Source organism: Gymnoscopelus braueri (assembly GCF_963280865.1).
Source record: "Gymnoscopelus braueri genome assembly, chromosome: 11".
Lineage (NCBI taxonomy): Eukaryota > Metazoa > Chordata > Actinopteri > Myctophiformes > Myctophidae > Gymnoscopelus > Gymnoscopelus braueri.
In genome coordinates, this window is record NC_137613.1 from 16,545,204 (window position 1) to 16,667,703 (window position 122,500).

Consider the following 122,500-nt stretch of genomic DNA (forward strand, 5'->3'; position numbering starts at 1 on the left):
AGAGTTTTTTTTTATTTTTGGGACTCCAGATGTGCAGACACACATCATTATTCCCTTATGTCTTCTATTGTTTTGAGCAAGACCAAAACCCAGTGCCAAAACTGACTGTGTCGTGAAGAGAAGCAACAAGCAAAAGGACATACAAGAAAAAACATCAAACCTTTGACAATAGAACTTACCCTACACTACATCACCTGAATTAAGGCATTCCTGTCCTCCTTGTTTTGGTCATTTAGCTTTGACTTCTGATTTGATAGTTGCATATTTGATACTGTATCTGTCAATATCATTTTTTCCCTCCTATCTCCCCATTTCATCCCGAACAATTCCACAAATTTCCACCTCACATAGTGAACAGTGTTGAAATATATCACAGACAGCAAACGCCAGCAGTTAACAACAGTAACCTCCCCCCCCCAAAAAAACAACCCTAAGTTTTCTTTGTTTTGAAGTGTTTTAAGTGCTCACAGTTGGCTGCTGCCATCGCTAGGAAAAACAAAAGACTTGGATGATGACCAGTGCATTATCGGTTCAGAAGTGCTTTATTGACAAACCTCCTGTTAACGGAACGTCGGTAGACGGCACATGTTGAGCAGCGATAAGTCTCACCATCCTGTTCCCGTGCTGTCTGTCTGTCTGTCTGTCTGTCTGTCTATCTGTCTGTCTGAGCATTTAACCCATCAGGAGGCACGTCTAAACGGACGAACATTCACTCACCCCAACCCTTACCAACCCCTTCTCTAAGGCTACTACTGCTGCTATCTCTAAACACTTACTGATATACTTCATGTACAGTATATCCACGTCTTAAACTCTACTCTAAAACACTTTTGACACTTTATCTACCGTATCGTATTTCTTCCAGTTGCCATCAGACAAGCCTCTGTTCTGTTCTGTTGTTGTCGTTGTTTTTGTTGCTGTCCCTCTCTCGTGATCTTCCGTGTGCGACTGAGCAACGTATCTCCCGAAACAACTTCAAACCCCTTACCCTACCTCCATTTTTTTTTGCCATTCTAACCTTTTCTCTAAAGCCTGTACGACTGCAACCCTATTTTGAGGGAGGTTAACCCTTGTTTGTTTTTTGGGAAGGAGATAAAAGTTTTGGGAAGGAAAAAAAAGCTCATTACCTAAAGCCATATCAGACACCAGCCATATGAGTATTAGCGTTAACACATTTAAAAACAGGACGGTGACTTTTAGACACACTAACAGCGCACTTTCAGGGAGTTAACTGAGGAAAACCGCTCGCGGCGACAACGACGACGTACCACATGCATTGTTTCGTACATTTTGACGAAAGAACAGCATTTCCTTTTTAAAGCTCAACATTTTCTACTGTGGGTTTTTTTACTCTTCGGCTTCGGCTGCTCTTTAACGTTCAGCTGGGTTGGCGAAACGGTCACCCTGAGTTCCCCCTGTCCTCCTCCCCCCACCAACCACCTCGAGTCGTTTTTTCCTCCCGATTTCGACGTTATTGACGGATGAATCCGGACATTTTCATGTCTGTTCTTTGGGCAGAACCTCGCTGCCCTGCTAGAGCCGGGCCCAAGCCGTCACTCGTTCTGTTCTGTTGGGCCAAGCTAAACTCAGAGCAAAGACACACGCGCAAAGGGTTCGAGCGCACATAGATCCTCCTCCTTTTCTTTAGATTGCTGCGTTTTTTTTCTGTCCCTCTCCCCTTTTCTCCTCCTCTTTATTTCTTTAACATCCTCTCTCCATCACAGCAACATCCTTCACCCATTAACGTCCCCCCCCCCTTAGTTTATGGTGGCTGCCTTGATTGATCGCTCCCTGTTTTTAGTTGGTTAGTAGCTGCTGGTTCTGTTAAATCTGTGTCAAAGTTGCTGCTTGGTACCGCCCGTTTAGTAGTACCCTACTACCCAGGACCTAGTTGACTGAGCTCAGTCCTCTGTGTGTTGTTCCGCTGTCATTTACAACCTAAACTCTTCAACAACGTATTCAGCAACTCTCCTCAAATTTTCATTCCCATCCCACATGTTTTAAAGTGGGTATTTTGTGTGCGAGGAAAACTGAGATTGTGATTTTGCAGGAAACAAACGTATTTTAGCCGATTGTAGTCTGTGCCAAAATTAGATCCAAGAAGGGATCCAAATCTCTCTGAAGCTGACAACGCTGTTTACACGCCACGCAAAGAGCTAAGGATTTAATTTGAGTCCAAAGAAAAAAGAATTCCATTATCAATTTCTTTTTCACATTTGTTTTTTACGCAGGACAACAGAAGTGCCAGCCTAAAAAGAAAATCCATCCAGCATAGAAGTAAAAACTACTGAAACGTAAAAAAAAGAAAGTTTACATATGTACAGCGCTAAATGTTTACACTGCACTACATTTTTCAATGAGATTTCCTACATGAATCGTAACTGTGTGCCATGAAGTGGATACGAGTTTAAAAGTCTCCCAGAGATTTTCACTTCACCGATTTAAGAGTTTACACTTTTCACACTTTGATTTTGTTTACAGAAATATTACTGCCTATCTTGAAAATATCCCAAGAATAGTTTATGATTATTATCCAGTTTATCAGTTAATTGAATGCTTTGTTGGTTATTTTTTTTAAATAGGAAGTACTGAATATCCGATACCTAGCTGCTATAAAGCAAACCCATATCATTCCATAGTTTATTAAGTTCAAGTTTTGCTGGTCTGGAGAAACCTAGCCACTATACAGGGCAGGCAGTGAACTTAAAGGCCTAAAAACTTTGAAATATATACATCTCAATGTTTACAAAAGCTGCTTAGAGGTGTGGATATCTGTAGAGATACTGTAGGTATATGCTTATATATTCACTGTAAGCTATATGTTTACATTAGGATCTAGAGAGTGAATTGCCAAACACGCATAACATTGCTTGAACAAAAACTCAAATCGACTTGACTCAAAGTGAAAATCTTCATCCCACAGCAGTGTGTGCTGACGCGGGATCAGTTTGCCATTAAAAGACCTTTTGAGGAGAAGAGGTTTTTATTTTTTTATAATATCTTCAACCTTCACACATACATAGGCTGAGTTTAACTCCAAAAACTGAGATATAAACCCTGCAGAGCCTCTGTGAAGAGCCCGTGGATATCTAATCTCACTTCAACTACCAGCCACTTTATCCTCTTGTTTTTTTTTTGTACGACCAGCTTGAGAACTTTGAGATTTAAAAAACATGAGAGCTGCCATGGCGAGGCGGGAGATGTTTCGCATCTCTTTCCTCCCGTTCTTCCTCCTCCTCCTCCTCCTCGCCGGCCTCGCTGCTTCCACGACGGCGACCGCAACCACGGAGCGCCGCGCTGCCGACGACGACGGCAAACCCGGAGGAAGCACCTCCTTGTTTCTCCTCACGGGCTACAAGCCGCCGGTGGCCTCTATCCCCCGGCCCCCCACACGGCCCAGGGGGCCGGCGAAAGAAGCCGAGGTGCACGCCGAGAACGGAGACGACGAGCTGCCGGCGGCCAACGGTGGTCCCGCCGCCGCCGCCGCCGAGACGCCTCCGAAGCCCCTCGCCCAGAGGGGGAGCAATGTGTCGGCGGCCGACGCCCTGAAACCTCCGCTGGGGGCCGCCAAGGTGGCGCCGGCACCGAGGCAGCTGGTGGACACGGACTCGTGCAGGTAGGACGTGTGTCACACTGGTACTGTTTGATTGATTGATTGATAGATTGAATACTTTATTAACCCTTTAAGACCTGAGGCCATTCTTTAAAAAATTCAAAATCTCAACAGTTTTTTGAAAAAAATCTGGAAAATATTTTTTCACGATTTTTCAAAAATAGTAGATCTACAAGCTCGTAGCGCGGCACTCGGTGCCGCGCTATGAGCTTGTAGATCTGCTATTTTTGAATAGCCCAAAGAAATCTTAAAATGAGACGCAGATGCGTCTGCAAATAGTACTGTGGTACAATTATACGATGGTGCTAAAAGGATAACACAAAAAGCCCTGAGGGCTGTGTATTCAATTCATAGAGTGGTGGACAGTTACAAAATACTTTTACCTGAGTGCTACTTAAAGGACGACTTCCCCCATTTTCAACCTATCTTCGTATAATGCTTGTGATAAAAACTGTTTTTATAATCAGTCTGTCTCTCATAGGAGGGCTGTGCATACTTCAGAAACCTGCCTACCAAAAAAAAATCTTTTTCGTTAGCCAATAATTTGATGACCGGCAGCGGTTCCTGAAGGAGACACAAAGGGTCCCCTTTGTGTCTCCTACCGGAACCGCTGCCTACCGATACGCTGGTCATCAAATAATTGGCTTAGGAATGCGAAAAAAACTAAAAAATATCCATGAATAGGGTGACTAATCGATAGAAAAAAAGTAATGTTTTGGGTGAACTATCCCTTTAAGTGGTTAATTCATGTAACAAACACGTTTGTAACACCAAATTAATGCTGTACATAATGTTTCATATCTCTCATATGCTCTGTCTCCACCAGGGGTTACTTTGACGTGATGGGGCAGTTCGACAGCCCCTTTAACTGTTCCAAAGACACCTACATCTACTGCTGTGGGACCTGCCACTACCGCTTCTGCTGTGAGCACCCGAGGAGCCGCCTGGACCAGGCCTCCTGCACCAACTACATCAGCCCGGTGTGGGCCAACACCCAGATGACCGCCACCGCGGCCACGGGCAACAAGAATGACCCCGACTTTGAAACACTCCTACAGCAGAGCAGCAGGTGGGTCCATGTTTTTTTATATATATATATTATTTTATTAGGAAATTAAATGCAATGGCAAAAAAGGTACAGGTGCTTATATACATTATATCCCTCTTTTTTATTTTGTATCGTACATTGTCTCTATATAAGAAGAAAAAGAAAAAAGAAGAAGTATGTGTCTCCTGAATAGGTGTTTCCTATTAACACATTAACCGCCAAGAACGTAGTCCTACGGTCCGTTAAATCCAACTGTTAAGCGCCGAGACCGTAGCCCTACGGTCCACGGTCTTTTCGCGCTAAAAACTTCCGGGTTCACTTTCGGAATTTTTTTGATCCACTTCCGTTTCCGGTTTGATGACCGGAAATAGAATTATTTGGGATCCGGTTTTGACGATCACGTCCGCTCTCGTTCTACAGACGAAACTGAAACTCAATTCTCTTCCTGTAGTTTTTTCTCCTCGCATTTCACTGTTTAACGTAATCCGCTCTAACTACAACATGGATACCCCGTTTGACACGTGGTCTTCACTGGGAGATACAGTGGGATGTCGCGGATGTAAACAGACCGTGTATGGCTCAATCTTAAGGATTTTAACAAGATCTATGGCGACATGAAAAAAACAAAAAAACAACAAAAACACCTTGGCACTGGTGAGTACATTATGAGATTAACCTCTGGCGGTCGATGTGTTAAGGAGATAGTAGTTTAGCTTACTGTTTTGTGTGAAGCACATTGAGTTGCCTTGTTGTGGAACGGTGCTATACAAATAAACTTGTCTGGCCTTGAATATGTGCAGCACGACCTATGTGATCGGAGGGGTGATTTCCTTCACGCTGGTGTTGGCCGTGGGCGTCAGGATCGCCTTCAGCAAGGTCTCCCGTCGACCCAGGAACAGGGACATCAATATGCCCAGGTCAGTTTAACTCAATGTTTGTTTATTGTTTAAAAAGAGAAAAAAAGAAGCGCTGCAGGGATCAGTCAGTGGCTCTGATAGATAGGTGCTAGGTGATACAGGTAGGAACATATGAACAAAAAGGGGTTTTCAAAGAAGTACTGCTTAACTCCCGAATGGTTCGGACTGCAGACTTGCAAAGGCACTCCGTCTTTGATGAAAAAAATATATAGGATTTATTTTGAGGAAGGCAACACATTATGACCAACGCGTATCGACCTAGAACTAGAAGGTCTTCATCAGAGTCTGTCTCAATCCTATATATTTTTTCATCAAAGACGGAGTGCCTTGGAATTCTTTTCTGTGCAAGTCTGCAGTCCACACCATTTGGGAGTTAAGCAGTACTTCTTTGAAAAGCCTTTTTTGTTTTATTTATTGTTTTTTTTTTTTTAAAAGAACCTGTACCAGAACCTGAACCAGATCCGATGTAGTTTTTTAGTCACAAGCTCGCAATAATACTTAAGCACACACTTAACCACTTAAACTTTCACTTGCAAAATGAAAACCTCTCCTCTCCTCTCCTCTCCTCTCCTCTCCTCTCCTCAGGGCGTTGGTAGACATACTGCGTCACCAGTCCAGTCCGGTGCAGCCGGGTGGCGTGAGGAACAACTCCACCATCCTCACCACCAGCAGCACCACGGCGCCAGACGGACGCACCTCCAAGAACCACTACGCCCCCGCCCTGCAGAGCAAAGACAACCGCAGCAGTGAGTTACATTAATTCAGCACTCAGTTCAGTTCAAGTTCAAGTCCCTCTTTTGTCCCAAATTGGGAAATTAGACATAACATAGACATAACATAACATAGACATAACGGTTTCAGGTTCTCAGAACCTAATTTGGGCCTTGCTCTGGTGGCGGTAATAACTTTCTTTTTTGTTGCTAAAATAGAGCTTGTAGATCAGCTATTTTAACTTTTTTTTAAAGAGGTTTTTTTTCATGATTATTTTTATGACGTACCTCTCCTACCTCTCACCTCCCATCAGGGGTGCTTCTGGTACAAAAAACAAAACAACAACTTTCAGGTTATAGAAGGTATCTGGGTTACCCTTCATAGTTGAAAAATGCCATTATACTGTACTTTAACCTAGCTCCTGTCCCAGCTGCTCTCTAGGAAGGAGGTAGGGAGGTTAGTTAGTTTGATGTCTGCAACAACAGTTGAGACGGGAACCAATAATTATGCGAATAAAAGGTTACATTTTATTTTGTCTTACGTGACTGTGTTTTTTTGGTTGATTGAATACAAGTTTGTTAACAGTACAGGTAGTACAGTCAAAGGTTAAATGCTAAAAGGATAATAACACAAAAAGCCACCAGGGGGCTTAATTGTTTCCATTGTAGTCCATTTGTCACTTGGCTTGCGTTGAGAAATCTTAAATTGTTTTTTTCCAGAGATGTCTTCTGCTGGTTGTATTGTGTGTTGGTCACTGTTGGACTGTGTATTTCTCTCTTTCTATCTCTCTGTCTCTATAAACACACATTACACACATACACTCAGCCCAGAGCACACGCACACACCTTTCTGTCCTTCTCGCTCTCTCTCTCTCTCGCTCTTTCTGTCCCCTTCTGTCTTTCTTTTACTCTCCCTCTGTCACTCTGTCCCTTTCTGTCTCTACCCTTCTCCTCCTGTCTTTCTCTACACTAGTGCGAGCAGTGGTTCTCAAAGTGGGACCCCCAGGGGTCCTTGAGGGGGGTCCAGGGGATCCCCAGCAAAACAACTAAAATATCATCAAAAAACAGTTTTAACCACTTAAACCCTGCTATTTTTCAGAAATCTTGAAAGAAATGTGAAAAGTGTAGAATATTTTTGAAACATTTTAACAACACAAATCTTGTGTGAGGGCTCCTGGCACAAAATCTTTTCAGATGGGGGTCTGCGGCCAAATATATATTAATTTGGGGGTCCTTGACATTGAATAGTCTTCCAATTGGACTCTTAGAGGTCCTTAGAGAGTATATAAATGGAACCAAACGCGCCCTTGTGGGTCCATTTGGTTCCATTCGTATACTCTCAGAGTTATGGGGATCCTTGGAATGAGAACCACTACTTCACACACACCACCGCGCCACATGCAGACAGAATCGCTCATAGAGTGTCTCCACTGTGAGAAAAAGCATCAGTATGTTGCATCAGTGTGTGTTGGCTCTGATCTCTTGCAGTTGGGAACTTGCAACACCCTTTTAAGCAGCAGGGTGCTGGGTCTGGGTCCAGCCCCAAACATTCTGCCACCATCGGTAAGAACTAAAGAAGCTCCCGGAGGCTCACAGCAGCACGCCACTGGGCAGCGCCACGGCACGGCACGCTCAGCTGATGATGATGCAGTCTCACTAACCCGGCTGATTGGCCAACTGGCATTGGTGGAAAGTACATTTTGTCGCTGTCGGTGGCGGGAAACCTCTTATCTCCAAATTCTAACTTTTTGTGTTTTTTTTTACCCTACTTGATCATACTATACAGCATCACACAAAAGCATCTGCTACTTTTGCTATTTTTGAATTTAAATCCTGAAAAGTAACAGTTTTGGACATATGAGGTTTCCACCCGACAGAGACGATTTACTCAAGTATACTGTAGGCTACTTAAGTATACTTTTTGAGGTACTTTTACTTTACTTGAGTATTTCAAGTTCGCTGATGCTTTATGCTTCGGCTCCACTACATCTAAGAGGCAAATGTACTTTTTTTTAACTTTTTTTTAAAACTCCACTACATTTATATGACAGCTTTAGGTACTAGTTGCTTTGCAGATTTAGATCATTAACAATTTGTCTAATTATTAATCAAACATCTTCAAAAATATGATTGCAAATAGCCAATCTACAAGCTCACAAACACTGGGCGTATACTGGCTATCAAATAGCCTGCTTATGAAATAGTGCTTAAGTGGTTAACAATCAATAATTATAGTTTAATCATTCTGAAATGGCCTTCCTGCATAATGTGTACCTTTACTTTTGCTACTTTAAGTATGTTTTGACACCAATACTTCTGTGTTTTGACTTAAGTACGATTTTGAATGCAGGTCTTTTACTTGTTGTAAAAAAAAATATGAGTACTTCTTCCACCACTGCCAAACTGGCTAGCAAGCTAGCTGGCTGGCTGACTGACTGATTGGCTGGCTGGCTGGCTGGCTGCTTGCTTGACGGCCAGCCAGTCCCCTCCTGAACACAGTGTGTGTCTGTCTGTCTTATTGGTGGTGTCTGCTGTATATGAACCAGTTCCAGTCCTGCACTCTTGTTGTAATCAGTGTGTCATTTGCAACACGTTCCGTGTGTGTGGGTTTGCTTGTGTTTTGGTTTTCATGTTGCTTTCCAAAACAACATGCGTTGGCAGCAGTCAGCAACACTCTGAATGAGATAAATGTGAGATATTGATGTGGGCTGTGCTGCAAAGTCATTCATTATGGGTGATATTAAACAGACAGATGCTGAAGAAGCGCTTTCACGCACCGAGTCTTAGCATGGGGCCAAATGGACCCTTACGGGTCTGTAATGCAGTGTACACATTTGGTTCCATTTGTACACTCTCTGTTCCCTATTTTGCGCATCTTATTTCCAGGTCAAACACTTAAGCTTTAAGACTCGGCAGAATTAACGCCTGGGGGAGTGTTTAAATGTTAATTAAGGCTGCTATGCGGTATGTGCTATTTTGCCCCTTGACTTAACAAGACTAACCACATGTTAAGACGTGGTCAGGACCACGTCTTAAGTGCAAAAATAAATGTTTGGTTGTAGGGACACCGGCAGTTTAACTCTGCCATACTAGGACAATTCTCAAGTGATTGTTATAATTCAGTTCTCTATAATCTGTGAAGTGTCTATGTTCATTCAGTGTATCAGTCATGGTTTTATTACTCCTCTATGAAATGCTATGAAGCGAAAAGCAAGTGTCGGGAAGCGGCACGGGCGCACAGAGCGCGTGATGCATGCATATGATAGGCAGCCAGAGCCCTACACTGCAGTTTAACTCAGTGTATATCAACCCTGGCAAACGTCCCAATTTTGGGCCGGGGCTACTGCTGAGGTGTGCCGCGCCGTTTGAAGAAGGTTTGAAAAAATATAATTAAAAAAAAAAAAAAAAAAAAAACTTTTTTTTTTATTTTTTTTTAAACGATAATAATAATCAGGCATGCAAACAGCCCCGAGGTGAAAAGGGTGACAAAATGCTGTTTTTTCCGGGTCAGGTGTCACACTATTGCCCTATTTGGATTAAAAACGGCTAGTGGAAGCTGAAAGTTTGCATGTCTGAATAATGCAAAAACAGAAATATTTGTTTGCATTTGCTTTTTTTCTATATATATATATACCGTATATCTAGGTGTGCCCTGGGATTTTTTGGCTATGCCAGGTGTGCCTTGGCACAAAAAAGGTTGATAGACACTGGTTTAACTGACCTGTACTCGGGCAATTGATTGTTATAATTCAAAGTTCTCTTTAGTCTGTGAAGTGTCTATGTTAATTTGGTGTATCAATCATGATTGTATTATCCCTCTACCCTCTATCAAACACTAAAGGGTAAAAAGAAAGTGTTGGGCGGCGAGCTCGCATTACGCATGCATACCTTATAGACAGCCAAAGCCCTACTCACCATGTATCAATCCATCCAATCTGAAAGACCGGATGTTCCGGTCACAATTTAGCTGGCATTTCAAAGACTTATTCCTTCATTAATCCGATGAAATAAAATACAATGAAGGTTTTTACAGCTGTTTTGCCTGTAGCCTAGAAGTGAAACAAATAGAGTGGGTTCTCGTCCTCTCTCTCTCCAAGTGCAGCGTTGACCGTTTTTTTGTTTGGAGATGACTGAGATATATTTTGGGCAGCAGTTGCACTGAGCAAATTAGTGAAACATACCGACGTGTCCACTTGTTGCGCTGAGATAGATAGAAAGGGGGAGATGCTTTAATAATAGGCATCTGAGAATGTGAATATTTGGTGGTTTGTCAAGAGATATCACAGATGTGTTTTGGACATGAGACAGTCACATAATTAGACAGAGCCTACAGTGATTATGACGGCCATGCATGCACTTGGACATCTCTCCTTTCAATGAGATGTTTCTTTCTCTTTTGGTCTCACCACTTAACGCACGGAAAATAGCGATAGCACTGATCTTAAAGGGAATGGCAGCCAATACTCTGATTGGTTTGATTAAAGCAACGCCCAAACCACACCCATGACTAATTCAGGTCCGTTTTAGCGTCTACCGTCTTGGCACAATGCACATCCTCAAAATTCCTCAAAATTGCAAACCATCACTGACCACGCCTCCAGGTCTTAAGTTAAGACATAAGACCTGCCGGTAATTTAGACACGTAAAATAGGGTCAATTTATTTAGCCATAGTTTTAGTCATCACAGCTCAGTATTTTTTATTTAGTTCTTATTTAGTTTCCGTCAGTGAAAAAAGGTAGTTGACGAACATTCTTTGTCATAGTTTTAGACGACAAAATGAACACTGGATAAGTAGAAGTCTTCTATCTGCAGTCTTCTATGGCCTGTGTCCCAATCACCGCTCCGTACAGCCTGTCCTGTCTGCTTTCCACTGCTGCCACTGGCCCATGCTTTACAACTATCCAAGTGTGCTTCCTCTTCTTATCTGTGTAACAGTGATTTGCAACATGTGCGCTTAACAGCGGGAGCTGCACATTGCCAGGGCCTTGGCTTGAAGGCTGCGCGTGCGTGCTTTTCTGCTGCTCCGAAGGAGGGAGAAAAAAAATGCTACTGACAAGGTTTTATAACCGAATACATGAGTTTACAAGCTTGCATCTACAGTGAGAACAAACAGTAGTGTGGATAGATGTAGAGGGTTATACTCTTATCTGGGGTTAGAGTATACAGTAACTAGGGTTGGGCTCCTTTGGAATTTTTACGATTCCGATTCCTTAACGGTTCCCTTTAACGACTCCTATATTTAGAAAAATCTATATAATTTTGGCCTTCATTATACGTTTTGTTCAACACAAATTCAACCTTATACATACAGTATTGCATACATATTATTGAAGTGGTTCTCAAAGTGAGGTCTAAGGGGACCCGCTGGGTCCATTTGGTTATGGTGGTCCTTGAAAATTTTTTACATTGAGAACCACCATTATTGTAATCGTATAGCAGATGTGTAGTCCACCTTCCAGCTCTGACAGTTGTGATGAAACCAATTCCGGAAACAAAACAAACAAAATGTGATTATTGTGCCAGTCTATCAACCTGGCGTCCCTATTTTCACACAAAAAAAAAAATAAATAAAAAAAAAAAAAAAAAAAACAAAGAAAATAGCGCAAATATCAAATCTACAGGCTCACGCCATGAATTGTGAGCTTGTACATCGCCTATTTTCGCTATTTCCTTTTGTTTTTATGATTTCACAATAGGGGGGGCCCCCATGCTATAGAATGTGGTCATTTGGCTTCAGTGTAGAAGTCATAATGGCAGCCCTAGAATATTCTATGAGGTGGCTGTGGGGGAATAGGATTCAGCACACTGACCAGTTGCCATGGCAGAGGCCATTATTAGGCTGTTTTCCTGAGCATTCCTACTCTCCTGAGAGTCATATGTACTGTCCACACCTGCGCTTGTGCTCTGTTCCCTGACCGTGTTATGGAAATGCTACGCCGCAGCCATCTTAGCTGTACAAAACAAAAGACTGGGACATTGTGTCACACGGTGTTAATTCTGACAGCGAAGTTCGATTTAATTTGTCTATATAACAACATAGCGGATCTACAAGCCCACAACGTTTCACATTGCGACGTGTTGCAGGCTTTTAGATCGGCTATTTTCTGCTATTCCTCATACGATAAAGTATATATAGGGTTTAAGTAGTTAAGTACCGTTCAGTGTCCATACTGGTTACACAGTAACAGCTAAGTTCATTGATTGTACATTAACAGAGATATGTTTGTAGCTTATACCCAGCTAGATATAATATATCTAGCTGGGTACAAAATATTATTCATAGTTATCTCCCCCCCCCACACACTTTATCTTATTTATCCCGCCATCTCTCTCCACCGACCCCCTCCCTCCCTCCATCCCTCCCTCTCTTGTCGATGCAAATTGTGAATTTAAAGCTATAGCACTGCTATAATTTCCTTGCAGTGTGTGTGACATGGTGGCCGTGGTGGCTCCCTGCTCGGCTGTTAAAGAAGACATTATTGGCCTTCATCGCCCATTACTGTCTATGGTCTATGAGCAGTACATGTGCATCCATAATCTGAACTAGATCACAGCTCATAATTAACCCACTGCAAAAAAGACCTGACAACAGTCTCTTGTCACATGCAGCATGAATAACAAACGGTGTCAAATGGTGAATTTAATGGAGGTGCATATAACATTTCTCAGTTATTCTTTACAATGATTTCTGCTTTTGTATTAATGGAGGATTTATTGTCATCAGAAGGGAAAGCTCTCTAAACACTAGACAAAATGATGTAGGCAGGCAGCATAAATGTACCGGGAATGTATTTATTTATGTATTTTACAGTTCATTAATATCGTTTCTGACTACCGGTATGTGTTTCCAAAATATCCTCGAATTAGGACATCCTGCAGCATTCCTTTTTAAGCATTCCTTCCGTATTGACAAACGCTGTAATGACATCGGAGCTGCAAAGGTTGCCGCTAAAACATACCACTGTTACACAGTATGATTTACATTTTTCTGCTAATCAGCAGCCTACTTCTGTATAAATCTCGCAATTTAAATCGCACCATGGAAACTAAAGCCTCGTTCATCTTCCGTGGTATGATGGCGTCGCTTGCCTAAATAAAACACCCTGATCTGCATGTTAGCTTGTAGATCAGTTATTTGTAAGTGACACCCACGTGATGGATGATAAATTCAACTTTAAGAAACCAACAGTGGGCATGCGTTTGTGTGTCATTCTAAAGGGTGATTTATGCTTTGTTGCTTGTGAAAATGTTTAGCCGATTTACAAGCGCACAGTGCGCTCTGAGCTTATAAATGGGCAATTTTCGGTGCACACGATGCGCAACCAAGTATAAATCAGACATAAGGTGTCCTTTTGAATGTCACGTGTCTTTTCTGTTTTTTTGTCAAATGAACCTACATGTTAGGACATTTACAAATGCCACTACATGTTAGGTCATTGTAAATATGACCCTGTTTTTAGAATGACTAACTATATGGTATAATGTATGTAAATGTTGATATATAAATGTATATATTTGTAAGAACAAGTCATGTTCGTACGTATGTATGTATGTGTATGGCTTCATGGACTGGCTCTGCTTTTCAGCATCAATGTGAATGAACATATATATCTGTGATGTTATAAATGCATTTATGTATGCACTATGTATATAAATATATACTGTATATATATATTATAACATATATATATTTAAATATATGTTTGTTTCTTCAGAAATATAAATGTATATAGATGTGCATTGTCTGCTGTAGTTGGTTGCTATGGAGATATGTTGTGGAGGGTTATGCTTCCTCAATTTTAACCAACCTGTGGATTCTCTCTCTCTCTCTCTCTCTCTCTCTCTCTCTCTCTCTCTCTCTCTCTCTCTCTCTCTCTCTGTTCTATCTTCCTTCTTTCTCTCTCTTTCTTTTCTTTGTCCATTATCTCTCTTTCTGTTTTTTCTCTCTGTATCACATGTCCATCTCTTACCCCTCCCTCCCTCCTGCTCTGTCTATCTTGCTCTTATCTTCATCCCACTCTTTGCCACCTGTCTCTCTCTCTCCACTCACTGGGTCCTCTCTCTCCCACACTATACCTCCACCTCGCTCTCTATCACCTCCCCTCTCTCGCTATCTCTTTACCTCCGTATCCTTACTCCTTGCCCTCCATTGCTCCCTTTCACTCCTCCTTCCAATTCCTGTATCTCCGTCCACCCTGCTCCCTCCTCTACCCCCCTCCCTTCACTCTCTCTCCCCTCTTTCTCTCCCTCCCTCCCTCTCCCTCTCTCTCTCCCTCTCTCTCCCCCCCTCTCTCTCTCTCTCTCATGGTAGAGCGAGCCCCTACTCGCATCATGAACAACAGTCAGCTCCCGGCGGCGGTGTCGGCGGCTCTGGGAGGAGGGGGCGGGACCCTGCCCAACGCCAAACACAACAACGCCATCTTCACCTCCACCTCCTTCTCCTCCTCGCTGTCCCGCCCCGTGCCCCACGGCTCCCACCACAGCCACCTCTATCACCAGGTCAGTGTACTGTAGATCTCAGTGGTGGGAAAAAAAAGTACTCAAATGTGTTACTTAAGTAAAAGTATCAATACTGCAATGTAGAAGTACTCTGTTACAAGTAAAAGTCCGGAATAAAATGTCAAATGTACTTGAGTAAAAGTACAAAAGTATTGGTATCGAAATGTACTTAAAGTACCAAAAGTAAAAGTACTAAAATGTTTGAAAATAGCAGATCTACAAGCTCACAACGCGTCGCGATGCGAGCTTGTAGATCGGCTATTTTTAAATAGGGTTTAAAATAGGGGCTAAAGGTGGTTAATGTATGTTTTATAACATAATTATTTATATCTGCAAAATAACTAGTAACTAAAGTTTTCAAATAATTGTAGTGGAGTAAAAGTACAATATTTGCCTCTGAGATGTAGTGGAAGTAAAAGTATAGACAATTGGAAAAACTCCTGTAAAGTAAAAGTACCTCAAAATTGTACTTAAGTACAGTACTTGAGTAAATGTACTTTACTTTACAGTTACTTTACACCACTGGTTGTTCTCCCAAAAACGATTTTTTTATTTTGTTTTGACTTTATGTTTTCAATTTCAGTTTGGAATGGATTGGTTTTTCAAGCATGTTTGCTAGTTTATTTTTAAATCTTTTGAAAAAGACAGTATTAGTTATGTAATATGGATTTGTTTTAAAAAAAATGCAGATCTACGAGCTCACAACAAGTCGCATCGCAATGCTCTGTGAGCTTGCAGATCTGCTATTGTTGCTATTATTTTGTTTTTCACAAAGACTAAAATTAAGGACATTTTAGTTCATATCGTTTCTGTTACTTATCTTCTGTAAAGCCTAGTTTCTATTTTTATGTCAGTAAACTGAATCATATATTTTTTTGAATTGTAGTTTTGGTTATTTGGTCAGTTAGAGTTAACTGTAATAACCCTGCTCCACCACCAGGGGCAGCAGCAGCAGCGTCAGCCCTCGTCGCACTCCTTCTCTCACTCCTTCCACAACCTGGCCCAGCTGCCTCCTTCCTACGAGTCTGCTGTCAAGCCTGACATCAGCCGCTACTGCTCCCTGAAGAGACTGGGTGAGTTTTAATCCATAATCAATTAACATAAATGTCATCCATTAATAATCCATGCCTTCATCTTCGAGGCATGTCCTTATAGGCCAAAGGAAACAACAACAGAAAAACAGGTTATGTCGTTGAGAAAATGATCATACATAATAGATAGAATAACAAAACCAGAAGGAATAGCTATTAAAACATACACGCATACATATACATAACTATTTATTTTTTGCCTTTAATGATGTGCACAAAAGAGAAACAGAAACATAGACGGCAAAAGAGGAGGTGACAGAGAAAGAGGTAAAGATGGTATAAGGGGAAATTAGGGTGATCATGTTTTCAACCCCCCCCCCCCCAAACCGGGACCCATGAATGAATGTGCACGTTTGTTCGTGCATGCGTACAGTACGCTCATACATGCACGTTCACACGCACGCACATGTATACGCGCCATATCGTTGCATACAGGTAACGCGTGATTGACACTCATCAGTGTTGAATTGAGACACGCAGTGCATTGTTCATGTTTTCTGGTTCGTTAGGTGTGAGCGTGTACAGAACATGTACGTGCGGGCAACCGCTGTAAACAACTATTATTATTTTAATTGTGGTGAAAATGGCGGACGATTGGGTAGTGAATGTAAATGAAAACCGAGACATTTGAGTCGTGTTTGTAGAGATATTTGTCGGGACACTCAGCTTGAAACCGGGACAATCTTGGTCTAGTCACCCTATAGGAAAAATACATGAGGGGAAAATAGATTGAGTATAGGGGGTCGAGAAGAGAAAAACGGAGAGAAAGTATACAGTAAAAGGGAGCGGCAGGAAAGGAGAGACAGAGAGGCCTTGACAGAGAATGTGAGTGTAAACGGAGAGAGAGAGAGAGATAAATGAAGGGGGGAGGGGCTCTGAGGAGTTAGTCTGTGGGGGCCTGTGACAGAAGAGAGGAAGAACGACCTCTCTCTCTCTCTCTCTCTCTCTCTCTCCCCCAGATGTTGTCTCTCTTAGGGAAAATATATCAAAACTCATGTAGGTTAATCGAATAATCGAAAGCTGTTTTTTCCCCTTATATTTGAATGAATAAACATGAAAAACTTCTAGTCGATTTCTTTATCGACTTTTATCGATTAGTCAGATTAACCCCTCAATTATACTTCATTGTGCAATGGTGGCGTACAAAATAGTGAGAATAACTGATCGACAAGCTCACAACGTGTCGCATTGCATTGTCGTAGTCGAGGCAAAAGTAAAAAAAAACTGTTATTTGGATTTGAAGTCAACCATAGTCTATCTCAGTTTCTATTACCAGTGTATTCCCCCTTCTCTCTCTTCTTTTTCCCACCTTTTTTGTTTCTCCCTCTTCTCGTGTCCCCCCTCGTTTTTTCTCCCCTCTCACCTTCCACTTTTTTCCTTCCCTTCCCTGTCTGTCTGTCTGTCTGTCTGTCTGTCTGTCTGTCTGTCTGTCTGTCTGTCTGTCTGTCTGTCTGTCTGTCTGTCTGTCTGTCTGTCTCTCTCTCTCTCTCTCTCTCTGTCTCTCTCTCTCGTTCTCTCTCTCTCTCTGTCTCTCTCTCTCTCTCTCTCTCTCTCTCTCTCTCTCTCTCTCTCTGTCTCTCTGTTTCTCTATGTCTCTCTCTATTTATCTCTGTCACGCTATCTCTGTCTCTCTATTTCTCTCTATTTCTCTCTATTTCTCTCTGTCTCTCTCTCTCTCTCTCTCTCTCTCTCTCTCTCTCTCTATTTCTCTCTCGTTCTCTCTCTCTCTCTCTCTCTCGCTCTCTCTCTCTCTCTCGCTCTCTCTCTCTCTCTCTCTCTCTCTGAGGGCAGTGTAATAGGTGGGGGAGGGGAGTGGGCTCAGATGGAGCATGCAGAGGGCTGGGTGATGGATAGTCTCTACGTGGGAGATCATATGCACGTGCAAGCTTGTGTGTGTGTGTGTGTGTGTGTGTGTGTGTGTGTGCGCGCGCGCTTGTATTTCTATACTTGTGCGGGCCAAATGTCAAGTGTAGAAGAATTTGACAAATAGACATTGTGAGGACAGATTTTCCTGATCCTCACAAGATACAGTAAATGGTTGTTTTGTGGTTTACAGTTAGGTTTACAATTAGAAAAAGATTCAGGTTGTGGTTAGAGTCAGGATTAGACATTTAGAGATTAGGTTTCAGGTTTGGGGTTGGAATTATGCCTTATTTATACTTAGTTACGTGTCAGTGTCGTGCAGAGAAAATAGCAGATTTAGGCTATTTTCTAGGTTCAAAATGATAAAAACATGTACAAACGGCATTCATACGATGTGTTGATGTCCTCATAAGTATAGTAATACGTGTGTGTGTGTGTGTGTGTGTGTGTGTGTGTGTGTGTGTGTGTGTGTGTGTGTGAGAGTGCGTGAGTGCGTGAGTGTGTGAGTGCGTGCGTGCGTGCGCGCGCGCGCGCATATGGAAGTGGATGCAGTAATGAGGTGAGGGCAAGGGGTAGAGATACGAGGGCATTTTATTATCTCGATTCAATCAAAGAGGAGCAACACTTCTATGCTTTGATGTCAAGGCCCTGTGTGGAGGACCATCTGACATAGGGCTGGCCAATTAAACCACATTTACAACCAATAACCCACCTAATCTCGCTCATGTATGTTAATTGAATAATCAAGGAGCACGTTGGTTTTATTATAACATTTACATTTCTTATAAATCGATTAACTCTGTATCTTCCTTGTGTGCAATGATGCCGTGCGAAAATAGCCGATCTACAAGCTTGTAGATCGGCTATTTTCATTATTTATTCTAATAATCGCTCATTAATCGCAATGAAGGCAAAAGTTTGAAATAATCGTCATATTTGATTTGAAGTCATATTTTACATCACAGAAACAGTAGCCCCTCTTAACCACATGGACCCTAACGTCCTTATTCTCGGGCAAACATTTGGCAGAAATACAGTAGCATTCCGTTGTGAGCTTGGCACTTTAACCCATTTCGACCTGAGGTCAATTCTAAAAACGCCTTCTAAATCCTGACCTAGGTTTTCTGAAAAACTTCAAATATTTATTCAAAAATTGCGAAGAATGTATGTTGCTATATACTGTACATACTGTAGCAACAGGAACCCCAAAAGAGGTTCCCGTCTTGAAAGGTATAGTTACAAAAAGGGGTTCCCGCCCAAAATGGGTTTGATGTCAATACTTTTATACTTTTACTCAAGTAACATTTTTAACACAGGTCTTTTACTTGTAACCGAGTACTTCTCCCACTACTGCTAATGTTTTCCAGCTGTTGAATGTTTTCCAGTGCCAGCCTGCAGGGCTATACATTGAGTCCAGAGGCACCGTGGGCCATTTTCAACAAAATGAGTACATTTTGAATCAAAGTTCAACATCTTAACCCTTTAAAACCCTATACACTTAATTTACCGGGGTCCCCCAGGGCCCTATACCTGGCCCGCTCCTTTTCCCCCCTCCTCTATATACCAAATCTCTTTGCTGAAAATAGCCAATCTAGAGATGTGAGCTTATCGGCTGTTTTTACGGAATGTTCGCCCCTTGAATAGGGACGCGTCAAATGGTTAAGCTCCTATTTAAACGGTATTTGGATGAAAATTATGCATGATTATCCTTATCCCATTGTTTGGAGGGACAGTCATGCTGTGATTGGTCTAGAATAGATTGTTGTCAGATTTACACTGTACCGTTATGGATTTGAATCTGTGTTGCCAAGTCTGCTTGTATTGTTATAAGCATCCTTTGGGCTTGTTTTTCTATACAGTCGCTCGTAGATATTGGTAGTTGCGGTTTGTGGGTTTTTTGGGCATGTTGCTGAAGTGTAGTGGAATCCCAAATTAATATGTAATTAATATTTGGCGTGCGTGCTCAGGTGGCCAAGTTGCTTATTTTGGGCTTGTTTTCATAGACCTGGTTGCTTGTTTCTCTCGCTAAAGCTTGCTTTCAGTGGTGGAAGAAGTGCTCCGATTTTTTACCAAAGTAAAGGTAGCAATACCACAATGTAAAAATACTCTGTTACAAGTGAAAGGCCTGTGGTTGAAAATGTAACTTGTTGTAATTGTGGAAAGTACAAAAGTATTTGCCTCAAAATATACTTAAATATATACTAAAATATACGTACCAAGTTAAAAGGACCTAGTCCATCCATTGGGATGTACGATTTCAATCCACAACCATATGTGGTTTGGAAATTATAAGGGTAAAATAGGAAGTAAAATTTGCAGGAGGGGGATTTAACTGTCACAACAGTTTCTGTGTCAGCATTTTCTTTTTTCATTATTCAAAATGTTTAAAGATTTATAATTAAACTATGTATTCATTTGGGCTGTAGCTGTAGTCAGTTTACATAACACAATTGGGTTACCCAAAGCAAAGTTACAAAGTGCTGTACAGACTGCAGAGCAAACAACAGACGACAGAGCAAAATCTGACCATTAAACAAAGGCATGGATGGTGCTAGCCTTAGCTGCTGGCAGTGCGTTCCACAGGACGGATAGACAGACAGACAGATAGATAGACTTACATTTAGATCAGAAGCAACAAATAACTGGCACAATGGCTGCTACACCATGTTTGCAGTCTGAGAGAATCAGAAAATGCATTGCAATACCTTTTGCCACCAGAGGAGGGAGACAAATCAGTTAAATCCGGGAAATCCTGGATTTCAGCTTTAATAACAGCATGGGAACATGGCTGTCTCAAGCGCTGCAATTCTATGATATCCCCAGAATGTTCCTCGACAGTAAAAGCAAATGAAAAATGGTAGAGGAAAAAAACATTCTAATTATCTCCATTGGCAAAAACCCAAGGAATTATACGCCTAGGCTCGGAGAGTTAATTTCTTGCGGTCCTATCATTTAGCATACTTTTTTTATGCTTCAATCACTTAATAGCTTTTAAAATGGGGGACCTAATGTGTTGTAATTCTGTGGTACTAATCATTGTGTACCATATGCCTCTGCTCTTCAGAGAGCAGAATGTTTCATGTGAGACCTGTCTCTTTTGATGTGGTCTCTCTGCACACACACAGTGCCACGGCCGGGCACGGATAAAGGCCTCTTTGTCTGCAATCTTTGGCCAGGGAGAGTGCTGAAGATAATGTAAGCTGCACGGGAGAGAGAGAGTAAACACTAGAGAGAGAGAGAGAGAGAGAGAGAGAGAGAGAGAGAGAGAGAGAGAGAGAGAGCGAGAGAGAGAGCGAGAGCGAGAGCGAGAGCGAGAGAGAGATGGGGGGAGACTGAGGGAAGACTGAGAAAGGGAGAGTGAGAGAGTTGGATATCACTGTGACAGTATTGTTTCTGTCTAATATTGTCTTGCAAATTAAGGGAGAGAAAGGAAGGAGAGAGAAAGGAAGGAGAGCTTGTTGTGTAACGTGGTTAACAGATGGAGAGACACCAGGAGAGACAGAGAGAGAGAGGGACAGGGTGAGGAGAGATAGAGAGAGAATTTGCCTTTGTCAACTTACTACAGGATACAACAATTCAGAAACAAAAAACTAACAAAACAAATTGTTAAAATTCAAAACACTGGTCAACCTACTACAGTACTAGTCCTTAAAAAGAGAGAATTAGGTCTCCATCCTCCTCCCCCACCATACATTACACAACACATAGAGAGAGACACAGACATCAGGAGAGAAGAATGGAGGACACATTGCTTTGATGGGTCTGGCAACATGGTTCATGGAACTTCGATAAAGCTATAACTGAACTGAGAACAAATACATATCACGTAGAGGGAGAAGAATAAAGAAAACCTGAGAGGGAGAGAGAGAGAGAGACACACACACACACACACACACACACCACACCACACCACACCACACCACACCACACCACACCACACACACACACACACACACACACACACACACACACACACACACACACACACACACACACACACACACACACACACACACACACACACAGAGAGAGAGGGGGGAGAGAGAGTACCACAACAAGAACAAAGTCAAATGCAGAGTGTTGGTTTTTACTGAGGCCAACCTTCCGGGTCCATTTTCACAGTGTCAGAGTTAAATGATCAGTGTGTATTTTAGTGTGCAAAGAGAGGGGGGAGAGAGAGAGAGAGGGGGGGGGAGAGAGAGAGAGAGAGAGAGAGAGGGGGGGGGGGGGGGGGGCTGTGGCTAAAGGTCAGTGTTAAATTGGCTCTCGGGGAGCTGGTTTCAGGGGAAATGCCTTTGAAGACCGAAGCATCCACACGGTAACGATTATGAGTGTTAATTTAACTCAGAGAGTGGACCCAAATGGACCAGTAATTGGGTCCATTTGTGTACTCTCTGAGCTAAACAAACACTCAGGATTTTACCGTGCACTGTCCAGAGAACACAGGGCGAGAGAAACATTTCTGTTTTTTCACCGATAATGAATCCCACCAACTGCTCTCTCTCTCTCTCTCTCTCTGGCGCTCTCTCTCCCCATCACCGGCTCTCTCTCTCTCTCCGTCACTTCATTTTTCTCTGTCACCCTATCTGTCTCTTTTTTCACCTCCTCTCTTATCTTATCGTTCTGTGGCACCCTGTCACTCTGACCCCCCTCTCTCTGTCTCTGGCCCTATAACTCACTTATTTCCCATCTCTCTCTCTCTCACGCACGCACACGCACTCTGTCTCCGTCTCTCTGTCCCTGGACCCTTTTCTTTTCTGAAAACTGTGATGAATGATGGAACAAAAATAAAATGTTCTCGCTCTCTCCCTCTCCCTCTCCCAGAGAAAGAGTTGGACGACTACACCGGCTACTACACCTCCTCCAAGCGGCGGGGGGGCAACAACGCCCCTCCGTCCTTCCACTCCTCCCAGCACCACCTGCAGTACGGAGGAGGAGGAGGAGGAGGAGGAGGAGGAGGAGGAGGAGGCGACTACACGCTGGGCGCCAGGGGCACGCTGCCCCTGCACGGTTCGCGGCCCCGCATCCACATCCCCTCCACCCCTAACCCTTACCCGCTGCCCCCCCAGCAGCAGCAGCAGCAGCCCCAGGCGGCGCCGTACGCGTCCGCCGCCTTCGACAGGCCGCCGCGCCGGGTCCGGTCGCAGGACGAGCTGCTGGCCTTCGGGGAGGGGAACACGCTGTCCCGCCTGCAGGCCAAGAACCAGCAGCACCAGTACTACAAAGCCACCATGAGCACCAGCAAGACCGCACAGACGCTACGCAGGTGAGGAAGGAGAGGTTCTACACTGTAGGTTCAAGTGTTCCCAAACTTTTTCAGGCCGCGACCCCCCCCCCCCCAAATGTATCATTATTTTAACCCCCTCCCCACCCTGACAACATTACGTTTAGTTTGACTCGGTTCCAAAGATAAATATTGTGAAAATGGCCGATCTACAAGCTCACAACGCCTCGTGCTGCGAGGCGTTGTGAGCTTGTAGATCTGCCATTTTGATCTGCCATCATCAGTGGAACGACATTTCTTTCAATTGTGTATTTTATGTATTGTTGAATGACAATAAGGCTATCTTATCTATCTATCTATCTATCTATCTGCTTCGCGTTGACTTATATGATTCACTGTAGGACAAATTGTAGGCGACTGCCAGAAAAAAGGAAAGTGGGGTGGGTGTGGGAGACGGGCATCCACTGTAGTTTCTTCACATTTTGCTCATGAGACACATTTGAAAATTGTGTGAGCCAACAGTCTGTCTCCAGAGACTATAGGGAGAGAGAAAGGAAAGATAAGTGTGTGAGGCATGGAGAACAGCTGATAGGAGGAAAAGGAGAAAAGCAGGAGCAGAACAGAACAAGAACAGAATGGAGGAGAGAGGAAATCGTCTCGTCTGTCGGTTGGAAACCTCATATGTCCAAAACTGTCAGGATTTTTCAGGATTCAAATTCAAAAATAGCAAAAGCAGCAGATGGACAAGCTCGTGCCGCATTTCGAGACTGCTACTTTTGATGCTTTTGTGTGACGCTGTAGTATGATCAAGTAGAGCGTTGATTTACGGAAAAACACGAAAAGTTAAAATATGGAGATGAGAGGTTTCTGCCCGACAGCGACAAAATGAGACGAGGAAAGGAACAGGAGAGGAGATGAAAGGAAAGGAGAGGAGAGGAGAGGAGAGGAGAGGAGAGGAGAGGAGAGGAGAGCTGAGCCATCAGATCACTTTCACCGTTCAATTATTCATCTGAAGTGACTTACCTTCAGCTTCCTCACTAACGCTGACATTTGGTCGCGAGTAACTGAGTACATTTACTCAAGTACTTTAACTTTACTTCTGTTTTTGGATACATTTATTATACTTCTGCTCCACTATATCTCAGAGGCAAATATTGTACTTTTTTTTTTACTCAATACAATTATTTGAAAACTTAAGTTACTAGTTAGTTTCTAGATTCAGATGATGAATACATAACATACTGCAATTTTAAAATGTGTGAGCTTGTAGTATATTTTGATATATATATACATATTTAACGATTTGCAAACATTTTTAAGATAAAAACAAAATAGCTGCGCTACGAGCTTGTATATCTGCTATTTTTTAATAGCCAAAGTATAAAATAATGGTTGAAGTGGGTAAAATCTAAAATGACACATGGATGCTTCCCAGTTTGAATGGGTTAATAGGTTTTTCACAGTGCATGTACTCCTGCATCCTTGTGACGATAAATCTCTTGAATCCTGGTCCCATGCAGGTCCCAAGAGAGGCTGCTGGTGTCCCCTGACCGCCTGGAGGACCGGCTGATGGCCATGGGCCTCCTGGTGGGAGCAGGAGGGGACAGGAGAGTAAACGGAGGAGGAGGAGGAGGAGGAGGAGGAGGAGGAGGAGGCGGTGTTCCCACCATGGGCCGCCTGAGCCACAACCATAAGGTGTGTGTGTGTTGCTTATGCATGGTACAGGATACCAATGTTAATTTTTACAGAATTGTTGTATTTTATTTTCAGTCATACATAGCCTTTTGACTGTCATTCCATTTAGTTTTTAGTCATATTTTAGTCATCTGAAATGTTTTTGTTTTAGTCTACTATTTAGTCCAGTGGTTCTCAAACTTTTTCATGTCAAGGACCCCCAAATTGACACTTATTAGCCCGCGAACCCCCATTTCAAAAGATATGCCAGGGACCCCATAAGAGAAGATTTTTTACGGCTCTAGCAGTGATTCTCAACCATTTTAATTTCAAGGACCCCCAGTTTGCATTAGGGCTACAGACCCCCATTTAATGGCATTTCTATCACTTGGACCGCAATTTATATTGTAAAATCTATGTCAATTTAACTCTGAGAGTGTACAAATGGAACCAAATGGACCCGTTAGGGTCCATTTGGTTCCATTTGTACACTCTCAGAGTTACAGACCCATAAGGGTCCATTTGGTGACTAATCTATCATTTAGCTGGGGACCCCCTGGAACTCCCTCAAGGACCCCTGGGGGTCCCCGGACCCCACTTTGAGAACCAATGATTTAGTCAACCAAAATGTAATTTGGCGGGCTGTAATGGCGTCGTAATACCTGATCTACTGCCAAAAAAAGCCGATCTGCAAGCCCACTTTTCACTGTACTATCCAATAAAGGCAGAAAACCGGAACACGGGAATCACAACGCGTCTACGACCCGTTGTGGGCTTGTAGATCGGCTGTTTTATATTCATTTTTATACAGTGTGATGACAGAGTGATTGTGTGTGTGTTTTGTTTCTGCGTGGTGCAGGTTACTGCATAGGAGGGTGTACAGGCGCAACCTCTTTTTCCAACTGTTTTTGTGGATGATGTTCTCTGTACTTTAACTGCTGTTGTGCTGCTTCTGGCGACTATCTAAGAAGAAGCGGAGGAGCGAAGAAGAAGCGTCTTAGCCCGTAGCACTTAACCTAGCCTATGCAGTCTTATGCAACTGTTAAAATGTAATTTGGATGCATGCATGTTATTTAGACAGTTGCTCGGTTCATTTGTTCACCTAGCATCCTATAGTTTCAATGTATCATAATAATAATATTATATCATTTTGTAGATTAGACTGATGCTAGGTTCTTGGTTTACCTATGATCCTAGTTTATTGCAGAGACACTATACTGTCTCTGCATTTCATCTCTGTCGGATGGAAACCTCATACTGTATGTCCAAAACTGTTACTTTTCAGGATTAAAAAAAAAAAATAGCTAAAGTAGCAGATCTACAAGCTCAAAACGTGTCGCTTCGCACAGCGTTTCGAGCTTGCAGATCTGCTACTTTTGATGCTTTTGTGTGACGCTGTAGTATGAGCTACTTCACAGCTATTTCACAGCTAATAGCTATTTCACAAAAAATTATATGGAGATTTCAACCCGACAGCAACGATTTGATGTATGAGTTTACCTTGCTTACTGCAAGTCGCTCTGGATAAAGAGCGTCTGCTAAATGCACTAAATTCTATGTATCTTATCTACCTATAAGGCCCAGTCGCAGCAGAACATCTGCGCCACCACTCCCTCGCTGGACCGCCACCACATGATCAAGATGAACTCTCACCCCACCTCGGGCCACGAGCACGAGCAGAGCACCCCGCCCAGAGGATGGGACCCCCACGGCGGCAGGGGGCACATGGGAGGAGGAGGAGGAGGAGGAGGAGGGGGGCATCCCAGCGCCCGGCGGATGGCCTTCGCCACCAAGCGGCAGAACACCATCGAGCAGCTGCACTTCATCCCCGGGGGAGGTGGAGGAGAAAGAGGAGGAGGAGGAGGAGGGGGAGGAGGAGGAGGGCAGGGACTGCGGACTGGGAGCAAGAATGAGGTGACGGTGTGAGCGAGAAAGAGACAGAAGAAGAAGAAGAAAAAGAAGTAGAAGAAGAAGAAGCGGCTTTTGAAAGGATGATTAAACTGAAGCGCAAATAATGACGGAAGCAGGGAAGAGCAAAGACTGGCGTGAGGAGGTGGGAGGAGATCCCGACCGGTGTCGACCGACCCCGATTTTGGAAGAGTCCTCCTACATCAGCGACTGACCCAATTTTGTCAAAAAAAAGTGCTAAATCCATTCAAATCATTCTAAATCGAAAATTCAAAAACAAAATAGCAGATCTACAAGAGCTTGTAGACCGGCTAATATTGTTGAACATTTTCGCCTATAATGACAAGGCCAAGACAGGGTCAAAAGTGGTTTAAAAAAAAATCGTGACACATCGCCCGCGTAATTGCCGACACCGACCTTGTCAAAACAAAGTAAAATAACGGCTGATCTAATTGGCCAGACCGACATATGGGTCTGTCTCTAGTCAGAAGGTGACATTAAGTGAAAAGGAAATGAACAGAAGGACGGTGAAGACAACAGAGTGATAAGGGGATAGAAAGAGAGGAAGAGGAAGAAGAGATTTAACGCCGACTCACTCACCCTGAGGACTCTGTCAGACTGATGGTCTGAGAAACGCGAGATGCACGAGACAAGCACCACCCCCACACGCCCGCACGCGCGCACACACACACACACACACACACACACACACACACACACACACACACACACACACACACACACACACACACACACACACACACACACACACACACACACACACACACACACACACACACGTACACGTACACGTACACATACACACAGTAAAGAAACCCAACAGAGGGCAAAAGCTAATTGACCTTATCTCCTAATAAGCTTAGACAATTGAATTCATCCTTGTCACTTTGTGTATCAGAAAAGAGAATACTCAGCCATATCAGTATAAAGGGGGAGTACCCCTAATAACGAGCAAAAAAAAAGTTTAACAGGATTCTGGGGTAGTATGTTGGACTTGATTTTTATTGACGAATCCTGACAGATTGAATTTGTTGGATATTACGTATAGTCTCTCTTGAGGTGATTTCCGCCATCTTGTGGTTGTGGGTGCTCTGATGCTCTGACAGACGTAGCGCTGTCTTTGAGTCCAGTGTGGTTTGGACATAGAGAACAGAGGCAACGAGACAGATGGCTTGGTTTGTCTTTTTTTTATATACCGAAATGAACCCTAAATTAATATCTACCACCAAACGTTGTTGAAAATGGTTGCTTTTGTATGAAAATTAACCTATTATATTCTCGTTAGTAATGTTATTAATGCCCTGTGAGGACTGTATACTCCTGAGAGAAATAGTGTTGCTTAATTAAGGCCCTCCGTTTGACGAGCCTGTGTGCAGGCTGCTAAACAAACAAACACCCAGCGCAGCGGTTCCTAAACTTTTCTGGATTGATCGGGGGGTGCCGAAAGTGTTGTCGGCCCACCCATCTGACCACTTAACATGGCAGCCATCCAAGGTTTTTAAAGAAAATACCATGACATCTTTTTTTAATATATTAATGATATATTATCAATAAAAACATAGTGAAAATTGCCAATAATTTGGGGGCCCACTAGCAATATCCTCAGGGGCCCATGCGATTGGGAACCGCTGACCTATAGGGGATATTTGAGGTGCCTGTCATCTGCTCCTCAAATGAACATTGGACTCAAACCCCCATATGGTTGACTGGAGTCCCTCAGGGCTCTACACTAGGGTCTTTTCTCTTTTCTGTAATTGTGGAGATGAGCTTTAGCTGAAAATGGCCGATTGACAAGCTCACAACGCGGTGCAACGCAACGTGTTGTGAGATTGTCAATCTGCTATTTTCCTGCGAAAGCTGTCTCCGCAATATGGATGCTGGGGTTTAAGTGGTTTTAAGGAGCTCCAGTGTCACCAGTATCTCACCTTACAGTCCCAATGGAGTCTGGAGAAATTCACTTAAAAATCAATCTTTCTCCATTTGATTTTTTTCTTCTTCTAATGGTCTGTGTGATGGGCCATTCATTGTTATACAAACGCACACGCACACGCACACGCACACACACACACACACACACACACACACACACACACACACACACAGAACATAAGAGTTTTATTTCACGATGCAAAAGGTTCGTCATCCCATAGCTAGTAAATATAGAAGAGCCAGTCTGTCACAACAATGGCTGAAATTAATCAGCCAGTGTGCACCCTTCATTTGCTTTAATTTCACGTCATTTTTGTAAGTTTCAATTTGTTCATTTTTATCCACCGTTTGGTCCGTTTTTAACTTCATTTATTTCCCTGAACAATTGAAGCTGCCTGGTTGCTAGCCAGCAGCTTTAGCAGTATAATCTGAACAACAAAAGCTGCCATATATCTTGGAGTCTTCACCGATTGCCACATACAGTATTACCTGCAAGTCTGTCTCTTCACAGTTAAGGGGATGGGAGTATTGGGGCATGGGGGAGGGTTACTTTATTATGTGACACTTCACAACAAGGGCTATAATAAAAAAATATGTGTGTGTATATGTCGCCTGTACAGTGTCTGCTTTTTAAAATGTATTTTTTCCCCCTCTCTTCTCCTCCCACTTATGTGTTAATATGGGGAGACACGGGTGTGCATAAACTATGTTGCTAAATGCACCTGACTTTTTATATAAACATTTAAATATGGGTAAAAAAAAAGAAAACACGTAAGAAAATTCTGCAAACTTTGTGCTCTTTGTGAGATCTGGAGAACTATGTCAATGTAAAAAGAAGTGACACCGCCATGAGCTCCGTTTTGTTTTGCCATCGTTGGTGTCCGTCATAATACGGTATACACACTGATCATTGCTCTTTAAGTTATCTTCTTTAATTGGTATGAGTGTAAGGCTATAAGGTAGATTCAAATCTTCCTTTGTGGATGGAAAGTCACACTGTGTAACATTCATTTTAATAAGTCTTTTTGGCGAATGGCCAGACCTCTGGCAACATTCCGGTCATTACCTCTAGCGCCCCGGCGATATTTTGGAACGTGACAAGACGTCAGAAACGGTATTTATTAACAGTAAAATACATAAATACATGCATTTCCGGTGCCTACGTTCGTTGTGTCGGGGGAGTGTTGGGGGCTGACGCTAGTAAATACAAACGTTATTTATTGATGTTTGGAGACGTAAAAAAAACACATTTATGTGGAATGGTTATTGTGAAAAATATACCAGTGAAAGATTATATCACAAATGTCTTTTGTTTCGTTGAAATCCTTACACAGTATGACTTTAAGACAATTGGCCTTTGGCTTTACAATAGGCTTCTAGGAGGTCCTCTGAACTGTACTTGGGGGGGATTATATGATGGAATGGCATTTCTAGAGGGAAATATTCTGTTTTTACTGTGTTCATGTGTTAATGGTTCACAACTATTAAAGTGTGGCGTCCTTTAATATTTTGTTATCAATATTATAATTATTTCTCATATCTTTTGTTTGGTGTTTTTAGTTTTTCTTAAAAATTTGCAATGTGAATCTTAATGTATACTACTCCTGGATTTTGATTATTCAACTTTCTAGTGGAATTAAAAAAAGAAAGAAAAAAGTGACAAAATAAATCCTTTGTATTCCTAAATGAGAGAAAAAAAAGCTGATGCAATCAAAGAGAAAAGAAGAAAAAACGCATGAAGATGTCAAAAAGCAAGTGTTGACGGTGATGTCATAGTGACATCATCGTGCGTGTAACATGTTAACTGTAACATGCGTCTGTTTTTTCTATTTTATTTGCGTGCCCGTTACGTGTATACCTTTTTATCAATGTCTTCATAGGAATGCTGAAACCTCATTTTGATTCAACTTGGGAATATAGGAGCCAGTAAGGGGACGTTTGATGTGTCCTCTAGGAGCCAGTAAGGGGACGTTTTGATGTGTCTTCAGCGAGGGCACGCTATCAGACAATTTAAGACCCAAGTTGCGATCATTAAAATGTTCATCTCAAACTTTTGAGCCTGTAGTATTATTATTATTACACACAAAAAAAGCGACATCGCTCACATCTTTTCTTGTTGAGCGGCGTTCACCAAAGCAAGAACTTTTCACACTTTGTGTGTACATTTTAAAGGTTACGGTTACTTTGTTCAGGTTTTTGGTGGGTTTAGGACGAAGTGTAACAGGAAAAGTGCAAAAAGTATACTTTTCGACAAATACATGAATCTGCAAAAAGTAGTGTTTCCAAGAGTGGAGAAATTGTTTTCTTATTGATGCTCATGTATTTTTTACATGATATAAATTAGGTTTTTGTGTGTTTCATGGACCCATGGTACATGACATCAGAGTTGGATTTGCTTGGGTGGGGAGCTGCTTTTGATATCCCCCCCCCTTTGGTCATTTGTTTTTATCGCTGGTGGGGCATGTTTTATTATTTTGGGAAATGTAGACTGGTCTGATATGTTTGATATATATTGATAATATCACAATTTAACAATTTAATTGAACATGTATGTTAACCACATTAACCCTGGCCTTTCTATTTTGGGGCAAATTTTTTAAATTTGTCAAGGTTTTTCATATATTTTTTTATTAAGAAATAGCTAAAATAGCTGATCTACATTGCTCACAAGGCTTCACAGTGCGACACATTGTGAGCTTGTAGATCGGCTATTTAGGCTATTTGTCGTACAAAGAAGTATATCGTCTCTGTCGGGTGGAAACCTCACATGTCCACAACTGTTGGACATAATCCTGTTTCAGGATTCAAATTCAAAAATAGCAAAGGTAGCAGATCGACAAGCTCAAAACGTGTCGCTTCATGCCACCTTTCGAGCTTGTAGATCTGCCACTTTTTATGCTTTCGTGCGACGCCGTAGTATGTTGAAGTAGGGCGTCAATTCACGAAAAACCACAAAAAGTTAAAATATAATAAATATGAGGTTTCTGCCCGACAGCAGCGATATAAGGACGATATAAGCAACGATATAAGAAAATGCCCAATTTTTTTCTTCTTACAACTCGAACCCCGCCTACACGACTTGAGTAAATTCAACTTGAAACTGAAAAACACCAAAAATTGCAAATGTGTGTTTTTTTGTTTGTTCCACAACAGTGGTTCTGTTCTGTCGTTATTGCTAAGAAGGATTGTGGTGGAGAATGTATTGTGACGTCATGGCTCTGGCTGACGGGACAGGATAGGCCCGGTGATTATTTATTGTTTGCAGTGGAAACATTAAGTGCAGTGGTTCCCAAACCTTTTCTGGGTCAGGGCCCAGCACATGAAAATACTCGAAAGCATTCGCAATCGCAGCCCACCCATCTGACCACTTGGTGAGCTGGGTGGGCCGTGTGCATTTTCAGAGCATGTTCATATATTTTTTTCAATGATCAATCAATCTATTGTGTTCTGGCTTGGATCAATGGAACTAACATAGTACTGTCTACTTTTAAGTTTCTATCACAATTAAAACTCATTTTTCATATTATCATTCAACTTTTGAGTGTTTTACCAATTATCTGGGGGCCCACTTGCAATATCCTCACGGCCCAAGCAGCGGGTACCGGCCCACAGGTTGAGAATCGCTGCATTAGTGATGATCAGGAACTGTACAGAAGAGCAGAACATGCAAAAAACATAAGATATATATAAAAAGAGGGTGGGGGGGATAGTGGTGCCACAAGAAGATTCAGTTGTATAATTAATAGTGTCTTTGTTTTGTTTTCACTTGTATCTTTGGAGATGCACGGACGATGTGATTCATGCTCAGTTGACCGCACCCCTGATAAATCTGTGTGCCTGTAATATACTGTGTGTGTGTGTGTGTGTGTGTGTGTGTGTGTGTGTGTGTGTGTGTGTGTGTGTGTGTGTGTGTGTCAACATTTATGAGGACCTTGAGGGCAGGACGCATAAAATGGTTATAGGGGTGAGCTTGCTGTGCGTGTGAGTTGATGAAATGTGGCGTTTGCGTGGTTTCACGGTACGTATGTATGTATATGCACGCCACGCCGCGCGCTTATCACGGGTTTGGGAGGGGAGGCATGGGCTTTTACTTGTATTCTCAAAGTTACTCTGCATACCTCAGAATAAAGTGTATGATACATTTATTTAATATCATTACCCCCTTAATTATAATATGTCTGTTTCCTGCAGAATCCCCTGACAAAAGGTCTCACAAAATGTGTGCAACCCTTTGATTATTGGTGATCAAATCTCGCGTTTGTAGAATCATAATGTTTGATTGATAATAATAATAATAATAATAATAAAAAAAAATACAAATACAAAAACCTGTTTGTGGCTTGTGTAATTTCACGATCAGAGAGATATGAAATTGATTGATGCATTTTATGTGGATCAAAGTGTGGAAGATGTTCACAATGTTGTGAATAAGGTTCAATATAACATAGTTCAATTTCAAAGCGCATTTAACCACTGAGTCCATTAATCACTTAAACCCTACATACTTTGTTGACCGGTGTCCCCCAGGGGTCTATACTTGGTCCCCTCCTTTATTCCCTCTACCAAATCTCTTCGTTGAAAGTAGCCATAGATCTGTATACCACTCCCACCTACATTCAAAATTCTAATTAAATATTTTATTTCAGTACACCCTATTTTCTACAGAAAGTAATAGCCTATGTACAAACCCACAACACATTGTGATGTGATACATTGAAAACTTGCAGATCTGATATTTTCGTAATTTTTGAAACATTCTGGTTATAACAGGGACGTTAGGTTGAAAGTGTGTGAGTGGTTCAAAGATTTTACTGTGTAATGTTTGTAGTTGTGGTGCCAATTTCCCTACTGGCGAGTGCTGTGCCCTTGCAAACAGAGAGGGCACATGACTCTTCAGTTATTTGCGAACGGCACAGGAAATGGGTTGGCAGGTGATACAAGGCCATGAACTACATTTGAACCCTCAAGTGTACTGAGGAGGCACATGCCAACTCAAATCTCCCAGCTGTCAATTAAACATGCTTTTCACTAGGGCTGGGCAAAATATAGATATTATATTGATACTGTGATAGGCTATATGAGATTTTAGATGTCATCATAATGTTTTACATATCATGATACTGTAATGATACATAAGTGTGAGAGAAACAAATTGAAAATAGCCAATATAGTATCACCATAATAAGATGTGATCGGCACAATTTCGATATTGAGGTATTTGGTGAAAAGTGTTGTGATTTTTGATGTCATCCATACAGCCCAGCCCAAATCACATTTCACATGCTTTTGTATCATTCAATCATGATCATTCAAATTGAATGAATAATACAGCTATCCTCCATGTGCTTTCTATCTACTGTTTTTCACTGGGTATTCACAAATTTAGCTTGCACTAAGTTCCCTGGGAACTTTAAATGAACATCCATATATGCATATTTTATTTGGAAACCTCATTATGTCCAAAACTGTTACTTTTCAGGATTCAAATTCAAAAACAGCAAAAGTAGCAGATCTACAAGCTGGAAGCGCGGCATGAATCTGCTACTTTTGATACTTGATACGTTTGTGTGAAGCTGTAGTGTGATCAAGTAGGGCGTTAATTTACAAAATAACACAGAATATGGAGATAAGAGGTTTCTGTCCAACAGCAACGATATGCATCTTTTATTTGTTTTCATGGTGTGCCTAATTTGTTATATAGGCCTAGAATCTAGACTAAGACTGCTTCTTAGACTATCTAGGCCCTAGATAGTCTAAGAAGCAAGAAAAAGTGTAATCTTTATTTGTGTTAAGTTGCATGTGTGCACACATCATGCATACATACTGTATGGGCACATGCCTATGTGCATGAAAATGCAAACACTTTTTTTCTCTCTCTGCGCCTCTCTCATGCACAAATAAACATTAATTTAAAACTAACTCGCTCTCTCTCTCTCACATGCGCAAGCGCGTGCGCACACACACACACACACACACACACACAGTCTCAGACAGAAAGACAGACAGAGAGAGATTACGTAGCAATATTGTGCTGTAATGGCATCTATAATTGAATGCAAATTAACATTCTGCACACTGAGCAGGCAACACACTACACACAAGCACGCCCACGCGCACGCACACACACACACACACACACACACACACACACACACACACACACACACACACACACACACACACACACACACACTAATGTTATGCAGTATGCCCAGTAATGATATCTTTAATTGACTAATTAACATTTCACACACTGAGTGTGAATACACACACGGAGTAGCTACTCACCCTGTCTCTATTCTCTCTCTCTCTTCTCACTCACTCTCTCTCTCTTCTCACACACACACACACACACACACACACACACACGCCACAGCTTAATGATATACAGTGTCAGAGACTGCACTGTAATGATATCTTTCTTAATGGAATGCTAACACACACACACACGCGCGCGCACACACACACGGGCACGCGCATTTTTTTCATGGCATTATGCTGTATACAATCCCACATTAAGACACATAATAAACAAGATTAGATAGATATCAATTAATATAAAGGACAAGAGTGGACATTTGCGGTCAGAAAAAAACTGGCCGTGTGGGTCTACTACCCGGAACCATTCAGCACACAGGAAACTACCATTTTAAAGCCTAGCCTAAAAAAGAAAAAAGACTTACGCTTCGTCCGCACGACGGTGTCGAAATAGCAGAGCTACAAGCCCACAAGGCGTCGCGTGAGCGACGCCTTGTGGGCTTGAAGCTCTGCTATTTCCGCACAACACCGCGGTGCGGACGAAGCATAAATGGACTCTCGGGGGGGCTGCTATAAACACAGCGTTATAACCTCACATCGCCAGGCTTTCCGCAGCACCCGCGGAAAGCCTGGGTTCCTATTCACCACTCAGTGCGCTGATCCGGTCTAGAGGCCCGCCTACTATATCCGGTAATTTACGCACACACATTAATAGACACATGAAACTATTTCCGTATCCGCTCTAGACCGGATGTGCAATCTGCAAAGCGGATTGATCCCCCAGGCCAAACACAGCAGCATAGCCATAGCCTGGTGGGCTCGGGCTGTAGCTGTTGGCGCTGGCTCTGGCGAAGGGACGTTAAGGCAGCGGCGGAGGAGCAGAGCGACGTGCGGCCGGTTGTGCAACAACACACAGGGGGGACCAGAGACTGGAAAGAAGAAGACTGACACGGGGCGGAGAGAGAGAGAAAGCGAACCGGGGGGGAACACATAAATATAAACGACTCGAAACAAAAGAACCGTGGGAGCTTTATTTTAATTTTTTTTTAAACCGACGACGGAGCGGAGGATCCCTTTTGCATCCAGTTCTCCAACAACATTAGCCGGGGGGGGCGCCTCTTTTTTAGGCTCCAAACAATGGACATAATATCAGGGCCGCGACGGCGGAACTAGTTTTTTTTTTTTTTTTAGCTAATAGTGAGCGGGTTGGAAAAACGGCCTCGGTCCTCCTCCTCTCCCTCACCTCCCCACCGGGCCCCGATATGGACGCCGCGGCCGCGGTGGAGGCCTCCTCCTCCATCACATTCATGAGGGTTTTTCCATGGACGGAGAGAGAAAAGGCCCCGCAGTGACTTCTCCTTCTCCTTCTTGAACCAACAACAAACATGCATTAACATGAACCAGAAGAACCGAGCGGACCCCGTGTGTTTCTCCTTCTTCTTCTCTCTCACCCCGCGCCTTGTTTTTATTAACCTTCTTATTACCTCCACAACGGTTTAGTTGTTTTTTTTTATTAAAGAACACTTCTCCTTCCTCTGCTCTACCGGGGGCCTGACGTCGTGTGACAACGAGGTAAACAAACGTAAACAAACAACAACCAAAGGCAGGAAAAACCAAAACAAACATATTTGTAGTAGATATGCTAGCTAGACCCCCCCCCTCCCCCCTCTAGGTTGCTAATTTGCTACGTAGCTAGCCCCCGATGCTAACACCAGCCATTATAGCATGGCTGTGCTAACGGAAAGCCTGCCTTTTACGCCCCATATAAGTGTGTATTAGGTTGTTGTTAGCTACACATACACTATTATATATCAATCGGGCACGACTTGATGCTTAGAAAATGTCTTAATACACCGGGGATAACGTAGCGATTTGCTTGTTATCTCTTGCTAAGTGATTGATGACTGCTAGCTTACGTTGAATGATGAGTAAAAGGGAAAAAAAAACGAATTTCAGTCCCTTTTTGTAATTCACGTGTTTCAATTTTCTCGTTATTTTAGGATCTTAAACTTCCAATATAACGTGGATGAAGAGACCTACCGCCTCCCCCGTTCCTTGTGTATCTGCTACCATCAGGACCTGATGCTACAGACCTGTAGCTGAGCTGGTAAGAAGATGCAAACAACACCATGCAACTTGTCAAAATAAGGCGCCATTCATTTACTTTTTTTTAAAGCACCAGTTCCAGTCCTGCTGTTTTTAGTTGTGGCCCCCAGGCCATTACACACAAGTAATGTTTTGCGCATATGTGTGATGTAGGTACAGCATGTCCCTTTGCAAGATGATATGAATTCAAGTCACCACATTCCTGGAGGATACAAGTGTGTACTGGATATGCCAAATGACAAAGTCTGGAAATGTATTTTGGATGAGAGTTTACTTCCAAAAATGGGGGAAACAAAAACAAAACACAATTTTTTAAAGTAGGGAATGTGTGGTGTTTCTTTTGACATGCTTTTTTTGGGGTAAAGGAACTAGGCAATTCAGTCCTTGGTTGATAAATTATAGCACGTTTTGATTATTTATTAATTCAGATCTAAACCAGAGTGTTTGTAGCAATGCATTTTCCAGAATTCATGTGACATTTAGGAGCACCTCTCAGATGCTGTCATAGATCAAAACATAGGTTGTTGATCCCTCCCCACCCATATTAGGCTATTGCCTCTAGTTTAAGAAGCATTGTTGATTTAGCTCATATACACTAAGGTAGTATGCACGTGTTCCCAATGTTTACATAACAAAACAATATATATGTGTGGTTTTTAACCACTTCCCTCTACACCAGCAGTTACCAGCCACTGGAGTGGTGGTGTTTACCTGCAGAAACACATTGCCCTCTAATTGTATTGTGGTGTTTTCACTGTTTGTTTTGGTAGACCAAAAACATCCCCTCTACCAAAACAAATCAAAACACAGCAAGAGTGCAGTTTCTGGTAAACACCACCACATTACTCCAGTGGCTGATAACTGCTGGTATAGAGGGAAATTATTGGTAAAATAATGGGTTTTATGTGAACACAGGGAAACGTTGCTATGCCTTTAATCGTACCTTTTAGATTTTGTGTTTTTATTTTATATACATTATTAGTGACCCTGTTGCAATATGCGTAGGTCACAAGACATACACATGTACTTACATTATATAAAATACATACTAACGCTATCACACGGTTATAGATAAATTATACTAGGCTAAATGTGAAGTTTAGTTTCCGACAAACTATGATCTACAGTGATTATGACCCTTGTACAACCAAGGTGGTGGGTGGACAAGAACTTTGAATTGTTTGTATTTGGGTTTTGTCGTTGAAATCACTTCAAGAACCATAGGCATTGCAGTGTTATAACATGTAGTGTAAGTCATAAAAGTAGTGTAAAATCATAAAGAAAAATGTTATGAAATTGTTGAAGATTTTATTTTCTTCCAAAATGTCTTGTCCGGTTATATTTAACCATATCAGGTTATGGTTACTAACTTACTACCAAATCTAAACATAGCAAATGAAGTCGCTCGTTAGTACTGATATAACTGAACACTATGTCAGACCCATGTCTTTGTGCACCTTTTAATTGGCATATTGTTGAGTCATCATCAGTTTTCTATATAATAACATTGTTGCCTATGAAATTGTTGCATTTGGCTACTTTTTGTGTGATTAATAAGCGGAACATTACCACTGTATTGGCCAATAATTTAATTGAGTATGTCTTATGTGCATGCCATGAAGCTTCTACACAAACCGAAGCATCTCCATCTGACCTTCATTTAATGGCATATATAGGACATTTTTGACAACTCAGTTATGTGGAATTGAAGTTGTGTTCTTCAGGATGTTCAGTTATAACACAAGCACTAAGCTCAAATAACACGAAACAATCTGTCAGCATTTAGGCTATTATTATGGTCTTCTAATGTGGGCTGTAGATAAAGAATTAGTGATTCAAAAGTGGCTCTTGAGTCACTGATTCAAGAGTTCAATTTGCCACCCACCTACCAGTACAACCAAACAAACAAATACCCCCCACTGATACACAGACACATACAAACACATTAAGTTATGGTTGTTCAAAAATAATTCTCAGAAGGATCTAACAGAGAAAGTGAGCATTCTCCACCCATATACTGTATATGTTTGTGTTCAGTCTATTACATAATTATTAAATGCCGAACACAGTGGAACCTCAGGTGGTATTCAGTGCATTGGATGGGCGTATCCTTGCTTGCAGTCAGGATGTCCCAGCCCCTGATCATTGAGAGACGCACAGAATGTTGTCTCTTTCAATTTTGGCAAACACTCTTTCAGAACAGAAATATTACCCTGAGAGGGTCATTTAGGACAGTAATGTCTTTACTCTCATTAATGCCTCCCTTAAAGGGATATTTCACTTTAAAACATGTTTGGGGTCATTTTAACATCTACTCAGGGTTTTGTGTTTCACTCCAGACAGTTTTTAAGTTGCTTGATTCAGTATTTAGACATTTGATATTAATTTGATCAGACACCTATACAAACCCATTGTAACTTCAAAATCATGTTAGATTCATTGAAAACAAACGTACTTGGTTTTGGTGACTGATAGTGTCCTAATACGTGAGGGGGCCGTGTTTTTTCAATTTTATTTTATTTTTTAAATTTATTTAATTTTCCTAAACGATTGTAAAACATAAATGAAAAAAGTTATTGAAAAAACACGGCCCCTCACATATTTTTGAAAGCCAGCATCAGACAGTCACCAGAACCAAGTATGGGTGTTTTCAATGAATCTGTGAAATGAAATGTTTTAAATGGAGTTTGAAGTTACAATGGGTTTATATAGGAAGGGGTGTGTCTGACTGAATCAAGCAACTTAAAAACTGTCTGGGGTGCTCACAAAAGCCTGAGTAGACGTTGAAATGACCTCAAACATGTTTGAAAGTGAAATATCCCGTTGACTTGTTTTATTCTGACACATGCAAAATAATACCCCCTACCTACTCTGCATTATCTATAGGGCTCCAACTATCATTTATTTTACCGATTTAAGCAAATAATCGAGAATCTCTTTAAAATTATATTTTCCAAGTTTTCTTTACATACCAACGAATCCACTAACAACTTATTGGGTATTTTATACTTGGTCGCACAATGATTTCATGCATTTTTTTATAACGGTAGAGACGATGCGTTGTGTGCTTGCAGATCTGCTATTTCACTATTTTTGAATTTGAGAATCTTTCACCTGTAACGACATGCCCAAAATGGAGATAGATAAATCATTTAATTAAATGATCGATGGATTCCCCCCAAATTTCCCCCACCAACGTTATTAGGCTGAAAAAATAAGGCTTTTTTGGTGTTTGGCCGAATTGAGTGAAAAACAGGATGTTGTGATGGCGCAGTAGTATTTTTACTCATCACGCTACACTGTAAACAACAAATCTGTGTTGAAATAATGGAAAAACAACTGCTCTATTAATGGCAATTCTTTGTTGGAATTCTTTGAAACGCGTGTAGCTGGAGCCATGGGTCTGTATGCCTCTCGTCTATATCAGTGGTTTAAAAAAAGGCCTGGGACCCCCAGGGGTCCCCAGAAAATAGCCTACCTACAAGCTCACAACACATAGCGATGTGACGTGTTGGGAGCTTGCAGATTTGCTATTTTCAAAACAAAATTTTATATAATTGAAACATTTTAACAACACAAATATTTTATGGCGGTCCCTGGCACAAAATGTTTTCAAATGGGGTTCCGCAGCCAAATACATAATAATTTTGGGGGTCCTTGACATGAAGTTTGAGAACCACTGGTCTAGATGAATGAGCCAAAACACATTACATGTTCATAACATGACCTAATCAGACAGTCTGCTGTGAATGCAATTTAATAATGATTCAATGCCAGACAAAAGGTTAAAGACTAGGTTAAATTCACAGCCATGACAACAGCAATGGTCCACAAATTTGGCAAAAATAATTACAAAATAATGGAATTATAAACTTATTTTGTGGTGGAGTTTTCATTTGGGGGGTGGCTCATACATTGTTGGCTGCTGTTAACATCTGGATGATGTGACATACTTTATTTTATGAATCTTTTGTCTCTCCCACATATGAAATGTAACCTGACACCTCAGTAATCTTATCTAGGATGTTATAGTATGTTCTCAGCTGCTGTTCCATTCTTTCCAGTTGTGGATCTTAACTCTTTGACTGCCAGAGTATTTTCATAAAGTACTCCCCCAGTGCCAGCAATTTTCGTGTTTTTTTATTTTTATATTTTGAATTTTTCTCATGAAAATAATTTAAGGACACATAATGTAAAGACCCAGCACAATTCCGCCACTAGAGCGCAGCACATGACAGCTTTGATCATGTCGTTGGGTCTCTCTCACCCTTCTTCATAGATTAGACAAGGAAAAACATGAAAACGGATGTGACGTCCCCCCCATTGTTTTGATCGGCGAAAATTACGTTGTGATATACGACGGCGATGACTGATCGTCACCCAGACCATAGATTATAGAAGAGAAACTGTCCGTTTGTCCGTCATACCGTGTGAAAGACCGTTTATTTACCTATTTTGGACGAAAATGACTGGGGAAAAGAATCAAAAACCGGAAACGGAATCCAGGTCATGAAACCGGATGCAGATGTCCGTGAAGTAAGTGGAACTCGAGAATAACATTGAATATTAAGCAGCATAGCGCAATCAGAGATTAAACAATGAACGCGCGTCCAGCGCGTCGAGCGCGTCGACGGCCAACTGGACAAAGTAGCACTTGACGCGTTATCGCGTCGTCCGCAGTCAAAGAGTTAACGTTAAATGTGACTTCATCATGAAGTTGTGAGAGGAATAACTTTTGGAAAAGGTCATGTTCTCAGTAGGGCTGGGAAATAAAAGTCCATATATTGTTATTGTTCCATATGCCTCATATTGACAAGATGACAGACGTTTTGGCCATCCAGCCTAGGCCTGTCACAATTACTACATAATCGCCTAATCGCAATTATTTGAGATCATCGCAATCATTTTGCATAATCATCATAATCGTTTCCATGTTGAAAATTTTTCATGCATTTTCAAATGGAAAAGAAGCTGAAATGTATAAGCTTACAACGTGTCACTTTGTGATGCGTTGTAAGCTTGTAGATCAGCTTTCTTTCTTTCTTTCTTTCTTTCTTTATTTCTGCTATTTTATTTTTAAAGTATAAAATGATTAAATGTAAAATTTCTTTGTACATTTTAAGTTTTTCATCTGACCTGTGCAATTCTTTTATTACGAAGCCTATAAGGCAAACAGACGGTGACAATTAATGGTTACGCAAAATTTCATAATCATGACAGCCTTCATCGTGTTTGTCATCTTGTCAATATGAGGCGTTTGAACAATAAAAAAACATGACTTTTATTTCTGACTGCGACCCTCCATTTATTTAATAGTTTTTTGGACAACGCACCAGAGTGGTCAGAATACGATGGTAGAGTTAACTCGGTAGGGCTGGTAAATTAACCTAAAATACATCGAAACCTAGATTAAGACCATTAACCGAAAGGTTAATGGTCTTGTATATCAACAAATCGACACGAAAACATTTATTAGATATTTTTTTTATAGTGGACTAAATTGATAAGTCTGATTAACCACTTAAGCCTATATGATACTTGGGGCGGCCATCGGCGCCCCAAGTATCATATAGGCATATAGGCATACCACATGTAGGCTGGTTCGATTGCTGCGTGTCACTGCCTGTCTCTTCCTGTTTCCTGTCAATCTACGTTGTACTATCCAAATAAAGGCAGGAAAGACCCCAAAATATCTTTAGAAAAAGAAAAAGCCAATAGATACTTGGTTTTACAATGGAGACATTGGAGAGAAACAGCTGATCTACAATAGCTTGTAGATCTTCTATTTTCACTTAAAGGTAGGGTAAGTGATATTTTTTGGTTAAAACAAAAAGTATTTTTTTAAAAGGTTAAAATACTATATTCTGATAGTAATCATTGCTATAGAGTGTTTTTTTCAGTAACAGATGTCTCCCTGTCTCTCCAGCTCTTTAATTAACAGAAAATACATTTTTTGGTAGGTGTCAAAATCTCAGCCAATCAGGAGAAAGTACCCATTTTTAAGCTTAATTTGTATAGTTTTCAGTTCAAATTTTGCATGCTCATTTCTTAGTGTCATCACTTCCAATTTCACTTGTTTAATCTGTGTCCTGATTGAGTTCTCTGTCCTGGTTGGATAAAATTGGAAATGAAACTACAAAAAAAAAAAAAAAAACTACAAAATACATTTTCTGTTTTATAAAGAGCTGGAGAGACATGGAGACTCCTTACATGGACAGGACACCCTATAGTAACGAGTACTATCAGAACATATACCCATTTTGCAATTATTTGAAACTTTGCAAATCACTTACACTACCTTTAAAAAAATACAAATAAAATTGTTCATTAATCATTATCAATGTTGGATATGGGTTCTGATATGGGTTGAAGTCATATTGCCCAGGCTGAATTCTCAGGCATTTCCTCCTTATACCCATTGGTATGTGAGAGATGTGATCTGATCCAAATTCCTGTTCTGTATGCACTGGTAGGAAGAATTGGCATCAAGATATACTCATAGTACCAAGTAAAAGTAGTCAAATTTGGCTAAATTCATCAAGCCTGTTCAATAAATAGCAGATCTATAAGCTCACGTGTCGAGATGCAACAGACGGGGCTTAATTGGTTAATCATGTATGTGTTATAAGTTAAAAAAGTACCATATTTGTGTCTGAGATGTAATGAAGTAGAAGTATAAAGTACCAAAAATTGGACACACTCAAATAAAGTAAAGGTTCCTCAACTGTATTCAAGTACAGTACTTGAGTAAATGTACTTAGTTACTTTCCACCACTGTCTGTATGTCACCCCCCCCCCCCCCTCAGCCCCCCAACAGACACCCTCAGTGTGTCCATCAACAATCATGTGACTTGTGTACCGATTCAAACCCCTTATTTGCTCACCTGCAATTTGCACTGTTAAGACCAACGGGCTGAAGGCCTGAAATGTAAAACATAGGCATTAATAAGTACTACAGATAAGCAGGGAATGGATGGGTGTTTAGACTATATAAATGGGTTATAGACAGGAGGGCGAAGAAATCGGGTACCTGTCTACTGCTTAACCCATTAAGACCTGGTCCTGAGGCAGATTCTACAAATGTCTCATAAATCTAAAGTTTTTTGAAAAACTATATCAGTGGTGCTCAAACTTTTTCATGTCAAGGACTCTCAAAATTATAGGTATTTGGTCGCGGACCCCCTTCTCAAAATACTTTGTTCCAGGGACCCCCAGAAGCAAAGATTTGAGTTACAAATGTTCGCTTTAAAAAATGTATATCCAAAGATTTGCAAAAATATTCAAGATTTTTCAAAAATGGCAGATCTACAAACTATGAGCTTGTATATCTGCTATTTTTGAATAGCCAAAGTATAAAATAATGGTTTAAGTGGTTACACAGATGTGTTCCCGGTCTTAATGGGTTAAGACGCTTACCGTGCTGACCTTGGATCGGATCCTGTCAAAACATTATTTTTGTTTCTTCAGTGCACTGTCTCTCTCCCTCTCAAGCTGTCCTACGCTCACCTCAGTGAAGAATAAACACAAAGGGGAGTGAACTATCCCACGCTCCTTTTTGAGAACAAAATGTTTTTTTGTATGAAAAATTGACAGTGAACCATTCATTCATCTCATTGCCGACGGAGTCGCTGCTTGTATTTAGTTGATGTATGAATGTTTACAAAGATTGTTTTTGTGGCAGTTATCATGGACTTATTGGAACAGTACAGAAAAGCCAAGGCTTAGAGGAGGCTATGACTGGCAACACAGGTTTTCGCATGGATTAAAGTTCTCAGACGGTCACCATGGATTCCGTAGAAGCCAGCATGTCTTCTATGGAAGCATGTTGCGCAGCGAAAATGGCCAATCTACAAGCTCTCTGTAGATCGTCTATTTTCGGTTATTATTTTAATATTAGAGCATTTAAAGTGGTCAAACTAGCAATATGTTCAGAAGCATCTTCCATAAAACCTAAATGGTTTGGGATATTTCATATAAAAGTAAAGGTTAAAGCCTCAATCTGTGATTTCTTCACCTGGTTGACAGCAGGAACAATATTACTAGAAAATCCAAATTTTACATAATTTATGTTGTTTAGGAATCGGCGCTACTAGTGTAGGAGGCTCATTTCATACTGTTTCACAAATCTAGTACTTGGTCATACAAGCACTTTCAGTCGTGAGATTCATTTTATTTCGCTTTAATCCATGTTTTCGCTATTTTTGTTGCACTGAGAGAAAGCAATGCAAAGCAGAATGCCCACAACACTCCAGATTGAATTAAAGTCTCAAGGTGCACGGCTCAACAACATCATGAATGTCCCTCTCACGTAGATTTATTTACCTCTCACGGACAGAGGGGTACAAACAAATAAATAAATAAAGGAATAGGGCTTAAGTAGTTAATCAGACAAATCAATCTGTACTGTAGGTCCGGGATTTCCTGAAGGTAGCATACCCGTTTCCTGTTCCGGTTCCGCTCCCATAGCTTTGCTGGATTGATCTGGCAGCAGGTTTGAACCGGAAAAACACATGACACCTTCACATGTGTTTCCAGTTAAAATCTGGAAAACCCTCTGAAAAGCTGGGATTACAGTTAAGCACAGAGCCTATTTAGTCTACTCTACTGGAGTGGAGACATTGAAAATGTCCCCAGTAGAGTGCTACAGGGATGACTTCTCTTTATAAGCACATAAACACTCAAAAGAAATTGGCATTGTTTTTTTTGTGGAAAAAATCTGTAGCGAGCAAATGATATTAATGTTTTCATCAACAACATAATATCCACAAATTAACACTTTTGCATATTTTTAACCACATGTTAATGAATATAAGTCAAAAATGCTAATAATGGTGTTACTTCCCCATGGATCTCTGACATTGATAACATCAAACATGGAGAGGATCTGAGAATTATGAATTCGCAAAATGTGAAAAATATTTTAGGGCTGCAAACAATTGTCGTAGCGACGATTGTCAATTTTCTTAGCGACGATTATTCTATTGATTCTTTTATTTTTTAATCGAATAATCTTGAAGCAGTTTTTCATATGTATTTTTATGTTCAATCGGCGCAGATCCGCCCCTGCCTCTCAGATTATACTTATAGGGCGACTTCACCTGTTTTCAACCCATCTTCATAGAATTGGTCCTCATTAATGCTCATTATACAATGGTACCATTTATGTTTAATCGCTCTGTGTCTCAGAGGAGGGCTGTGGACAGTTCAAAAACCTGCCTACCAGTGACATCATCGTTAGGCAGCTGTGGTCATTTCAAACAATGTTTTGTACTATTAATGCAAGAACAATGGCTTCTATTTCAGCATGCTAACTTTTAAGGAGTACAAAGGTTGTAGTTTCTATTTGCTTGGAATCCCCATCGATTTTGTCTCATTGGTAAGCTGCTGAGTAGACGGAAATTGTGCCACCTTATAATGATGGACCATTTACATGAAGATAAGGTTGAAAGTGGTTGAAGTGCTTCTTTAATGTACACTGACTCCATTGTACCACGGTATCGCACATGGAAAATAGTAGAGACTCACAGGCTTTACAAGCTCACACCACTCTGCTATCAGGCTTTGGGTTGCTGTTTAGGTCACAAGGTCATGGTGGCAGAGCATTTCACTGGACTTCGATTAGCAATGCCTTGGTGAGGTGTGGTTGGGGAGGGGGGGGACTCCTAGATCTCCTAGTTCTATTTGTACAACATGTTCGCCCCAGAATAGGGTCTCTAGGGTTAATGTGGTTTAAACCAAGTGACGTTTCACTCATCCTGTGTATTTGTTGTTGTTTTTCCACAGACACTCTAAAGGACCTCATCGAGGGACAGAAGAGGAAGTGAAAACGGTTCAGCGTCCTTTGAAGCAGTCGACACGCCTCAGTCGAGGACTCAAGCGGCTGGGCAGATAAAGAAACAAAGCATACTGTTGACTAACAAGGACCCTCAAGAACACTACAAATTGTATCTCTTTTTCCATATAAATGTTTAGTATGTATTTATAACAGATTTATCCTACAGAAGCACTTGAAGGCTTGAAATGAGTAGGACTTCACTGTGATTTAGAAAATAGGAATAAGGGTGTGTTGTGGTTGGTAAAATATCACAGTGACGAGAAAAACAAAGTGACAGAATCACCATTTTATTTTATTCAAAAGGTTGTGGGTGGTTGTGGTGTTTCCCCAGCAACAAATTGGGCTAGTTGAGCCCGGGACAACCTCCCTTCTCTTAGTTGGGAGATGTTCCAATTTAGCAAATACCCTATGGACATTTTAGAAATGCTTAGTGGACACCAAGCCCATCAGTTCAAAGGCCTTGGATTAGAGCGACAACTGAGCCACCAGCAGCAGGTCCAGCTCCAGCATCAACAGCAGCTGCAGCAGCCGCACCAGCCCAGTGCCGACCCGTCGGGGAGCCTCCTCTCTGGGCTGGGCCTGGGCTCCTTGCAGAGCTCGCGGAGCAACGCGTTCGCCGACTCCTCGTCCATCTTTGCCAAGATGAGTGCCCCGCCCCCGCCCACCATCTCCCACCAGAGCCAGTCCTCCTCGTCTTCTCACAGCTCGCGCAAGTCCAGCAAGATGAGCAGCAGCAGCGGCAGTGGGAGCTCCTCGTCGGGGTACCCCCAGTTCTTGCGTCCGTTCCATCCGGCGGAGGCTGCCCTTGCCCAGGAGCAGCTCCACTCGGGCATGGGGAGGTTTGACTTTGGTGGGAGTAGCGGGGGAGGGAGCGCCGGCGTCATCGGGAGCGTGGTCACCTCCGCTCCGCCGCCTCCTCCGCTCCATCCGGGCCTCTCTGTCCCACAGCCCTCCTCAGGTCCCTCCTCTTCCTCCCCCTCTCCCTCCACCTCGGCCTCGGCCAACCCCTCAGGCAGCACTGCCGTTCCCCTGGTCGGCCAGTCTGACCCCCGCAGCCTGCACCAGCAGTTCAGCTGCATGCTGGCCGCCAACCAGTACTTCTTGTCCGGCGTTCCCACCAACAGCAGCCTGGAGCAGTTCCTCGTTCAGCAGGGAACACACAACCACTTGGGCCTGGGTCTGGGCCAAGGGGCCGACTCCAACTCGGCCCTCGCCCCTCCACCGGCCCTTCACTCTTCTCACAGCCACAGCCATTCAACCCCTCAACAACAGCAGCAGCAACAGCAGTTGGCTCCTCATGCCTTATCTCACGCGCATAGCCATACTCACCACCCCCATCCGCTCCACCCGGCTCCACAGCCGGCCCCACTGGGCGGCTTTGACTTTCAAGGCATTCCCGTTCTCTCCTCCAACCAGATAGCCTCGTTGATGCAGCAGGAGGCCGGGCTGCCCCTCCCCCTGCCCCTCCATCTCTCCCTCTCAAAAGACGACGCAAAGGGCGACAGGTCCTCAGAACATGGACATGGACATGGCCATGGGACAAGTGGAGGCAGCAGGCGGAAGAAGGCGATGGCTGGCTACCTGCCCCAGAGAAAGTCTGAGAGTCACGGCGGCAGCAGCAGCCACAGTAGCAGCCATGGTAGTCATAGTCACGGCCACAGCAGCAGCAGCAACTGCCACAACAGTAGCTCCAGCGGGCACAGCCAGAGCTCGTCCACGGGGCTTGTGGGAGGCGGATCCGGGGGTGTAGGAATAGAGCAGCACTCCTCTATGCTCTCCCCTTCCTCACAGCAACAACAGTCTTCCTCAGCCGTCTCTTCGTCCTCTTCCTCTGCCCCGCCTTCCTCTAACTCCACTTCCGTGCTTGTTGCCAACGGTAACCAACAGCTGCCCAAACCCCAAGAAAGCCACAGTTCGTCTGGTTCATCGGGGCAAGAACCGGAACCCCTTTATCACTGCGGTGAATGTGGCAAGACATTTACGCATCTCTCCAGCCTCCGTCGACACCTCCGCAGTCATGGTCTGACGCCCGAAAGCAACGGCAGGAAGAACCGCGACTCCCCAAGCCCGGAGAGGGTCTTCTGCTGTGGGGAGTGTGGGAAGGGCTTTAAGAAAAGAGGCCACCTGCTCCAACACAACGTCACCCACTCCCAGCAGCGCCCTTTTGCTTGCAGCATCTGCCAAAAGTCCTTCAACCGCCGCGAATCCCTCACACGGCATGAGAAGATTCACGACGAGAAGCCTTTCCGCTGTCCGGCCTGTGGCCGTTGCTTCCGGGAGAGTACATCGTTGCTCAACCACGCTGCATCCGGTTCTTGTGGCAAGCCCCCACGAAGCTCCAAGAACCGGTCCAGAGAACCCGGAAGTTCCTCCAGTCACAGCGGCGGCAGCAGCAGCAGCAGCAGCAAAATGGGAGGCAGCGGAGATGGGGCTGGGATGTCCAATGACAAGTATGCCACAGATTATTCCAGAAACCGTTACCAGTCATCCTATGGCGGCGGGGTGGATGACTACCGTAGGTCACAGTACTCCTCAGAGGGCTCACTGGGCAATGGCATGGGAAGCCAGACCCTCAGGAAGGCCCCCTTAGCGCCTACTCTCCACCCCCACCCGCAGAGCCAACAGCAGCACCATCACCACCAACAGCAACAGCAGCAGCCCCACCTGCCCCTCTCCTCCCTGCTGGATGACTCTGAGGACGAGGTTACCAGCAGCGCCATGTCAGCCATCGCTGCAGCTGCTGCCGCTTCCTGCGACATTAACTCGGAGAGCCGAGAAGGAGAGAGGAGGGACATCATTGGAGGCCTGCTTGGAGGTCTAGGCTTCGGCAACATGGGCCCGTCGTCAACTTCAGGTGGCCTCAGTGGCTCCACAATGCCCCTGACCCATCCCAGCCAGCCCCACTCCAAGCCCAAGAGGCCAAGGAAGCCCAGAGAAAAGCGAGACGCGAGTTCAATTATGAGGAGGAGAAGGAGCCCAGGACCCCCAGGTGATGGATCGGAGAGGCCGTATGGGTGCCAAGTCTGTTGCAAGCGTTTCAGGAGGGCCGAGACACTGCGCCGCCACGTCCGTGTCCACACGGGTGAGAAGCCGCATGCCTGTGATGTCTGTGGCAAGACGTTCCGTGAGCCTTTCCACCTCACCAAGCACCTGACGGTACACTCTGGCCAGAAGAACTACAAGTGCCACTTGTGCGGGAAGGTGTTTGCCTATGCCCAGAGCCTGGTGAGGCACGGGAAGCTGCACAGGAAAGGGGAAATCGACAATGAGGGCAGGAGGGTTAAAGGTGGTATCGGGGCCATCAGTCAAGTTGGAACCCCGGCAAACTCTGATTATTACTCCTACTCCCAGGGGGATAAATCTCCCACCTCTGGAACTCCCTCTCAGAGGCTGTACACCTGCACTGTGTGCTGGAAGTCATTCCGTCACCACTTCCATCTGACGGCCCACCAGCAAACTGTCCACGGAGGAGGGGTGGGCTTGGATAAGTCCTTTCGCTGTGACGTCTGTGGAAAGTCCTTTGCCTACTCCAACAGCCTAGTGCGCCACAAGCTGTCCCAGCATGGCATTGACCGCAATGGCCAACGTGTCAGTCAGTCCCAGGCCTCTGCGTACTCCCCGCACTTCTATGACTCGGGGTCTGGGTCAGGGTCAGGGACAGCGACTAACTATAGCAGCGGGGCGTCCCACCTGACCCATGGCGGCAGCGGACAGCAGCACCATTTTCAGTACCGCTCAAAGACCTGCCCAAGGCGGCAAGGTCAGACAAAAAAGCACCGCAAGAAAAAACGGCGCGTGGTGATCCACAGCATCATGAGGGACGGCAAACTGGTGGGCGTCCCTCTGAGTAAGGCCACGCGCAGGAAACTGATCATCCTGAAGAAAAGGAGGGGCAAATTCATGGCACAGCTAAATAGGAAAAAGTTGCTGGCCCAGCTTAGGGTCAAGGGTGGCGCCATGAGGGTCACCGCGTGGTCCGGTGGAGTCGTGAAAGTCACTAACCTCACTTCCATGGAGCTGCAGGTCAAGCGCTTCCCGTGCCCCATCTGCCCCAGTGCCACCTACGCCAGCAAGGCATTCTTGCTGATCCACCACGCTATACGACACCCGCCCCGAAGCTCTGGACGCCAGGCCCGTCGGAAGTGCCAGGTGTGTGGCAAGCGCACCAGCTCGTTACGGAAAGCTCTGCAACACCGCGGACGCCACCTAAAGGATAATAACTTCCGGTGTCAAAAATGCCGCCACCGCTTTTGGAACGGCAAGCTTCTGAGCCGCCACAAGTTCTCGTGCCGGGGGTTGTCGGGGGGAGGCAGTGCAAACTGGGGGATGAGGAAATCAAAGTCCCCTTCTCCGGAGCGTGAGACTGAGCAACCCGCAGAGGCAGGGGCAGAGGTAGAGGCACAACCTCATGAGCATGAGCAGGTCCAGTCACCACCAGTCCAAATGTCTGAACCGGTATTGGTCCAGCCCGAGAGATCAACGGTTCTGACCGAGTTCAGCCAGTAAAAAAAGGAAATAAAAAGGTTTTTGTAGACTAGATATGTTTTTTTGTTTTTTCAAGTAATCCAAGAAAGCGAGCAAAGGCACGCAGGTTTTTAATAACAAAAATACAACAAAAAAAAGGGAGAGAAAAGGGGAGGCTTTAGTGTAACTACCATAATATCCCCACACAGCCCCCCTCCCTCCCACACGTCTGTATACAATCCTAACTTAACTACATCAGAGGTGGCTGAGAAACAAGCTTGGACTTAAAAAGGCCTGCAATCAGATGCACCCATCCATCTCTGTCTCCATTTCCCCAAAGGGGAAAGTGGTGTTCTTAGACCATGTGACTATTTTTGAGTAGCACCTATCTAAAAAAAAAAAGAGAAAAAAAAAGAAGCGGCATTCATCCAACAATATTGTTTGTTTGTTTGTTTGTTAGCTGTGTTGGCGCGAAAACTATGGACGCATATTTTGTAGGAGTGGGGTACCATTAGTACCTTTTCAGTTATGTTTTTGCATTATTCACAGTTAAAAAGAAAAAAAAAAGAAAAAAGTATAGTCTTTGTCTGTTGGTCTGTATGACGTGTGTTGCTTTGTTACCCCCCCGTGGAGAAGCTATCTTTTTATATTCAAATGTTTGACCCGAAGGTCTAAATTTGTCAAGTGAAAAGAATCCAGATCCCCGAACATCCTGAGAACGTGTCTCACACTCGATCATGGTAATAACTGATGTTTTAGTTGCCTAAACATGAAAAACATTGACTTTTCCTTGTGAATCAGTTAAATTGCATCACTTTGTACTACAGAAAAGTGTCTTTTCTCGCTCCAAAAACCCGACAAAACTGGTTGACTTTGTGCTAAAAACTGACTTAAAGTGGTTCGTTTGGGGTGGGGTGGGGGGCTCCTCCGGACAGATAAGGTGTCGGTAACCTTGTTTTAATGTACACTACTTTTTGTCATTTTTAAAAAAAGGGGGTGGGAAATAAGACAACCCTGACTCCATTTGGGAAAACTGTTTTAAGTGTTGAGGATTGGAAAGGACAGAGCGGGAACAACGGGAGTGTACTGTACAATTCGTATTATATTTTATTATATATTGATTATTTGCTGTTTTTTACTCCAAGTATCATTTCTTTTATCATTGTTGCTATTGTATGGGTGGGTGGGAACAAGTCGGGGACTATCTTTGTAAAACAATGGGATGAGTATATGTATCGATGTGTTTTTTCCTTTTTTTTTCTCCCTTCCTCCTTTTACCCACCTACCCTCATGCCACAGTTATGCCCATTTTTTTGTAACAAAAGCGTGTACACATAGTTCATTACTAGATCCTGTCCAGCAGTGTTTTTCCTTTCTGTAAAACTAAAACATGTAATATTATTACTAAATTACTATCCTTTTTCTTTGCCTAAAAGTGAGTTGTTGAAAACCCTCAGAAATCAAATAAAAAAAAATTCAAAAAAAGTTTTTAATCTTGTGCTGTTGAAGACATAGTTTTTAGGGGTCAATTCAGGGGTGGATTGTATTTATAATGTTTTACTTTTGATGAAGTAGTTTATTGATTCTCAATTTAGGTTTAAAAGTGTGGAGGCTCTGTCACCGTGTGGATTGCAGTAGGCTCTTTTTTTTTAGTGAATTAAATATGCCAGTGATTTATTTGGTTACAAAAAGCTAGATTTCAGATTGATCTCCCATGATAATGTGATAACCCCACATTTTATTGCTGGCAACTATCTCATCAGGAGCATTTAGGGGTTCAGAACACTTCCCAACATGCATTTCGTTTCTGTCGGGCAGAAACCTCATATCTCCATCTTTTAAGTCTAGTGTGACACTAGAGCGTCTCACAAATGCATCAAAAGCAGCAGATCCACAAGATCGAAACGCAGCGCGCTTTGAGCTTGTAGATCTGCTACTTTTGCGTTATTGAATTTGAATCCTGAAAAGTAGCTGTTTTGGACACATGAAGTTTCCATCCGACAGACAATATATTGGTCTCTTTATATTTTTGTCTCCTGCTTCTTTAGTCCTTCCCACCTTTGGTTTGAGTCGCTGAGATTTCTCTCTGTCGAGATTTCTTAACTAGTCAGTGTTGCTACAGCAAATTATGCGTTAAGATGATCATAAAGGGAACCAGTAAAAAGAATGATGATTGATGGTAAAATTGATCGTTGGGATTCATTTTAACTGGATTAATTGCATTCAGTCCCCTCCTGGCTGCTTTCAAAGAGCTCCAGATGAGAGACCGTGTTGCCATGTCTGCTTAATAGAAGTGACTTTGGGCTTGTTTTTCTGTAAAGTTACTTGTAAATTATTGGTAGTTGCAGGTTGCGTTTTTATGGGCTAGTTTCTACAGTGTAGTTGCTTATTTGGGCTTGTTTCCTAATGTTTAAACCAGTGGTTCTCAAACATTTTCATTTCAAGGACCCCCAAATTATATTTAATTTGTCCACGGACTCCCATCTGACAATATTTGCTGTCAGGGACTCCACATACAAGATTTGTGTTGTTAAAATGTTTCAAAAATATTCCACATACATATATGTTTTTTCAAATAGCCGATGCATATAGGTTTAAAGTGTGCATGTGGCCTATAGTCTTGAGCTTGTTTTCATAGACCTGGTTGCTTGTTTCTCGCACAGAGTCTGGCAACACTGCATGGAGGCCAGGTGCCATGCACCTGGAGTCCCGCTGCAATGGGAATGGCGTGCTGTTCTCTGCTCTCCTCTCAGATGCATTGGTCTGTCTGTAGGCAAGCTCACAATCACATGCCTTGGCACATGATGCTCAATTGAGTGCAAATAAAATACCCAAGGGACAAAAGACCTAACTAAAATATATATTTCTGAGAAGTTCTGTCCCTTAATTTATGCTTTTTTGAATAGAGACTTCTGTATCAGCTTCCCAATCAGGTTATTTTCTCTACAGTTTTTGTTTTTAGTTATATCATACCCATGATTAATGATTAACCAAAGCTTTCTGTTGTCTATGGCCTCTAGTTATCATCACTTGATGATGATAAAGGAGCCATCATCATATCAGTGGGAAAATTCACCCACTCAACTGCTGCACGTTTATCAAGTGCATTACCATTGAGTGACCACTAGATGGTGCCCTATGACACTTGGATGTTGCTGTGTTGTCATAATTCTCAGACCTTTTTGGAGGGATATATGACTATGAGCTTTACATTGAAAAACCTCCTGCAGTGCTGACTGAGGCTTTAACCTGGCCATTCAAAGTAGAAGTTGATCCTTTTTTTTTTTTTTATCTTATGCAGGCCAGCTTCATATGCATGGCTTAAAGTTCTCAGTCGCCACCACTGATATCAGTCATTTGGATTTCATAGAAGCCAGCATGTCTTCTTTGATGCCATGATCTGCACCTAAAATAGCAGATCTACAAGCTCGCAACACGTGGCAGCGGTGTGAGCGTTGTGAGCTTGTAGTTTGGCTATTTTCGGTTATTATTTTAAGTTGAAAGAGTTTGAATTGGTCAAACTAACAAGAGGAATATACTCAGAAGCATGAAACTTTAATGGTTTGGAATATATTTTTAAAAAAAATCAAAGGATAAAAAGCCTCAATGTCTCCAATTTCTTCAACTGGTTGGGTATATGTAGAACAGTAAGTAAGTAACATGGTTTTATAACAATATTACTAAAACATAAGTTTACATGTTGTGCGAATTGTTTAGGAAGCACTGAGCTAGTGTGGCCTCCTTTCACGCTGTTTCTAAATGGCAGATTAGGACTTGGCCTAACAAAGACCTTCAGTTCTGAGACGTTGTTTTGCTTTTATCCATGCATATGTAATTTTGTGTTTTCATTTACCCCCCACATTCCTGAACTGTAGTCTTTTAGACCCCATAATCAGAAGGGACAGTTGTATTGTGATTGGCCACTTGGTTGTACAGCAACAAACAATAACCAATAATGTTGTCCAAAACTGTGGACAGCAACCGAGTTTGACAGAGCTTTGCTTTTTAGACAATAAAGACTTTGGCTTTGCTCTGGGAGATCTTTGAAAGACGTGGCTTCCTTCCAACATAAATTCTAGTTGTTCAATTAACCACTCGAGGCCCTATTTTATACAATACACACACGTATGTTAAAAATGTGTCTTTCAAATTTTGACATAACAAACATGATCAAATTTACCTTGATTGATTGAATCCTTTATTAGTCAAAAATGTAATCAGCACGTGGTAGGCTACAGTCAGACATTGAGGCTAAAAGGATAGCACAAAAAAGTCCTGGGGACTTGTTTCCACTGTGGTTATATTTATTCAAAAAAATAATACATGTCATCAACAAATACAAAACACTATATGTACAAAGGTGAAAAGGGTGAATGACACCTCCTTTCCTGTCTCTTTTAGGGCTTTTTATACCTTTTGTTGTTGATAGGACAGTAGACTGACAGGAAATGGAGAGAGAGATGGGGACTGACACGCAGCAAAGGCCGTCGGGATCGGGACTCGAACCCGTGACGTGCTGTCAGGCTAAATTGTAGCCCATAGGTGCCCGGACCGCTACGCCAGCTGTCCGGGAATGACACCTCCTTTCTATGGGAAATTGCATTTATCTCCCCTTGCGGTATGTGATGTGCATAACCAATGCAACCGTCCTGCCATGCATGTTGCAGAGCAGTGGACCTCAAAGTGGGGGGTCCTTGAGGCGGTTCCAGGGGGTCCCCCAGCTAAATGATGGATAGTTGGGAACCAAATAATGGACCCTCAGTGATGTCTGTAACTCTCAGAGTTAAATTAACTTTGAGGGATTTTAGGTGGGGAGTCCTCCAGTGGCCACCATTAGGCCACCCACCTGACCCCCATTTGATAAATATGGCCCCAGCTTAATGTGTTAATACATTTGAACCCCTTTAAAGACGGGGTGCCGTGATTTTCAGTGATCCCCCCCCCCCCCCCCTAAAACATAATCATCAGGTAGGCTATTATGGTTATACTAGGAGGAAGATTTTTTTCAAAAAAGTGTACAGAAAGTGTTAAAATTATGTTTTTATGTGGACACGCCTCCAGTTCATTAAGTATAGAGCGTCGCAGTTCCCGCCCACTTCCTGTTTTTTTTGGTGCCGGAAGAAAAAACTCAATGCATTTTTCCATTGACATTTCCAAAAATATTTATATCTATTAATTTAAGCCTCGAATCAAGCCATCATGACATGACATGAATCATGACCATAAACGTTTGATTCTGTGATTTTTTTTTGTTGAAAACGGCAAAACAAAGGGTATTTATTAAATATAGTATATCATATAATTAAATATAAAATAAAAAAAAATCACAGAAAAAAACGTTTTATGGTCATGATTCATGTCATCTCGTGATGGCTTGATTCGAGGCTTAAATTAATAGATATAAATATTTTTGGAAATGTCAATGGAAAAATGCATTGAGTTTTTTCTTCCGGCACCAAAAAAAACAGGAAGTGGGCGGGAACTGCGACGCTCTATACCTGGTTCTCACCTTAGCACCTCCTCCACCACCTTAGCACCACCCACCTGTCCTAGTCCCTCCTCCTCCTCATGCCCACACCTGCTGTGTTATGATAATGAGGGGGAGGGCATGTTTTTACTATGTCACTAAAGCGCTGTTTTTCTATTGGCACGTTTGACCCTCAAGGTTTCAGCCTCCAGGAAGAAACTCAAAGTAGTCAGAGAAGACATAAAACACCATAAAAACACCGCCAGGGGGCTTAATAAAGTTCTATCAACCTCATAGACACATGAATAAAATCACACCCTGTGTGAAGTGGGCGGTGTCTTGCTAGCTAATCACAATACTGAATGGAGTCAACCAATCATGTACAAAAAATCACACCCTGTGTGAAGTGGGCGGTGTCTTGCTAGCTAATCACAATACTGAATGGAGTCGATCAATCATGTACAAAGGATAAATACATTTATTGAAACACTCTTTATGATGGACAAAACCATAACTTGAAAAAAACCAAATTTTGGTTTTTTTCAAGTTATGGTTGCTTATATAGGGCTATGCACATGTGTCATGTGACACTGGCCAATCACAGTCCTGAATAGGCTGTGATTGGCCAATCACAGCGCAGGATAATTCTACTAATTTCCTGGGCCCAGATCACAGCGCAGGAAAATGTACATTTTTCCAAATCTCACTTATAGGGGCGGTTTCACCGCCCAAAAATAAGTGAAGAAGTGTGGGAAGAAACCATAACTTTAAAAAAACTAATTTATGTTTTTTTTTTAAAGTTATGGTTTCTTATATAGGGCTATACACATGTGTCATGTGACACTGGCCAATCACAGTCCTGAATAGACTGTGATTGGCCAATCACGGTGCAGGGTTAGGCGGGGTACATTTTTGGCCAATCACAGCACAGGATTTGTTGTACAAATATCCAAACCTCACATATAGGGGCGGTTTCACCGCCCAAAAACAGAAAAAGTGCAAAACCATGGCACCACCTCTTTAACCATATTGTATACGTTGGCTATTGAAAAATAGCAGATATATACAAGCTCACAGTTCGTCACTTCATGCTGCACTGCGAGCTTGTACATCTGCTATTTTCTATATATATATTCTCTAAATATCCAAACTGTTTGGACATTTTTGAATAATTTTCTCTTCTAGGGGTCCCTGGCACAAAACATTTTCCATGGCCATGGGTCCATGGCCAAAAACATATCAATTTGGGGGTCCTTGACTTGAAAAAGTTTGAGAACTGGTCTAATCATTAGGCCACCTGACTCCCATTTGATACATAATGCATAATTAATTGGGCCCTGTCCTCCTAATGCATATCAAAGCCTGAAATTAAAAAGTTTGTAGAGGAGAGAGTCTAGTTATCTGTCACGGCCTGATGGGTTTGTCAGTCTGTCCAGTGCAGTGGTGCTCCAAGGTCAGGAACTTCAACTCACGCGACAGCTGCGGGCGTGTCTATTCAATTAAAGAAAACTGAATGTTGCGTGACTGAAGATAAATGAGGGCACAATGCTGCATATTTATGTCTCTCTGGTGTGTGTTGTTTGCCCTGCATTTGACTGGTCATTTGTAAAAGAAAACAAAAAAACAAAAACAAAGAGAGAGAGTCAGAGATTAAGGGCTGCTGTGCTGAGTCTTATACCGTGGAAACTGAATCAAATCTCTCTCTCTCTCTCTCTCTCTCTCTCTCTCTCTCTCCCCTCCATTCAGTTGGGTTTATTGGCATGGCATGGGAAACAGTATATGTATACATTGCCGAAGCAAGTGTGTAAAATGTATCAATTTAATAGCAAACTGAATTGTTTTTGCTTTTTTTGTTAAAATATACGCATATAAGTAACATAAGCCTAAGTAATAAGTGAAATCTCTCAATGAAACTCATTCTCTCTCTCTCTCTCTCACTCTCTCTCTCTCTCTCTCTCTCTCTCTCTCTCTCTCTCTCTGTCCTGCCTGCTCCGTCTCTCACGCGGCAGTAGCATGGGGAAGTCTGTGGGAGGGGCGAGTGACCTAGTTTTGGCCAATGGGAGCCGCGAAGCGCCGGAGAGTGACCTACTTACAGCCAATCGCGGCGCGGCACAGTCGCCGGTAGGCAGCACACGGCGCGTGCCAGGGCCATGTGAGTGAGAGCGAGAGGGAGGGAGGGAGAGAGAGCGAGAGAGAGAGAGAGAGAGAGAGAGAGAGAGAGGGGGAAAGAGAGAGAGGTAAAACAGGGATATTTTGTGTTTGCTGAGGATAATGCCTGCCTGGGTGTCGCGTCGTTTTTTTTTTCACTTTTCCATTTATTTTGCTGCCTAAAAATATGACAAATTTGACCGATTATTGTTGATTTTGTCACGTGGAGCAGATCTAGGGTCCATGCTTGACGCCCCCCTTAGGTCATTTAATATCCCTGGCCTGTCATATTCCCTGCGTGACAAACTTGTCACATTGTCACATGTGTAGGCCTACAAAAAAATGAAAGTGGGAAAAAAGTGTGAGCTTGAATTGCAAGTTGGAGAGTAGTTACACTTACAGGACATTACTTCTGAAAAGAGCTACAAGCCTCACAAAAGCGCCTTGTGAGCTTGTAGGTCTGTTATTTTTAAGGGTGCATTATGTTTGTTTATGTCCTGGGCTGGCTTAGTTGGATGACATGCGCTAACACAAGCCAAGAAAAGGACACGAAGGGAACAGAAGCCAACATGTCACATGTGTGACGATGATTATGCAAATCATTTACTTTTTTTTCCACTTGCGTGGTCATTATTGTTTTTTTCGCCTCATGTTTAATATGACAGCGTGAGAGAAGAGAGAGGGTGGGGGGAACGGGGGGCGTTCCCAGTTCCCACCCGGTTCCCGCCCACAGGAAATCGAAATCGTTATATTTTGGACCATGGGGGGCGTAACCATAAAGCCCTCCAGGCGCTCTGTGATTGGCCGGCATGGGGACGGGAGGCGCGGCTGGTATGTTAATCCCATGCCAAGGGGGGCGTGGCGCGAGGCTTCTATGTATGCAAATGACCCACGCCCCCTAGCGCCTTTCCCCGTGAGCGGTGACGTCACGGCGAGCAGCCCCGTGTTGGTTCCAGCTGACTCTCTCTCTCTGCCGCGAGAGAGACTGACAGAGAGAGAGGGGAGAGAGAGATAGAGACAGAGAGGGGGGGAGAGAGGAGAGAGATAGAGACAGAGAGGAGGGAAAGAGAGAGAACGACGAAAATAACGCGTATTAGAGAGAGAAAGTGAGAGAGAGAGAGAGAGGGAGGGAGGGAGTGAGCGACAAAGTGAGAGAGAGAGAGAGAGAGAGAGAGAAAGAGGGAGGGAGGGACTCGGGAGGGAGGGAGCGAAAAAGTGAGAGAGAGAGAGAGAGAGAGAGAGAGAGAGAGGGGAAAAACAAGAACCATCAGCTCCATCTATCTTGAGTCCTCATATTGTTGGATTATAATTTTTTTTCCTTCTTTTGCGGAGATATTCTTTTATTTTTTTCCTGCAGTCCCACTTCATTCTCCTTTGGGCCTCATCATCCTTTTATTTACAAGTTTTCCTTCCTCCCTCATTATTGGGCTTTTTTTTAAATGTTTGTTTGCTCGAGGAGGAGACAGTTGTTGTGTGGTGGTTCGATTCTCTCTAGAGCTGCATAAATCCTCTCTTTTCCTTCATTTCCATGGACTACTGTAACTCTGCTAGGCTGCCGTCGTTGTGAATTCTTCAGGGTCTTTTTTTTTATTTTGTTGGATCGGGGAAATATTTAGTTGTCGCCTCGGCCAAAAAGAGAAGAGAAGAAGCCGAGCCTCCAGTCTCTACGACCCAAACAAAACACTTGGAAAACCGTTTTTTCTTCCAATGAAAAAACGCATTTCCCATCAGCCAGGATCCTGGATCTACTGTTTGGACCGAGGCTCCAACAACCTGATCGTAGATACTGTAGGGCTAAGTTTGTTTACCTCCCGCTGTGAGGAGTCAACAGAAGAAAGGCCTCACAGTATTATTATTATTGTTATCACAGCCGATCTGATACAATGAATTAGATTCATAAAAGAGAATGATTCCTTTTTGGAGATAAATCCCCTCCTCTCTCGGTCTCTCTTTGAATCGCTGTCTTCATGGGACGATCGACGGGGGAGTCGCAGCAGCATTGGGAAGAGATTCCATGGAAAAAAATTGTGGAGTTGAAAGAACTATAGCAGCAGAACGTGTGTAGGCGTCAGATCTCCACCTGTCACTCAACTCCCATGACAGCGCGTCTGGGTCTGTCAATCAATCAATCAATCCTGCTGTCGGATTATTAGGCCCTTGTTGTTGTTTTGATTTCTTTTCCTCCCAACAACTTCTTGGTCCAAAGTTGCTTTGATCGAGGGGGATTTTTTTTATTGATCCACCACCCTCCTCCCTCCCCTCCTCCTCCTCCTCCTCCTCCTCCTCCTCTCCTCTCCCCTGTGTGACCGTGATGTCGAGACCCCTCACTCAGCTTCTACCAGCTGACCTCCCGGCCGGGGCGGCCAGCCCGCAGTTCGCCACCAGCATTAACCCCCCTCCTCCTCCCGGAGGCAGCGCCCCCCCCAACGGCGGACACTTGACCTCCATGGCCAACCTCAAGTCTCTGCTCCAGCTGCCGATCAAAGCCGACCAGAGAAGCCCGAAAGACTGCTGTGAAATGAAAGGTGAGTGGGTGCTACTGGTAGTGTGTGTGTGTGTGTGTGTGTGTGTGTGTGTGTGTGTGTGTGTGTGTGTGTGTGTGTGCAAGCGCGTGTGTGTGTGCGTGCATGCGTGTGACACGCATGCGCGCACACACACGCACGCACACACACACACACACACACACACACACACACACACACACACACACACACACACACACACACACACACACACACACACACACACACACACACACACACACACACACATGGTGTGTCAACACTGCGCGTGCAGGGAGAAGCAGCTGTGAGGTGCACACGTATGCACGCACACCACCTGCGCACACGCACGCACACACACATGCACGCGCGCGCGCACACACACACACACACACACACACACACACACACACACACACACACACACACACACACACACACTCACACACACTGTTTTCACTTCATCGACGTGTACGTCAAAATCATAGCCTTGTCTCTACTCTCTGCCAATCTTGATACAGTAATTGTAAGATTACAGCAAGGGCAGCCAAAGCTAAACAAATCAAGTCATCAAAAGATAGATGGACTTGAAGCAGACATATCAGCTCATATCAGCCTGTTGTTGATTTACAGAGTAATCATCAGGCCACTAAACTACCGAGATATTCCAAATGTCAAGTGTCATGCAGGACTGGGCTATATAGTCTGTATGGACAATATCAGTGAAATATGGTGATATAAATGCCTTATAGCAGCCATTCCCAACCTTTGTCCACCAATGGCTGCCGCGTTAAGTGGTCAGATGGGAGCTAGGGCCTCGAATGCTGTCAAGGTTTTCAAGTGGGCCCCATGCATCCAGAAAAGGGTTTGGGAAACCGCTGTCACATTATATCTAATATTGGACAATATTTCGGGGATAGCTGTTGGTGGCTTCACAAAATATTTGACACAGTCACATTTTTTGATAAATATCTTAAGTCTTATATCAAAAATATTGCTCGATATATTGCCTAGCCTTATTCTATAGTGGGGTGTCATCACTACTAGTCAGATGTCCACACACGCGCGCACGCATGCACGCACGCACACGCACGCACACGCACCAAACAACACAGCACAGCTCAGCACAGCACATGCAAGCTGGAAAATCGTCTAGCTTGCATCAACCCAAAATTGCACCCTCTGGTGGCCTGGGCTACAACTGCACCAGTCTCTGCCTCTCTCCCTCTCTCTCCCTATCTCTCTACCCCCCCCCCTCTCTCTCTCTCTCTCTCTCTCCCTCCCTCTCTCTGCCTCTGCTTTGTGTGGGAACAGACAGCATATGACGGTAAACACAGCTGACAGGCTCACCGTGACGGCAGGAGGCACACAGACGCCCCGCAGCCTCATTGTCAACACCTAGGAACACATATTCTTTGTGCCTCTTTAACCATAGTTGATGCTTTTTGCTTTTTCTATTTTTGTTTTCTTTGTGGGAGAGAGAGAGAGAGAGAGAGAGAGCTAGCTCGCTTTTGAATATTGAGGCCTAGTTTGCCTGTAGGCTGCTGCCTTTTTCTCCCTCCATGAAGCAGTTAAAATGCATCTCTCTCTCTCTCTCTCTCTCTCTCTCTCTCTCTCTCTCTCTCTCTCTCTCTCTCTCTCTCTCTCTCTCTCTCTCTCTCCCTCCCTCTCTCTCCCCAATGTCCCTGGCGAGCTTTGTTTGACGCCTTCATGTACACCCACTCTTTTTAGCGCATTTCTCTCCCTCTCTCTCCCTCCTCTCCCTCTCTCTCTCTCCTCTTCTCACTCTCTCACACTCTCTCCCTCACATTCTCTCACATGTCTCTAGCTCTCTTTTCACTTCTCCCTCTCTCTCTCTCTCTCTCTCTCTCCTCTCTCTCTCTCTCTCTCTCTCACTCTCTCTCTCTCTCTCTCTCTCTCCCCCTGTCACATTCATTCATCTCTCATGTGTCTTTTCACTCTCTCTCACTCTCTCCTGTTTCTCTCTCAGCTGATTTACATTTCTGTACCTCCACCCATCCTTTCTCTCCCTCTCTAACTCATCTGCTATATTCTATCTCTACACCACCGCCTCCTCTCCTGTCTCCTGTATGTAGGCCAGTGGTTCTCAAAGTAGGGTTCCGGGGACCCCCTGGAGTCCTTGAGGGGGTTCTAGCGGGGTCCCCAGCCAAATGACTTGATAACTTATAGGAACCAAATGGACCCTTATAAGGCTGTAACTCAGAGAGTGTGCAAATGGAACCAAATGGACCCTTATGGGCTGTAACTCAGAGAGTGTGCAAATGGAACCAAATGAACCCTTATGGGCTGTAACTCAGAGAGTGTGCAAATGGAACCAAATGGACCCTTATGGGCTGTAACTCAGAGATTGTACAAATGGAACCAAATGGACCCTAACAGGTCCATTTGATACAATACAGTCAGTGTATAGATTGGGGTCCCAGAGATCAAAATGGTATCAAACTGGGGGTCCTTAAAATGGATGAGAATCACTGCTATAGCCGTAAAAAAATAATTATCTTCTCTTATGGGGGTCCCTGGCACAAACATTTCCAGACCAGGTCCGCGGACAAATATATAACAATTCGGGCGTCCTTGGCAGGAAAAAGTTTGAGAAGCACTGGTGTAGGCAGATAGAGGCTATTGGTCAGTATAGTGAGTGGATCAGACTGTAGTAGTAATGACTGTGTGGGCCCAGAGCTCCACTCAGCAGGCCACAGTGTGTCACATCCATTACACCCTGACTCCATCTTTCTTTTTATTATTTTCTACATCCTCTCTCCTCATCCCTGCCTCTCATTCTCCTCCTAATCCTTTCTTTCTTTGACAACAGCAGTCCTCCCATTCTCTTCTCTTCTCTTCTCTTCTCTTCTCTTCTCTTCTCTTCTCTTCTCTTCTCTTCTCTTCTCTTCTCTTCTCTTCTCTTCTCTTCTCTTCTCTTCTCTTCTCTTCTCTTCTCTTCTCTTCTCTCCTCTCCTCTTCGTCTATCCTGACTCCTGTCTCATCCTTCTTTCTGCCATCTCCATAACATTGTCCCATCATCATCATCTTCTTCCTCCTCCCACTTCTTTCTTTAATCTCTTTTGTTTTTTTGTTGTATTTATTCGCACAATAAAAACAGCACAAGGGCAGCATTATTAAAAGACACAGAAAATAAGTGCAGGTGAGAAAGGAAACCCACACAATAAACCATTAGTAAGTTAAACATAGTAATCAAACATAAGACATGACAAACAACGATCTCTCTTTTTCTTCCCCAGCCAGATTGACCTCCTCACATTTGTTGAACTTGGTCTTTTATTATTACTACTCAGGCATACATAACAAAACAATATATATATATATATTTTTTTACCAAATACTTCCCTCTATGCCAGCAGTTATCAGCCATTGCAGTAGTGTGGTGACAGTGTTTACCTGCAGAAACTCACTGCCCTCTTGCTGTATTCTTTGGGTTTGGTAGACTGGGATGTTTTTGGTCTACCAAAAACAAACAGTGAAAACCCCCAAATACAGTGTTTCTGGCAGGTAAACACCACCACACTACCGCAACGGCTGATAACTGCCGGTACCAGAGGGAAATGATGGGTAACAAATCTCGTTTTGTTTTGTAAACACATGGGCAAAGTTACAGAGCTATGCCAGAAACACAATGAAAAAACAACCTTCTGTATATCGTCTCTGTCGGGTGGAAACCTCATATGTCCAAAACTGAATACTTTTCAGGATTCAAATTCAAAAAGAGCAAAAGTAGCCGCTCTACAAGCTCGAAACGCGCCGCTTTGCGCCGCGTTTCGAGTTTGTGGATCTGCTACTTTTGATGCTTTTGAATGACGCTGTAGTAGGACGTAAAATTACGAAAAGACAAATGTAGAATATGGTGGTTTCTGCCCGACAGCAACGAAATGGAGGGTGGTGTGACCGTCTGCTGTCTGTCTCTCTCTGTCTGTCTGTCTGTCTGTGTGTGCATGCGTGCCTGCCGGCGTGCTTGTGTGCATGTCATGTGTGTGTATGTGTGTGTAGGAGGGTGCTGAGCCGGCCTGACTCCTATCCAGATGTCAACACGTGTTTCTCATGCATGGACAGGCTCACGCAACCACATCTGTTTTTAGAGTTTTTCAGCCCGAGCCCGACGGGACCCAACGGGTTTCGTGCCGACAATTTATGCTAACCGGTCGGGCCAGGGCGGGCTCGTTATTACTATGTTATTATGATCGGGCTCGGGTAGCGTTCGGGCTTTAATTTTCAGACCCGTTGAGAAACTCTAATCTGTCTACAGCGTCATATATTGCAGTAATTCTCAAACATTTTCTGTGTGTTTTGATATTTTTCAAAAACCTTAAAAAAATAGCAGATGTACAAGCGTGCAGAGCGGCACGAAGTGACGCTGTGAGCTTATAGATCTGCTATTTTTGAATAGCCAACGTATAAAATGATAAAGTGGTTAAAATGATTGTGATGCTACATTAACTACTTTAGCTGGGGACCTCCTGGAAGACCCCCCCAAGGACCCCTGGGGGTCCCCGGACCCCACTTTGAAAACGGATGATGTAGCGTCTCATCTTGTCTCATACAGCAGTGGTTCTGAAAGTGGGGTCTCGGGACCATAATACCTTAAGGGTGTTCCAGGGGGTCCCCAACAAAATTAGCTACTTGCAGTATAGCTTCACGATCAGTTTAACCACTATAACAGCTATAACCACTTTAACCCCGCTATACATTGGCTACACGTTGTGAGCTTGTAGATATGCTATTTTCAAAAGATCTCGAAATATATTTGAAACATTTTAATAGGGCTTCTATCTCCATCCCAACCTGGTCTCCTTTCTTCTCTGCTACCTTAGAATCCTGTCCTCCATGACATCTCATCTCTTGTGTTGTCAAATCTCTTTAAATATATTATAACGTTGCTGTTGGGCAGAAACCTCCTATCTCCGTATTTTAACTTTCAGTGTTTTTTCCCCCAATAAATCAATGCCCTACTTGATCTTACTGGTCACACAAAAGTATCAAAAATAGCAGATCTGCAAGCTCGAAACGCGGCGCGAAGCGACGCGTTTTGAGCTTGTAGATCTGCTATTTTTGAATTTGAATCCTGAAAAGTAACAGTTTTGAACATACGGTATGAGGTTTCCACCCGACAGAGACGATATATTAAATTTCACATCCTCTCCGCTCTGTCAGTTCATTCGGAATACATTTCTGTCAGTTTTTTAATGATTATTTAATTGGTTCCTTATTATTCATTACACACACTTCATCCAATATGCTCTTTTCATTGCACAAATAATAAAACAAATAAAAACAGCACAGCTGAAGAGTGCCCAAAATATACATGAAATATTTAAAAGCGGGGGAAAGATGCTGTCTAATTAGTGCCTCTTTTTGGTTTCAGCTAGTGGCGATGAACAAATAAATGTCAAGTATATTATGAGTATACTCGTATCCACTGGTTCACTGGCAATTCAATACGAAATACCAACAAACCCTTCAACACGAACAAATATCACAAAGTACACAGTACACACACAGTGCACTTAGAAAACTGCAGACTGTACAGTAGAGTCCTTAGTATGAATTTAGCCATTTGTAGGTGTTACTGATAAATAGCTCTATATTTCCCATAGTAATTAGTGCCATTAGAGTTTATTTGTTCAGTAACAGGGGGTCTCCCTGTCTCTCCAGCTCTTTAGGAAACAGAAAATACATTTTCAGGTAAAGCAAGTACATTTTAAGTGATTAAACCAAAACGTAAAACTATCAAATTGAAGCTGACAAATGGGTAGGCTACTCTCTCCTGAGTCCTGATTGGATGGAATTGGCAGCCCACCTCAAAATGTATTTTCTGTTTACCAAAGAGCTGACGAGACGGGGAGAGAGACCCCTGTTACTGAACAAACACTCTATAGCAATGATTAACCCATTCAATCCGGGAACGCATGTCAAATGACAAAACGTGTCATTTTAGATTTCTTTGGCTATTCAAAAATAGCAGATATACAAGCACGTAGATCTGCTATTTTTGAAAAACATTTTTTTAAAGCGAACATTTGTAACTCAAATCTTTGCTTCTAGGGGGTCCCTGGAACAACATTTTGAGATGGGGGTCCGCGACCAAATTCGTATCTAAAAATGTTTTCTAAAGTATGTTGCTATATCAGTGGTGCTCCAACGCTTCCATGTCAAGGACCACCCAAAATGATATGTATTTGGCTGCGGACCCCCATCTCAAAATATGTTGTTCCAGGGACCCCCAGAAGCACAGATCGGAGTTAAAAAAGTTAAAAGGGGGAACTTTTTTCAAAACATAGCAGATCTACAAGCTCATGTCACGGCACTCGGTGCTGCGCTATGAGCTATTGGGTCGCATTTTTACAGTGGTGGAAAAAGTACTCAAATTCTTTACTTAAGTAAAAGTACCAATACTGCAAAATAAAAATACTCTGTTACAAGTAAAAGTCCAGAATTCAAAATTTACTTGAGTAAAAGTACAAAAGTATTGGCATCAAAGTGTACTTAAAGTACCAAAAGTAAAAGTACTAAAATGTTTGAAAATAGCAGATCTACAAACTCACAACGCGTCGCTTCGCGACGCGTTGTGAGCTTGTAGATCGGCTATTTTCAAATAGCCTAGGTATAAAATAGGGCTAAAGTGGTTAATGTATGTTTTATAATATATCATAATGTATATCTCAAAAGTATCTAGTAACTAAAGTTTTCAAATAATTGTAGTGGAGTAAAAGTACAATATTTGCCTCTGAGATGTAGTGGAGTAGAAGTAAAAGTATTGGAAATTGAAAATACTCAAGTAAAGTACAAATACCTGAAAATGTTACTTAAGTACAGTACTTGAGTACATGTACTTAGTTACTTTCCACCACTGCATTTTTATAGTCTTTGGTATGTCGGGTCATAACACATTTTTTTGTTTCGTTGTTGCCCATGCAGACAAAGACATTAAGACCCAGGACTCGGACGAGGACACCGCGGCGGCGGGGACCGGGCCTGCGGCCCCCGGAGGAGGCGTGGTGGTGGCGCCGGGGGCCCCGGCGGCCCCGGGGGGGGGGACGACGGGCGCGCTCCGCCCCAGCACCCAGTCGGCCTTCCTGGGCCCGCTGCTCTGGGAGAGGACCCTGCCGTGCGACGGGGGCCTGTTCCAGCTCCAGTACATGGACCTGGAGGAGTTCCTGACAGAGAACGGCATGGGCATGCACAGCGCCAGCGCCAGCTCCACCAGCGCCCAGATCCCCTCGCAGGTGAGTCCACACACACACACACACACACACACACACACACACACACACACACACACACACACACACACACACACACACACACACACACACACTTCCATTTCACTGTTGTTGCTGTTGGGCAAGAAACCTCTTATCGCTATATTCTAACTTTCTGTGTTTTTTGGGGGTAAATTAACACCCTACTTGATCATACTACAGCGGTCACACAATAGCATCAAAAGTAGCAGATCTACAAGCTCGAAACGCGTCGCTTCGCGCCGCGTTTCGAGCTTTGTAGATCTGCTACTTTTGAAGTTGAATCCTGAAAAGTGACAGTTTCCACCCGGCAGAGACGATTTGTAAAACAGAAAAAATATTGTTATTAACCTTTTAGGGCAGGTATGCTGAGCATAAGTGCTCTTTTTCAGTGACACCTTGCACAATCACACAGACGCACACACACACACATTAAAACCTGGGAGCTGACCAGTACAACCATCAGTCTTATGCTGTTGGCCACTGAGCAGCTCCACTCCAGTCGGGGGGTCCGTCGTGCCTTGCTCAAGGGCACTTCTTTAGAGTTGTGGGAGGAGTTAAGTGATGGCCATTTACGTCCCCACCTAGATTTTGACCCGCCGGTCCGGGGAGGGGATCGACCCGGCAAACCTTATCAAAAGCACAGGCACCGACTAACGAGAATTAAAACAAAGTCAACGAGAGATAGAGGGGGTGGGGGGGGGGGGGGGGGGGGGGCTGAAGAGACAGAGAGGGGTGCGGTGGTGTGGGGGTAGATGTGTAGGCGCCGCGCTACATGTACAACAAGAGGAAATCTAGCAGGAAATTACTTTCATTTGGAATAGAGTCGCTTCGCTTAACAGTCTGCTTCTGTAAACGGAAAGAAAAAGCACATGAGTTTTGGATCCGTGCAAACAGCTTGTCCTGGCACCGGTCCAAGATCCATCCTTCCCCCCGCTCGCACTGTTAGAGAGAAAGGGAAAATGAAACCAGGACGAACCCCCCCTTTTTCTTTTCTATTTTTTTTTGCTGTTTGTTTTTTAATCAGTTGACTGAGTGCGGAGGTCCTTTTACATATTACATCATACTGGCACTGTTACACACGTTCACACCTGGGAGCTGCCCGCTGTCGGTGACACCGCCGTTATTCTACTGTTCCACTGTGCTACTTTACACAGAGAGGGACAGATGGGGGGGATGCAAGGCATTGTACTGTAGCTGCAGGTACAGTAGGCAGGCAGGTACTGTACTGTACTGTACCCCCCAGTGGCTTTGAGACACTGAGTCACAGGCTCACTCCACAAATCCGAGCCAATAGAGCAGTGGTTTTCAACCCTTTTTCATTATTTATTCGGCATTTGAGCCACGGGACCACCGTTTGACGAGATTTAGCCTCTGAGTCCCAAAACGTAGAATATCTTGTTATCGTTGGATACGATTTGGTCCACAATTTTGTCCAAAATTGTGTCCACAATTCCATGCTGTATTGATGTTGGTACCATAGGAGAGATAACAGGCAAACGTTGATCAAGTAATGCAGATGTTTAACAATAATTTAACTCTTGAGAGCGTAAAATGAAACCAAATGGACCCTTACGGGTCCATTTGGTTTCATTTTACACCCTCAAGATTTATAGATCTATAAGGGTCCATTTGGTTACCAACTCTCCATCATTTAGCTGGGGACCACCTGGAACCCCCTCAAGGACCACTGGTGGTCCCCGGACCACAGGTTGAGAACCACTGCAGTAGAGTACCGATGCCTGGCATTAAAATAAACAACCCTAAAACAAAACACTCCCTCTCAGGTCGTGGCAAGTGTTTCCCCCATTCAAAGTCATAGACCAAAAAATATCAAAATTGGTTTTACTCATAATGGTTATGAACCATCCACTGACGGTGAAAATGTACTAATTTATCCAAAGAGGGAGGAAATAAAGGGCTGGCGTCTACAAATTGACAATTCTCAGGCGTAGAAATTACCTAAAGACTTCATCTCTCATTACACGTGCCCCCCCCCCCCCCCCCCACACACACACACACACACACACACACACACACACACACACACACACACACACAATCAGCGTCACATCGTGTTGCATTATATTTTCTTTTCTTTCTGTTGGAGAGTAGTGTTTGTCAGTTCTCACTAATCTAAATGATAACGCACGGATAACAACTGTCACGCAATTGAATAAATCTCAGGAATGTTTGTGACGGAGCGTGGCGGGACGTGCCTCAGTGGGGACAGAGATTCCTCACTGTAGTTTCCAACGCTATACTTCCGTGAAACCACCGCAGAATTAATAAAACTTTCTCCAAACACAGATGGTATCAAATATTACTAAATATCATAATCCTCTAATAATCCCATAACAGAATCCCCCCCTGACTCATTCTATTTTTTTATTTTTGGAACAGTTCTTAAAAAACGTCTACTCCCGTGACCCAGGGAACCAAATTGACAAGTATTTGACCTGGGACCCCCACCTGAAAAGATTTTGTGCCGGGGACCCCGGGGACCCCCATAAGAGACGAATTGTGTTGGTAAATATTTTCAACCATTTTCTAAATTATAATTATTTTCCCCCCCAAAGATTGTCCCCAAGATGTATAACCCATTAAAGCTATGAACGCATCTGTGTCATTTTAGGAGTTCTTTGGGCTATTCAAAAATAGCAGATATACAAGCTCGTAGCGCGGCACCGAGTGCCGCGCTACGAGCTTGTAGATCTGCTATTTTTGAAAAATCGTGAAAATGTGTGTAAATCTTTGAATATGTATATTTTTAAAGCAAACATTTTTAACTCAAATCTTTGCTTCTGGAGGTTCTACAAATGCCTTCTAAATCCTAACAGTTTTTTTGAAAAACTGTATGTTGCTATAATCAGTGGTTCTCAAACGTTTTCATGTCAAGGACCACCCAAAATGATATGTATTTTGGCTGTGGACCCCCATCTTAAAATACTTTGTTCCAGGAACCCCCCAGAAGTTGTAACAGAGTAAAAAATGTTCGATTTAAAAAAACATTATATTCAAAGATTTTCAAGATTTTTCAAAAAGTAGCTTGTAGATCTGCTATTTTTGAATAGCCAAAATAAATCTTAAAATGACACCGATGCGTTCTTAATGGGTTAAAATAGGGCTAAAGTGATAAAAACAAACCTGTTCCGCATTTTGCTGGGGACCCCCCCCCAAGGACACCTTGGGGGGGTCCCCGGACCCCACTTTGAGAAGCATCTGGTCTAACGCCTCCTCTCCTCTCCTCTCCTCTCCTCTCCTCTCCTCCACAGAGCTCCCAGTCGGCGGTGCCCAACCAGAGCTCCCAGTGCCCTCCGTCCTCCCCTCCTCCCTGCTCCTCGTCTTCGTCATCCATCTCCTCCTCCTCCTCCTCTTCCTCCCTGATCGGACTGGAGACGGTGCAGCCGGCGCAGCAAGGCATGCTGGGAGCAGGGCCCGAGTGTCTACACGGTGAGTGAACTGGTCTCGGTGTGCGTGTGTGTGTGTGTGTGTGTGTGTGTGTGTGTGTGTGTGTGTGTGTGTGTGTGCGCGCTAGTATAGTATATATATATAGTACTATACTATATATAGTACTATACTTTTGAGGGCCAAAATGTCCCCACAAGAATAGTAGAATTTGAGAAATGAGACAATTTTTACTGGTGCTCACAAGAGAAGGTAAAAAAAAGGTTCATGATTTAAAAAAAATAGCAGATCTACAAGCTCATAGCGCGGCCCTCGGTTATGAGCTTGTAGATCTGCTATTTTTGAATAGCCAAAGTATAAAATAACGGTTTAAGTGGTTACACAGATGGTTCCCGGTTTTAATGGGAGATTTTTAGATTTAAGCGCCATGCTGAGCACGATAATTCTATTAAAACTATAATTATGTGAGCGTCCACGCTGATGTACGATACGTTTTGTATACAGTGGCACCAAACGCGCTGCACGGTCCAGCTGTGCCATAGGATACATAGATAATCTGATTGTTAATTACAGCTTCATAATAGTCAGCTCATCTCCGTTAATAACAAAACGTTCCGAGGGTGAGTGACAGATTGCGTCCCAGATGTCCGATCGGATTTTGAATGGTTGTCACTGCTTCTATCTATCGTTCATAAAGTCGCGCCGAAAGTGATCAAAACGATATGGTCCACGACCATCATTATAGTTGTGGTGTGGACACTGCCGCCCATTTGAGTTAGAACCGTGTGTGTGTGTGTGTGTGTGTGTGTGTGTGTGTGTGTGTGTGTGTTTTCAAGGTTCAGGTGTTCTTTATTGTTACTGTTGTTATTGTTATCTTCTGTACGGGTACATAAGTGTACAATTATTTTGTTCTGGATACCTCAGATATTGTAGCAGCAATAATAATAATACACATACTGTATATACAACATCAAGGAAATAAAAAAAGGACTTGATTTGATTATAGAATCAAAGTAGGCCTACAGCAGCAGTATATATGGAGACAGTTCAGTTTGTCCGTTGGTCCTGGTGCTTAAGGTGCCTGAAGGTGCTGCTGTGTGCAAAACGTTCTTACTACCTGAGATATAGACTTCCATCTGCCCCAGTGTCCTTGGCACAGATGGCGTGTGTGTGTGTGTGTGTGTGTGTGTGTGTGTGTGTGTGTGTGTGTGTGTGTGTGTGTGTGTGTGTGTGTGTACATTTAGCATAAGGCCGGTGTGTGTAAAGTTATATGTGCAAAGGTTATCGTTGCTGTCTGGCAGAAACCTCTTATCTCCGTATTTTAACTGTTTGTGTTTTTTTCGTAAATTCATGATATGTAAATAATAGGTAATGAAAATCTTAACCAAAAACAAAAGGCTACTCACCTCCAAATGTGTAATAATTGTACACAACTGTTGTTCGTATTAAAGATTCAAAAGGTTATTTCGGAACCCATTCAAGGACCCCCCATTGAGAAGGAGAACCACTGCTGTAGCCAAAAGTTCAGAGTTTCAGCTACGTCCACCATAGCTCCGGATAAGAAAAGCATCATAGATGTACACACGATGAATGTAAGACGCAGATATCTGAGGTTTTCTGAGGTTTACATTACAGTGGAACAGTAACATCCGTGGGGTCCATTTCAAACCAACCATGGTTGGCATCACAGAATTCCAATGTGACTTCCAGTGAATTCCAGAGAGAGGGGGAGAGGCAGGGACAGGGACAGGGAGAAAGTGAGAGACAGACACACACACACAGAGCCAGAGGGGGGGAGAGAGAGAGACAGAGCCAGAGAGAGAGGGAGAGAGACATAGAGAAAGAAAGAAGGGACAGGTTCCAACACAGAGACAGTCAAAGACAGCGACAGAGAGACAGTGAAGAATAAGTCGCTGGGAGCAATCCATTTTTAGAATTCTAAGAATCTCGACTGGAACATAGTGTGTTCTTTTTTTCCTCCTTTACTTTTCTCCCCCGTGTTTCCGTTTCTTATCGTGAATCATAAACAGCCAGAGTTTCAGCCGACCTACAAGCTCACAACGTGTCGCGGACTCAGCGCGTTGTGAGCTTGCAAGTCGGCTATTTTCCCGGGGCCGCTTGACACCGTTGTGCGACGGAGCATAAATTAGGCCTTTTTTTTTACAGTGTGAAAAAGCAGCAGCAGCAGCAGCCTGCTGCCTGCCTGGCCAGCTGAACAGCTGGAGACACTGTGCTGTTTGCTAAATGTGAGACACACTCACATAGTTCTCTGTACTGCTCTGCTTTATGGAGGGAAAATAAGGGGGGGGGGTGTTCAGTACACTGTGTGTGCCAGTGTTGATTTTGACAGCAAATTTTTATATGATTTAGTTTTAGTCATAGTCTTTTGAATACATTTCCATTTAGTATTAGTCATATTTTAGTTTTTGTCTAGTTTTAGTTTTTGTCTAGTTTTAGTCGACTAAATATCATAAGATTATAGTCGACTAAATCTACAGTTGATTTAGTTGACTAAAATTTATTTTGACGGGCCTTGATGGCGTCGTAATGGCTGATTTTACACTTGGTTGCATGCTGAAAATAGCAGATCTACAAGCTCACAACACGTCGCAGCGTGTTGTGAGCTTGTAGATCTGCTATTTGTTCTAAATAGCAGATCTGCTATTTGTGTGTTACTATACTTGTGTTGTGATGACCATTTGTCCCCACAAGTGTAGTAGAATTTGAAAAATAAGACATGGTTTGTGAGGACCGTTTTCCAGGTCCTCACAGGAGAAATGGTTGTTTTACGGTTACGAGAAAATGTTAATGTTTGGCGTACCATTAGGAAAAGCTTCACCTTGGGGGTGAGGATTGGGTATTTAGAGGTTAGGTTAGGGTTTGGGGCTGGAGTTAAGCCTGAAGTATACTTGTAGTTGCATTGCATGCCGCTGTGGCACACGGAAAATATATATATATATATATCTTTTGCATCCATAATATATCTTTTGCATTCCATCCTGAAATATTAATGTCGTCGCATTAAGTCACATTAAGTAGGCTACAGTAATACAAACCTGTGTGTGTGCGTGTGCGTGCGTGTCTGTGCGCGTGTGTGCGTGTGTGTGTGTGTGTGTGTGTGTGTGCGTGCGTGTGCGTGTGCGTGTGTGTGAGATAGTGTGTGTCTATGTTTGTGCATGTGTGCAAGGCAAGCATGTGTGCATTTGCATGGAAGCTAATCTGTTTTTGTGTGGATTTGCACGCTTTTGTGCAGACGTGCATGTGTGCACTGACGCATGCATACTTGTATGTGTGCATGCTTATGTTATTTTGAGTCTTATGTTGTGTTTGCATGCTTTCATTTGCATGTGCACAAGGAGTCGTCTACAGTATGTGCACGTCGGTTTATGGATGCATGCATTCGTGTGTGCCTGTGCATTTGCATATGTATGTGTGTGTGTGTGCATGCATGCCTCTCTGTACATGACTGTGCATGCATGTTTCTGTATGTATGTATGTATACATGCATGCATGCACGCGCAAGCAGTGTGTGTGTGTGAGCGTCTGTGTTTGCACTAGTGCGTGTGCACTGGTGCATGTGTCTGTGTGTATTTGTATGCCGTCGCAAATGTGTGTGTGTGTGTGTGTCCGTGTGTGTGTGCGCGTGTGTGCGTGCTATTCTGAATTCTAAACACGTGACTGAAGCTGAGCGAGTGAACGTGATGCATGCATCCAGCCAGAAATCCCTTGCGGTGTTTCGGTAGCTGTAGAGTGTTGCTACAAACATTACCATGGCTAGCATCAGCCTGAACAACAGACGCTCAGAGGAGAGACAGACAGACAGACAGACAGACAGACAGACAGACAGACAGACAGACAGACAGACAGACAGATAGAGAAAATAACAAATAAATGACTGAAATATAATTGCATGTACAACTGACCGCTACTGTAGAACACATATATATGCCTGTACAGTCACATCATAGCATAAACATAACGAGAGAAAGAAAGCAACGACAACGGATCCTGTCAGAAACATAAGAGGCTAAAATAGAAGTGCAGGTCAATGGGAAAGGTGTTTTAAAAATAGCACGTATCCACTCACTCATCTCACTGAATAAATAAATGCGTCCCACTGAGTATCCGTCCACGCACCATGCTTTATTTTATACGCTGTGCGATGGAATTGTAAAATAACACTTAGGGGTTTAATCTATTTGTTGAGATATATATATATATTTTAAACTGCGCTTCCCGATTATAAGTTAATCGATTTAACTTTTGAATTCAAAAGCATCAAAAGTAGCAGATCTACAAGCTCGAAACGCGTCGCTTCGCGCCGCGTTTCGAGCTTGTAGATCTGCTACTTTTGATGCTTTTGTGTGACGCTGTAGCATGATCAAGTAGGGCGTTAATTTACACCAAAAAAAACACAAAAAGTTAAACTATGGAGATAAGAGGTTTCTACCCGACAGCAAGGATTTTCTGCTGACATGCTTTCATCACCACAACAATACATCATGCACAATAGCACACAGTGCAGCCTGAGATAAGGCACTGAGCTTAAACACACCTTTATAACGGATGCATTTTGTATCCCCTCTCGAGTTAAATGAACCCTGAGGATTTTAGTGTGTATAGATAACTGAGGATTTTAGAGTGTAGATATAGATATACCTACATTTGCATGCCTCACGTTTCGCCTCTAATCTGTGGAGCTGATAACCACTGATCCAGACTAGATGAACTCTCTGACCCGCAGATTGACGAAAAAAGCTGCAGTGACTCAACGATCGATGGTGCCTCGAGGGCTTATCTAAACCTGCCATTCCCCAAACCTTTGGCCCACGAGGGGATCGCAAGTGGGCTCCCAAATAATAGGCAAAACTCGAACTAACTTTTAATGAATATCATTGCTGTCGGGCAGAAACCTGTTATGTCCGCATTTTAACTTTTGGTGTTTTTTCGTAAATTAATGTTGATCACACTACAGTCGTCACACAAACGTATCCAAAATAGCAGATCTAATAGATCTAATTTCTAGCTTAAAGTATACTACATTGGTTCCATTGATCCAAGCGGGGAACACAGTCGTTTGATTGATCATTAAACCCTATTTTTTTTTCTTTTCTGCTATAACTGAGGTTTTTTTTAAAGTATAAGTCATACTTTCAAAAAACCTTATAACAGAAAAGAAAAAAATAGGGTTGAACGTGGTTAATCCAGGAGAGAGAAAATAAACAACTAACATTTTTGGCATTGCATGCACCGAGTGCAGCGCGTGCATTATGCAGCGAGGAGGGTACAGGTGGAACAGGTGGGTCGTGTGCGTGTGTGTGTGCAAATTTTAAACATGCAGAAAAATCCAGAGTGTGCGTGCGATTTTGCTGAAACATGCAAATGAACGCATGGCCCTTGCCTTCAGATCTGTTGCCATAAATAACACTCACATGCACACATTAGCGCTCATCCTACGAGCAGCCAGCCAGCGATGTGAGGCGAGGTGAAACGTTGCGATTAGAAATTGTGATTTGCCTCATGTTAACCCCCTAGCATCCATCCCCATTCTTCTGGGGGAGGAGGAGGAACATTTGGCCCCAAAAATTGTCAAATCTACAAGCTCACAGCAGGTCGGCAATAATGCGACCCGTTGTGAGCTTGTGGATCGGCTATTTTCTTTTGGCAAAGAGATTTGCCATACAGGGGAAATAGAGCACACCCATACATACCCACACACCCATTTAACTGGTTGACGGCGTTAGATATTACGTGGTGGGGGGGGCCTGAGATGCACCGCGTGCCGCGCTATGAGCTTGTAAATCTGCTATTTTTGAAAAATGGTGAAAACTTGGTATTTTTTGGTGGTCCTTATTTACATGAGATGATGAGATGAGATGCAAACTGCGAGTCAGCAAGGGGTTAAACAAGACACTGACTTTGCAGTCCTGATACACTGCACAGACAGGGAGGGGGGAGGGGGGGGGGCAGAGAGAGAGCGAGAGAGAGAGAGAGAGAGAGAGAGAGAGAGAGAGAGAGATTGCTAGAAGGGGAGTGTTCTTTTTTGCATGTTTTGAAATATCCCTGCTCTCTCTCTCTCTCTCTCTCTGGCCTGTGTCTCTGTGTCTCTCTCCCTCCCTCCCTCACACGATCGAGCCATGTGCAGGAGCAACATCACGTGCCGCTGCAGAGAGCAATGGAGCGAGGAGAACAGAGAGGGGAGGGGCAGGCGGCGGGGGCAGAGAGAGAGAGAGAGGGAGAGAGAGGGAGAGAGAGAGAGAGAGTTAAGGGGAGGAGTTGAGTGGCTGAAGAGAGAGAGGGAGGGAGGGAAGCGAGAGGAAACGTCGAAGATTACTAGCAAAGCAAAGCGTATAGCGTTTGCTGCCGGGCAGAAACCTCTTATCTCCGTGTTTTAACTTTTTGTGTTTTTATTCAATTAATACCCGCATACTGCTGCGGCCACACAAAAGCATCAAAAGTAGCAGATCCACAAAAGCTTGTAGATCTGCTACTTTTGCTATCATTGAATTTGAATCCTGAAAAGTAACAGTTTTGGACATATGAGGTTTCCACCCGACAGAGACGATATGAACAGCTTGTACAAAGTAATAAACAGAGAGAGAGAGAGAGAGAGATTTTCAGCGTAGATAGAAACCCGCCGTTTCTCAACGTCTGGTCTGAGGCCCCCGCCAGGGGTCCCAGATGGGCGCTTACGGGTCTGTGACTCTGTGAGTGTACAAATGGAGAAAAAAAAAAAAAGTTTTTCTTTGGGACCCCAAGTCACCCCAGTCTACACTGTAAAATTGCCAGTGTTCATTTAGGTCTCGAGAGTTTACAGACCCGTTAAGGGTCCATATTTTGGACCCCCTGGTATACTCCCCCCCCGGACCCCGATGTTGAGAAACAATGATCTAAACAATGGTTTGGTTTTCAGGGAGAGAGCAAAAGAAGGATAGGGCCACTTTAGGCCATGCATTCCCTATGTTTGGGCCTGATGCCAGTATATGCGGAAATCTCTACAAATGTAAGACTTTTCTAAAAGATATGAACCCATTAAGACCTGGAACGCATCTGTGTCACTTATGATTTCTTTGGCTATTCAAAAATAGCAGATATACAAGCTCATAGTGCGGCACCGAGTGCCGCACTATGAGCTTGTAGATCTGCTATTTTTTTTGTTTATTTTTTTATTTTAACTGTTAGGATTTAGAAAACATTCTTTAGAATAGCCTCAGGTCTTAATGTGTTAAAATAGCCGATCTACAAACTGAAACTCCATAGGGCGTTGCGATAGTGCATGTTGTGAGCTTGTAGAATGGACATTTTCACTGTTCGTTCATCGTGCGTACTGTAACAGTACGTACGATGACAGTATAAAGGGCTTCAGTGGTTAACCACCATGTATGGTTGACCGGAGTCCCTCAGGGCTCTATACTAGTGTATTTTCTGTTTTTCTGTTGTTGTGGGGAAGGCTTTAGCTGAAAATAGCCCATCGACAAGTCCATGGGCTATTTTCAGCTAAAGCCTTCCCCACTATACGGATGCTGGAGTTTAAGCGGTTAAGAAGAGAGAGGGAGGGAGGGAGAGATGGAGGCCTAGTCTCTGTTAGATTAATAAAATGAGGAGGAGAAAAAGAAAGAGAGAGAGAGAGAGAGAGAGAGAGAGAGAGGGGGAGATGGAGGCCTAGTCTCTGTTAGATTAATAAAATGAGGAAGAGAGAGAGAGAGAGAGAGAGAGAGAGAGAGAGGGGGAGATGGAGGCCTAGTCTCTGTTAGATTAATAAAATGAGGAGGAGAAAAAGAGAGAGAGAGAGAGAGAGAGAGAGAGAGAGAGAGAGATGGAGGCCTAGTCTCTGTTAGATTAATAAAATGAGGAGGAGAAAAAGAGAGAGAGAGAGAGAGAGAGTTAGCAGATCATGACGGAGACAGGACAGAGAGAGAGAGAAGCTAGCAGAGAGAAAGGGATAACGGAAGCAGAGAGATGAAAATGGATAGTGAAAGAAGCAAGACAGGGAAGAGTTGAGAGAAAAGAGAACAAATAAATAACCAGATGGGTCGGTCGGTCGGTCGGTTGGGTGGGGTGGGGTGGGGTAAACAAATACAAAGCGAAGAGGGAAAAGAGATAGAGTGAAAGAGAACGGGAACGAGAGAGAGAGAGAGAGAGAGAGAGGAGGAAATGATGGGGATAGAGAGAAAACTGTGAAGTTTTCTCTCTTTCTACACGTATAGTGGTAGAAAGTAACTAAGTACATTTACTGACTTAGTATTTCCTGTTTTTGGGGTAATTTATACTTCTAATCCACTACATCTCAGAGGCAAATATTGTACTTTTTACTCCACTACAATACTATTTGACATGTTTTGTTACTAGTTTTACTTTTTTACTTTACTGCAGATTTTGATTATTAATACAAAAATGTGCAGTAAGCACATAAGCGCTATACTTCATACAGCTTTTAGAAAATGCTTACTATGGATACCACTACTATGCAGTGGTAAAGCTGTGATTCCCGGTTTGTTTACGTTAAAAGAGTAGAAGATGGATGTGCACCCTTCACCCTACGGGCGTCATTTCGGAAGGACGGAGGAAGGGTTTGATATGGTCGCTGTTGCGCAGAAACCTTGCATCTCCATATTTCAACACCCTTTTTTCCCACCTTTAATTAATGCCCTACTTTGTCATACTAACAGTGTCACACAAAAGTGGCAATGCGACGCGTTGTGAGCTTTCAGATCTGCTATTTTTTGGGGCTATTTTTTGTTTTACGTAAAAGTAAAAGTGGTTGAGTCTGTCTGTAGCTTTTATAAATAATGAACCAATGAAAAGTATTAACAAACGCTTGTGACTAAATAATAGCTACATTAGATCCATTGAAACAATCCATTCTTTCTGAAAAGTAACAGTGTTGGACATACAAGGTTTCCACCCGACAAGGACGATATGTATGTAAGATAAGGAGAGGGAGGCCTCCCTCCCTCCTCCCTCCTCCTCCTCCTCCTCCTCCCTCCTATGTGTTTACCCTCACTGTGTTTACGTTGAAGGTAGGGAGGAGGGAGTGCCTGTGTGTGTTTTTATGTAACACAGTTCCTATATCACATTCCTTTTCCACCGACAACACACAAAACACACAAACAGCTGCCCCCCTGGCACTTAAACATCCTCTGAGGCCAATTCATTTTCCTTGTCAGACACTCCCCTGTATACAGTAAGAAGAAGCCCATTAATGTAATGTAACGTAAACGCTGCTGCAGCAGGTGTGGCTGTGCAATCTGATGGTGTCTCGTTCTAATGGAAATGAAAAGGCCTGGATGTACTATAGTGTGTCAATGCTGGGGGCCATACTGTAGCTTCAGCCTACCACTGCTACTGCATTACTGCTAGCTAGGGTTCCCTATACCGGCCTACCCGGCTGGGTGTCCCTTATATCCCAGAAGAATAATGGTCGCCAAGAAAAATAAGATCAAATCTGACTGTATATATATGTACAGTTTTTGTATATTAACCACCACTTGAACTCCAGCTAGGGCTACACCATCTCGGGACTCCTGAATCGCCTGCCTTCCACACTTTCCTGTCTATAGCATCAGGGTCTTGAGCTCTGCAGTGTTGTTAGCTCCGCTGTTGCACCAAAGTGCATCTACAGTACGTAGGTGGTGCGCCTCCTTCCTTTTTCCTGGCTGTGCCCTGAGTTGTCTCCCACGGTGTCAGCTTGCCCAGTGGCACCAGTTCCAAACGGACGTTGTGGGAGCAATGGATTTAAGAATCTATTTATTCTTAAATTCATTGGCTGGGTGGACACAGGGAGGGGCTGGGGTACATACGGGGACCTCCAGGGGTCCTTGAGGGGGTTCCCGGGAATCCCCAGCAAAATGTGTTAATATAGCATCAAAATCTGTTTAACTACTTTGAAAATCCATATACATCCATGGGCCGATCTGCAAGCTCACGACACGTTAAAAAGAAATGGAACATTTTTGAAGCAAATCTTGTATGGGGGTCTAACAAAAATATTCTGATGGGGGTCAGCATCTTAATTTGAGGGTCCTTGACATGAAAAACTTAAGTTTGAGAACCGCTATATATACAGCGTAGGAGTAAAGAACGTTGGTTCTATTAGTAATTTATTGCATTCAGTTGATTTATGTATGGATGCTGTATTAGATATATGAGACATTTTCCTGCCTCCCCCGGCAGCAGCATGTAGACAGTGGCTGTCTGCAGGTATATCTGTAACAGATATACAGTAGAAAGATATGTGTGCAACACTGTACTTATAACACCATTATGGTATTACATACTGTAAGTAGGGGATGGAATTCTATCCATCATTATTATTTACTCAAGTGCAAAAGTAAAGTATCTCTTTTCTGCTACAAGGATTTGAAATAAAATCACAGTCATTAATCACGTTGATTTTCTACTCCTGGTATGTCATTAAGGTATTATCTTTAATGGTAAACTTTATTAGATAACTTCATATGGAGGACGTTTATTTTACAAAGCTCCTTGCCTATACAGCGGAGGGCACCAAAACTAAAAGCCAGTTGATAAAACACCAGCTGTATCATCACATTACTGTTGCCATTGTTACATAAGAACGGTGTAGAATTACCAGGGGAATGTAAAGAGGATAGAATAGCATGGGAACTATCGCATGGAATATGAAATGTAAACTGGGAGAGAATTGACTGGAAGACATGAAATATACCACCTGTTATCTATATATCTATGCATTCATGGAATCTCTTGTTTGTCTGTGTGTCTGACTGACGGTCCCCGTACATAATTCGGGCGCCGTCACTCACACCGATTGGCGTCAGACTTGGCGAGTGTGTCCCAGATAGTTCTGGGACACACATCGTTCCCCAGTAGGCCGGTGCCCGTCTATAACTGTGGTACAGTAACTTACATCGTTCTCCAACGTTGGTCTATTGATTAGTAATAATGATGCCCAATCATGCCCAGTCCTATTATTTGACCTATACAGTTCAGCAAACACATGTTAATATGTTCAATAATACAGCCATAGTGTGTGTGTGTGTGTGTGTGTGTGTGTGTGTGTGTGTGTGTGTTTTACTATACTTGTGAGCAGGGCAGGAATTTCAGGGGGCCCCCGAAGGGCATGGCCGTCGTTGCCCCTCAGTTTGGCCTTGTGCCCCTCAAACAAATGGCATGCCCCGAGGCCACAGTGGCCTTAATGCCCCAGCTGACTGTACCACTTTCTCCTCTGTCTCTTTCTTTTCAATATGTAGACACCAGTGTCTCTTTCTTGTCATGTAGACACCAGTGTCTCTTTCTTGTCATGTAGACACCAGTGTCTCTTTCTTTCCAGTGCCTTTTTTTGAGATTCTGAATTCATAACTCTCTGAACCATCTTTAAACCAATCCAGTGGCTTTGATTGGTGCAGGATTGAGCATGGATTGTAAATACTATAATTAATTAATTTCACTGAAGATATATATTACATATTACATTTAAAATCATATCCTTAACCCTTAAATTCAATTAATTCTTTCAATGGACTAAAATCGTTTTATTTGATAGCCTTCCTTATTTGATAGCCTTCCTGCCCTGGCATTTGGCCTTTGTGCCCTCAAAAAATGAACAACACCAAAGGCCTAGTGGCCTTGCCCCTAAAATGACGAAATTCCAGGCCTGCTTTTGAGGACCAAATGTCCCCACAAGTGTAGTATAATTTGAGAAACGCTGTGAGGACCGTTTTCCTGTTATTGGTTATTTTATGGTAAAACATAATTTTTTTTACAGATAGATTTATAATTAGAGTATTAGAGTTTTCTCTATTTTATATCTAGTTGTGCGACGATGTCTCACACCAAAAAATTGCCTATCTACAAGCTCACAACGCTTGTAGATCTGCTATTTGGTTGGCTATTGTTCGGCTATTTTACGGACATTTGCAATGCCATCCTAATATTTGAATGTCCTCACTCCTCCAGTATAGTTGCGAACGCAGCGGAAGGAGGCGCGCCGAAGTGGAGCTTACTATGAAACCGTGCTCGGGCTGTGTCTCTGTGTGCATATCTCTCTGTGTCTCTGTGTGCAGGGAGGGAGAGAGAGAGAGAGAGAGAGAGAGAGAGAGAGAGAGAGAGAGAGAGAGAGAGAGAGAGAGAGAGAGAGAGAGAGGAGGAGAGAGAGAGAGAGAGAGAGAGAGAGAGAGAGAGAGAGAGAGAGAGAGAGAGAGAGAGAGGAGAGAGAGAGAGAGAGAGAGAGAGAGAGAGAGGTTAAAATCCTCAGGCTGAACAGCTGGACACGGCAGCTTATAGCCTGGACAGAACGCCACATCTGGGAGGATGAGGAGGATGATGATGATGATGATGATGACGACAGTAACTACGTGCATTTACTTGAGTACTGTACTTAAGCACTTTATTTTCTTCTTCTTTTTTTTGCAAGCTGATGACTTTAACTCCGCTCCATTTTAAATATAAATATTGTACTTTGGACTCCACTACATGTCTAGAAAAAAATATTATGAAACTAGAAAAAGTGCTCCTCGGAGCACAGGTCTCCGCCAGGTCAGGTAGGTTATTGTGGCCTCCTGGTGGCGCTATAACAGGCTAATGTTAAAAGGGTGGCATTTGCTCCTCAACATAGTGTGAATGTGCGTGCAAAGTTTGACCGCAATCGGATGCTGCGTTCATTTCATTTTGTTCAAAACAAGCCACTAATGCAAACTTTAGATGTCAATCTTAGCCAATCAGGATGGAATATGAAAAAGCAAACACATCCGTCTTGATCACATGACTATAGAGATCATGTGTACCGATTTGCGTGAAATTTGGATAAAATCGGAAGGAGTAATATAAAAAGAAATGTTTTACATAAGTCGGCCTCCTGGTGGCGCTATAAAAGGCAGATGTGAAAAATGCAGGGCAAAGGTTTTTCTTTGACCTCTAGGGAGTGCGCTTACAAAGTTTTACACCGATCGGTGCAGTTATAGGTAAAAACACGAATCGGCCTGTTATAGCGCCACCATGAGGCTGATGTGAACATTTTCAAGTGGCATTTCTTCCTCTGCATAGTGGAAACACTCGTGCAAAATTTCAAGGAAATTGCATGCTGTGTTCATAATTTGAGGCATTTTGTTCAAAACGGAGCACTCCTGCAAACTTTGGAAGCCATTTTTAGCCAATCAGGATGGAATATGAAAAATCTGAAAGACCTGTTTCGTGTAATGACTGTAGAGATACTGTGTATCGATTCTGTAGGAAATCTGTAGGAGTTGTGTCCAAAAATATGTTTTGCAGAAATCGTCCTCCTGGTGGCGCTATAAAAGGCCCATGTGAAAAATTTGGGGCAGAGGTTCTGCTTTGGCATCCAGGGAGTGTGTGTGCACAGTTTCGCTGCGAGCAAGCCAACGGTGCCGGAGATTAGCTGTCCACAGACAGAATGACGGACGGACGGACGGACACACGGACGGACACACGGACGGACACACGGACGGACGGACAGAGGGCAAAACATACTCTCTCGCCATGCCTTTCGGCCTGGCGGAGACAATTAACCACCTAAGCCCTGTTTTCAAATATAGTGAAAATAGCTCATCTACTGTACAAGAGCTTGTACATAGATCTGCTATTTATGAAAATGGCAGAACATTTCTAAAAATGTAATTTGTACGTTTGAATGCTTGAGTATGTACTTGAGTATATAGCCTACTTTGTCCACCCTTGGATGCTTATTAGAGTGGGTGGTGGTGGGAAGCTAGTGGACTATAGGCTCTTGGGAGACAATATGGCCTTTATTTACATACACAGTATAGGGCCAGCCTAGATACTGTGTGCACTGCACTGTATGTTATTGCAATGCCTAACCCTGGCAGTGTTAGTGTGTACACTACATTTATCAAATAACACTGAGTTGTTTCTTCTCTTTTTTAAAAGCAATTTTATCTGGCTTTTTAATCTTGCATTTATTGATAGTTCACAGTGTAGGGCAGCGATTCCCAGCCTGTGGGATATATATATATATGTGGAATATTATTATTATTATCATTATTATTATAACATTAACAGGACAGGAGTAGTTCTGCCACCATTGGGTGTGACAACCCTTGGGTTAGGGTGTACTGCCCTCCAAAAACAAACGACTGCAAAACTTCTGCTTGTGTGTTTTAAACGTCTAACAATTAATGGCTGGGAGTTCATTGAATAATAATAATAAAAAAGAAGCATAAAATGTTTCTAAACTTGTTACTGTGGTGCTCATTTTATGGATCAATAACTCAAAAGAAAGGCATGTCATCATTACTGTTTTACGTCAACATAATTATGTTTGTTTGAAAGTACACACAATACCATAATGTCAATAATGCTTGTCTAAAATGCACACATTTTGTCTGTCTGTCCGTGGCGTGAGTCGGGCGCCGTCTAACCCAACGGCCTCAAACTTGGCACGTGTGTCCCATATGATCCTGGGGTGTGCGGTGACGAGTTGGCACTTTGGTTGGACAGACGGTCTCAGAGAACCGTAAAACACAATACAATATCCATGCATCCATCCACCCATCCATCCAACCATCCAACCATGCATCCATGGCCTCAGTCTGATGTGTTGCTATTGATGTTTGCCCGGCATGCTAGCTACTTTGTAGCACTTCATTGTTTTCCTTGCTCTCTATTGACCATTTACTTTACTTTACCATTTAACTGACCAGGGTTCATGCCATGATATTTTACTGTGATCTTGCACGTCGTATGTGAGTGTGGTAAACGTATTAGAGTGCGGTACGTCTATGAGAGGGGTAAATGTATTAAGAGTGTGGTAAATGTGTGTGAGTGTGGTAAATGTATTAAGAGTGTGGTAAATGTGTGTGAGTGTGGTAAATGTATTAAGAGTGTGGTAAGTGTTTGAGTGTGGTAAATGTATTAAGAGTGCGGTAAATGTATTAAGAGTGTGGTAAGTGTTTGAGTGTGGTAAATGTATTAAGAGTGTGGTAAATGCCTAAATAGTAAATAAGTTGACCAGCCTCTGCCTGGCCGTGCCGTCTGGCAGCTGTGAGCCAGGCAGGCTGATCCAGGATAAACCTGTTCAGAAGGCCTGGCTCTAATAACAACCATTTTGGGCAAAAAGTTGAAAGGGATCCAAGAACATGGCTCCTGCTGGCGCTGATGTAAACAGCCCCCAGGCAGAGCGGAGCGCAAGCGCTCACTCTTCACTCGCCTTCATTTCCCGTCTCTCTCTCTCTCTCTCTCTCTCTCTGAGAGAGCAGATGGACGACCGCTTTTATATCTCTCCCATTTGTGCTCCTCTCTTTCACTTTCTCTCTTTATTCATCTCTCTCTCTCTCTCTCTGCCTCTCTCTCTCTCTCTCTGTTCTCTCTCGAGTCACTGTTATTAATTTAGGTAAGATTAAGGTCCGTCTGGCTCTCTGTCTCTCTGTCGCTTTCTGTATTTATTTCTCTCTCTCTGTCCGTCTGTCTGTTCCACTCTTTCACTTTATCATTCCCTTTCCCTCTCTTTCTCTCTCTCTCTCTCTCTCTATCTGTCTGACTTCTTCATCCTCCCCTCCACAGGCCACAGTCCACATTTAAGTCTAGTCTTAGTTTTATTTTGTTTTACGTACCATTCTTTAACAACAGGATGTTCTATTTTGAGGCCATGCCCTCTGATCCCAGTGCAACGCACGCACACGCGCACACACACACACACACACACACACACACACACACACACACACACACACACACACACACACACACACACACACACACACACACACACACACACACACACACACACACACACACACACACACACACACACACACACACACACACACAGACAGAGCTCATAATGCACTATATCAAGCCTTCATCAGAGTCCCACTTAAACCAATGGCATCTAATTCTGTTTTTAAACTGGCTGCTGTATTGAGACAGCCAGTAGGAAAGCTGAGAGGGAGGCAGGATTAGCAGAACTAGTATTAGTCATAGTAGTAGTACAGTAGTAGTTGTTGCAATGTTAACCACTTAAGCCCTAAATAAATGGCAGAAATAGCAGGTCTACACAACACAATGCATTGTCCCTCTACCCCCTATAGTGTGGGGAAGGCACACCCACACTTTGCTCACAAGGACATTTTCTTGCACCTATGGGCGCTTGGACTGACGTGCACAAGGACACCTTTGGCACCATTGGGTGCGTGGACTTAAAGGGATAGTCCCCAAAATGACTCTGTTTCTATATTTTTTAGTTTTTGTGCCATTCCTAAGCCAATAATTTGATGACCGGCAGCGGTTCCGGTAAGAGACATAAAGAGTCTCCTTTGTGTCTCCTACCGGAACCGCTGCCTACCGGTCCGCTGGTCATCAAATTATTGGCTTAGGAATGCGACAAAAAAAAAAAAAAATCCATGAATTCAAGTCTCCATAGGGTGACTAATCGATAGAATTCTTTTTTTTTTGGGTGAACTATCCCGTTAACTGCAAATACACACACACACATCACATCATGCAAGACAACATAATTTGCACATACAGAAAGGACCACAGTGGAATTTTTAAATAGATAGATAATGATAATGGTGTGACAATGTATGTATTTGGTTGTAGATCTGCTATATATTTCTGAAACTGTTTGAATTGTAAAACATTTAGCCTATAATGACTTGCCCAAAATAGGTTGGCAGGTTTACAGTGGTTAATGATAGCAGAGGGAAGAGATGGAACGTCTTTCTCAAACTGTAATTTGCTGACCTTCAGACTGCTAGGGGTGCATGGCGGGAGGCCCTGGTATTACACCTTAATATGGGGGGGCCCTCAGAATTCCTAGGGGTGCCCCCCCCCCCCCCCCCCTCCCCTCTGGCTATTACATAACAGCTAGTAATGGTGGCTGACTGTGCCACCGTACTACGTAGGGCTGTCACAATTACACATTTAAGTTGATGATTAATTGTCACACAAATAATTGCGGTTCATAATTTAATGTTGTGTTTTTTGGCATTGAACATTGGAACATATGAATGCAAATTTAATTTCTGTTTGCCTTTTAGGCTTCGTAATCAAAAAAATGCAAAGGGCAGATATATAACTAAAATATACCAAAGAATTGCAAAGAAAATCTTTGGTATATTTTATACTTTGATGATTTTATACTTTGAAACAATTTAAAAAAATAGCTGATCTGCAAGCTGTAGATCTGCTATTTCTGCTTTTGTTTTAAACATTTGAAAATGTATGAAAATTTTTCAACATGGATTATGACGATTATAATAATTGCGATTATATCAAATATTTACGACTAGGCGATTATGTGATCATTTTGACAGGCCTACGTATGCACCATCGTATCCGAGGGGGCTAAGCTGAGTCACTATTGAAGTCAGGTTAGCGTGGATTGGCCGTGTGCAATCGTTGAGTTATGACGTACAGCTGAGAGTTAATGCTGCGATCCTTAATCCGGAGCGTAAATGAAAAGAGTCCTTCCTGGAAAAGAGAGTCAAATGATGGGATTATTGAATGCATTCTTTGCCACACAAGTTATGGTGGTCCTTGAAATTGAAAAGTTTGAGAACCACCGGTATTGTAATTGTGTAGCAGACGTGAAGTCCACATACCAGCTCTGACTGACAGTGTGATAAAAAACGATTCCGGAAACGGTTTCCTAATGTGACGGAGCCGATTCCGGTTCCTCGATGTTGGATCCGGTTTACGGATCCCAACCATACTGAGGATTTGGCTGAGCGGACAGACAGACAGATTGACAACTGGATGGAGGCTGGAGGGATTAGTCCATAAATAACAACATGGCTGTTAGGGATGTACAAAAGCTCCTCTTACCTCTGTCTGTCTGTCTGTCTGTCTGTCTGTCTGTCTGTCTGTCTGAAGAATCCCAGTACGGCAGCCAGCCACAGGTCTTCTGCTGGAGCAACTAGTGGAGGGTGTCTAACTGCCTTGCTCAGAGGGGCACCACTGGCATCCCTAACTCTTAGGCATATCATTATAAGCGAAAACTGTTATACAAGCTCACGATGTGTCGCGAGTCGCGACGATCTACAAGCAGCTTGTAGATCGGCTATTTTCAGTGCAGATATTTATAATGTAGAGCGAAAACAGAAAAGATACTTAGTATAGAGCCCTGAGGGACTCGTATAGAGCCCTGAGGGACTCCGTTCAACAACGTATATGGGGTTGTTGAAGTGGTTGTTTAACGAGATGACTGACAGCAGTCAAATAGCCCCTGGGTACAGGCCTGGACATGATGACTGGCATTTCATCTGGTTGCAGATAATTGTTATCTGACCTCTTCCTGACCTCTTCACTCATCTTGTATGTTTTTTTTTCCTTCAATGCAATTAAATGAAACAGGGCAGTGGTTCTCAGACGTCTTCATGTCAAGGACCCCATACAAGATTTGTGTGTGGATACAAGATTAAAAAGATCTTTTGAAAATAGCCGATTCATGTAGGGTTAGAGAGTTGTTCAACTGATTTTGATGCTATATTAGGTCATTTTGCTGGGGACCCCCGTATTTTTATGATCAATCAATCGTTCGTGTTGTGGCTTGGATCAATGGAACTAACGTAGTATACTTTAAGGTCCTATTTATCGGTATCACAATGAAAAGTCATTTTTCAAGAAAAAAAGTACCATAACATTTCTCTTTACATTGTAATTTTTTTATATACATGTTGTATTATCAATAAAATCATAGTGTTTTTTGGCGGGCCCACTTGCAATATCCTCATGGCCCACAGTACAGGTAGGGAATGTAAATCCAGCATTAGGTGTACTTGGACAGCACTGTGGCCTGCCTGATGTAGTGTTCTTGGTTCTGCACTGCCACCCGGTGGTCAACAAGCAGCACTGCACACAACAGTAGCAAGCCTTCTCATTGCACAGCCATGAGCTGATGTTTGATAGAGCAGTGTTTGCCAAACAGTGGGTTGTGAACCCATTTTTATGGGTCTCGATTAAATATCCCCCTTTTTTGACATAAAAAAAAAGATTTGTAATTAGTTTTTTGTTTTTTCAAAGGAAAAAAATCCATTAAAAAAACAACTTTTAAGACTACAACATAGTGAAAATAGCAGATCTACAAGCTCCCAGTGCATTACCATGCAACGCGTTGTGAGCTTGTAGATCGGCAATTTGCGCCGCACGACACCCACGACGAAAAAATTATAAAATAAATGGTTGGAACGCAGACAGAGAGACAGTGGAGAGAAGGCTGTAGGATTCTGACCGTGGCCAGCAGGGGGCAAAATCCCACCATAGAGCAGCAGGTTCTTTTTTTTCCTCCTTTTCTTTTTCCTTTCCTTTGACATGAAATCTTCAGACAAAGAACCATTATGGCAAAAACATAAGCTTTGCGGCTGCCTGTTGAAATCCCCCACCGGGCTGAGGACGTTGTTAAGCACATCACTGCGATAAATGAACGCAATACTTTGACCCGTATCCGTATTGTGGGGAAAGCTTTTGCTGAACATAGCATTTCGACAAGCTCACAACGTGACAACCTGACTGACTGACTGACTGACTGACTGATTGAAAGACTGACTGACTGATTGAAAGACTGACTGACAGACAGACAGACAGACAGAGAGACAGACAGAGAGACAGACAGACAGACAGACAGACAGACAGACAGACAGACAGACAGACAGACAGACAGACAGACAGACAGACAGACAGAGAGGCAGACAGACAGAGTGTTGTTAATGCTGTCCGGCTGAGTCCTATAGGCTCTCTAGTGACCATGATGTGCCAGATGGACTGTAATCTGTCCATAATTACTCACTAACACAACATTAACCAAGGCAGTCGCAGCGACAGGGTGTTCATCACATCTGTACTACATGCTGTTAAAGAAGATGATGGTGTGTTCATCACTTCTGACTCTGTACACACTGTTAAAGATGATGACGGCGTTCTCATTACATGTGTACACGCTGTTAAAGATGTTCAAGTCACTTCTCCTGGGAAGGTAACCGCTATACTTGCATTGTGTGTGTTGGGGGGCTTTATGGGTCTGGAACTGGAGTTAAATTAAGACTGAGGATTTTACTATTTAGATGGCGGCCCCAGATAGTATCAAATGGGGGGTCTGTGCATGGATGGACTGATGCATATCAAGCCGGGGCCCTTGAAATTCAAAAGGTTGAGAATCACTGCGTCATTCTGTCTCTCTCCGTCTCTTTGTCTCTCTCTAAGTGTGTGTGTGTGCGTGCGTGCGTGCGTGAGTGAGTGAGTGAGAGAGTGGGAGGGGAGTGTACACAGAGTGTGTGGGCATGTGCAAGTGCGTTGTGTCTCTGAATGTGTGTGTGTGTGTGTGTGTGTGTGTGTGTGTGTGTGTGGGGGAGGGGAGTGTGTGGATATTGGTGATATTTCTGTCTACTGTGTTGCTGTGAGAGCTTTCACTAAAGAACAGCTCTGTCTGTCTGTCTGTCTGTCTGTCTGTCTGTCTGTCTGTCTGTCTGTCTGTCTGTCTGTCTGTCTGTCTGTCTGTCTGTCTGTCTCTTGTGCTCTGTCTCTTTATTTCCCCCATGATCTACCAGTAATAATATTACTGTAAATAATATTACTTCCATGTCAAAACAACAATTTTAAAAACACACAGCTAATCTCTCTCTCTCTCTCTCTCTCTCTCTCTCTCTCTCTCTCTCTCTCTCTCTCTCTCTCTCTCTCTCTCTCTCCTCCAGGCGGTCAGTCGGTGGCTCAGGACCCTTCCCCCTCCCCTTCCCCTTCCTCCTCTTCCTCCTCCTCATCCTCCTCCTCCTCCCCGGTCTCCTGCGCTCCTCCTCCTCCGGGACCCCCGGGAGGAGGACCCCCTCCTCCTCCTCCTGCCCTGCCCCCGGTGGCCAACGGCAGCGCTGACGACGGCGTCGGCCCCGGCGGCGCTGACGTCATGGTGAACTTTGACCCGGACCCGGCGGACGTGGCTCTGTCCAGCGTGCCGGGCCAGGAGGCCTTCGACCCGCGGCGCCACCGCTTCAGCGACGACGAGCTCAAGCCGCAGCCCATGATCAAGAAGGCCCGCAAGATGCTGGTGCCCGACGATGCCAAGGTAGAGTACTGTACTACAACTCCCACAATCCATTGTGTTTGCGGTGCCGGAAGTGTACCGCATCTTCCCACAGTCCATCGTGTCCACAATGTAGCATAATGTAAAACAATGAAGACAAATAATTGAATCATCTGGATCTCGAGATCCAGTGCTTGGAAGAGATTTTTTTAAATCTCAAAAGTAAGCAATACCCCAATTAATAAATACTGCGTTACAAGTAATTGTCCTGTATTCAAAATATGCTATACATTTGTATTGTATATTTTGAATACAGGACAATTACTTGTAACGCAGTATTTATTAATTTAATTTTAGTATTTTATTAACCCATTAAGACCTGAGGCGATTCTTTAAAAAAAATCTAAATCCTAACAGTTTTTTGAAAAAAATATAAAAAATATTTTTTCACGATTTTTCAAAAATAGCAGATCTACAAGCTCGTAGCGCGGCACTCGGTGCCGCGCTATGAGCTTGTATATCTGCTATTTTTGAATAGCCAAAGGCATCTAAAGTGACACAGAAGCGTTCCAGGTATCAATGGGTTAATACACAATACACACACGTACAGATACAGTTAGCTCCCAGTCTCCCACCCACACCCTTAAAGTGCGACGTGTTGTCGGTGGGGTTCCAGGGGGTCCCCAGCACTATTTTGGACCATTTGTTCTGTTAAATCGTCTCTGTCGGGGGGAAACCTCATTATGTCCAAAACGTACCTTTATATGTTATACTATTTTTCATACTTTTCGGGATTCAAATTCAAAAGTAGCAAAAGTAGCAGATCTACAAGCTCGAAACGCGCCGCTTCACGGCGCGTTTCGAGCTTGTAGATCTGCTACTTTTCATGCTTTTGTGTGACGCTGTAGTATGATCAAGTTGGGTGTTAATAAAATATGGAGGTTTCTGCCCAACAGTAACGATATAATACAACCTTCCACCTCTGGACCAGTGATGTCTTTGGCTGGAGAAAGAGATCAGCCACCCAGTCCACTGCAGAGCAAAGAGAACCTCCGTTCTCACGTGCTCTTTACCGCACAAGTGTAATTTATCGGCCCGACACGTTCAGCCCCTCACTGCGCTCAGCCCCTCGCCCGTTATCATAAATCCTGTGCGCCTGCTGTACGTGAAAAGTGACCTTGGCATCCAAGCCGTCGTAGAGGAAAGTCAACAGGGAGCTGACTGTGCTTTCATAAATTGGAGTTTTGCAGTCCTTGGGGGTTGTTGTTGCTCAGAGGGTTCACCTCATTAAAATTTATCAGGGATGTAGAGGCTGATTGTTGACTCAGCAACACCCCCCCCCCCCCTCCGCTACCTGACAAAAATACACACTGTGTTCCAGCTTTGCAACAGTTCATTTGAACTAATCCATTTAATTGATGTATAAATACTCAAATAATCAATTCATAACTGATTATAGAGCAGGGGTCTTCAACGTTTTCAGGCCAAGGACCCCCTAGCTGAGAGACAGTTGAAGCAGGGACCCCCTCTATATTGTATAAAATTGTGTTTTAGATTCAACTTTTTTTGTTTACTTGGCCTGCTCTTTTTTCCCTCTACACCTATACCTCTTTGCCAAAAATAGCCGATCTACACGCTCACAACGCCTCGCGCTGCGAGGCGTTGTGAGCTTGTAGATCTGCTATTTTTGGCTAAAGTTCTCCTCAGAAAAGGGATGCTAGGGTTCAAGTGGTTAAGGTAAAAAAAAATCCTATCACACAAAGATTTGGCGGACCCCCTGTAGTAACTCTGAGGACCCCCTAGGGGTCCCGGACCCCCTGTTGAAGACCCCTGTTATAGAGTATAGATAGTCATTGTAGATTAAGATAGAAAATGTCATAAAAAGTAAAAGCCCCATTTCAGTGCACCATAACTTCACCATATCGACTGCAACCTATTCTGTGGTTGTCAATCATGATGCATATGAATTATGAATATTAATATTATTACTAAAATCTTTATCACCTCTTCTTCCGAAATCACAAAACTGACTCTTCTCACATCTGTTTTTTCTTCTCTCCTCCTCTGTCTCTCTCCCTCCCTCCTTCTCCACCCTTCTCACACTTGCACACCGACCACCTAAATAAAACGACGACCCCCCGGGCCTGCGCCACCCCCCCCCCCTGCTCTGCTCTGCTCTGCTCCCGCCCACCACGACCAATAGGACGACAAGTACTGGAGCCGGCGCTACAAGAACAACGAGGCGGCCAAGAGGTCGCGCGACGCCCGGCGCCTCAAGGAGAACCAGATCTCGGTGCGCGCCGCCTTCCTGGAGCGCGAGAACCAGGCGCTGCGGCAGGAAGTGGCCGACATGCGCAAGGAGCTGGGCCGCTGCCGCAACATTCTCAACAAGTACGAGAGCCGAAACGGGGACGTGTGAAGAGAGAGAGAGAGAGAGAGAGAGAGAGACGAGAAGAAGAAGACCCCCAACCACCGACCACCCCCCCTTCCACCCACCCGCCCGCCTTCTCCCAGCCTACGGAAAAAAAGGAGACTCCAATTTTAGCCATCTATCCACCCACCTCGGTGGGTGGAATGTACTACGAAATGACGCGTCACTGAGCTGCGGTGCTAAGCGGTGAGGTTGCCACCTCAGCACACCTCAGCTGTTTTTAACTCTCCACCCACCACACCACACCGGAACCAGAGGGAGGCGGGGGTCCACCCTCAAAGGAGTGTGATGGTGTCTCATCAATCGAGGAACTTTAGGTGGATAAGTGATAGGAAGAAAGGGTGGGTGGGTGGATGGCTAAAATTGGAGCCTGTAGGGGCCAGGAGAGCCGAGGAGAAGAGAGGAGAGGAGAGGAGAGGAGAGGAGAGGAGAGGAGAGGAGAGGAGAGGAGAGGAGAGGAGAGGAGAGGAGAGGAGAGGAGAGGAGAGGAGAGGAGAGGAGAGGGCGGAAGAGGGGAGAGAGAGAGACCCCCTCCCCCCTTACCCTCTCCCGACTAGGGGTGCAACAGTTATTCGAACTAATCGATCGAAAGTTAATAACATTATTGATTAATAATCTATCCTTATTTCTGGGGCATGCCATTATAGGCGAAGATTTTAGAAAAATACTGAAAATAGCCTATGTAAAAGCTTGCGACGCGTCGTGAGATTGTAACATCGGCTATTTTCACTACTTTTGCCACGACACCGTCGTGCGGCAAAGTAAAAAATAGTGCTTAACCTGATTATTTGATTAATCGATTAATTAAAAAAGTAAATCGATAGAATAATAATGAGTCAATATTTGATAGTTGCAGCCCTACTCCCAACCTACGAAGGAGGAGTCAGACTTGTGTGGAAGGGGAGGGAAGGGGAGGGAAGGGGAGGGAGGGGAGGGAGGGGGGAAGGGGGGAAGGGGGTAGGGGACGGGTGTCAGGCAATCCAAAACAACGGCAGCACTTTAGTTGAAGTGGTGAGGTGGGGTAATGCGGACGGGCGGGGGGGGAGGGGTCGTGCCAACGCAGACCTCCCAAATAAGCGTTGCGTGATAAGCCGGGTGCAAGCGCCTCTCCATTCTCAGTCATGGTTCACGTACTGTATGCGTGTGTGTGTGTGTGTGTGCATTCTCAAAGTGTGCGTCGTTTTGTGCGTATGCGTGTGTGTGTGTGTGTGTGTCCTCACAGGTGGTGTGGCACAAAGTGAAAGCGCAGCAGCAGCAACAACAGCAGCGTTATTTTTGGGGGGGATTCAATCACTTCCCTTTGTTTTTGGGGTTTTGTTTGTTTGTTTGTTTGTTTGTGCCCCAGAATCCACTTGGGTTGTGGTTGTTGCTGCGTTACACTCTGTTCTCACCTGGTTACATACTTTTTCCGGCAGCTTACTTACGTCACCCCACTGGTGCTGAGGTGTCTTGCGCCCGGTGAGAGGGGGGGGAGGGGGGGGGGGGGGTGGCGGTTGTTCGTGTAGGGTTTTTGCGCAGGTAGTGTGGTGTCTCCCCCCAACCACCCCCACCCCCGTTCCCAAGACCCCCGCCTCTCCCCCACTAGGTTACCTCTGTGTGTTCAGCCGATTCAAACAGGGTGTTGAATTCACACTATGCCAGTGAAATCACGCTTACTAAAAAAAGCTTCAAAGTATGGGTGCAACGGTTAATCAAACTAATCGATTTAATTGAATAAAAAATAAAAAAAACGTAATCGATCATTTTATAAAATAATTGAATAATAATCGATTCCTATTTAAAAAATATTATTTTTTAATGTGAAAATAGATCTACAAGTACAGCGCTGTTATGCGACAAAGCATAAAATAACACTAAATTGTTTAAGCGATTTGTTGATATATTTAATGTATATATATTTTCAAGAAAAGTCAATCAAATTGATTATTTGATTAAGCGAAAAAGTAATCGAGAGAATAATAGCTAAGAAAATAATCGACAGTTGCAGCCCTACTTCAAAGATAAGGAGACAAGCCAGAAGATGAGAGAGACAGACCGAGAGAGAGAGATAGAGAGAGAGAGAGAGAGAGAGAGAGAGAGAGAGAGAGAGAGATGTGTAATTGTTTTTCTACATAATAGGACAAATGAAATAAAAAAGCATGTATATTTTTGAACTGAACAAGGCAGTGACAGAGGGAAGGAGGGAAGGAAGACGCAATGATGAAAAGTGAGAGGAGAAGGAGAATCGATAGTCATGGACCAAGACTGTCAGAGAGATTTCTTTGTATTGGACACTTCCCCAAATAGTGTTTGGAATTCTGTGTTCTGTGTGCCATAACTTCCACGATGCAGAAATTTCTTTTAATATGAAACGGTTCGGACTCGCAAAGAGCTCTTCTTCAGGGAATGTCTTTGTACATTTACGGAGAAGTATGGCCATTAAACACGGAATTCCAAACAGTATTTGTGGAAGTCTCCAAGACCGTCAGAGATAACGCAAATGTCAGAATGGATCAAATAAATCTCTCACAGTGTTGGTCCAAAGCTAGAGAAGATAGAGGACGGAGGAAGAAGGAGTTTCACCTAGGATAGAACAGCAAAGAGATTTTGACATAGGATAACTGTATATTTTTCTATTCGCAAACAAAAAGGTCTTGTGGGGAGGAGGAGATAGTTCAGATTTTGAAGATGATTTTTGTATATTTTATATATGGGGAGGGGGTATTGTAGGTGGTGGTCGTTTGTGTGTGTGTGTTGGGGGGGAGGGTCTTAAAAATCTCTAATTGGTCCCAGCTGTACTGCATAAACAAGAAATGATCTATTTTCAACTTTTCACAGAGGGCTTGTTTAGAAAGAGGGCGATGTACAGTTTGAGGTGTAATATGGGGGGTTTGCTGTTAACACAACAGAGAATGTATCACGGTTTGAATCCAGGTATTTCACAAGGGTGTGAGAACGGGCTAAGTTAGCTAAGCATCAGCTCTTTTGCTGTCTTTTTTGGGGGAGTGGGGGGGACACAAGCGGAAGGACAATGAAACAATGCATAAAATTGTATAGTTTTTGAGCGTTTCTTTTTGTTGCTGTTGTCGTTGTGGGCTTGTTCAAAAGCACTTGATTTCTTCTCTCATTGATTCCTTTTCTGACTTTTTCGCATAATCGAATGAAGCTTATGTTTTTTCTTTTTCTACTTTCTTTTGATAATGTGGCAAAGGGAGGAAGGAGAGAAAGCGAGAGAAAGAGGAAAGAGAGAGCGTGCCGGAGGAAAGAGAGAGGGAGAGAGAGAGAAAGAAGAATGGTGCGGTGGTGTAATTAAGCATCCGAACAGCTGGATGCAGACAGCTGTTTCGAGAGAATACATGTGCACAGATTCTCTTTGGCAAGCCTTTGCCTTTTTAGATGAGTGAATGTGAATGTATGCCTGCTTCGTCACACACACACACATAGCCATGCACACGCGCAAAAAACAAGCGCGCGCACATGCCAAGTTTGTGACCACGCATCACTGCACAAAGCTATCCCTCTGCCACATCGTTCTCTCTCTCTCTCTTTCCCGATCTCTCAAAGACCACTTAACCACTTAAAGTCGTATGTACTTCATCGTCCAACAAATAGCAAAAAATAGCCAATCTCGTTGCGAGCGTGTAGATCTGCTATTTTTTTTGTTGCTAATTTAGAATTTGGACACAAGGGTTAACATGGTGAAAGTTTGTTAAGGGTTGTTATTTTTTTGCCCAGGCTGAGCTAGCGGAGACTGACGCATGCATGCTAGTCTGGTGGGACCTTTCAGCATGCAAAACACAACTTTTACACACATAAACACACACACACACACACACACACACACGCACACACACGCGCACACACGCACACACACACATCAATTTACAGACACCATCGTAAGAATATTGATTATGATTATTGTCGTTGTTGTTCTTATGGATTTCTATGGTGCTGAACTGAAACTCGCATTACACACAAAAAACACACAAACATCAAGCCCAAAAACACAAGTACTCTGTAAACTGCCTAATATACTCTTCTTCAGTTTGGTCTCTCCTTTTGTTCTTTTTTTTTTTTTTGGTTTCACTTGTAGTTTAATTTCTTTGCGTATTGTATTGATGAATCACATTATAGACTGACACGCAAAAAAAACACCCACAACATGTCTATACCTCTCCTTCAAAACTTTACCCAGTGAAAACAATAAAATGCACCCTTGTTTGCTACTGTAACATACCGTACATCTGTACTTTTTTGGAATATGGAAATATTCTCTCACTAGATAAATGTGTATATGATATATGCTTGAATTATGTGACTATAGCTGTAATATACATAATTTGAATATATCAATGTAGTATATATATTATATATATATTATAAAAATGGATTGAAGACGTTCGTCGACTTCTTCCTCAGGTGTTCTGTCTGAGATGTTAAGAGAAGAAAGGAAAAATGCAAAAAAAAAAAAAAAAGAACCAACCACAGAAGTTATGTTTAATTTTCTTTTCTTTTTTTTTATTAATAGAATTTTGTTTTATGATATATTTGTAGCCTTTGCCCTGAGGTGTTTCCAAGTCGGTGTGTTCTAATGGCATGGTCATATTTTCTGTTCTTTCTTTTTTTTTTTTTTTTACAGAGTGGAAATATTAGCCAAATATATTACTCCATTATGGGACAGCAAAACATTTTTCCTCCACACGTCAATTCAGAACAAACTCTTTGTTATATTTTTTAGATGTAGGATTTCAATGTAATTTTTAATAAACAAAACAAGATGAAAAAATAAATTCTGCTACACAGATATGATTGCTAGAGTTATTATTATTGTTGTTGTTATCGTTGTTGTTATTGTTGATATTCCTACTCTTCTATATTTTTGGTTTCTCGCAGGGCAATGGGGGGGAGTGCATATAGTGTTCTCTTTTTTTGTTTTGTTTTTAGCTCCACTCTCTTATCTACTTCTTGAACTCAATTTCCCAACGAGCCTGTTCACTGTCGGCACCATCCGCTGAGGCCCCGGGCCCCAGGTGCATCGTGGTGGGGGGGCTGTTGTCTTATCCTCCTTTTTTCGGGACCCTAATGAAACCTGAAATACACAGAGAAAAACATTAACAACCTTCTATATGGAGGGGAAGTTGGGGGCACGTTCGTTGAACCCTTGGATAAGACCCCCCCCCCCAGCCACGTGCGTCTTTCTTTCAACTTTGTCGACGGATTGTGTTGAGGCCAGTTTTTTGATACCCGGGGATTTTAAGAGTTTCCTTTGCAAGAAGATGCAGAAACTTTTTACCAGTAATATTTTTCTATGTAACTGTGTAAAAGTGTTTTAAATCGAACTTCATTGTTTGTTTGTTTTTGGGGCGAGGCGGGGGCGGGCGCTGGCAGGCATTTGTTAGCCCGACCCCACGCGAGGCAGCATTGCAGTGGCGGTTTGCTACTCTACAACACAAAGGACATTGCGGGTTAACGATGATGACGACTATGACGATGATGAGGATGACAGTAATAAGGATAATAATAATAATAATGATGATGATGATGTACACAGCCTTGTATTTCTCCCTCCAGTTTGTGGATTCCAAGCTAACTTTCTCCCTGTTGTGACTGACTGTTATTATGAACTACAAGTCCCACGTGAGCAACACCGCTCAACTGCACCTGTACTGTCTACTACCTATCCACACAGGGGCTGATGGGATATGTAGGCTGGCTTTTATTTCCCTCCTCCAAAAACACCAATAAAGGCTTATCCCTACTCACTGATTGAGGTGCCAATGATGTATTTCTTTTCTCTTTTTAATCTAGTCTGTCCTAAAACAGGTACACATTGGATTATGTTGCATGGATGATAAAGCTGCACTATGTAACTTTCCTATTCTACTATCCCGGATTTGAACCGGGGGCCTATTACACGAAAGGAGAATTAAATAAGCCTGGATTTAAGTCAAATCCAGGTTTGACAAAGTCTGGTCCGTACAGCCTGTTTTTTTCCGTTCCATGAACGCCAAGCCAGGCTGAAAAGGAGCGACTTGGTCAAGCTAGACCTTGTCAAGCCAGGCTGTGTCGAGCCAGGATGGTAAAGCCAGGCATCATGTATTCCTATAAAAGACCATGAAAGTCGATAGCAGAATCCTTGAACTTGACCAATCATGGAGCCCAAAACCAGAGCGGCGTTCTTCTCTGTGGCTGAACAGCAGCACTGCAGCAGCTCATGGAACAGTGGCGTTCCCAGGAATTACATTTAGGGCAGGCCTGGGTACTCAGGGAAAAATCTCGGGGGAAACAAGTTAACAACAACACTACACACACTTACTACAAAACTGAAAAACGTTAATAAAAAGAATATGCAAGTATAATCAATCAATCAATTCTTCAGCGGTGGTCTCTTCATGTTGTAGTTTAGTAATGAATGGCTCAAGCTGCTCTCAGAGCCCCTTTTATGCCAGGTGAGTACAGGTGATGGCCCAGACCCCCACCCCTGGCACTCCTGGTACCCCATGAAGACAAAGGCATACATTTGCATTATAGGCGAGGGTCGCTCTGCTGAATGGATACGGTGGTGATTAGCTGCCTGCCCGCGTGAATGGACGAGGAGGCGGGCTAATGGTCCGACGGCCACTATTCTGTTTGGATTTTTTTTTATTCAGTCTTTTTCTTCATTTTCTAGGGGAGGCGAGATTTTTGTTCCTGCCTCTACAGTGGGTACGCCACTGATAGCGTCACAATAATTTTTAACCACTTAGCTTTGGCTATTTTTGAAAAATCTTGAAAATGTGTGCATATCTTTGAAATATATATACATTTTTAAAGCGAACATTTTTAACTCAAATCTTTGCTTCTGGGGGTCCCTGGCACAAAAAAATAATCAGATGGGGGTCCGTGGCCAAATGTATATCAATTTAGGGGTCCTTGGCATGAAAAAGGTTGAAAACCACTGTTCTAAATGGCAGTGGTTCACAAACTTTTTAGCTCAAGAGTCTTGAGGCTTGGGTCCCGGCTCCCGGGGAGACATCAAATTTCTCTTTTGGGTCTTGAAACTAAAAATCTTGCCGATTTTTGTTGCGTGAGTCTTGTTTTTTTCCCAGGACTTTCAAAAAGCATTAAGCATTGGTTCTCAAAGTGGGGTCCGGGGACCCCCAGGTGTCCTTGGGGGGTTCCAGGTGGTCCCCAGCAAAATGTTATTATTAAATATGGCTCTTTTATAGCTACTTTTAACTATTTAATGGATCCTATGTAAGTAAAACCTGATAAAAGTGTCAAACTCCCAAAATCCACCAGAATACTGGAAATTACATGTTATCGGACGGTCTGAGGTTGGCAGGTATGCCGATAGGGCAGGGGTGGGCAACTTTGATGATGTAGAGGGCCACTATATTTCCACACTCACTCCAGAGGGCCACAATGCATATACTGTCGGACAGACAGATTTGAACTAAAATACGAGAGTGGGGGCGTAAATTAATGCCATACTTCGCCATTCTATGTCACGTAAAATTAGCAAAAATAGCCGATTTTTGCTATTTTTTTATTGGAATCCTGAAAAGTAAAAAAATTATTTATGCATTTAGTTATAGTTATGTAAATGTTATTAACTTAAATACAAATACATTGGACTTAAAAAAGAAAATATAATTTTAATACTAGTCATTAAGCTACTAATATAGACTGAAGTAATTAAAGCGGGTCATGTTTGCATGTTTGGAATTGTAACAGCTGAAATCAATAATATATATCAGTATTCCCATATTAACCTGCGGGCCGCATTAAGAGAAGGTGGGGGCAGCATGTTGCCCATGTATGAACTTAACTGATCTGAAATTGACCACAATCCAAGGTATTGCATCCATGATGCTCATGCATTTCTGCATGCGTGTGTGAGAGAAAAAACTCCCTTGTTATGACCCCAGCAAACTTCCCTACTCTCCTTTACTCCACTCGTTTCTCCTTTTCCACACAATGCTGGTGAATATCGGTGCAGCTGCCTGCCTCCACACTCCACAACTCCATAGAAACCTTGTTATGTCTTCCCCCGGCACTGGAGTCCCTCTTCTTCTTTCGCTGCTTATTTTTTTGCTGTAATTTTTCCTCTGCCGTTTGCGACAGCTTATCTGAGGAATCCTGGGAATCCTGGATGGTAGAAGGCCATGCAGGAACACAGCGAGGAGGAGGTGTGACCATGAAGAGAAAGGAGCGGGTGCTGAGGAAGAACAGAGAGGAAGGATGGAAGCAAGGCACCACATGCAGAGTCACTCTCCAGATAAGATGCTTGTCGTTGGGCTGTGTTAAGCATGATTTATACTTGTACTGAAAATAGCAGATCTACTGTACACACAAGCTCAACAGCTATTTTGAGTTACTTTGCAGGTATAAAGTATTACATTATAAAACATAAATTAACCATTTTATACATAGGCTATTTGAAAATAGCAGATCTACAAGCTCACAGCGCGACGCGTTGTGAGCTTGTAGATCTGCTATTTTCAAACATTTTAGTACTTTTACTTTTGGTACTTTAAGCACATTTTGATACCAATACTTTTGCACTTTTCATCAATTAAACTTCTACATTGCAGTATTGATACTTTTACTTAAGTAAAACATTTGAGTACTTTTTCCGCCACTGGAATTCACTTTATTTAAATGGATTTATGCCTGATTCAACATTACTTCATACGTAGCAACTAAGTTAACTCAGGCTACTGGGTGTAAATATTTACTTTCTAAAACCACAATATGCTTGTGTTTTAATGTAGCCTACTGTATAGTTCAAAGCCATCTGCAACAGTGAAACTGCATCTATAGTCCCTTTCCCCACACCTTCTCAGAGGAAACTAGAAAGAGTGCTCCTCAGAGCACAAGTCTCCGCCAGATCAGATCAGGCCTCCTGGTGGCGCTATAATAGGCCAATGTGAAAAGGGTGCCATTTCTTCTTAGGCCTTTCACAGCAATCGGACACTGCATTCATGATTTTGTTCCAAAAATGTGGTTTGCTAAATTAGACCTGCTGGTGGCGCTATAACAGGCCAATGTGAAAAGGGATGCATGTGACACATGGGAATGTGCGTACGAAATTTCACGGAAATCGCACACTGCGTTCATGATTTGAGGATTTCTTTCAAAACGGACCTATTCTGCAAACTGTGAAAGCCAATGTTAGGCAAGTAGGATGGAATATTAAATATCGGACAAATCCATCTTGATCACATGACTATAGAGACACTGTATACCGATTTGCGTGTTTTTTGGACAGAATCTGAAGGAGTAAGAGGAAAACATTAGTTTTACAAAAGTCAGCCTCTTGGTGGCGCTCTAACAGGCAGATGTGAAAGATGCAGGGCAAAGGTTTTTCCTTGGCCTCTAGGGAGTGTGCGTGCAAAGTTTCACGCAGATCGGTGCAGTTATAGGTTATAGCTGATGTGAACGTTTTCAAGTGGCATTTCTTCCTGGGCCAAGTGGGAATCTACGTGGATAATTTCACGGAAATCGCATGCTGCATTCATGATTTGAGGCATTTTGTTCAAACAAACCAATCCTGCAAACTTTGGAAGCCAATCTTAGCCAATCAGGATGGAATATGGAAAATCGGACAGATCCGTGTTGATCACATGACTATAGAGATACTGTGTACTGATTTGTGTGTTGTTTGGACAAAATCTGTAGGAGGAATATCCAAAAATGTGTTTTGCAAAAGTCGGCCTCATGGTGGCGCTATGACAGGCTGATCTGAAAAATGTGGGGCAGAGGTTCTGCTGTGGCATCTAGGGAGTGTGTGTGCAGTTTCACAGCGACTGGGCCAACGGTGGCGGAGATTAGCTGTTAACAGACAGAAGGACGGACGGACAGGGGGCAAAACATACTCTCTCGCCATGCCTTTCGGCCTGGCGGAGACAATGACACCCAGACATACTGTTGGGTTAAGTCTTGAACCTGTGACGTTTTGCTTACCAGAGAGCCACTCTACCCGTTGAGCTATGGCTATCTCTTTAGTCACAGTGGTTCTCAAACAACTTCATGACAAGGACCCCCAAATTGATATGTATATGGCTGTGGACGCCCATGTGAAAAGATGTAGTGCCAGGACCCCCTATAATAAAGATTTATATTTAAAACTTAAAATAAAAAAAAGTGTTCCAAATTTGTCAAGATGCTGGATATACCTTGACACATTGTCAGAACCAGAACTTGAACTTGCAACCTCCCGCTTCATTAGCAGGTGCCATTACTCAGTGAGCCACTGAGCTTTTGTTTGATGCTTATGAAAAACCCTCATTTTGAATCCATTTCACTGTGTAGGCTACCATGTTATTGTCCCTTACACCAGTAGGGATACTATACTAGTCCTGTGTAGTGGAAGAAATCTAGCATTAAAAGTGAAAACTATTACTAAAATTGATACGTATTGGCCGCAGACCTCCACCTGAAAAGAGTGTGCTGGGGTGGCTATAATAAGGATTTGCTAAAAACGTCAAGATTCTTCAAAATGTTTAATTGTTATTTGTGGGACTTGAACCCAGGACTTTTTAACGCAGAAAGCGTCTTTTCACAGTGAGCTATTGAAGTGACTATGGAGTAGCCAAAAAGAATAGATTCATCACAAAAGTTTTTTTTTCCATAACCATTGAAACATCTAAGCTAAACTAAATCATTGTAACTGCATATTTTGATATGTATTTTGTAACAGTAATTAAGGAAGTGAAGGGACAGTGGGAGTTACAGTGGTTCTTCTTTAATCTGAAGCATGTTTTTAACACCATAATTAAAAGCACTAAAGAAACATGTGGAAATGTGTGGAGGTGCCATAGGCAAGCGAGTTCTGGCGTGGATACCTAGGCGACCTTGTAAACAAGGCCAAAGCAGGTTCAAGTCCCGCCTAGGCACTGAAGCACATACTCATCGATGTACTCTGTTACCCCTGGTGTACGGGGATGCAGTACAGTGGGGCTGGGGAGCGGTTTAGCTCCCCGGTGTTTCCACACAGTAAAACTAGGTGGTTATGGCAAAATAAATCACACCTATCTGAACTTTTATGTAACCAAGGTAACAACGACAATTAGTTGAGGTCACTTCCTGAACTGCACTCCTCCCACCTCACTGCAGACAGCTGTGCTTTTCTCTAACTAAGCTTGTTTATTCACATTGTGATTTATTGAATATATTGTTGCTACCCACTGTTAAATATTGGAATGCAGCCAGTCCAGTAGATGGCACTCACACACTGTCTTTGGGTTTAGGGGGGTTGTGTAGTGTATGACGTTACATTTAGATATCAGATATATTTTAACACACTAACTGTGAGTCAAAGTTAAATCACATGTTAAATCAAATGTGTGGAGGTAGTGGTAGGAACCTATGTGTGTGGGCTGGGGGGGGGGGGACAGTTTAGGTGACGGACCATTCACAATCATTCACAATCATTCTTAACATTTGAAGCTACTGAAAGGATTCTGGTCTGTTATCTAAAACATTCGTTATTAAACACATTAATAGAGTTATTAAACTCATTCATTACACGGAGGCCTTGAAGAAGAACGGTTTGTTGAAAACTAAAACGGACGGTTATCTGCTATAGCTAGCGTCGTTAGCATCACAATGATAAGTTTGATGTTATTGTGTCATTATTTCATGTGGGTTGTTAGATGGGTCTTGTTGTTGTTAGAGTTAATAAGGCTAGCTGTCTGTATCATGTGAACAAACACAACATTATAACAGTAATGTGTGTATACAGTACGCTGCCTGCTGCTTTATTTGGTCATTTTTGGATGCAGAAATGCAAACCATTGGTTCCCAAGTGGGGTCTGGGGACCCCCAGGGGTCCGGGGGGGGGGTGGGGTTCAGGGGGTTCCCAGCTAAATGTATTAATATAGCATCACAATAACAGATCTACCAGCTCATAAGTGCCGCACTATGAGCTGGTAGATCTGCTTTTTTAAATTTTTTATCCTGAATATTTGTGCAAACCTTTGAAATATATATTTAAAGCGAACATTTGTAACTAGAATCTTTGCCTCTGGGGGATTCCTGGAACAACATATTTGAGATGGTCTGAGAACCACTGATGTAAACAACGTGCTTTTGAGGTTAAGGTTAGTTTTAGGCAATGGTGGAAAGTAACTAAGTACATCTACTTAAGTACTGTACCAGTACTCAGATATTGTACAATTTTGAGTATTTGTACTTTACTTGAGTATTTCCAATTTCCAATACTTTTACTTCACAATGCGTCGCATTGTGAGCTTGTAGATCTGCTATTTTCAGAAGATTTTTATACATATGAGAACTTGAAATGGGACATTCTGCATAATGAGTACTTTCTACTTTAGGTATTTTAAGTACATTTTGATACCAATACTTTTGTACTTTTACTCAAGTAAATTTTGACCACTACTTTATCAAGCCGCTACAAACACTTTTCTTTTCTTACATGTTCTGTGATGTAAAAACTTTATTCACATGCAAGGAATGTTGGTGTTAAACAGCAAAACAGGCGCCGGTAGACGGTACTCCTGGGGCCTGTTCCTCAAAAGGTGAATTAAAAAAGCCTTGCCTTAAGCCAAATCCAGGCTTGACAAAGTCGGGTCCGAAAAGCCTCGTTTATTCCGTTCCTCAGACGCCAAGCCAGGCTGAAAAGGAGCAACTTTGTCGAGCTAGGCTATGTCAAGCCAGGCTGTGTCCAGCCAGGATAATGAAGCCAGGCTGAATGGGCGGCGATTCGCCGGCGACGTATTTCTATAAAAGACCATGAACTCGAGCGCAGATTCCTTGAACTTGACCAATCATGGCAGCGGGGAACAAAACTCGAGCAGCGTTTTTCTCTGTGGCCGAACAGCAGCAGCTCATGCAAGCATATGAGGAAGTGAAACATGTTATCAACAGAAAAGGAAACACGGCCGTTATTAATAAATCCAGGGAGAAAGCGTGGCAAAGTATTGCAAGCACACACAGAGAGTGTGTGTGTGTGTGTGTGTGTGTGTGTTTGCGACGGACGGGGGACAGGGACGGGGGGGACGGCGGTGTACTGCGACGGGGGACGGACGGGACGGGACGGGACGGACGGACGGGACGGGACGGGACGGGGGGGGGTTGACCACGACGGGATGAGCGGGGGACGGGACGAGACACGCAATAACCCCACATTTGCAAGACCACTTTGGTAGAGGTTTGGGTTGTGTAGTTACCTTGCCATCATGATGTAACTCCAAAGGTGGACAAGAAATAAAAAACAATTTCTCCATTGACTAGAAATTGATAATTTAAAATATGCTCCTTATTGACTTACACAGAGGCTCCTTTAAACCTGTAACTAATAATTTATATATATATTTAAATATATATATAATATATATATATTATATATATACATTATATATATACATATATATATATATATATGTGTGTTAGACATTTTTTATAATATTTAAAAAAATTGGTAATATATTATCAAACATCTAACAACAATATGAACTATAGTGTTAACAGAGTGACAATGACATATCACATGAGTCATTGTGAAACAATTATGATTCATGATCACACACTATTTCAGTAATATAATTACATTGATTATATCTTATTTTATTGATTTCATTTTATTTGAATGCAGGGTCATTAAAATGAGTCCATATACAAACACATGTGTTGAATTATCTGTGGAAAAACTTGAAGAACAAGGCACTTGATTAAGTAAGCTTGGCTGTTAGCCTGCTCCTGACCAGGCTAACTTCACAGCTAAATTGCCATGGTAACTAAGCTAGGCTTGCTTCAATTCTCTTTTGAGGAATCGGATAAGGCTAAACTTAGCCAGGGTGAACTGGCTAAACTAATCTTCAAGATAATTCACCTTTTGAGGAACCGACTCAGCTCTAATCCTGGCTAAATTAAGCCAGGATAGGTGGTAAAGCCAGGCTTTAGCTCTAATTCACCTTTTGAGGAACAGGCCCCTGGTTCTTTACCGGGACAGGGTTCAAGCCCCTGCGGTGCCCTGCTGCTTTATTCACCTTATGTCCTGTTGTATGTTGACCTGAAATGTTGGGTGGAATGGGCCTGACATCATCTGTGACATAACCCTGTGTAAAATATGATGCAGCACAGGAACAATCTCTTGTTTTGAACCTGAATGTACTCAATTCTTCAGTTGATAACATGAAACATCTCCAGGTAATCAATAGATACAGGTAAGGTAATGTCCCCACAAGTATATAAGAATAGATTTTGAAAAGTTAGGATTCTCCTGGTCCCACAAAATAAATGGTTAAAATGGAGTTAAACCTGATTCAAACTTACTTTATACTTAGTAACTAAGTGAACTCAAGCTACTAGGTATAACAGAGTTAAACATTGACTTTCTACAACATCAATTATGCTTGTGTTTTATATGTACTGTACTCAATATTGTAGAGTTCTAAGCCACCTGCTGGTTAAACGATGAGACTCTCAGCATGGAGATGCCATGTTCAAATCCCAGTCATTCTATTGTTCATTACTTTACAAACTGAAGGCTGACATATAAAAGAACACTTCAATAGTACTAAGAGACGTCTGCTGTGAGTCAGTTAGAGATGGTGTAGTGGAATAGTGATCAGACTCTCAGCACAGAGGTTCCATGTTCAAATCCCAGTCGTCCCATACAGTACTTCAAAGTTGTAGTACTTTGAAAATGTCAAGGCCAAAAAGCAAGTCAAAACCACAAAGACATGTGAAGGGAGTGGCTGAGAGATGGTGTAGTGGTCTAAAGGTCGGACTCTCAGCACAGAGATTCCATGTTCAAATCCCAACCCTTCTATGGTTCATTGCTTTTCAACTTTACAAACTGAAGGCTGACATATAAAAGAACACTTCAACAGTACTAAGAGACATCTGCTGTTAGTCCGTGAGAGATGGTGTAGTGGGATAGTGATCAGACTCTCAGCACAGAGGTTCCATGTTCAAATCCCAGTCGTCCCATACTTCAAAGTTGTAGTACTTTGAAATGTTCAAGGCCAAAATACAAAAAAAGAAGGTCAAAACCACGAAGAGACATGTGAAGGGAGTGGCTCAGAGATGGGGTAGTGGTCTAAAGGTCGGACTCTTAGCACAGAGGTTCCACATTCAAATCCCAGTTGTCCCATACTTCAAAGTTGTAATACTTTGACATTTTCAAGGCCAAAATACAAAAAAGCAAGTCAAAAGCACGAAGAGACATATGCATGGAGTTGCTGAGAGATGGTGTAGTGGTCTGAAGGTCAGACTCTCAGCACAAAAGTTCCATGTTCAAATCCCAGTTGTCCCATACTTCAAAGTTGTAGTACTCTGAAATCTTCAAGGCCAAAAAGCAAGTCAAAACCACAAAGAGACATGTGAAGGGAGTGGCTGAGAGATGGGGTAGTGGTCTGAAAGTCAGACTCTCAGCACAAAGGTTCCATGTTCAAATCCCAGTTGTCCCATACTTCAAAGTTGTAGTACTTTGACATTTTCAAGGCCAAGATACAAAAAAGCAAGTCAAAAGCACAAAGAGACATATGAAAGGAGTGGCTGAGAGATGGGGTAGTGGTCTAAAGGTGGGACTCTGAGAACAGAGGTTCCATGTTCAATTCAAAGTTCTAGTACTTTGAAGTTTTCAAGGCCAAGATACAAAAAAGCAAGTCAAAAAAGCACAAAGAGACATGTGAAGGGAGTGGCTGAGAGATGGGGTAGTGGTCTAAATGTCGGACTCTGTGCACAGAGGTTCCATGTTCAAATCCCAGTCGTCCCATACTTCGAAGTTCTAGTACTTTGACATTTTCAAGGCTAAAATACAAAAAAGCAAGTCAAAAGCACGGAGAGACACCTGCTGAGGGCCCAAAGGTGCGTTGGCGCAGTGGTGTGGTGTGCTTGATCGGTTGCCTCTGCTACAGACAGTTTGCAGGTTCAAGTCCCATGCCATCAACGTACTGGAGGACCATCGGGGGGACTGCGTCCCTCCCCTGTTTCCTGACAGTTAAAAGTGGGGGGTTATGTCTGAAAGAACTCTGCCCAGCTAAGGTTTTACAGGAGGACACGCCAACTCATCCAGTGCCATTGAGGACCTTTACGTGCTTCAAAGGCTCTGAGTGCCTCTGATGCGGTTTCAACGTTTTCAGTGCATTCAGTGTTTATCCACCAGATGGCCCTGTTCCCAAACCAGTAATACCATACGAGTCCTTCAGAGGCACCTAGGCAGCAAAACCATGTGATCCCCAAGAAACACCCTGCTGAGCTTCTACGGAGGGTCAGGGGGTGTAATCAGCCCAATGAGTTCACAAAACCTAAAATGTATTTCTGTAAAACCTTAGCTGGGCAGAGTTCTTACATACATAACCCCCTACCTTTAACTATCAGGAAACAGGGGAGGGACGCAGTCCCCCCGATGGTCCTCCAGTACGTTCATGGCATGGGACTTGAACCTGCGAACTGTCTGTAGCAGATGCAACCGATCAAGCACACCACACCACTGCGCCAACGCACCTTTGGGCCCTCAGGAGGTGTCTCTTCGTACTTTTGACTTGCTTTTTTATATTTTGGCCTTGAAAATTTCAAAGTACTACAACTTTGAAGTATGGGACGACCAGGATTTGAACAAGGAACCTCTGTGCTGAGAGTCCGACCATTAGACCACTACCCCATCTCTCAGCCACTCCTTTCACATGTCTCTTCGTGCTTTTGACTTGCTTTCTTGTATTTTGGCCTTGAAAATTTCAAAGTACTACAAGTTTGAAGTATGGGACGACCGGGATTTGAACAAGGAACCTCTGTGCTGAGAGTCCGACCATTAGACCACTACCCCATCTCTCAGCCACTCCTTTCACATGTCTCTTCGTGCTTTTGACTTGCTTTCTTGTATTTTGGCCTTGAAAATTTCAAAGTACTACAAGTTTGAAGTATGGGACGACCGGGATTTGAACAAGGAACCTCTGTGCTGAGATTTCGACCATTAGACCACTACCCCATCTCTCAGCCACTCCTTTCACATGTCTCTTCGTGCTTTTGACTTGCTTTCTTGTATTTTGGCCTTGAAAATTTCAAAGTACTACAAGTTTGAAGTATGGGACGACTGGGATTTGAACAAGGAACCTCTGTGCTGAGAGTCCGAACATTAGACCACTACCCCATCTCTCAGCTACTCCCTTCACATGTCTCTTTGTGAATTTGACTTGGTTTTTGGCCTTGAAAATGTCAAAGTACTACAACTTTGAAGTATGGGACAACTGGGATTTGAACATGGAACCTTTGTGCTGAGAGTCTGATCTTCAGACCACTACCCCATCTCTCAGCCACTCCCTTTTCATGTCTTCTTGTGCTTTTGACTTGCCTTATTGTATTTTGGCCTTGAAAATATCAAAGTTCTACAACTTTGAAGTATGGGACAACTAGGATTTGAACATGGAACCTTTGTGCTGAGAGTCTGACCTTCTGACCTTCAGACCACTACACCATCTCTCAACCACTACACCATCTCTCAGCCACTTCATTCACATGTCTCTTCGTAGACTTCAGTTAGTAAAGTTGAAATACCTAGTCATCTATCTAAATAAATATAATTTGTCATATCAACTATTATATAATTATCTCTGTCTTTATCTCCCCTCCGCCTCTTCCTTTATCTAACCCCACCCCTTCCTCTCTCTAACTCCCGCCCGTTCCCCTCTCTAACTCCTGCCCCTTCCCCTCTCTCTAGCTCCACCTCTTCCTTTATCTAACCCCACCCATTCCTCTCTCTAATCCTACTATAATATTTCAGCTTGCTGTGTATTCTTTCGCTATAAGCCCACCACTTTATTATCTGGAAACAACGAGGAGGACACGGCCCCCCTCGCCCCCACTGCTTACGCATCGATGGGTTATTTTTCAGGACCCGACAAGGGATTTCAACCGAGCGGTGGAGCAACCACCGGCAAGGTATCCTGCGGACTAGTCCGCTCCGCCACTGGTCCAGCGCACTTCACACATTTTTCTGTGCTGCTTTTAACTTGTTCTCCTGGAAGTCAGCCTGAAAAGGAAAGCCTCAGGTTAAAGAGTAGAGTGGGGTTTAACCCACGACCTCCGATTCATGTAGACAGCATCTTAATAGGCTGAGCTATTTGCATTCTCTCTCCGCTACAGTCTTCATTCTGCTTTGATTAACAACAAACAATGATACAAAAAAGAAAGAAAACAAACTTTTAACAGCGTATTTGTCTATGGTTTGCTTGTCTTGATGTTTGAAGGTTTAGGAGCCACAATGGCTATTTGTAAACTTGGCTCACTGGATTAAGATCCAAGTTCCTTGACAATTTTTCTAAAAGGTTTTAAATATAAATCTGTCTGGCACTACATCATTTCCCCCACAATATCAAATAGGTCTAATTATTATTAAATGTGTGGGGTAATTAATGGTGCACAGGACAACATCGTTATGTGTCTGTTGCAGTACGTGGGGGAAAAGGACATTAGGTGCGCTGTTTAACCAGCAGGTGGCTTAGAACTCTACAATATTGAGTACAGTACATATAAAACACAAGCATAATTGATGTTGTAGAAAGTCAATGTTTAACTCTCTTATACCTAGTAGCCTGAGTTCACTTAGTTACTAAGTATAAAGTAAGTTTGAATCAGGCATAACTCCATTTTAACCATTTGTTTTGTGGGACCAGGAGAATCCTAACTTTTAAAAATCTATTCTTATATTTGTGGGGACATTACCTTACCTGTATCTATTGATTACCTGGAGATGTTTCATGTTATCAACTGAAGAATTGAGTACATTCAGGTTCAAAACAAGAGATTGTTCCTGTGCTGCATCATATTTTACACAGGGTTATGTCACAGATGATGTCAGGCCCATTCCACCCAACAGTTCAGGTCAACATACAACAGGACATAAGGTGAATAAAGCAGCAGGGCACTGCAGGGGCTTGAACCCTGTCCCGGTAAAGAACCAGGAGTACCGTCTACCCGGTGCCTGTTTTGCTGTTTAACACCAACATTCCTTGCATGTGAATAAAGTTTTTACATCACAGAACATTTAAGAAAAGAAAAGTGTTTGCAGCGGCTTGATAAAGCAGTGGTCAAAATTTACTTGAGTAAAAGTACAAAAGTATTGGTATCATAATGTACATCAGTGGTTCTCAGACCATCTCAAATATGTTGTTCCAGGAATCCCCCAAAAGGAAAGATTTGAGTTACAAATGTTCGCTTCAAAAATATATATATTCAAAGGTTTGTTTCAGGAAAGAAAAAAAAAAGCAGATCTACAAGATCATAGTGCGGCACTTATGAGCTGGTAGATCTGTTATTGTGATGCTACATTAATACATTTAGCTGGGAACCCCCTGGACACCCCCCACGGACCCCTGGGGGTCCCCAGACCCCACTTGGGAACCAATGGTTTACATAGCATGTCTTCATCCAAAATAATTACACAATAACATCAAACTTATCATTGTGATGCTAACGACGCTAGCTATAGCAGAAAACCGTCGTTTTAGTTTTCAACAAACCGTTCTTCTTGAATGTGTTTAATAACTCTATTAATGTGTTTAATAACTAATGTTTTAGATAACAGACCAGAATCCTTTCAGTATAATCACCTATCACCTAAACTGTCCCCCACCCCAGCCCACACACATAGGTTCCTACCACTAACTCCACACATTTGATTTAACATGTGATTTAACATGTGATTTAACATGTGATTTAACTTTGACTCACAGTTAGTGTGTTAAAATATATCTGATATCTAAATGTAACGTCATACACTACACAACCCCTAAACCCAAAGACAGTGTGTGAGTGCCATCTACTGGACTGGCCGCATTCCAATATTTAACAGTGGGTAGCAATATTGTTAATATATTCAATTATATATTCAATAAATCACAATGTGAATACACAAGCTTAGTCAGAGAAAAGCACAGTTGTCAGCAGTGAGGTGGGAGGAGTGCAGTGAGGTGGGAGGAGTGCAGTGAGGTGGGAGGAGTGCAGTGAGGTGGGAGGAGTGCAGTGAGGTGGGAGGAGTGCAGTGAGGTGGGAGGAGTGCAGTGAGGTGGGAGGAGTGCAGTTCAGGAAGTGACCTCACCTAATTGTCGTTGTTACCTTGGTTACATAAAAGTTCAGATAGGTGTGATTTATTTTGTCATAACCACCTAGTTTTACTGTGTGGAAACACCGGGGAGCGTTCAGCTCCCCGGCCCCACTGTACTGCATCCCCGTACACCAGGGGTAACAGAGTACATCGATGAGTATGTGCTTCAGTGCCTAGGCGGGACTTGAACCTGCTTTGGCCTTGTTCACAAGGTCGCCTAGGTATCCACGCCAGAACTCGCTTGCCTATGGCACCTCCACACATTTCCACATGTTTCTTTAGTGCTTTCAAGTGTGGTGTTGAAAACATGCTTCAGATTAAAGAAGAACCACTGTAACTCCCACTGTCCCTTCACTTCCTTAATCACTGTTACAAAATACAAATCAAAATATGCAGTTACAATGATTACGTTTAGCTTAGATGTTTCAATGTTTATGGAAAAAAAAAACTATTCTATTTGGCTGTTCCACAGTCACCTCAATAGCTCACTGTGAAAAGACACTCTCTGCATGTTTAAAAGATCCTGGGTTCAGGTCCCACAAAAAACAACATTTTGAAGAATCTTGACGTTTTAAACAAATCCTTATTATAGCCACCTCCTTTCAGATGCGGCCAATACGTATCAATTTTAGTAATAGTTTTCACTTTTAATGCCAGATTTCTTCCACTACACATGCAGGACTAGTATAGTATCCCTACTGGTGTATGGGATAATAACATGGCATACAGTGAAATGGATTGAAACTGAGGGCTTTTAATAAATGTTAAACAAAAGCTCAGTGGCTGGATTTCCGGATCTGTCAAGGTGTCCCCAACATCTTGCCAAATTTGGAATTCTTTTTTAAAAAGTTTCTTATGGGAGGTCCTGGCACTACATCGTTTCACATGGGCGTCCACGGCCATATACATATCAATTTGGGGGTCCTTCAAATGAAAATGTTTGGGAACCACTCATAATACAGAGACAGCCATAGATAGCCATAGAGCGGCTCCTTGGTGAGCAGAAGGTCACAGGTTCAAGACCCAACCCTGGCAGTATGTCCCTTCACTTTCTGAGACTAAATACGGTGTGGGGAGTACAGACATGCAAATTGATGATGTTTAATTCTGTTACACCTAGTAGCCCGAGTTAACTTTTAAAGTAAGTTTGAATCAGGCATAAATCCATTTAAATAAACTGAACTCTGCGTTTCATTTAGAACGTGAATGAGTCCCATTCACAAAAGCCAACAGGGACACAAGGGGGTGGCATGCCCCTCTAACCTAATGTGCTTAACCCATTCAATCCGGGAAGACATACTGTGCCATTTTAAGATTTCTTTGGCTATTTCTTTAGGAAAGAAATCGTGAAAATGTGTGCAAATCTTTGAATATATATATATATATATATATATATATATATATATATATATATATATATATATATATATACACACACACACACACACACACACACACACACACACTTTTAACTAAAATCCTTTCTTCTGGGGGGTCCCTGGAACAAAATATTTTTTTGATACGAGTGGCTAAATACATATCATTTTGGGGTCCTTGACATGAAAGTTTGTGAACCATATATATATATATAGCAGCAGACAAGTAAAAGTCCGGAATTCAAAATGTGTAAAAGTACAAACGTATCGATATCAAAATGTAATTAAAGTTACAAGCTCACAACGAGTCACATCGCGACGTGTTGTGAGCTTGTGTTTTCAAATAGCCCATGTATAAAATAGGGCTAAAGTGGTTAACGTTATGTTTTATAATGTAATAATTGATATCTGCAAAGTAACTTAAAGGAGAATTCCGGACAAATTAAGTGTTATCTTTGATGTCTCGTTACTCACCTACCGATGTGAAAAGTAGCGTTCTTTTTTTTCATATATTCCCCTGTCGTCATTTTTGCTTGTTTCTTCCAGAACCTGGCAACTCGTGTTGCCAGAATCTGGAAACAAGCAACCAGTGTTAAATCGTTCGCCATTGACGGCAGCCTCGCAGATAGTTTCAACGCATGTTTGACTATCATGAGACTCTACTATGAATACTAGTAGTGAAAAAAACAACTTTGCGTCGGTTATAATAGACGAATTTCCCTTAGCCACGCGCTCCCATTATGACAACGGAGGGGGTTTAAAAAATGACGACAGGGGAATATATGAAAAAAAAGAACGCTACTTTTCACATCGGTAGGTGAGTAACGAGACATCAAAGATAACACTTAATTTGTCCGGAATTCTCCTTTAAGTTTCCAAATAATTGTAATAGAGTAAAAGTAAAATATTTGTCTCTGAGATGTAGTAGAGTAGAAGTATAAAAATAGAAAATAGGAAATACTCCAGTAAAGTAAAAGTACCTCAATTTGACTTAGTACAGTACTTGAGTAAATGTACTTTGTTACTTTACACCACTGCATGGGTGATTAAAGGTGTAGTGAATTTCTTGCAGGTGATGGGAGAGGATTGGTGGACTGAAGATTAAAGAGAAAAAAACTAAAATACATACACCACAATGCATGCACAGTCATAAACACATCCAGTCACAAACCAGGAAAATGTAAATACAACGCAAACCATGAGCAGGGCACCACAGGGAATCGAACCCCGTCCTAGTAAAACCAGGAGAACCAGACCAGCACCTTTGTTTTTGGTTTGTTGCAGGGTTTTTTTTATGACACGAATGGCGCAATGCAAGTGACCTCCCTAACCAGCAGCCGCAAAAAAAAAGTTCCTACCTTCCAGCCATCTTCACTGCACACACTGCAGCAACAGCACAAGAGTTCCTACCTTCCAGCCATCTTCACTGCACACGCTGCAGCAACATAATCATAGTTCCTACCTTCCAGCCATCTTCACTGCACACGCTGCAGCAACAGCACAGAGTTCCTACCTCAACAGGTCTTCTTCCGGATCGGGGTCGTCACAGCAGATCATCTGCTTCGGTTCTCTGCGTCTTCCTCTGTCACTCCAGCCACCAGCATGTCTTCTTCTGGTCAACTTCAGATTCTGGAAAGAAAAAAGACAAAACAGTTCAGTTGTGTAGGCCTACAGGGTCACATTTTGGAAGCCTTCACTACCGTGCTTAATCTTTCATGCAGTTTCAGAAATACACAACTACATTTACATGGCAAGGACCCCCAAATTAATTTATATTTGGCCACAGACCCACATCTGAAAACATATGTGCCAGGGACCCACATACAAGATTCGTGTCCTAAATATTTCCCCACAAGTTTGGAAAATAGCAGATCTACAAGCTCACTTTTGTGGAATTGTTTGTAATACAACACAAATCTTGTAGCCTTTGGGGTCCCTGTCAGATGGGAGTTCTTGTTATGGAAAAGTTTGGAAAACTGATTTGAGTTGGTTTTAGTAGTTTAGTTGTATCGTTTAGGCTACAAACCCAATTCTTAAACAATAATGTTAAATATTCAGGCTAAAAAGATGTAATGTTCATGTCATTCAAACAGTTTGTATTAACCTGCAGCAGAGGGGACAGGTTCCATTCTGAAGTGATCCATCCTAGCATCTCTCACCTGCCTTCTATTTATATCTAATTACCACTACTCACATCCAGTCTGGAGTGAATGGATCCCACCCAGTTTGCTTTCTATCAACACTAATGATGATGACACAAATGTGTGTGTGTGTGTGTGTGTGTGTGTGTGTGTGTGTGTGCGCGTGCGTGTGTGCCTGCTTGCGTGCGCGAATACCACTTCATTAACCACTTCAGCCACGGTTATCCTGGACTTTTACTTTGTAACAGAGTATTTTCTAAATTGCAGTATTGATACTTTTACTTGGGTAAAAACTGTGAGTACTTTTTCCACCACTGAGTGTTTCTCTGTTGAATGACTTTCAGCTGTTTGTTCAGTGTGTTCATCAGTGGGATTAAAACACCTGGTCAAATGCTGCCATCTAGTGGCCAACCTGGGCCATAGAAATATAATAATATAATAATGGCCTATTGGTCTTTAACATATAAGATCTTTAGGCCAGCTGATCTACAAGCTCACAACCATATAGTTATAAGACCTATAGGCCAGCTGATCTACAAGCTCACAACCATAGAGTTATAAGACCTATTGGCCAGCTGATCTACAAGCTCACAACCATAGAGTTATAAGACCTATTGGCCAGCTGATCTACAAGCTCACAACCATAGAGTTATAAGACCTATAGGCCAGCTGATCTACAAGCTCACAACCATAGAGTTATAAGACCTATAGGCCAGCTGATCTACAAGCTCACAACCATAGAGTTATAAGACCTATAGGCCAGCTGATTCACAAGCTCACAACCATCTAGTGGTCAACCTTGTGAATTAAATGATCAGAGCAGAAAATCACTGTAGCTTCTTATGCTTAGACATGACATTTTGACTCATATTTATGTCACACAGTTGATGTACATTTTGATGTTTATATTCCATCATATATCAAACTACACTGTAGCCTCTATATCAGGGGCTTTTATTCCAGGGGGCCATACTGACTTGGATAAAGTGAGTGAGGGGCCACACATTGGATTTTTGAATTGAAACTTGAAACACATAGTGCTGAATTATGTTAAAACTGCATGAATTTGATAGACACGATAGACTACTTTACAATAGGGTCGCTGCACATCAGCTACTATATTTTCACTATTTTGAAATGTAAAAGAAAAAGAAAAAAAAGAAGCCTAATAAGATTAGTCATGAGACATAAGGCCCATTGCATTACGTTATAAATATGGATCCATGGCAGACTGTTTCATTGTTACATTATAAACATTTAACATTGGAGTACATACAGATGGAATATGGAATGCAGGTATATTCAAATCCGTATTAATTACTAATAATTAATTGGAGTCTAGTTAAATTAAGTTCACCAAAAACCATTAACAGAATGCTGCCTTTTAAGATGTAGATTGTGGGGGTTTAATTTAGTTTTTCTTTGAGGACTCCGGGGGCCGGATTTAGATGGTCAAAAGGCCGGGTCCGGCCCCAGGGCCGTATGTTGTCCATGTGTGCGATAGGGTCACGTAATTGAAAGCATATGTAGAAAATACGGGGGAAATGGCCACCAATCAGATTAAAATGCTTTTTATTTAACAATTCTGAATATTTGGGTAAGCACAGTGGCTCACTGGGTAAGAGTCCACCTCGGAAACAGAAGGGTGCAGGTTTGAATCCTGGCCCTGTCAAAGTCTCCCCAACATCTTGACAAAACTGGAATACTTTGTTTTTAAAGCTCTGGCTTTTGTGTCATTATCCATTTTGCTTTCAGAACCCAACATGTATGGTGGCTCACTGGGTTAAGAGCCAGTCTGGGTACCAAGAGGTCACAGGTTTGATTTCCAGTTGTTTCAAGTTATTCATGATATTTAAAGAATCTTGACAAATTTTGAATACATTTTAATATGTTTTAAATACAAATCTTTCTTATGGGAGCCCTTAGGGCCTAAGGGCTCCCATAAGAAAGATTTGTATTTAAAACAAATCTGAATGTAGTGCCTAAGGCTTAGGCACTACATTTCAGATTGGGGTATAAGGCCAAATTCATATCAATTTGCGGGTCCTTCACAACATTTTTGAGAACCACCACGTTGCTTGAAGTGCCAGCCATAGCTCAATGGATAGAACAGCTGCATGACAAGTAGAAGGTCTACTAGAAGGTTCAACTCTCACCCTCGCCAGAGTCAAAAACTTTATATTTGAAATGCGAACGTTTATGTAGATGAACGAGTCAAAAATGGACAAAGTGCCCAGACAGCATACCGACATAGCGCCGATGTAGGGCCTATGGCCCTATGCCTGCATCCCTCTGTAGCATTGTAGAAGCTATGTAGCGTGGGGACCGTTGGCTCACTGGGAAGATGTCTCCGCGACGTCGCTGGCCGCCTTTGCGCCAACATCGCGACTCTCTCTGTGCGATCTTAATGAGGGTTCAAGTAGTTAATGTAAAGACATGTTCCTATACACACAAATATTTGGTGGCCCCCCTGCAGTATCTCCGAGGATCCCCTAGGGGTCCCGGACTCCCCGTGTGAGTACTTTTTCCACCACTGGAGGCCAGCTGCTGCACAATGTTAACCTCATACTCCGTCTCACCCTTCTTCTTACATGTCCATAAAGCCCTTTCCTTCTTCCCTCTCCTTGCCTGTCCACTTCCTCTTCCTCCCTCTGCTCTTCTTTGACCTTCCTCGCCCCCTCCCCTTGTCACACACGCTTCACCTTCCCGTCAACTGTGACCTCCCCGCCCTGCCCCGCCCCTCCCATCCCATCCCATGGTGACCTCAGTTACTGCAGCGCCTCCAGGAAACAGAAAATGTCAGTGGACCTCATTTCCTGACAGGAACACTTAATCGAAGAGAGAGAGAGAGAGACAGAGAGAGAGGGGGGGAGGGGGGCAGAGAGAGACATAGATAATCCAGGCACATTGCTCAAAGAACTACGTTTCTTCAAAAGTCCCCCCCCCATTTTGTTCTTTCATGAAACACTTGTCTTTAAAAAAAATTGTCCTTTTTTCTCTTAACTGACACGTATGTACGGTATAGTAGAACTATGTCCCGTGTTCATACGTGTGTTCCTATACGGTGTGTCGTTTAAGAGGTCGGAACGTGCCTCTCTAACTGACTCGACAATGAAAGTCAGCGTAGATCACGCAACTATATAGATTTCACAGTGAGTCAGATGTGAGATCCAGTTAGCGAGGTTAAAAGAGAGGGGCACATCAGTATGCATTGGGTGGAGTGGCGGATGGAGCGAAAATCCACACTCATCTTTTCCCATGCTGAACGCAAAAAAAAAAAATCTTTACCAAGGACAGACTACCAGAGGTGTTTGTGCACAAGCCCATAGCACTCGCCATAGTACTTGCCTCAGGCTTGACGACCTTGCAGGCTTATGCAAAGGTTAAAATGTAATTTAGAATAGCATGTTATTAGATGCCAGGTTAATTTATTGACCTGGCATCCTGTAGTTTCAGTGTGCAGATTTTTTTATATCGTACTGTTTAGACTGATGATAGGCTCTTGTTTTACCTATGGTCCTAGATTACTATTTCCACGCATTTGATGTATTGCCTTGTGTTTACCTTGCTTACTTTAAATCGCTCTCGATTAAGAG

At 42.9% G+C, this 122,500-nt stretch overlaps 3 protein-coding genes across 4 annotated transcripts; all 3 read left to right on the forward strand.

Annotated features, from left to right (window-relative positions):
- Window positions 1–3,185: 3,185 nt before the first annotated feature.
- On the forward strand, window positions 3,186–26,566 carry LOC308095482 (protein shisa-7-like; the record flags this gene model as incomplete). Its single annotated transcript, XM_080442539.1, has 10 exons — window positions 3,186–3,616; window positions 4,440–4,682; window positions 5,462–5,578; window positions 6,164–6,324; window positions 7,777–7,851; window positions 14,601–14,788; window positions 15,729–15,861; window positions 22,567–23,008; window positions 24,487–24,661; window positions 26,219–26,566. 10 exons carry the CDS (start codon window positions 3,186–3,188, stop codon window positions 26,564–26,566), a joined length of 2,313 nt encoding a protein of 770 aa, XP_080298665.1.
- An 8,989-nt stretch (window positions 26,567–35,555) lies between these two features.
- On the forward strand, window positions 35,556–52,646 carry LOC308094574 (uncharacterized protein). The gene is made up of 3 exons (XM_080441317.1): window positions 35,556–36,328; window positions 36,757–36,863; window positions 46,646–52,646. The coding sequence occupies exon 3, from the start codon at window positions 47,082–47,084 to the stop codon at window positions 51,201–51,203; it is 4,122 nt and encodes a 1,373-aa protein (XP_080297443.1). The 5' UTR covers window positions 35,556–36,328; window positions 36,757–36,863; window positions 46,646–47,081; the 3' UTR covers window positions 51,204–52,646.
- Window positions 52,647–59,988: 7,342 nt separating this feature from the next.
- dbpa (D site albumin promoter binding protein a) lies at window positions 59,989–95,742 on the forward strand. Of its 2 annotated transcripts, XM_080441740.1 has the most exons (6): window positions 59,989–61,301; window positions 68,226–68,533; window positions 70,952–71,077; window positions 71,824–72,001; window positions 92,599–92,963; window positions 95,125–95,742. In XM_080441740.1, exons 1-6 carry the CDS (start codon window positions 61,088–61,090, stop codon window positions 95,338–95,340), a joined length of 1,407 nt encoding a protein of 468 aa, XP_080297866.1. In that variant the 5' UTR covers window positions 59,989–61,087; the 3' UTR covers window positions 95,341–95,742. The 2 variants fall into 2 exon arrangements, with proteins under 2 accessions (XP_080297866.1, XP_080297867.1); XM_080441741.1 differs by lacking the exon at window positions 70,952–71,077.
- Window positions 95,743–122,500: the final 26,758 nt, after the last annotated feature.

Bases quoted from the DNA above. Each gene is read 5' to 3' on its own strand.
- LOC308094574 (XM_080441317.1), top strand. From the start codon at position 47,082: ATGTTCCAATTTAGCAAATACCCTATGGACATTTTAGAAATGCTTAGT.
- dbpa (XM_080441740.1), top strand. From the start codon at position 61,088: ATGTCGAGACCCCTCACTCAGCTTCTACCAGCTGACCTCCCGGCCGGG. The intron at 61,302-68,225 runs GTGAGTGGGTGC...TTGCCCATGCAG, and splicing joins AGACTGCTGTGAAATGAAAG to ACAAAGACATTAAGACCCAG. The intron at 92,964-95,124 runs GTAGAGTACTGT...CACGACCAATAG, and splicing joins TGGTGCCCGACGATGCCAAG to GACGACAAGTACTGGAGCCG.